Raw genomic sequence first — 101,968 nt, 5'->3', positions numbered from 1 at the left:
TTTGATATACGGAGTATATATTTGATATACCCCTGATATATGAATGAATAATATCCCGTGAATAACCTAAAGGGTCTATAGTATATGGATAAGGCTGGGTACCTTATCCTGACAACACTATGGATACGGCCCACTCTGTAAAGGTTACAGACGACTTGATCCAGGTCGTTCGTGTGGAGACATGCGAGTGGGGGTACAATGAGTTTGTATAAGATCGGACCGCGAAATAGACAATCTTTAGATGTAACACCGTTAACTAATAGATTGCTATTTCTTAGGATGACCAGACAACTCATTCTCAATCCTGAGTGAGTTATGGACTCCTGCCCGTGAGGGCTCGTCTTTTGATCTGTATGGGTGAGAGTGGCCCGAGTCGCCGACTCAACATTCCTACCATTTTGGGGACGAGACCGAGTGGGGAGCTAGGAACATAACTTCACAAAATGGAATTCACTCCTCCCCGACTTTAGGGAAGTAGGTGAGTGTTCCCTTAAATGCTGACTCCGGGACTTGAACAAGGGGCCCCACCCTCTCATTGGCTGAGAGGGACTTCCGGTTATTGGTTGGACCATAATCGAGTTGTTCATTAGAGGAGCAATGGTGTTTAAGGAGTAAGATGTAACTCAGGGGTAAAATGGTAATTTGACCCAACTTGAGTTACGAACACTCGTGAAGGATTGACTCGTCATTAATGGTCGTATATCCATGGACACGAAAACATTCTACAGTGAGAAGAGTGCAACTACGGGTCTTTAGTGGAATGACCCGTAGTTAACGAATCTAGATTAACTCGGTCAATGAGTTTGACCGATTAATCTTGCATCGTTGGAACTTCGGATCTGTAGGTCCATTAGGTCCCCTTGCTAACTCATAACAGTTAAAACGAGGATCAAATTTTTTGGAAGAATTTGAATTGTTCAAATTACTTAAGGGATTATATGTATATTGATACATTATAATATATATAGTTAATTGTAAATTAAAACTATATATTATGAGAGATATTATTTGAATGAGATTCAAATAAAATTAATATGAATAAGATTCATATTAAAACTATAGGTTAAAAATAATGTGCATAAGATGTACATTAAAACTATAGGTTATACGAGAGAAATGTTTTAGAATATGATTCTAATTTTATAATAAATAATTAAGTGTTAATTATTTATGTATATATATATTTATTAATTATTAATTGGATTAATAATTAATTATATTAATTAATTTGATTAATTATATATATATATATATTAATTATTATATATATTATTATATATATTAATATTAATATTATTATTAACGCCTCTGCAAAATTGCAGGGGAGTGGGACCCCACGTCACCCTTCTTCTTCTCCAAGTGTTGAACGTTTACACAGAACAAATAAAGGAAAAAGACTCCCAGGATTTCTCTCAAATTCTCTCAATCTCTCCCTCTCTTCGATCAAGGTGTTACCACAAGCACGATCCCGAGACCCAAGAGGATAGCGAGGAAGATCCGGTGGTGGTGTTCGAGGGGAATTCACTGAAGAAACGTTCTTCAAAGGTTTAAGTTTCCCCTATTTTTTCCTTCTTTCTATTTCGGTTTCGTGTTAAAAAAAAAATCAGCAACGAAAATCCGCTTCCGCTCCGGAATTCACACCCCTTCATATAGTTTAAAGCTTATAATGAAAATATTATTAAGATTTGCTAAGATTTTTTATATGGGTAGGAGAGATCAGATGTACCTGTAAGTTACAGGGTTAATTATATAATAAGCGTTATTAGAAAAATCCAAACACCACGCATTGTAGCCCTACTCAGCCATGTGAATCGGGTCAACGAAGACCAGGAAAAGGTCTGTACCAAGTCCAATTTCGATCGCACTGGTTTAGGGGCTGACGCGCTTAGGTGATTCACACGAAGGGTGCTGATACCCTGTACCCAATCTGCGATACGCCTCCAAGACGCTGCTGTATTCTACTTTTTTATACTCTACATGCTCCATACTCGTCTGCTCCCAAATTAGAGCGATTCACCTTTGTCGATCAACCATAAGAATTCACCCTTAATTTTGATGAGACTTCTCAAGATAGTTTTTTCCTTTTCTTTTTAGTACAACATGTAGGGATGAAGATTTGAACTCATGACCTTTTCGTCGGAGATAGGTGCCTTAACTAGTTGAGCTGGACTTCGTATAGATTAAATTTTTACCAACTAAATCATTCGAAGAAATATGTTGAATTTATTGATATTGTGATAAAAGAAAAAAATTAAAAATGAAATCAATGAACTAAAATGGTAAAATTCGATGGAAATTGCAGAAAAATAAATAGGATTTTAACCAAAAATCCATTATACATTTTTAAAATTCCAGACACCTAATCGGATCAGACATATTTTGAAGTTCATACCAAAAAAGTGAGAAAATTTACGTGGAAATTGACTCAAATGACCTTCAAAAGTTTATGGAATGCTCAAATGACCTACTTTTTAAATGTGTCCAAATGACCTACTTTAAGCATTAATGATGTGTCAGAGGAGATGAAATGACCCAAATATCCTTAATCATAAGACATGACCGCTGGAAAAAACCTCGGTCGGGGTCATATTAATTGCGGAATCATTTAATTCACAACAACCATTGCCTTTAATTTTGCTGTTTTTGATTTCTTCTTAAGATTGGACTACATTTGAAAAGCAATTTTGCTGTTTGTTTGCTTTGATTTTGAAACATGTTTCATTTTTAAATTTAGTTTCGTATTTCGGCATGATTCTGCTAAAGTTGACTATGAATCTCGGGCGGGAGTTATGGTTTCCCGACTGAGTTTCATAAGAAACGATGAACCTCGGGCGAGGTTTCGCCCGAGGTCAACGATTGGTGATAGAAAAAGTTGACGCAACCTCGAGGTTTCTAAGCCTTTGTCATTTTTCTCGGGTTCGATCTCGGGCGAGGTTGAGCCTCTTTCAATTACCTAGGGCTCAACCTCGCCTGAGGTCGAATCCGAGAAAAATGACAGAGGCTTACTAAACCTTGAGCGACGTTTCAAATCTCTTCAACCTCGCTCGAGGTCCATCCCACTTCATCGAAAATACTTCTTCATCTTCAACCTCCCACCACACCACTTCAAATATTTCAAATCAAACTCCCGCAGCCACAGACCTCAATTCCAACATAAATGAAAAATCAAAGAAAAACAGGGAACGAAACAAAGAAGAACACCAGAAAACAAAATCAACAGAAAAAAACCTAAATTGATGCAATATTATACATGTATTCGTTCATCTAAACATCGAAAAACTGAATCAATGCAAATAAACAACCATTCAACTCCTCAACACACATAAAATCGAAGCCAATCGCCAAGAGAAACAAAAATAAAGAAGAAATTCGAAGGGACTGCAAAGAAAAATCGAGAAGATGAATTTGGGTTGAAAACGACGAGGAATGGGGAAATGGTAAAGTAAATGGTTTGGTTTTCTTTTAAAGGTAGTACTATAATTTTGCTACTTTTTAAAATTAATTAAATATTCCCGTGACATTTGGACATGATAATTTTAGCTTTCCCAAATTACTCACCTCAAGCTTCTAACAGAATACTGCATTCTTCCCTCACCGCAACCGCAGCAATCCAGCGGCAACGATATTCGATTCTGGGGTTTACATCTCCGGCGATGATTTTGGCCGATTCAAGCTATAAATGACGGCCATGGCGGGAATCAGCGTCCGAGCCTCAATTCAGCTTCAACATAGGGTTTTCCCAATATCCTGGTGATTAATTTTTCTAACATTCATTTTCTCTGCCGCTTGTCTGGTTGTCAAGAATGAATATAGCGAGCTAGAGAAGGGGATTCGAACAAATTTTTTCGTAGTTTTCTTTATATATGTGATTATCTATATACGATATGATTGACTGGAGATGGGTTCTTGTTTTCTCCATCCGTATGTCGTTGCTGATAATATCATTCTTTTATTTGAAGGAAGGTTGTAAATAGTTCTCTTCTGCTTTGTTCTTGTTTTGATTTTTATGGTGGAGCTGTGTATCTTCAGGGTGAAGAAGAGCAGCATTGTTGCTTGCTTGAAAACCAGAGACTATAACTCGTCGGGTCCTGTTAGGTACACTCCAAAAAGGTCTTCAAATGATCAGAAACCAAGAACACCTCTGGCACCGGAAATTGTAAATGGAAGCGATTTCGGTAGTGGTTTGGATGATAATCCTCGGAGGATTGAGGTTAAACATAGGGGTGCAGTACGGAGAAGTAACTTTTATGATAGGTTACATCATCAAAGGCAGAATGAGAAGGAAAACAGGTCAAATGGTCGAAGTATGCAAGGTATATGGAACTTTTAAATTAGTTGAAGTTGTCATATGTGTTTACTCTTCATGATGAATGATTAAGTTGGATTGATCAAAATCTGTAATGTTTGCACTTTAGTGCACTTTGTTCTTTTAAAAACACCGCTGTACTTGTTATGAACTCAAAACGTGGGGGTTGAGTCATCTTCAATTCCTATCTTCTTTCAAACTTTTGATAGATTGAAGATCTCGATAGGGGTTCAGAAGGTTTTAACTTATAAATTTCATGAAAAAACTCAAATGTTTGAAAGGAAAATTCAGGGTGTGGATTGTGGAATAAGGAAGTTCTTTAGGGAGTGTAGAGAGGGTATTGAAAAATTATGGTTTTGAATCCAAAAGAAAGTTTTGAACGCTATACTAAAGCTTCGAAGAGGGGATAGGTAGATTTAAAAGTGCTCTGATATTGATAGATATCTCCCAAGAATTAGGTTAGACTCATTTAAGTACTTGTAGTCCTTTTATACTGAATCAAGAGAAATATCTCAATGAGATTTACAGAACTCCCAGGACTTTTGAGAGGCTAGATTGTTTTCCTGCCTTTTTATTTTCTACCTCTCTCATTTATACTAACAGCCTCTGTTTAACTACCTACTTTCATCAGTCACAGTTATATAACAGCATCAAGCCTCTTTAACTATTGTAATCCTATTAGATTGTCTCTAATGTTTGAAAACATCACTGGTGATCTAGGTAATTATGAAGAGTTTTTGAATCAGGAGGAAGGCTCTTGGAAAAAAAAAAAAGCTAGATATAAATGTATAAGATATTAGTCTAGGAACTCTAGGCTTCTTAATTGAATTTATAGGCTAATTTTGAATAGAATAGCACTTTCTTGCATGGAAAAACACTCTTGTGTCATTTCCTCTCTTGAAGTGCTTTAGCCCTTATTTCCCTTGGTGATTAATGCCAATCTTAAAGGCTTTTTTTAGGGTTTGAAGATGAATTCGACGACAATTTGGGCTTTGTTGATGATCTCTTGCAAAAGCCTGAGGCAGTAGATGAGGGGTTAAAGATTTACAACAAGAAATGTTATCATGGAAACAATGATTTACAGGGAAATAAAAGTAAGCAAGATGCTGAGAAATTGGCTATTGAATTACTTGCAACAAGGTAACATTATGTCAATTATGGTTACTGTCTTTTATCTTGGAATCTGATGGCATCTGTCAAAGTATCACGAAAATAAGTTTTGGACGGATTTGTATGAAAATGTTCTGCTAGGATTTTGAAGTATATGTGAACTTTTTAAAAACTTTTCCTAATGTGTGAGAAGAATTTACCATATATTATTAAAACATAATAAATAACCTGGTGAAACTACAAGAGCATTTCGCTTGGCCTATTTCTTTAACTGGCAACCATAAATGCATTTGCTTTTGCAAGAAGAATATTAAGCATGTGATAGCATTCTGCAGAGCCTTCACTGCAGTTGAGCTGAGGAAGAAATTGCTCGGTAGGAGGTTCTCTTCTGACACAGTGGAAGCAGTGATCAATGATTTCAAGAGCAGGTCCTGTAATAATGTTTAGTGTCCATCAGCAACTTCTTGACAAATTAACTTTCTAAGTTTACATTGAAACAGATTTCAATTTTGTAGTCAGACTCGACCTCAATTGCAAAAGACTTGATTGCCTTTCACGTGAGACTAACCCTTTTAACTATATTTTTAGGGGGTTGATCAATGACGGCCTGTATGCTGAAGCATTTTCCCGTTCGAGATGGTCTTCCTCCAGCTGGGGACCCAGGAAACTCAAGCAGGTAACTGCTTCTATTTCCATTGCCACCGTCTTTCTCGTCTTTCCCTTCTCGTCATTGATACGAGACGTAGGAGGATTCTCTATAAGTTGCAGGACTAGAAAAACTTGTGTATCACCCTTAAGATAATGAGAGGTTTATTTTCTGGATCAGGCACTAGTAAGTAAGGGGATAGGAGGAGAAGTTGCTCAGAAAGCAATTAAACTGGTTTTTGAAGAAGGTGAAGAATCTGGCGATGGAATGTCAAGTGTGGGGTTATCAAAGGTTTCAATGGATCATTTATTCGTTCAGGCCTCGAAACAGTGGCTACGAGGCCGGGACGCCCCGAAAGAGACTAGAAAATCAAGAATAGTTAGGTGGCTTCAATACCGGGGGTTTGACTGGGGTGTCACTAGAACCATCCTAAAGAAGTTAGAAACTGAGTACCCTCCTTAGTAATCTAATGAAAAGATTCAAGGATTTAGAGGCTTTTGAGATCCCCATCTTCTTGGGAAGCATTGAGTTTGGATGCTGTACCAATGGGTGCAAAGAGAAGTGTGAAGGAGGGGGAAGTAGAAGGATAATGACACCTACTGCAGCAGTGGCACATTTGAAGATCTGATTGTTCTGTTCTGTGGACAATTATGCTTTTTTAGTAGAATTAATACTTACTTTACTTCTTTTAATGCATATGTGATTGAGGAGGCCCTGTTTGTAGTAGATTTTTTGTCATCCTTATTTATATAATTGGACTTCTCCTCCTCTTCTTCCCTCTCTCTTTTCTTAACAAAAAGAATGTGGAATTTTTGGAGACTAAAGGCTCGTTAACGAACGTTCTTGTTTTTCGTTTCCCGTTTCTCTTTTCTAAATTTTGAGAAACATAAATATTTGGTAACTGTTCCTATTTCTCGTTTCTCAATTTTAAGTAACATTTCCAAAATTGGGTAGAAATTTTTGTAACAACAACTTTTGTAGCTCATGTTTTATGTTCTTTCTAAAATATAAATAAAAAAATTATTTTATATAAAATGCATAATAAGTATTAAAATAAAATGCATAATAAGTGTTAAAAAGTAAATATAACATAAAGATTTCGAATATTTAATTTTATATATTAATTTTGATATAAAATTTTAACTTTTTTTTTTAGTTTAAAATGGTAAAGAACAAGAAATAAAAAATTACTACCAAAATGCTTATGAAAAAAGAAAGGTTAAATTACATAAACCACCCCTAAAGTATGAGGATTGTTAGAATTACACCCGAAACTTTCAATTGTATAAATTAAACCCTTCAACCTTTTACAAGTCAAAAAATTGCACCCTCAAACTTTTATTTAAAAAATTACACCCTCAAACTTGTGTAGCGTAACAAATTGCACCCTAAACTTCTAATTTAAAAAAACTAAACTCTTAAAATAAAAAAAAAAGATTAAATTTATTTTTACTCTCTCTCTCTCTTTCTACTTTTTCTCTTCTCCTTGTCATCCCTCCCACCATAAAATTTGCTGGTTTCTCTTCATCGTCTCCGTCACCCGTATAAGTATTGAGGCCAAGAGAGATGGGTAATCGAAATCGAATGAGTCTGAAAGCTGGAGAATAATTATGCGGTACAGATTTTGGCATTCGAGGAGAGGAGGGGAGAAGACGAGCTTTTCCTTGTGCGCTAACTGAACTTCACGAAACTAGAAGAATAATGTGTGACTCATCCCCCCATTTAACGCAAATAATTTTTGGATTTTGATTTCCATGTACAAATTACTTAGAAGACAAATTTCTTCCCCTTTCGTATCAGACGGTGAATTTCTTCTCGCCTCTTCTGCTGGTGGTTGGTTCGTTTGATTTTGAAGTTTTCTCTAATGGATTTTTCTTTGAAGCTTCGCTTATGATGGTTTTATACTCCAAATTTCAGACTCAGTCCGATTTCATTCTCAAATAAAAAATTACGGTAAATACGTTCAATACTGGAACAATTATGCTCCACATTTCAGACTGAATCCATTTCCTCCTCGCATACCGCAAAATACCCATCTCTCTTGGCCTCAGTATTTGCCGGTGATGGTGAAGAGAAACTAGCAAGGTTTCCCAAGAAGGGGGAGAACGTAAAAAGAGAGGAGAGAGTGAAAATAAATGGAGTTTTTTTTTTAAGAGTAATTTTTTTAAATGGAAAGTTTAGGGGTGTAATTTTTTAACCCTTGAAATGTTGAGGGTTTAATTTTTACACTTAAAGTTTGATGCTGTAATTGTGAAATTTTTTCACAAAGTTTAAGGGTTAAATTTTTACCATTGAAAGTTTGAGGGTGTAATTATAACAACCATCATACTTTAGGGATGGTTTGTGCAATTTACCCAAAAAGAAATAACAAAAAATGTTACTAAATGAAATTTGAAATTAGTTTTAATTTCTACACGCTTTCATTTTTAGTAGTATGATACATATCTCTTATATTTCTACAAACTCCATCTTTTCTTAAATTACAACATGTAGGGGCAGGAATTCCCAAAATGCAATAACCCGTAGCGAGTGATTGATTTTAGGCCAATCTCTCTTGTAATGTTTGTTATAAGATCATATCAAAGGTGTTGCTTAATAGGCTAAAGAAGGTGCTTAATGTGATCATTTCCCCCGACCAGAGTGCGTTTATTCCTAAAAGACATATCACTGACAATGCAATAGTGGGGTATGAATGCATTCATTCCCTTAGAAGCAAGAAAGGAGGAAAATCTAGTTGGGCGGCTTTGAAACTTGACATGAGTAAGGTCTATGATCGTGTTGAATGAGCGTTCCTGGAAAAGATAATGTTGAGGCTGGGATTTGATAAAGCCTGGGTTGATTTAATTATGAGATGTGTTCGGTTAGATACGTTATCTTTCAAGCTCAATGGAGAGAAAGTTGGCCATGTTACTCCCTACAGGGGACTCCGCCAGGGGACCCATTATCGCCATACTTGTTTCTCATGTGCACATAAGGGTTGTCTAGCCTTCTCCATCAGGCCTCAATTGAGAAAAAAGTCTCTGGACTATCTATTGCTCGGCAAAGTCCTCCTATATCTCACATCTTCTTCGTGGATGATAGTCTCTTATTTTTTAAGGCCAAAATTAGTGAAGGAGCTTGCATTAGTGAATGTCTTAAACGGTATGAAGTTGCTTCGGGGCAGGTTATAAATTTCAATAAATCCGTTCTTGCATTTAGTCCAAACACGAATGAAGCTTTTAAGGAACAAATAAGGGATCTTCTTTCTGTTAGAGTTGTGGCCTACCATCACCAATATTTGGGTCTCCCTTCCTTTCTATCTCGGAACAAGACTATGCATTTCAATTACATTAAGGATCGTGTGTGGAAGAACTTCAAGGCTGGAAAAGTAGACTATTTTCAATGGGAGGTAAGGAGGTGTTAATTAGGCAGTTATCCAGGCTATTCCGTGCTACACGATCTCCTATTTTAGACTGCCGCAGAAGCTTATTCAGGAGCTGAATCAACTGGCGGCTCGTTTCTGGTGGAGTGTAGATAGAGAGGACAGGAAGATCCATTGGGTTGGCTGGAAATCAATGTGTCGACCGAAATGCTTGTGAGGGATGGGCTTTAGGGATCTTAAGATTTTCAACAAGGCTCTGCTAGCAAAACAAGGTTGGAGGATTTTAAATGACCCGAACTCAATGCTTGCACAAGTCCTAAAGGGACGTTATTTCAAACAGGGCACCTTTTTATCTGCAAAACTCGGTTGGAGTCCTTCGTTCATTTGGAGAAGTATTCTGTGGGGTCAGGATTTACTTAAAGAGGGAACCCGATGGCGCATTGGGAATAGTGAAAGGGTGAAGATTTATGGTGATAATTGGGTTCCTAATCAACCAACTCTTAAAATCCTATCCCGGCCCCAAATTCCCATTGACACAAACGTTAGTCATCTGATTGATAATGAGCTAGGCCAGTGGAAGGCATATATAGTTCAATATATTTTCTCGCCGGATGAAGCTAAGGGTATTCTATCGATTCCTATTGGGATGAGCCATGGATGGGATCGTTTGATTTGGCACCATGAAAAATCGGGTGTATACACAGTTAAAAGTGGATATAAAGCTGCTCAGATGACATTATCGAATAACTTGACATCATCCTCTTCTATGGATAGCTTGGCAAATTGGTGGCGAGGAGTGTGAAAATTATCTCTCCCTAGTAAAATAAAAGTCTTCTTTTGGCATTTGTGTTTAGACAAGCTCCCAACGGGAGCTAATTTGACTCAAAGGGAGGTGGATATCCAAAATATTTGTGTTTTACGTGGGAAGAAAGGAGAAGATTCTTACCATATATTTTGGCTTTGTAAATATACCAAACATAAATGGATGAACTCTAAATTTCACCATCTCTCTGTGGGAAGAAAGGAGAAGATTCTTACCATTTATTTTGGCTTTGTAAATATACCAAACATAAATGGATGAACTCTAAATTTCACCATCTCTCTGTTCTTCATCCTCAGGCACCTATGATCAATATCTTAAGGGACTGGCGAGACATGTTAAATTGGAAAGATTTTGAGGAATTGGTTGTGTTTTTGTGGAGTTTATGGAATCGTAGAAATGCATTTGTGTTTAATAAGAGAAGAGTTGAGGATGATGATTTGGCGGGATGGGTCAGTACTTACATTGCTACATTCAAGGCTACTAATACCAATCATGCAACAGCCAACCAAGATGTTAGTCAAAGTTTTCAACAATCTTCACAAATACATCAAGCTCAGAATCACACTATTTGGTGCCCAGCAGAAGAGGGGGTCTTTAAATTAAAGACAGATGCTTCTTTTTCCTCTATCGATTTTAATGCAGGTCTGGGAGTCATCATCATCAGAGACCATAGAGGGCAAGTTCTAGCTTCGGCTACGAAATACTTGGAGCATGTGGCGTCCGTGGATGATGCTGAAGCGCTTGCTGCAGTGGAAGGCCTTCGTGTGGCAATGGAGACTGGAATTTCTCCGATCCTTTTGGAAACTGACTCTTTGCGTATCTACAATCTTTTTGCTCGAGATAAAGAAGGCCTATCAAAGACGGGATCAATTATTGAATATGTGAAAACTCATCTTGCTACCAGATTGCAGGTATCCTATAGCTTCACAAAAAGAACTGGAAATACGATCGCTCACCTTTTGGCGAGAAGAGCCCTCCAGTCTCAGGAAAATTTCGTCTAGCTTGAGGAGGGGCCGGAGGACATCTTGAACGCTCTAGATTCTGAATGCTTAGATTTGTTTTTGTAATTTCTTTGTTTTAAATTTGTTTTTCTTAAAAAAAAAATGTAGGGGCGGGAATTCGAACTCCCGACTTTTTGGTCAAAGATAGATGTCTTAAGCAGTTGAGTTATATTGTTGGCTACAAATCCCGTCTTTGATTCAAAATATATTACTTAAGAATGATTTATACTTTATCCATCGAAACTGATGTATACTTAACTCCATCGAGACTGAAGTTTGGATACATATTGTGACCAAGATTGTGAATTAATGTACATATACAAAACGTTATTATATTCCCCTTTTTGAGTAATAAATGGGAGTGTTTTGCCCCTAAACAAAACAAATTGCTGCGGGATATGATGATTGGCAGCATGTGCAGGAGAGAAGCAAGGTAAGTGTTGAAAGAAAATGGTGTGGGAAATGGCAATTCCTTGTTACTACATGTGCTCCCAATTCAAAACATTCAAATTGTCTTCTTCCATTTTACTCCAAGTTTTTCTATGCCTTCCATGTGCTAGCCCCCTTTCATCGTGCCACCATGTGACTCGAGAAACCTCATTTGCTCCATAAATTATTTCACGAGTTGGAATGATATATGGCTAACGATTTCATCTATTGGGTTCATCCAGGGGTGGAGGAATTTGAACCTTCAACTTTTAAGGACTTGTAGCAAATTAAGTTCGTCCATGAAATTTCTTTGTTCATCAGAATAAGACAGATTAATCGCACTTTGGAGTCGTTTGGATCCATTGTCAAGTTTGGTCTTTTTCTCAATCCTGTACGGAAGTAAGGAATTCTTTATGGGGTTCAACGATTAGGTTAATCTCCCTCCTCAAAAGGGTCGTTTTCCACGTCACTAAACATGGTCCCTTTATTTTGATTCCAACTCCACAGTTCATTCATAAATAGAACTGGAGATTAATCAATTTTTCCAGGGAAAGGTCGGTTTTTTTAAGTCTTCATGTGCTCTTATTAGTCATTCCTTCCTTGAGAATGAAAACAAATGATTAGAACAATGACTCATATGGGTTTTGTCTATTATTTACAACTACTCCATGTAGCCATTTCTCACACCTCTCCAACTTGGATAAAATTAAAAAGAAAAAAAAAGACAGAGCCATATAATCTTTTTAAACTAACTGTTTAAGTTAATCAATGATTATTTTCAAATTTACAAACCTTTTTTCCATCTTGATTCTTGAGTTGAAAAAGGGTAAAAAAAAAAAAGAAAAAAAGGGAATTTTTTTTTACTGGGTTTTAGGAGCTGATTCTGGACCGTTAGATTGAATCATCAGAGAACACAAAGGAGCACTGGGAAGATCCTTGGGACACAAACTTCCTCGACAGCGACCGCGGCGGAGGCGACGACGGCACCACCGCCGTTCCCGGCTTGGCGCCGTCGACGGTGGCCCTACCAAATTCGACATGTCGAATCTCCTTGAGCATTGCGACGACATCTTTCATCGTGGGCCGATCGTTGACCCTGACGCTGACACAGAGCGACGCGATGGCTAGGGTTTGCAGCATCTCGTGCATGGCAGGATCGGCTCTTCCTCTGAGCTTGGAATCGAAAATGGCGACTGGGTCTCGCTTTCCGGCCAAATAATCGCGGACCCATTGCACCAAACTCACTCCTCCGGGTATCGTCGGGTCCAGCGGGTGCCGCCCCGTTAGAACCTCCATTATCACCACTCCGAAGCTGTACACATCGCTCTTCTCTGTGATTCTCTGCGTCGACCCAAGCTCTGTAGTCACCACGAAAAAGCTTAATTATGAATCCATGGCGTCGATTTAATAAATCGAACAGATGGGTACGAAAAGGGGTAGAGAAAAAACATACCCGGGGCCATGTAGCCGTAAGAACCAGCAAGATGAGGTGGTCTCTGCAATGGCTTCCCTGAACCGTCTTCATCGCTGTTTATACTCACGATTCTGGCCAGCCCAAAGTCGGCGAGGTAAGGTTGCAAGCCATGACCGAGCAGCACATTCATGGCCTTCACATCGCCATGTAAGATTGGAGGAAGACAGTCGTGGTGGAGATATGCGAGAGCATGAGCCACCCCTAAGAGAATTTTGTATCTGACCTCCCATTCTGCTCCTCCCTTTCCTGCGCCATGGAGAAGGGAGCTCAAGCTTCCATTTGGGAGATAATCATAGAACAGGAGCTTCAAATTCCTGTTGGATCCCCAACCCAGAAGCCTGATTATGTTCTTGTGTCGAATTGAACCCAGAGTTTGGATTTCTGAACTGAAGGCTCCTGAATCTTCATTCGACCACATTTTCTTCACTGCCATTGTTCCCCCACTTGGGGTTGTGACTCTGTACACAACGCCGGAGCTTCCGGTACCAATGACATTGGATGAAGTTAAGTTTCGGATGATGTCGTCGATTGGAAACTCGAGCTTTTGGTACAAAGTTATTTCCCAGTTTTCCCCTTCTGAGAGAAGTCTGGAATTGGCGATATGGGTGCGGATTAGCATGTAAATTGCTAGAAGGATCAGCACTGCACTGGTGCTGATCAGGATTGGCATCGCCACCTTCATGGCTCCTCTGCTTCTGCTGTTGGATACCACATTGTCTGCAGGAAGCCCACCTGATATGTAAAGGCCTTTGTTTCCGGCAATGTTGCTGAGAGGGAGCTTCTGAAAGAAAGGTTTGTCGGGCAATTCACCGACGAAGTCGTTGTAGGAGACGTTTAGAGAGACGAGGTTTTGAAGTCCTACAAGAAGGCTGAGGTTCCCAGAGAGGCTGTTGTGGGAGAGGTCTAGAATTCCTAGCTTGGTGAGACCAGAGAATTCTGATGGGATTTCACCTGAAAATTGATTGCAACTTAGATTAAGAGCTATTTCGAGGGAAGAAATTTGACCCAATTCCTTTGGGAGCTCCCCAGAGAAGCCATTGTTGCCAAGGTCTAATAACTGGAGCTTCTTGCAGGAAACGATTTCTCCCGGGATTTTCCCAGAAAGTTGGTTTTTTCCAAGGTTGAGTTTTGTTAGTTCAATCAATCCTCCAATTCTGAGATGGACCTGGCCATTAAACCTGTTGTTGGAGATGTCCAAAATCTGTAGGCTCTTTGGCAGATCATCTGGCAAAGGACCAGTGAGCCCATTGGAATGGAGGTCGAGAAGCTCGAGATTTTCACATTCTGATAACGATGGAGGAATTCTTCCAACAAGAAGGTTTTCACCCATGTCAAAGAAATTCAAGTTCTTCAGATGGCCAATCTCTGATGGAATAGTACCTCCGATCCTGTTCTCATTCAGTCTTAACCTGTACAGATTCGTACAGTTTCCTATATCAGGTGGAATAAACCCGGACAGATTATTCGAAATAAGAAGAATCTTGGTGAGATTCTTCAACCCGAAAATCTGTTTCGGTATTGGACCGACCAAGTTGTTAAAAGAGAGATCGAGAGCCTGGAGATTCTGGCAGTCTGAGAGAGTGTTGGGAATACTTCCTGTTAGATTGTTTTGCCAGGCAAAAAATATAGTCAAGTTCTTTAGGTTGCCAATGGCAGTGGGTATCTCGCCTGAAATCATGTTGTTGTCGATCTCCAGGTGAGACAAAGCCAAACAATTAGAGATTTCAGAAGGTATTGTACCAGAGAGCTGATTAATACTCAGTTGAAGCTCTTGAAGATTTGAAAGTCCTCCAAGACTTTTTGGTATGCTTCCAGTTAGAAGATTTTCTGAAAAGTCAAGGACTAGGAGCTCCTTGCAGTTCTCAAGTTCATCCGGAATTTCACCCTCCAAGTTGTTCTGCCATAGAAGGACACTTTGAAGATTTCTCAGCTCCCCGAGTTGTCTCGGTATCAGCCCAGAAAGAGTATTCTGATACAGGTAAAGACTCTGCAACTCACTACAGTTTCCAATCTCTTCTGGGATTGGACCGGAGAGCCGGGATGAATAAATGGCTATGGTTTGGATTCTTTTCAGCATCCCAATCGTCGACGGAAGCCTCCCGGAGATTTTGGTTTCGGCTATGCCTAACATGACTAAACTGCTGCAGTTTCCAATCTCCATTGGCAATTCACCCTTGAGATTTTTGTTCCCTCCAGCTCTGAAAATTTGAAGCTTTTCCAACCTTCCAATGCTTTTTGGAATCTCCCCACTGAGGTTATTGTCAAAGAGTGTGAGAGACACAAGGTTTGAAAGATTTCCAATCTCCAAAGGTATAATCCCTTCAAAAGCATTGCCATTAAGATACAACTCCTGCAGCTTGCTCAGCTTGCAAATCTCTTCTGGCATTTCGCCCGAAAGGTGATTGTCGCTGAGATCAATGAAGCTGAGCTCATTATAATCTCCAAACTCTTTCGGAATCGTCCCGGAAATATTGGTCGAAGAGATGGAAAGGCTCCTCAAAAGCTTGAGAGACTGAAAATTTGAAGGCAAAGTACCTTGCAAATCCACTACTATTAACTTTATCTCCACCACCTCCCCCTTCGAATCGCAGATAATTCCGAACCATAAACATGGTGTTTCTTCCTCGGGCTTCCACGACCGCAAAGCATCGGTGGAGCTGGTTAGACTGTCCTTCCATGTAAGAAGAGCTCTACCCTGTTCATCAATGGAGTAACAAGAAGAAAAGAGAAGAGATGTCACAGAAAAAATCAAGCCTAAGGAGAAGAAATGAGGAGGAAGAAAGAGATTCCTTAGAGTTGCAGTCATTGTTCTTCTTGAGAACATAAAAAACAGAATGATCTGTTTTGGGATTGTAGAGGGTGGAAACCCATGTTTTGTTTATAGGAGAAAACAAACAGAGACCAAGAAAAAAGAAAATAAGAGAGAGAGAGGGATCTGGATCCAAGAGCCTCCTTCTGTTATTCTATTATTATTTTTTTCCTTCTCTGGTTTTTTTCTTAATTGAGAAGATGGTTCTGCATATTGGGAATATGGTTTTCAAAAAATAAAAGTTTCTTTTTTCCTTTTTCTTATCTTTTGGTTAATAACTTCCCATAAACTGTTGCGTTTTACCAGTAGTAACTATCAGAAATGACATCTTCTGTATTGGTTCTGAACGTGATGTGAGCTTCTTCTTTGGCCATCTTGTTTGCTCATTTCTGGTTAAACTACACCCTCTTCTAATCTCCTCCAATGGCTGTTCTGGATCAGTTATTATTAACAGTAAAGTATGGATATATTGATTTCTTTGGAACAAAATTTGAGTGTTTTTAGCTATGGATGTTATCGAGGAAGATGAAGGTGTCATGTTCAATAAGACAGAGGAGGAGGTGGTCCATCAAGCATGTGATTATAGTTAGCTTTTGAGCCACCCATCAATGTCTTTTACCCGTTGTGTTATTTTAGAGTTTTTGGGTCTGTTCTGTTTTTTCAAGTACAAATTTAGTAAAGACATGTTTTGGATAACTAATTTTTTAGAAGTTTTGTTTCTTTTTTCCATAGGTAATTGCTTTTTTGAGAAGGGGTAAATTTAGTTGCTTACAACTTTTAGAAGTTTTAATGTTGTCTCTAAACTGTTTTTTATTTTAATTCTAATAAGTTTTTATAATTAATACATATTGATGTGACATATTGACTAGAGTAGCGGATTTTTTTGCTCGTTTGTTCTCTCTTTGTTATTGTTGTTGTTCTTTTTTTAAAATAAAAAATAGGGAGATACTAGACTACAAAATTCGATGAAATGGGATGATGCAAATATTTTGAGCTACATATTTCATTCTAAAATTATGAGATTTGAAGGAGTACTTTTTAACTTGAGGTGGAGATTCAGATGAATGATCCTTTAAGAGAAGTGGAGCGCTGCAGTTAACCACTGAACAGTGCTTTGATTAGCTATTGTTATGAGTAATAGAGAGCGACGCGTGGATCACTCTCGAGTAGCCACGTAGGCTTGGGTGGGAGCTCGAGCTGTCGAGTTGGAGAGGAAATGCCCATGTCATGTGACGAGGAGGTCCTCAGACAAGAGTTTGTCCATGAGTATGAACTCTAACCACCTAAGCTTGTGCTTCGAATTTCCTTTTATACAAAAGAAAGTCAAAGTTATTAAAACTATACAACATCTTACACTGAACTTCTAGCTCGTCACTTCTGTTCTTCCGACCTGAGTTAAAACTTAAGCATCAGAGCGCATTTAGTCGAGCACCACATGGTGCTAGGTTTTGACACACAGGTTGATACGAATCCATTTGTGACCAATTACATATATCAAAGGAGCAATTATTACAAGAAAGGCAAGGAAGATTCAAGAGGCTTTCACACTGCACCTTCAAAAGCTTGTTAATGCACAAGAACCAACAAAGAGTTTTGAGCCCGAATTTATTCATAATGTTACTTCAATGAGTCAAGAAGAGAATGGAGCAAAGATGGCATGGGAAAAGTTGTCTATTTTGAGAGATGGCACGGAGGACAAAAAAAGTGTGCAGATTCGTGAACAGGTGCCTTTGCAGATTGCACCTCTTTGGAGTTTGTGAAGTCAAAAGTTGTCAAACCATATCCAAATGTGAAGCGCCTCCTACAGCACATAGATAAGACCATTTGAAGCATGACTACATTTTCTGATCCGCATTTAAGTGTCTAGAATGATGTGCAATCAAGTTTTAATTTGCATGTCTTATTTTCTACAATTTGCATTAAGTAGTATTTTGAAAAATCTTTGGTGTTCTTATGTTGAACGACCATTTGGCCTATTTAAAGGCTTGTAATGCTCTTGTTATGGATAACTTAAGATTAAAACATATTGAAATTCAAGAACTTTTGTTCCTTAACACTTTTGGTGTTGCTTCTTTCAAATCTTGCTTTAGGTTTGATGTTAAACCGATTCATTGGATTAGTCTCGATCAAGCTAATTCTGGAGTGAGTCGTCTTAGGATCTAGGAGTGACCATCGTAGATTCTAAGTCCGATCTAAGAGTGATTCATCTTCTAACCTTACTCTTGGTTGGAATCATTCGGTAAGTTAGTCGTTTTTGTGAATGTTTGCAAGGATCCTAGAAGGACCTCTAGCTTTGTAAACCCGAGCAACCTTGGCGCTTATCACAGGTACTACCTCAGGCGAGTGACGCTCTGCCGCATCAGCTCAGATCACCGAGGATCCTCAGCCAAATCTGCCAGCCATGTCACCTTGCCATCAACAACTATGAATAGTGATTCATACACACAATAATCTTTACATTTACAAGCTTCACTCAACTATATTCAAGAACAACAGTGATACAAAGGGGGAAAAAGAAGAAAAGAAGAAGATGTGATTTTTGTGAAAAATAAGATTAAAAGGTCAACTGGGTTGTGTGATTAAGATGGCTAAAGTTTGATTGATGGAGAAAAAGCTGTGGGAAGCTGAATTATATTATATGGATTATGGTGTGAAAGAGAAACCAACTCTTTGGAAGAATTTAGTGAAAGCCACATGGAGACAAGTTAAGAATAAAATAACTGCAAAATTTTCTTTAGCACTGAAAAAAAAAGAAAGAAAATGGCAGATCTGGTCTTCTTGTTGTATCTGTAGAAAGATGGGGTGTGGCTTTGCTGGAAAGCATTATTTAATTATTATTATTATTTAATATTTTCTTAAATTTAACAAACAACAGTAGTGTGAGATTCGAAGTCATAATTGTTTGGTTTGAATCAATTGAGCTATACTCAAGTTAGCATAGGAGGAACAGGATTAAATGAGGCTTGAATAATTTATTAATGATTTACTTTTTTTTTTCCAAGAAGTGATCATAATATTAATGCCATAATTGTAGTAAATGTTTGTAAAATTATTTTTAGAAGAGTAATATTTGAGTGTTGATGGGTAAGTATTTGCAGAAATTTGACCTCTTGAGATTCTACCAAATTCGCACCAATCTTCTAGAATAAAGGGATCGATGAGACCTGTAAAATAGAATAGCACTAAAATCGGTGTGCTCTTGTCACACCGGCTCCAATATTCCCTAGGATTTACAGAAGTCGAATCCTAGTATCTTTAAGAGATCTAGACTTCTAGACTAATGTGTTTCGTTGTGGACCTAATGTTAGATTAAGGGTCGAGATAAGGCGGGATTTCGGATTAGGATGCACAAGAATCAAGGGGAATCAAATTAAAAGGTCAAGAACACCTCGGCTCCGAGCACTGCTCAAGGTCAACCATGGGTCGTCTGGGTTAACCTGGGCGACGGTCTTTGACGACTCCCCTTCTGTCGCTTTGTCCGTTCTATATTTTTCTTCCCGTCAGTACCTATTTCACCCTTGTTTGGGTTTTTGAAAAAGAGAAGTTATCTCTCTTTCAGTATTTCTCTCCTGGTTAGAATTTGAATGAGTGAGTAAAAATGGTTTTATCCAATCTTAAATGTTCTCTTATCTACTAGAAAATTACTCACTATTTTCTTCTTATTATTATTATTTTTAACTTAGTCTTGAACTCTAATACAGTCAACTAACATAATCAAACAAATATAAATACATTTCACTTGAAAATGATGTGCCATGTTCTTGATATGATAATGATAGGGACCATTCGTAAAATTTAACCAAACCGTAGATGATGAAGATAAAATTAAATTCACAAGAACCAAATTGAATTTAAGCTTAAACCATAGAGAGTAAATTAGTAATTTAACCAAAAATTTATTTAGCATAGTCCTAGCATAAACATTTTTTTTTTTCATTTACTTGATTAGTAGATGTGTATTGATGGTAAAATATTCACGATATATCGCTAAATTTACCTATCGACAATAGTATGGGAAAGGTAAGTGTCATGTCGTTCTTGTAACGTTTTGTCAATATTGTCAAAAACATCAATATCTATCACAATATTCGGTGACGTATTGCAACTCTCATATTCTCTCGTTTTTCTTTGGTCGATATTCAGGCTGAAGACTTGAACCCACAATCTTCGATTGGAAATATATGTCTTAATCAGTTATGCTATGTTTAAGTTGATATTGCAAAATTAAATTAAAGGTTTTGTGTTAATATTTCCTGCTGAATAAGGTAAACAATGTTAGAAACTAAAATTTTATTTCTATAATAATACATGAATTAAAATACATAAAAGAAATGAAACTGAATCCCAAAATGCTAAAGGTGATAGAAGAAATTGAAAAAATTGACGAATTTGACTCAACCTAGTTTTTTTTAGTACATGAAGTGGGAATTCGAACTCGCGATTCTTTTTGGTCAGAAAGAACATGGAGTGAGAATTCGAACTCACGACTTTTTTTTTGTCAGAAATATTAATATGTGTAAATTACTGTTAACTTAGACTCATTTTGACAACTAAAATGAGTTGATCCAGTCAATTTGACTAACAAATATCCGTAAAAATTCATAAACTCATTTTTTTTTGGTTAGTTTGGTTTGTTTTATCACATTGGTTTCGATCATTTCAATCGGATTTTAGTAAGTTTTGTCTCTTAAGCTAGTTTTCATAACTTTGTGTTGTTAAAAAAAAGTTTTCGTAATTAGGAGATTTGTTCAATTTTCAACCTTCTAGATTAATACTATTTTGGTCCATCTACTGTTGACTTTGGTTTATTTTGGTCCATGTTATTTCAAAACTTCATTTTGGTCTCTATTTTTTTTTTTTTGATATCTGTAAGTGTTCGGGCCAATTTGCGTGCACCTCGACTAATCTCACGGGACTGTCTGAACCTACTACATTTGCTTGCCAAGGAAAATACAGAGTATCCAATCTCTGTATTTTCAACTTTTGTTCATTTTAGTATTTGTACTTTCAAAACGTTCATTTTGGTTCCTATACTTTTAAAAAGTGACCAATTTGATTCCTATTTGCAAAGTTCTAACACAAATGTCATATACAGTGAAAATCCTTTTATACAAATTTATGGCTATATTTAAAGAAATTTAGTGAGTGAAGTAGTTAAAACTACAATCGAAAGAAATAAGATAAACAAGAGGACGAAGAATACCAAAATGGTCGCTTAACAAAAGCACATGGACCAAAATAGACGTTTTGAAGATACATGAAGTAAAATGAACAAAATTTGAAAATACAAGATCAAGATAGATGTTTTGAAAGCATAAGAATCAAAATGAAAAAAATCGAAAGCACGTAATCAAGATAGTATTTAAATTTATCTGAATAGAATCACGTAAACGAGTAGTATAAATGAGTGAAAAGAGGTTTTGGATTATGTATTAGGAAAATTTCAGTTGCAAAAGGGCAAAGCCAAGGAAAAAGTTTACTTATTATATGCAAAAAATTGAGAGTAAAAGTTTGTTGCTAATTTGGGGCATAAAATTAAAGAGAAACCACTTCCCCATATGTTGGTTGCATATGAAAGGCAACAAGGAAAATCTTTACAGTTTACACTGTTAAAAAGTTCAATCAACTCTGTAAAAATATGGTGGGAAAAGCTTTTTTTCCTTCTCTTTTTCTTTCCACTTTTGTGTTATTGTTGACTTTTAACTTTTTCTTGCTAGAAGGTAACTTTAATAGAGGTAAAAAAAAGGGTGAATCACATGTATTTTGTACAAGAAATGAACTTTCTCTTATATTATAAAATATATATTTATTTTATCCTATTTATGTAAATGTTTCCTTTCGATGAGATTCTTTTTTACAAAATTTAAAATTGTTTGAATAGTAGCATATATTTAGTGGGTTTATTTTCCATAGTAGCAAGTCATTCTATGTCGGGAAAGTTATCATATATGTTAGATTATATGAAGTAGTTTGTTTTTCGACTCTATGAATGGACGTGTCTATTTTATTAAATCAAATTATGTAGGGTATTTCGAACTTATTAAATAAAATGTATTAATTTTGGTCCGTACGACTTTCAAAACATCAATATTAGTCCATAAGCTTTCAAAGAGTAGCTATTTTGTGGTTCTTATCGGTATTCTACTTTCAATACTCATCTTACCTAATACCCAATTCAACCAGGCTAATATTGCTTCAATATATGCCCCACCAACATATCTACCCTTCGAAACTTTCGTTATTGGATTAGCTCACACGCTTCAAATGATTACACATTTTTTGAAAACGGCAAGTTTGTTTGGTCTGGCAAACAACTGAACAACGACGACAATAGCCAATATCGTTACATTTTAAAAACTCCAAAATCATTATTTTGCAATAAATAATTTCAAACATATTTATTGCAATAAATTTTGATGGAAGAAAAATGTGAGGCAAAATCCATTTGGGATATTGGTTTTGGCTCCACACACTCTCAATAGAAGCCATTGTGATTCCCACAAATGCATTTACAAAATGGGCAGAAGGGTGTTGTTTTTGAGCAATGGAAGAGGAAGATGAACAACTTTTGAAGTGGGTGTGAATGACAGTGTATGAAATGGTGAAAAAAATTAAGAAGAAAAGTGGTTAGTGGAGGCCATAACTTTCAAGTTGATGAATAAAACAAATATATATCAATTCATGAAATGCTTGTCATTCACTCTTTCTACCTTTTATGGAGAGACATGCATGGATGCATTTGTCTTTCAAAACTATTACATAACTTTTCTTTTTCTTTTCTCTAAACCCAAATGGGAAAACTAAAAGGTTTGTCTCTTTGCCTATCTAACGAGTGCCTGTTTGAGAGTAACGATTTGGTCCATGAACTTTAGTCGGTTACAATTTAGTTTCTCTATTTCCAACAATTTTATTTCTTTAATTTAAAGTTTGTAACGATTTAATTAGTTCCTATCGTGAAAATGATGATTAAGATTTGATAGGGTTTTGCTTATATGTGTAGATCGAAAACTGATGGGAACCAAATGCTTTTATAAATTGTAAATACTAAATTGTTATATAATAAGAATTGACACTTAATTTTGATGGGATTTTTTTCACGATATGGATTAAATTGTTACTGTTTTTAAACTATAGGGACTAAATTGTTACCAATTTGAAAGTACAGGGACTAAATTGTTACTTTAATAAAAGGATGGAGACCAAAACATGTATTTTAACCTAATTTTAAAAAGAAATTTCGAAAATTGAAAATAATTTATATATGGAGGGAAGAAATTTCAAAATTACTCTACACACTCCCAAAAAATGTCTTTTTCAAATTATTCTCGAAAAAGTTTCATATTTATAGTAATTATACTTTCATCAAAACGATCTTCTTAGAGTCCTCGCCCAACAAAAAATCTTACTCTTTTTCAAAATCTCATGATAATCACTTACCTTGAGAATTAATTCACATGTATTTCTTGACACCAAATATTGTAGAGTTAGATAGTTGTCCCGTGAAATTAATCGTGGTGGGCATAAGTTGGCCTAAACACTCACGGATATTAAAAAAAAACTCACTTTTACATAAATTTAGTAACACTTGAGCATTGTCATATGAATAAAACAACTCAGGATCATTTGAGGTATGCTTTCTTCTCCCATATAAATCTCTACTAAATCATATCCCCTAATCTTGTCATTACTCTCCAAAATTGTTTCAACAAACGGTATAAAAGTGTTAGTACTTAAACTTCTCGAAAATTCTTTTTGTTTTATAGATCACAGGTCGATTTACGGTGACTTTCAACACATTGGCCAAGAACTAAAATATGGATTATCAATTAAATTTTATTTTCTAATTAATAAGAAATAAATCTCTTTCTTTTTAATTCAATAAAATTAGAAAATTTGAATATCTCACATTTTAGAGAGATTTTCAATACTTTAAATAGTGTGGTTAGGCTAATAGTAAATAAATCAAATAATGGGATTGGATCCAAATTCCTCTTTGTCTTTGCATAAATTAAAATCATTGCTTTTCTAAAAAATAATAATAAAATAAAAAATTTAAAAAACAATTAAAATAATTGCAACGGCATGGTTCACCAACCAGAGAATCCCATCTAATCAGCGAATATTGGTTTCTAATCCAATCTGCTGTGTAATCATCAAATTCAATAAATTTTCTGTCTAATAATCTCTTCATATTTTTTGTTTCTAAAAACCAATAATCTTTCCAAAAAAATTAACAATAAAAAATTAAAAATAAATTATGGGTATGCCATAATAATGCAGGTAATGAATATTATATTAGTATTGAGGTAGTGTTTTGGCCGAGATGAAAGGATCGGCTACTAATTTGAGGTGGATGTTCCGATCGAGGTGATGACTTGCAAACATAATTTTGTACCGATGAGTACTTACACTTCGAAGTTTAAGTTAATATTTAGTCTAATTTGTGTCAAACTGAAGTTAGTTAGGCTGCATACAAATTGTGTACCTTTGTAAGGAATGATCCCCACATTTTATAGGGGAGCTTTGAAAAACGTTGTCCTCCTACCATTTCAACACTCGTGACATCTTGTTTTTGGGTTGGTGCCGAGTTGGGCTTTTGATCTGTCTCGTCCTCGGCTTGTCTAAACTGAAGTCCGTACATGTATTTTAAGGTGAGAGGGATCACGTGACATTCTAATTCTACTTATAACCCTATGTATTGATTTTATTTTTTAAAAAATATATGTTTAGTATTTCAAGTCAAACCTGATTTTGAAAAAGAATTGAATAATGGAAAATAATAGAGGAAATTTTTTAGAAATCTAATCTTTGAAGTACTTTTTTTTAAGTAGAAATTTTAAAATAACTACAAAACTATTTAATCCATCCTCTTTCAAAGAATTTGTATTCTTTTTCCTCTCACTAATAAGAGAAATCTTTTTTTTTTTTATGTTTAATGAAAACTTTAGGATTAAATCCAGAGCAATAGAAAAGTAGAAAAAGAAAACATCTATGTAATTGAAAGTATAATAAATTTATAAATAGTTATGGCAAATAAATCCCATATGATAATATAAAGAAACAAAAAAGTGGGAAGGTGTTTCCATTTCCCAATGACTTGAATAATTCATCAAATTTTCTTTGATATTTAAATTGAAACAATAAATTAGAAACAGGTGAATCATCAATAATTGGAGAAGTCATCATTCAAAAACTCTTAAAAAAAATAAAAAAATAATAAAAAGTAATATATTTTGTATTATTCTTTTAAATCCCAAAAGCAAAATGCAGAAAAACAGGCTTTTGTGAGTTTCTTTCCCTTTTTAGTGGTGAGCATTACATTGGTTTTATAAACAAATTTTCACTTATTTAGAAAAATTTGGCTTTGGTTTTTGTATTTGTTTCTTTGCTTTCATATTGGAATCAATGAAGAATTATTAAAAAAAAAAAAAAAGAAAAGAAAAGAAACCAACAAACTTTGATTCCAACCAGTGGTCAGCATTCTTACGTGCTCGCTCGAGCGGTGGTTGGGCAGTGATCTTTGTGGTGCGGGGGTCGAACTCGAAAGGGACTGGGGAAAGCTTGAACCCAATTCCTACAGTGATGAATATAAGCGCATAGAATGTTTCACCCTTTTTTTTGTGATATAGGATGCGATAAAGGGGCAGGAGGTCCACAAAGCAAGGTAAGTAGGTCCATTATCGGCCGGCTCCGGACCGAAAAGACCTAACGAGTAGTCCCTTATCTCGACCATTTGCTTTCTCAGTAGCAAAAGCGCTTTTCTTGATCAGCTTCCCTAGTGGTATTGCCTTGTAACTGCCCCGGCCGCGGTACGACACCTAAACTCGAAGCTACGATTACATCCGATTGGATTCCACAGAATTTTGGTTACTAAATCTTCATATTTACTTTATGTTAGTCTCTGATTTTTTTTTTTCGATTTTTTTAGTACTTTTAATCTTCTAAAGGTCTAATTTAATATTTTTTAGTTCAAAAATTATAGGAATGGAAGATTGAGTCATCGCCTTAGAGATGGTAATAAATGTTTTATCCATAGAACTATGTTTGGATTAATTCAAATCCCATAATGACTACCTATAGTAGGAATTAGTAATTCGTTTATATTTTCCAGTACCAAATATTGTAGGGTCAGACGGTTACCCCATGAGATTAGTCGAGGTGCGCTGACTCGGATATTCACGAATATCAAAAAACTATGTTTGGATTAACCTTCTATTTAGTCTCTAAACTTTATATAAAATTACTTTTACCCTTGCTATTATTGATCATTTAACAAGAATCCTAGCTCTATTTGGAAACCCAGTATCCAATTTACTATATATGCTGTCAAATATTTATCTTTGTAGACTCATCTATTGATCAGGTGAACAAAATATATAACTATATAAGTAGTAAAATAAATTATTCAAAAACTAACGGAAAATGCCAAAATGGTTCTTTATGAAAGGTTCAGAGACTAAAATGGAATGTTTTTTTTAATCAAAGAAAAAGTGCATTAATAAGAAATAGGACCATTAAGAATTACATCAGAAAAGTGGTGACTACGCACCACATGTAGAATTCACAAAAGAAAATAGCTATCCCGAAGGACAAATAAACGATCAAGAATGATATGCTTAGCCAATAATAGTCTGTTCAAAGAACAAAGAATGCCCACGAAACACCTCCCCCAAAGTTACAATATCCTTGAGACTCCTCAATTAATAGAAAAATCTTGCCTTTTATGGCACTACTATCCATGATTGGAAGAGAAATAATTTACTCCAGAGTTGTCTTATTCTCTACCATGACAAGTAAAGTAGAAGTGAAATTTTCTCCATTGAATTTGGAGATTGAATCTTACCCATTAACACTCTTAAAATCCGCTATCAAATTCGCTCTATGAGAAAAGATCGTAACTGTCATATCCAAAGACGAAACTACCCGAGCTGCTGATTCCAGCGAGTGTCCTTGCCCGACCCCAGTACATTTCTTATTCCATTCTAATTTATGCCGTCCTATTTATCCGATTATGACTACCACTGATGTCCTTTTGATAACGAAGTCAAGGTTTAGGATGATCAACTAAAACAAATTGTTTAATAATTTAAGGACTGAAATAAAACGAGCATCAAAGTGATATCATAATAAGATTTAAATCTTTTTTTTAATAAAAAAAACTTTTTGGGCATAAGCTCCAAGTTTGAGACTTTAGGGTCAAGTATCCAAGTATATTTAATTGTAATTATGTCACAATCTTTCCTTAATATGAGGACTTTGTTCCCCTAAGGCTCCCTAATAGTTCATTGCACTTTGTTATTACAATGTGAAGAGGAGGGGGTAATGTGGGACAATGGGTTATTTTTTAAATTTTGCACTTTGTCTTATTATTATTTTATTTTTTTTAGCCCTTTGCTTTGCCTAAAGCCACTTGAAGCTCTTGCCAAAATCTTTTTTAGAACCAATTGGTCAAATTTTAGAAACCAAATAAATGCCTTTTTCATATTTTTTAATATTTGGGGCTTCTTTTTGTTCTTTTTTATGTCTTTTTTGTTGCACTTGAGGACAATGCATTATTATAGACACAATTATAGTATTTTTAATTTTTTTAAGGATCCTACTGAGCCTAATTGTGCCTTAGGCGATGTTAATTTAAGGTGTTCGTGAGTTCGGTGAGTTGGGTTGAAGTACTTTCTTGACCCAACTCAATTGTTCGGATTGTAAATTTATATGATCTAAACAACCTTTATTTGGATTAGGTTAGTTTGGTTATTTGAGTCATTCATTCAAAGCATTGTATAAAAAAAAAAGTATATAGTAATAGGTTAAATCATTTCTTTAAATACTTTCTAAACATTGAATAGAGATCCGTAAAAGTTAATGTTTATTTATATGGTAGAACATTACAATCCAAAAACTTAAAATGTTATTTTTTAAAGTTGTTAGAGAATAACCCGTCCATGAAGAATTATTGAATGAAATAAAATTAAAATAAATATATCCATATATAATTAATAATTTTATGGAAAGTAAAAGAAATGCTTTGAAATTAATAATAAGTTCGAGTGGATTCAATTCAACCCAAATTTATTTTAAATGAATTCTTGAACCAATCCAACCAATAGAGTTTGTTATAACACAACACAGACCTCGTATTGAATTGAGTTGGATCGATCAGATTTTTCGAGTCATTAAGTATTTTTAACACCTGTAATGTCAATCTTGAATTTAAATTTTATATACTTTATGATTTCGAGGATGTCGATTTTGGAATATAATAACTATTTCATATATATAATCAAGGCTTGGTTGGAAAACTCTTTATGTTCTTATTCTCAATCGCTCCTTATAAGAATGATTAAATGAATAATGAAGGTTAGTATTATGGCGCACTGTTTAATATATTCATAAACTTTGACTTTTTTCTTAAAAATGAAGCACAATTTAATTTGTTTTAAAACTACAAGAAGTAATTTGTAAGGACATACTAAAAAAAAAGGAAAAATACATTAAAAAGAAAGTTACCCAAATAGGTTTTTACCAAGATCAAAATGTCGAGATCCCATTTGCATGAAGATGTTGAAATTTCAATTTCGATAGAAATTTCTGAAAAAAATTATTTAAAAAATCGTAAACATTTAAATTAACAAATAAGTATGTCATCATTTCGAAATAAGTTTAAAAGAATTAATATTAATATTACGTATATTAGTGAAATTTTGTTGATATACATGAAGATGTAAAAAGAAATGTCGATATGTTGACCGATATTTAATGTCATGATTTTTACTACAATTTTGTTGTAAACAGTTAAAAATTGATTGGAGCAATGCCCAAACAAGTCTTTAAATTCTTCTTCTTTGTCAATTAGAATTTTCTTTCCAAATAATTTTAAGAATGACATTTTTTTTATAACTAAATTTACTGCACATGTTTTGGGTATATGAATTTTGTTTTATTTATTTTTTATTTTTTGAGTACTTTCTAACCATTTAGAGAATTCATCAAAAGTAATTATCATATTGAGCTAAAATATAGTTTCAGTCACTAAATCTGAATATACCTTCCTTTTTGTTGAAAATTTAGTTATTATAGTAAAAATCTAAATCAGAAATTGACAAAAAAATGACAATGTACTTTACTGTTGATTAACATTTATGTATAATTTCTCTCACCCTAACGTTCGTTGAACTCAAGAAGAGAAAAATATTTACCTGCGATGAATAGTTCATGACATGAAAATGACAAATCGAGAGTATAGAAATATTATTTGATATTCGAAGAATAAGATAAAATCATATTCAATCATTTTGACAGGAATTAAAAGATGAAAAGAAAACATGAAAACGAATCATGTCACTTTTCATTAGAGATGAAATTGAAACTTATTAAACCTTGAAAAACTTAAAAAAAAAATCGAAAACTATATTTTAATTCAGTGTTGAACTTTTTCTATAATCATGTAGGCTGGATGAAGTAATTTAATTTAATTTTCTATTGCCTCAGATTGTGATGCCAGAATATAACAACAAAAATTAATGCCAAAGCCTTCACAACTTTGTTAATTTATCCCTCTCTACACCAGCAGAATTGCTCAGTCAATATGGATGATGATGGGGAAGGGAACAAGCAACCAGAAACATTTCCAAAATTAAAGCACATTAACATAGATCTCTAATCAGGAGAGAAATGTGCAGTGCACCTACTGTAAGCCACACCGGGGTCGAGATCACCTACCGAAACACTTCATTACTGAAGACGTTAGAGCGGATGACAGAAACTTCATCCCAGTAGACCCACCAGGGAAATATGAAACAGCATAGTATGAAAGTGCAAGAACCTAGAGAAATGACAACGTTTCAATTTGGACTGATCGGTGTTGCATATGATAGAGAAACCAAGAAATAAGAGACGGGTATGTGACACGTTAGGAAACGGGTAAAGAGAGCAATCATAAACACACTAGTATGAAGTAGAAAGATTTGCAATATGGGAATAAAATTTTGTACAATAATGAAGAAAGATGATGTCTTGTGTTTGGGTACCTGTATTACGGAGAAGATAACTGAGAGAACATAGCTGTGGAGCCCCATGGAGACGTATAAGGTGCCCAACATGCTACCGATAAAGATCGCCGTAAAAGGAAGTCTCTGCATTGTGAAACGAAGGAACAAATAGCGGAGTAGAATGAGATAAAATATCAAGAGGGTAGTTGGCAGAAATCAGAAATGTAATAGAAGAAACATTTAGCAAGGGGACCTCTTTTGAGAACATATGGGCCAGCTGATTCTTTGGACCCTTGAGGGCAAAGAAGGAGACAATGATGAAGCTGCATCCAAGGGTGAAGCAGATGGCAAACTTTTGAGGCATCAGAACCATGACAGGGAGGAACATGGTAAATGCGATGAAGATAAAGAAAACCCCAGTTGCTAGAAACAAACCAAAATACATCAGGGCTTTTCCTGATGGAACATTACTAGTGGCAGACTGGAAGTTTCCGGGAAGTTCTCTCACTCCTTTAGAAACCCTGTACAAAGATCAAATCACAAAATAATCAGAAATGAGGCATCTTAAACAAAGTGAATGACATGAATAGTTGTAAAATTTTTAAAATGGACCTGGTCCTGCTAGATATCCTCCCTAGGCCTTGTGAGAGAAATGGCTTGACAAATTTCCCTCAAATGGTTTTATGAAAATTTTTAGTAGGAATACCAGGAAAAAGAAGAGGCATCACGAAGAGTAATATCCTTAAACTCGAAAGTAGTCATTTTGGAGGAAACACCAAACTCTCAAGATGTGCCTGAAGAATGGTGAAATCTCCAAGAAGCTTGAGAAACTGCACAGCCCTAACACGTGCAGTGCTCGCTTTCAGCCCCTTAAGAAGTTAATACTTACTATGACGCTCTAAGACAAATTCATTTTCATTCTCAAGGTTGATTTAATCCAAGGATTTTGAAGGTGGCACCATCTGTAAACTGTAGATGTATTACTTATTAGCCAGTTGGCTGTACTTCCTTCTTTCCCATATGGAAACCTTCAAAAAGATTGAACCCCACTTTCATCTCAAAACTCAAATAACAGGGATGAGAAAGAACGGCAGTCCAATGACATCGAAATTAAGATCTTCAAACTTGGGCAAACCACATTCTCCCTGGACCATGGAGAATTTCTTTTCATGCTGTTTGGCAACCTCTAATGACAATGGTATTCTTTGTTTCTTCAGATCCCTTGTTAACTTATAATTCTCAAACGAAATCCTCAATCATTCTTAAATGAAATCCTCAATCATTGAAACCACAATACAAAACAAATCAAAATTACAAAAACGAAGGTTTTGGAAGAAGGGTCTATGGTATAACATTTCCCACACTTCCTCGTAGCCAGCAAATCAAATCATGTCATTTCATAACCTCAAACAGGCAAATAGCAAGACTACAGTAAAATTACCAAAAACTAAAGAAATAAACCCCAAGCGCCATGGACGAATGCACTCAACAGAATATTACTCATAAACTCGAGTACCCAAGGATCCAGAATCACAAACCCCAACAACCCAGAAAACATACACACAAATGAAATTCGACATTCTCTGATAAGATGGATTCGGGATCAGAGACTTACACGCTGAAAGTTCCTGAAACGGTATCATTAGCGGACCTAACAGCACTTTCGAGATCGAATCCAATTCCCAAACTGGAGGTGCTATCCTCAGCAGCTTGTGATTCCGCGGCGTAGGAGTTCCAATCGGCCAGCAGCGAAGAGGAAGTTTTGAGCTGATTATCACTCCCACTACCTCCGCCCTGTGTGAACCATCCCTGCGCCATTTTCTGCATCGCTTTCAGCCCTTCCAAATCGAAGCTGAAACAGTGGAGAAAAATTGAAGCGTAAATTGGGTTGTGGAATCAATATTCCAATGGAAACAAATGATTTTTGGTTGTTTTGTCGAAGAAAATTCAAAATAGTGTAGCAAGAAGCCTTAGAGATGAAGGGAAACAGCAACAACCCAATTTGATCACAGCTACAGTGGTCAGAATGTTAGGAAAATTTGACTTAATCCAAAATAATAATAATAATAATAAAACCAACTTAATTTTTGTGAAATTTACAAAAACACCCTTGCCCCAAAATCAAATATATGAAATTGTTTCTGCTTACTAGCGAGTGTTGAATAAAGAATGTTTATTTTAATAAATTAAGAAATTGAATCTAAATTTAAAAAAGGGTAAAGTACACTCTGACCTTGAGAATAAGTTTTAATTTGATTCTTAAATTTCAAGAAGTTACAGTTTGATTCTCCATTTTTAGAAAATAGGTCTAAACTAAAGTTAAACTTCTATTAACGAACTAACGGATGTTGACGTGGCAACGGTGAATTAGATATTTTATAAATTTTATATTATTTTTATTTATGTAGATTTTTTTTATTCAGTAATTTCCTCTCCTCTTTCTCTCTCTTCCCCCACCTTCCCCGATCGTTTTCTCCCTATTTGTAAATTTTTAGTTGTTTTCAATTGGATTCACTTGCATATAATAACTTAGAAAATGACAAAATGATTCATTGCTAATTTGTCGTCATCTACCCTAAAATCTTTTCCAAGATAATTCATTCTGTCATGAGCCATAAAAATTGATCAGTAAATTGAATAAAAGAGAAGTTTCCAAGTATAGTTTGATTAAGATGTGGGACTTTACGTTGTCATGAGGATTGGTCCCTACGTGTGTGTCAAGTGGAACTATGGTGGTTTTCTGTTGTGGTTGCACAATCTGTAGGGAATCCAACTACGAACTGACAATCAAGTCTACAAAAATGAAATGCAAACTTTCACAACAAGGATGGTGAATATGTGTCAACAAACCAACCTCTTTGCATCCCTAGGAGGGCTAATAATCTTAGCTCAAATCGAGAATGAGTATGGAAACGTGATGACACTTATGGAAATGCAGGAAAAACATACATCAATTGGTGTGCTCAAATGATCAAATCTCTTAATATTGGCGTTCCATGGATCATGTGCCAATAGAGTGATGCCCCAAAACCTATGGTTAATACATGGATGGTATTGTGACAACTTTACTCTCAACAATCCTAAAAGCCCAAAAATGTTTACTGAAAATTGGGTGGGATGGTTCCAGAAATGGGGAAATAAAGACCCTCATAAAACTGCAGAATATGTAGCATTTTCGTGGCAAAATTTTTTCAATCCGATGACGTATTTAACAACTATTACATGTATCATGGAGGAACCAACTTCGGCAGAACATCTGGAGGTTCATTCATCACTACCTATGATTACGATGCACCACTTGACGAATATGGGAATTTGAATCAACAGAAATGGGGGCATCTCAAACAACTCCATGCATCAATCAAATTAGGAGAGAAGTGTCTCACCAATGGCACGTGCTCAAACGAAAACTTTATTGGCTATGTTACTTTGACCAAATTCTCTAACCAAGCAACGGGTAAGAGGTTCTGCTTCTTGAGTAACACAAATAAGAGCAATGATGTCACCGTAGATTTGCAAGCAGACGGAAAATATGTTGTGCTAGCTTGGTCTGTGAGCATTCTTGACAGTTGCAACAAAGGAGGTTTACAACACTTCACATTAGGTTAATTCTCAAACATCTATATTTGTGAAGGAGCAAAATGTGCAGGAAAATGCACAACTTTCTTTGTCTTGGGCACCAAACCCATGAGGGACACTCTACAAGGAAAGAGTAGATTTCAAGCGAACCTTCTATTAGAACAAAAAGGAACCACCGTCGATTTCAGCGACTACTTATGGTACATGACGAATGTTGATACCAATGCAATATCCTCTCTTCACAATGTGACTCTCCAAGTGAATACAAAGGGTCATGTGCTCCATTGTTTTGTAAATAAAAGGTACATTGGGTCACAATGGGAAACCAACGGCCAAAGTTTTGTATTCGAGAAACCTATTCTCCTAAAATCAGGAACCAACATCATAACCCTTGACTGCCAAAGTTTTGTTTTTACGACCAACATACCCGTGATATTTTTCCTCTTAAAAAAATACAATGTAATGATAGGATAAATAAATTTTATCCAAGATAACATAAATTATATAATTGTATTTTTGGAAAACTATTAAAGTTGAAAATGAAACTTATATTAAATTAATAATGAATTAACTTGTTCTACAAAATAACATGTAAAAAATAAAAATATTAAATTAACTCAAATAAATATATTATATTAAATGAATTTAAAAATTATATAAATATTTGTGAGGACATTTTTGGAACATTTTATAAATTTAACACATTCATAAGAATAAATCATGTAAAACAAACATGGCTATCGAAATATTCCCGAATATTTTTTAAAATATTCCTACGAAACAAACGTGGAGATGTCTGACATCTAACATTCCGGACATCTGAAATTCCGGATATCTCTAGATGTCGATCATCTACATTCCCGAAAAACAAACGGTACGTAAAGGTTGAATAAGTACAAGGAAACCAATAAGGCTTTTGAAATTAGTGAGAAAATATTAGCGGCATGATTTGAACTTAAATGGTGCAATTTGCATATATCCCAAAGAAAAATGTCATGTTAGACAACCCAGTGTATTGCACTACAATAAATAAATAAAAATAAAAATAAAAAGAAGATAAATTGAAGCTCTGAATATTGAATATACAAGTATTTGATTGAATAGAATAGTTGGTATTACAATTTGAAACCAATATTGACAGAGGATTAAACTTACACTACTTTCAAAAGTTGCCCCTCAAATATCAAGGACTATGCAAGGTGGAGGACCAAACTGCGACCAAACAAACTTAAATTTGTCGAGTGTGTTAAGCAAATATGACAAAAGAAAAAATGATTATGGTAAAATGTTAATTAATGCCACTAATTATGAAAAGATTAGTCAACAAATGTCGGGATTAATTTAACCTTTCCATGCTTTCTAAATGATGGAAAATTTTAATTCACCAATGTTTTCAATAACGTCGGAAAAAGTGGACTTTTCCCGACTGTTTTTTAATGTTTTTCCTAAACTTCTTGTTTATTACTGTTCACTAAAACAAATTTGTCATTTGATGACATTTGACCTCAAAGGATGGCGGTTATAAAAAATAATAATAAATAAATAAATTGATAAAAACCATGCCTGCTTTGATGGGATTTTTCGAAAATAACTAAAAAGATGTAGTTTATAGGTATCATTAAAAGTAATAGAAACGATGACAACTTATAACTGTCATCGTGTTCATAACATGGAAAATGATATCGTTTTATTTCTTTTTTTTTCCTGTAAGCAAAAAACCTAAAACACACATCCCTCCTAGGGATGTTCACGGGGTGGGTTGGGTCCAACCCAAATTTTCGGGTTGACCATATATAAGAACCGTTGGTCTCAATTGAATGGTCAACTCAACCCAACCCAATATCTTCGAGTTGGGTCGGGTTGTGTTTTTTTTTTTAATTCTTAATTTTTAATTATCATGGCGACGATAGAGAATTAGGATTAAAACTAAATAGACAATCGAGATTAAGATAAGATAATATGAGAACCTTAAATGAAATATTAGGATGAAAACTAAATGGACGGTTGACATTGAAGATAAAAATATTATTATTATTATAAAAAATTAAAAAAATACACATGTATGCCTAAATTCGAGTTGGATTGGGTTGATCCGATTTTTTAATAGTTGAACCTAAAACCCAACCCAATCCGATCGAGTTGGAGAAATCACAACCATACGTAACCCAACCCAACCCTTACGGTTTGAGTTAGATTCGACAATCGTTTTTAAAAACCCCTATCCCCCCTCACAAATCCTTTTATCTCCCACCAGGTTCAACTTAATTTTTGTACTTTTCATTCTTCTTTCTTTATTTCCTCTCTTACTTGAATGTGATGAATAACTTTTAAGTGTTTTTCTTAAATAATTAGTGGTATTTTTTGTTCCTTTACCCCTTTATTTCGTGTTACTATAAAATCAAATCAAATTAAAAATATACATAGTACGGTGCAATGCACTAGTAATAAACTAGTGTACAGAAATCATCTTTGTATTTGAATAATCATAATATAAAGTTGAGAATTTTTTTTTTTTTGTATTTTAACCAATCAACTTGTAAAATTTTAGTTGTTTACACATTAAAATTATGTCAAATTGAATTTTTGTTGGACCAAGGTTGGGGGTTGATTATCGCCTGCCATGTGTCAACATCGTAAACGTATTTTAGTTGAAAGATATAACTATGATAATTTGTGCAAATTTGTTCAGGTCGAGTTCCGTAGGCTGAGTTGAGCTGGCCATTGTTTGTCATTATGCCAACCTTAATAGTCAGAGCCGACCTGAATCAGCATGTCTATAGAAGCGTTTTACGTACAGTCTGATGACCGTTAGTCCAACGTCGGGACTCTTGTCGGATTTCATCCCTATAAATAGGGATACCTGCCCTTTATGCAAGGTACAAAATCCATTTGCATTTAGAAAGTTAGACCGGATAGAGATTAACTTGATCGTCGGAGTGATAACTTTGTTTTGCATGTTCTTCGGTGGACAAGGAAGATCATCCCGTACGATTCGATCTACGTAGATTCCGAGCTTGATCGATTTTTTGATCAAACAACCAACATTCTTAATACCCATGAAAATTCATTGATTTGTAAAGCCCCACAGAAAGAGAAAGTAATCAAAGATAGCCATTTCACCAAACAAATTACTAACTTTGTTATTATCCATTCATCTTGATGTTTCAAATATAAAATTAAGCAATCAAATAAAGTACAGTCTCCTCTTCTCAATCTGAATATTGAATATAGCTTAGCAAGTTAAGACATTTAGGTCCAATAAGAATTTTGTGGGTTTGAATTCCGAACCCAGCTTAGCACGTTAAGACATCTAGATCCAATAAAAACTTTGTGAGTTCGAATTCTGGTCCCGCCTTTATAAATTGTAGTAAAAATACACTAACACCCATTGGTGAACTCAAAAAGAACAAAAAATTGAAAGAAAAAATCTAGTTGGATTTCTTTTTTTCTTTTCTTAGATATATGTTTTAAATTTGACAATAAGTTCGGCTCGCGATAAAACTAAATACTATCCTCCAAATGGAGCAAATTTTCTATGTTTAGAATACTTCAGCTCATATGGATAAATTTGCTTTGTTGGGAGAATTCATTAACGAATTTTCTATGTTTAGAATCTATGAACAAACCAACATACAAAAATAGATTGGAAACAACTCCCACCTGATCACCAAGTTTCCCTATATAAGCACAAAAATTCAGAGAAATAATTAAGCCAAAACATCTACATCTTTTTTGTAGATTTAAAAGATGTTTAAGCTTCAATGGCCTCTACTTCTATTTCTTGCAACTTCAGCTTCCTTATCACTTTGTATGGGAGCAAATGTCTCCTACGATTCCAATGCCATAATTATCAATGGTGAACGACGCATTATCTTCTCAGGTTCGATTCATTATCCACGAAGCACGGCAGAGATGTGGCCTGATCTTATTCAAAAAGCTAAGGATGGTGGGCTTGACGCAATCGAGACATATATATTTTGGGATCGTCATGAACCTCAAAGACGAACGTATGATTTCTCTGGAAATCTAGATTTCGTCAAATTCTTCAAGCTTGTCCAAGATGCCGGACTTTACGTTGTCATGAGGATTGGTCCCTACGTGTGTGCCGAGTGGAACTATGGAGGCTTTCCGGTGTGGTTGCACAATCTGCCGGGAATCCAACTACGAACTGACAATCAAGTCTACAAGAATGAAATGCAAACTTTCACTACAAAGATAGTGAATATGTGTCAACAAGCCAACCTCTTTGCATCACAAGGAGGGCCAATAATCTTAGCTCAAATCGAGAATGAGTATGGAAACGTGATGACACCTTATGGAAATGCGGGAAAAACATACATCAATTGGTGTGCTCAAATGGCCGAATCTCTTAATATTGGTGTTCCATGGATCATGTGCCAACAGAGTGATGCCCCCAAACCCATGATTAATACATGCAACGGATGGTATTGCGACAACTTTACTCCCAACAATCCTAAAAGCCCAAAAATGTTTACTGAGAATTGGGTGGGATGGTTCAAGAAATGGGGCGATAAAGACCCTCACAGAACTGCAGAAGACGTAGCATTTTCCGTGGCAAAATTTTTTCAATTTGGTGGCGTATTTAACAACTATTACATGTATCATGGAGGCACCAACTTTGGGAGAACATCTGGAGGTCCATTCATCACAACCTCTTATGATTACGATGCACCACTTGACGAATATGGGAACTTGAATCAACCGAAATGGGGGCATCTCAAACAACTCCATGCTTCAATCAAATTAAGAGAGAAGCTTCTCACCAATGGCACCCGCTCGAACGAAAACTTTAGTGGCTTTGTTACTTTGACCAAATTCTCTAACCAAGCAACGGGGGAGAGGTTCTGCTTCTTGAGCAACACAGATAAGAGCAACGATGCCACCATAGATTTGAAAGCAGATGGAAAATACGTTGTGCCAGCTTGGTCTGTGAGCATTCTTGATGGTTGCAACAAGGAGGTTTATAACACTGCAAAGGTTAATTCTCAAACATCTATATTTGTGAAGGAGCAAAATGCGCATGAAAATGCACAACTCTCGTGGTCTTGGGCTCCAGAACCCATGAGGGACACCCTACAAGGAAAGGGCAGATTTCAAGCGAACCTTCTATTAGAACAAAAAGGAACTACCGTTGATTTCAGCGACTACTTATGGTACATGACGAATGTTGATACCAATGCAATATCTTCTCTTCACAACGTGACTCTCCAAGTGAGTACAAAAGGTCATGTGCTCCATGCTTTTGTAAATAAAAGGTACATTGGGTCACAATGGAAAACCAACGGACAAAATTTTACGTTGGAGAAACCTATTCTACTAAAATCAGGAACCAACACCATAACCCTTTTGAGTGCCACAGTTGGACTCAAGAATTACGATGCATTCTATGACACGGTGCCGACGGGAATTGATGGAGGTCCTATATATCTAATTGGAGATGGAAATGTCACAGTTGACTTGTCATCAAATTTGTGGTCTTATAAAGTTGGATTAAATGGAGAAATGAAGAAATTTTATGATCCGACGATCACTCAAAGAGCAAAGTGGAGCGAATTAAATCAAAAATCGATTGGAAGGCGAATGACATGGTTCAAAACTAACTTTAAGACCCCTCCAGGAACTGACCCAGTAGCCTTGGACATGCAAGGTATGGGAAAAGGCCAAGCTTGGGTAAATGGGCGAAGCATAGGTCGATTTTGGCCTTCTTTCATGGCTGGCAACGATAGTTGCAGTGATACGTGTGACTACAGAGGTCCATATGATCCTAAAAAATGTGTTAGTAATTGCGGGAATCCTTCTCAAAGATGGTATCACGTCCCAAGATCATTTCTTTCCGGTGACACAAACACGTTGATTTTATTTGAAGAGATTGGTGGGAATCCCCAGCAAGTGTCAGTTCAAACCATCACTATAGGTACTGTTTGTGGAAATGCTAATGAAGGAAGCACCTTAGAGTTGTCGTGTCAAGGAGGGCGTATCATCTCGGATGTCCAATTTGCTAGCTATGGAAATCCAACGGGAAAATGTGGTTCGTTTAAGAAAGGTTCATGGGATGTGACAAACAGCGATATTTTGGTTGAAAAGGCTTGCATTGGCAGGGAGAATTGTTCAATTGATGTATCTGCAAGGTCATTTGGATTAGGCGATGCTACCAATTTATCTGCATCACTAGCAGTTCAAGCTATTTGCTCACAGAATAATTGAGTGATGTAATTTATGTATATAAATATAAATATTACTAATTGTGATCTAATCCAATTATTTATATTTCCTTTTTTTTTCGTCGTATTATGGTAAAATTCTATGCAAGATAGTATCAAACTACTTTAACACGAATTGATATAATTATAGGCTGAAGTTGATTGAAAGATGAAAGGACAGGCGGACGACTACAATAATTCTCATGCAATTCGATGTAATTTGGACCCTTCCCTTTTGGGATCACTCAAACCTAAACTAGGATGAATATTGCCTGCCTGCCTTCCTTTTCATTCACTCTATTTATAATCAACTCGTAATAACAAATTTCTCAGCTTAATTACTAACATGCCCTTAAAGCGCTAAGAAAGATAAATGGAAGCTATCAATATTGAATATACAAGTATTGATGGAACAGAATGGTGACTATTACAATTTGAAAGCAATATTGACAGAGGATAAAACTCATACAGTACTTTCAAAAGTTGCACTTGAAATGTCAAGGGCTCATTCCGATGCGATAAAAGACCGCGTCGAGGACGAAACTGTAACCAAACAAACTTAATTTTATCTATTAATATTGTAGTGTTTAACAAATATGACAAAGAAAATATGTGATTATGATGGATATATAATATGTTGATTGCTCTTCTTTTCTCAAATGAGAAATAACAATAATAATGTAAGTGCTTTTTTTTCTTTCCTTAGAACAAATAACAACAATAATGAAATTGGTACAGAGAACAAAAACACGAAAGGGAGAGATTTCCGTGTTAAACAAACTTACACGACATTAAAGTTAAAGTTTGTTATTCACAAAAGAAACTATATATGAAATCTCTCATAGACAGGCGTGATTAAAGGTTGTATGATAACGTTTATATTTCTCATTCCTTAGTTCAACGGTTAGTCATAAAACAGACGAAGCAGCACTCCTCTAGGAATGGAGGTAGGCCCAGTGCAGGTGACCCGACCTCCCCGGGCTCTTCCACTGTCCGGGCTCCCTTTCCCGTCTATGCTATGCTCCCCCGGCATCCATTCGAGTCTAGGTCTATCGGTGGGTCATCCTCTTAGTCACTCTAGCAAACAGCTCAGCTCAAAAGGCAAGGGGAATGAATTCGAGAACTTGATTGACGAATTTATCTCGAACGCGGAGCGCCCGCTTCGGCCGCCGATACAGTTACCAGCTGAGTGGCAAGCACCTACCAAGGTGAGTAAGCAGATTCTGCCCAATGAGAAGTCCTTGCCATTTTGAGCCTTGATAACCCGGGCCCCGTCCAATAGCCAGCCCCTACCTGGATCAAGCTCCTGTAGATTCGATCGATACTACATATGCCTGGCTTGATGATCGTTTCGATCGCCACGCACCGGCTGAGAAGGACTAGTAGATTTGATGGCATCGAGTTGAGGTGAAAGGGAAGGATGATCGAGGGGACCCAGATGTCGAGATCTCTTCTCTATGGTGGGAGGTTGATTTTGGTTGGGGTCCGCCCCGGGGGTTAGATCGCCTGGGTTAGATTTTGGAATCTGGGGGACGATTGGTTGCGGAGCCTGATGCAAGCCTAGTAATTTTCTGCCATCTATGTAGCTTCCCCTGCTGATAGGTGATCAACGAACGACTCCTTCTTGTTCTTATCGCTCGACGACCGACGACAGGGTCAAAGCGTAGACGAGCGAGTAGAGCCCAGGGAATGGGGAAGCCCGTCATGCCCTTCCCTTCTCCGTCAATGCACTCCAGGTCGAGACTGGTACTTGGCGGTTCACGAGCAACATATAGACTAACGGTTGGATGTGTGGGACAGAGGGTCGTGGTACCTGCTAACTCGGACGGTGGAAGAGCCAGGAGAAGCCGACCAGGACGGGGGGATGGGACAAGAAACGGCTCCAAAAAATAGGACGTGGATGGTGATCGTGGTAGGTTCGAGGGGCTGGTCGGGGTCGATGTAGCTAAATTCAACCAACCGTCGAAATCCTAGTTATGTATGGATGGTATGAACTATCTAAACACCGGCTTGCCAAACAGTCGAGTCGCTCGTCATTTTCGATAGGCGGGCGCTCCCTACCCCTCAATCGAGTAGGTGATTTTGGATTAGCTCCTGGGATTTTGGGGTTTGGATTGAGTAGAGAGATGCAATGAAAATGATCCGGGTGTGAACTAGGTACTCGCCACACGTCTTGGTCTTGGAGCAAGAACCTCCGCCCGCGGGCCAATGGAATAGCTTTTTAAGAATAATTCTCTTGATATATGGTACCACAAATAATGACTCTCTTCGTCGGGATGTCAGCAGGTTAGGCAGTTGTAAGGCTTTTTATATTTAGTGGAAGGCAAAACTCTGTCTCAACCAAGTGAAACAAGAAGAAATAGGCTCAGCCGCACCCATCCATCCATACGATTATTTCACTATTTTCGTTCTTACTTTTGAAGCGTAAGCCGACCTGAAGACTGCAGGTTCAAATCTAGTCCCCTAAGAAGCGGGTAAGGTTCAAAAAGAAGCTGCCCCTTGTCCAACCAAGAAAGGCATAAAAGTCTTTACCTGAGGTCGTTTGCTATTGCTAGTTGGGTTGCTCGCCTTTATACGACTTGGCTTAAAGAAGGCAAGAGAATAGGATCTGTTGATGTATAAATTTGGCTTTCTGGGAGTCCGTCAAATTCGCACAAATCTTTTATAATAATGGATTGACAAGACCTGCAAAACAAAATAGCATTAAAGACCGGACCTGCAAAACAGAATAGCATTAAAGACTGGTGTGGGGGCTCTGAAGCTTAAGTCAGAATCGGAGTAGTTGAGTATAAAGTGTAGAGTGTTGTGAGCATCCCTTTACGGTTTTGCTTACTTTCCTATTTATAGAAGTTGAATCCTAATCTCTTTAGTATTTACATCAGTTGAACCCTAATCCTTTTAGGGTTTACATTAATCGAATCCTTATGCACTTAGGAGATCTTAAACGGAATGGGTCTCATGTTGTATTATTCAGAGCCGAGACCAAGTCGATTCGAACTGGGCTTGCACGAGGGTCGGGGTTCATTAGAGAGGTTCTCGACCACGGGTCGAGAACCTCTCGGCACCGAGCACTGCTCCGCACCAAGGTCTGGTCAGCTACGGCTGGCCCAGGTTGCTGGGCCCCGACTCACTTACCTCTTTTCGGGTCTGCTCCTTCTTCGACTCTCTTTCCTCTTTTCGGTTGCTTAGTCTGATCTCTATTTTCTTCCTATAACAGGATCAAATGCAATGAAAGGCATAATAAGGAATGCAAGCCATGAACGACTCGGGAGACTATGGTTAAATGAGACGAAGAACAAATGAAGTATCGATTAACCTTGCTCTATCGAAAACATAATTTCGTGTCTTTTAACAAATGAAACATGGAAGAGCAAAATTTAGAAGATTTAATATGCATATAATACTTCTCCATCTCAAATCAATATACAATGTCCATACACAAATCCAAACTTCTTAAACCCATTAACTAAATTTCCCATCAACCTCGTTCCTAATATTTAAAATGCAAGTAATCTACTGTAATAATCGAAAAAAAAATTATATATATATATATATAGAGGTTAAAATATTATTTTACACTTAGTCTTGGTTCATTTTAGTCCATGTACTTTGAAAATATTCATTTTGGTCACTATACTTAACTTTGGTTTATTTTAGTCCCTATACTTTGAAAATATTCATTTTGGTCCATGTACTTTTAAAAAGTGATAATTTTAGTCCCTCTTCACAAGATTTTAACACAAATTTTACATATAACGGAAACTATTTAGCATAAAGTAATGTTTACATGGTAAGAAATATATTGACTATAATGTGGTGTTGAAATTGTGATAGAAAAAGTGAGATTTAAAGTAAAATGAAATGATCAAAATTGCCACTATTTAAAAGTACAGAGACAAAAATGAACATTTTCAAAATAGAGAGACCAAGATGAACCAAAGTAGAAAGTACAGGGACCAAAATGAACATTTTGAAAGTATAAGGACCGAAATAAATCAGAGCTAAAAGTACATAGACCAAACTAGTATTTTAATCATATATATATTATCCGTTTTGATTTATTTTATTTTTCTTAAAGACAAACTTGTTTGTTTTGAAAGTTATTTTCTAATGATAATTTAGAAGATAATTTGTTAGCTTTTTTATCTAAAAAGAAAAATAAGATAAACGGCCTTTGTATTTTTAGATTGGCCATTAAGAGTTTTATTAAGTTTTTTTACTTTTTTTTCCTTTTTTTTACGTATGAAGGTGGGGATTCGAGATCACGACTTTTGGTCTAAATAAATGTCTTAATTAGTTGAACTAAGTTTAGGTCGATAGAAAAAGAAGTCTTTTGATTATATTTTTCTCTCGAAAGGCTTGTTTTTCTCTCTTTTTCTTTAGTGCAAGATTTCTAAGGAAAGTTTTGGGTCTTGATTTTTGTTGGGTTTCTTCTTTTTGAATTCATGGGAATATTTGAAAGTTTTTGCCCCGAAAATCTTTCGATTCTTTATTTGCCTAATTTTATCAAGGTTTTCAATTTTGATTTTAAATGAAGGTGTTCTTGCAAAGAATATTTTTCCAGAAGTTTTAGTTTTGAATTTCTTTAAATTTTTTACTATTTTTGTGATATTTTCCACTCTTTTTGTGAAAGCTTTAAATTTTGGTTTAAAGTCTACCTTGTTTGTGAATTTTATTTTTACATCAGAAATGTTGATGCAGAAATTTGGCCTTTTGAGATCTCGTCAAACTCACATCAATCTTCTAGAATAAAGGGATCGACGAGACCGGCAAAACAGAATAGCACTAAGACCAGTCTTGCCACACGGGCTCTGATGCTTAAGTTAGAACGGAGTAGTTGAGTTTAAAATGTAAGGTGTTATGATCATATCTCTAGAGTTTGGCTTACTTCCCTATTTATAGAAGTTGAATCATAATCTTCCTAGGGTTTACATAATTGGAACCCTAGTATCTTTAGGAGATCTGGATTTCTAGGCCCATGTGTTTCATCATGGATCTAATGTCGGATCAATGGTCGATATTAGGCGGGCACAAGAATCGAGGGGAGTCGAATTAGGGTTCTTGGCATTTTGGCCGAGAACACCTCGGCATTGAGCAAGCCTTGGTGTCGTGGCCTGGTCGGCGTCAAGCAGTCCATGGGTCAGTCCGGGTTGGCCCGGGTTGACGGTCTTCTACAATTCCCCTTCTGTCGTTTCGTCCGTTCTGTATTTTTCTTCCCACAACAGTAGCCCCACTCTCAAAATAGAAGCCAATAAGCATAAGTAAAATGCTAAGACTTGTATATTGAGAGTACTTGTCGCTTGGTTGTTCCATGGGTGGCTGTTTCTATGGAATAGTTCCCATACCTTTTCGTCGTAGTTGGTTGTAATCAAGTTTCTTGGGCTCTACTGTACAATTAGTTTTAACTGTTCAGGTTTTTGCCTGGGGAATCTAACTTTTAGTTTCGCTAGCTGTACCACCCTTGGGTTTCTAACTTGTTTGGATTTTGCCCATGATTTTATACTCAAGAGTTTACTCTTGGGTTTCCAACCTTTTTGGCTTTTGTCAATGATTTTATACCCTGATTCTAGTCGATACCCTTCTGTCGTTGTCGGTTGTCATTTCATAGGCTGGTCTTCCGAGCTCCATACTATTTTGACATAGCTGGCTACAATCAAGTCTTATGGGCTCTGCTATACAGTTAGTTTTAACCGTTAGATTTTAGTCTTTAGATCTAACTTTTAGCTGGGCCAACAGTACCACCCTTGGTGTTTCTAACTTGTTTGGCTTTTGCCCATGGTTTTATACCCCAGGGTTTACTCTTAGGTTTCTAACCTATTTGACTTTCGTCAATGGTTTTATACATTGATTTTAGTCAGAACCCTTGGGTTTCTAACCTATTTGGCTTCTGCCAGTTTTTTACCCTGAGTTTAATCAACAGCCTTAGGTTCTAACCTATTTGGCTTTTGCCAAATGGTTTTATACCCTAGGTTTTCTTGATTGGTTTGGCTTGCCTACTTTCTGTTTCAACCTTGTTGGGCCTGTACCCATGACTGGCTTCTAGCTTATCGGCCTGCTTCTAGGTCTGTCACAATTCGAATTCCTTAACCATTGTTACTCACCTGGCCTCCACTTGAGGAGTTTTTGTTTAAGGTATCAAATGAAAATTTTTTCAGGTACTTCAAACCTTGTCGTTCTATCTTATGTCGCTTTCTTCTATCTGTTCGTGTCTACTAAGTGACTTCTCCTTCTCGAACACAATTTCTGGAGACCGGGTCGGCTTTCCAGGTAGCTCCAGTTGTTACGTGTTGCTGACTTTTATTGTCGTGCAGTTATTGGATCTGGTCGTCAAAAGAGACCTGGTCGACAGAAGATGTCTGGTCGGTGGAGTATGCCTGGTTGGAAAAATAGGTTTGGTCGGTGGAAGACACCTGGTCGACAGTACAGACCTTGTCGGCATAGACTTCCTCGGTCGAGACCTGGTCATGCCTTGAATCTGGTCATGCTCTAGAGTCTGGTCATAACCAGTTATGTAGTTCGTTTGTCAGGTCTTTGCAGTAGATTTGTCCTTCCGTGGTCCTCGGACGAGTGTAGGTTGTCTTTTCTTTTTGTTGTTCGAGTTTTTTAAAAGAAGGGTTGTGTTCTTGATACATTCTCCTGACTTTTCAAGGCAGCCAGTTTGTCTTTTAGATGTCTTAGAACTTCATCAAGTTGTTTTCTCCATTCTAGGATTTATTGATTGTTTCTCCCAGAACCTATTTTGGAATCCGTCGATTTACCACATCCAGGATCTATCCTGGAACTTGTCGATTTGCTTGCTCTAGGTCCTGCCCCAGAACTTAGAAAAGGGGAGCCCCATAATCCATGTCGATTTGTTTATCCCTAGATCTCCTCAGATGCGAGCAGTTCTCAGTTAATTTGTTGCTCTTAGGATGTTAAAGGGATTGATTCTAAATCTTCAGCAGGTTTTCTCCTATCTCGGGTGGGTGATTCCATGTGATGACCAGGGCTTGGGTCGACCTTTTCATCACAGTTGATTGTGTCGTTATCTGTTGAGGGTATCAAACCGGTTGCGTGATCTAATCTCATTGCGTGATCTGTTCCCATCCTTCTGGTGGTTAAGTGATCACCTACTGGAGATGTTGAACTACTGGCATGACACATTCTCACTTCACCATCAAGACCTTATCGTTCATCCTCGTTGATCTGATTAGGGTTCTGGGCATGTTGATCTCCTTATCTCAAAACTCATGGGCTTATCTCCTTCGGAATTTCATCGCGTAAGACCCATCCTCGGTTCATCCCTCTTCTCGGATGACAATCATAGTCGGAACGTCATTGATCCCTCCAGAGTTCATATTGTTGGCTTTTAGATCTTAATCGTCCACAGACGGCACCAATTGTTGATGCATAAATTTGGCCTCTTGGGATCTAGCCAAACTCGTACTAGTCTTCTAGAATAAAGAGATTAACGAGACCTGCAAAACAGAATAGCACTAAGACCGGTGTGGCTTTTGCCACACGAGCTCCGATGCTTAAGTTAGAACGGAGAGTATAAAGTGTAGGGTGTTGTGAGCATACCTCTAGGGTTTGGCTTACTTCCCTATTTATAAAAGTTGAATCCTAATCTCCCTAGGGTTTACAGAAGTTGAACCCTAGTATCTTTACGAGATCTGGACTTCTGGGCCCATGTGTTTCGTCGTGGATCTAATGTCGGATCAAGGGTCGAGATCAGGCAGGCACAAGGATTGAGGGGAGTCGAATTAGGATTCTTGGCCTTTTGGCTGAAACACCTCAGCGTCGAGGAAGCCTCGACGTCGAGCAGTGCTTGGTGCCGACCACGAGTTGGTTTGGGTTGACCCGGGCCGACGATCTTCGACGATTCACCTTCTGTCGCTTCGTCTGTTCTATATTTTTCCTTCCATAACAAGAAGTATACGTTTTTACTAATATTTTTTTTCACTGCTTACTACCACTTTCAGATCTAATCTTTTTCTTTTGTAAAAATTAGTAAGTTTTAAATTTTTTTGGATGGTATTGTTTTATAAAGCATAAAATTTTTCATATTTAAGTTTTGATGATTTTAAATATTTTTTATTGATGAATATTTTGTGTTTTTTTATGTGTATTAAAATATGTATTGGGTTTTAAGGTGTTGTAACCCAATTTTTCAGACCGGTTCATAAAATTAATATTTTCGTAGAAAATTATTTTGAATGAAAAAGATTAAAAGATCAAGATTGTTCAATATTAAGATCGGTTCTTAGAACATTATGTCTCTTTATCCATTTAAAATTTTATTCAGCATGCTACTGTTAATTTTTAATATTTTTAACTAATAAGAATACGAAATTTAGGAAAATGTAGAGCTTGAAATATTGAAAAGTTTTGAATATTTATTCCTATAAATTAATTCTAAAAATATTACGAGTTTGAGTTTAATTAGAACAAATAATAGTATTTCAAAGGTGTCGAATCCTGAAATTTTTTCCTATTTGCTTTATTTTTTTCGTTTTCAATTAATTATTAACAATTATTCAATAATATATTTTGTACTACAAAAAATTAAATATTATAAATTTTGACAATAAGTTAGAGTCAGGATAAAGCTAAATACTATCCTCCAAATTGAGCAAATTTTCTATGTTTAGAATCCTTCAGCTCATATGGATAAATTAGTTTTGTTGGGAGAATTCATTAACGAATTTTCTATGTTTAGAATCTATGAACAAACCAACATACAAAAATAGATTGGAAACAACTCCCACCTGATCACCAAGTTTCCCTATATAAGCACAAAAATTCAGAGAAATAATTAAGCCAAAACATCTACATCTTTTTTGTAGATTTAAAAGATGTTTAAGCTTCAATGGCCTCTACTTCTATTTCTTGCAACTTCAGCTTCCTTATCACTTTGTATGGGAGCAAATGTCTCCTACGATTCCAATGCCATAATTATCAATGGTGAACGACGCATTATCTTCTCAGGTTCGATTCATTATCCACGAAGCACGGCAGAGATGTGGCCTGATCTTATTCAAAAAGCTAAGGATGGTGGGCTTGACGCAATCGAGACATATATATTTTGGGATCGTCATGAACCTCAAAGACGAACGTATGATTTCTCTGGAAATCTAGATTTCGTCAAATTCTTCAAGCTTGTCCAAGATGCCGGACTTTACGTTGTCATGAGGATTGGTCCCTACGTGTGTGCCGAGTGGAACTATGGAGGCTTTCCGGTGTGGTTGCACAATCTGCCGGGAATCCAACTACGAACTGACAATCAAGTCTACAAGAATGAAATGCAAACTTTCACTACAAAGATAGTGAATATGTGTCAACAAGCCAACCTCTTTGCATCACAAGGAGGGCCAATAATCTTAGCTCAAATCGAGAATGAGTATGGAAACGTGATGACACCTTATGGAAATGCGGGAAAAACATACATCAATTGGTGTGCTCAAATGGCCGAATCTCTTAATATTGGTGTTCCATGGATCATGTGCCAACAGAGTGATGCCCCCAAACCCATGATTAATACATGCAACGGATGGTATTGCGACAACTTTACTCCCAACAATCCTAAAAGCCCAAAAATGTTTACTGAGAATTGGGTGGGATGGTTCAAGAAATGGGGCGATAAAGACCCTCACAGAACTGCAGAAGACGTAGCATTTTCCGTGGCAAAATTTTTTCAATCTGGTGGCGTATTTAACAACTATTACATGTATCATGGAGGCACCAACTTTGGGAGAACATCTGGAGGTCCATTCATCACAACCTCTTATGATTATGATGCACCACTTGACGAATATGGGAATTTGAATCAACCGAAATGGGGGCATCTCAAACAACTCCATGCTTCAATCAAATTAAGAGAGAAGCTTCTCACCAATGGCACCCGCTCGAACGAAAACTTTAGTGGCTTTGTTACTTTGACCAAATTCTCTAACCAAGCAACGGGGGAGAGGTTCTGCTTCTTGAGCAACACAGATAAGAGCAACGATGCCACCATAGATTTGAAAGCAGATGGAAAATACGTTGTGCCAGCTTGGTCTGTGAGCATTCTTGATGGTTGCAACAAGGAGGTTTATAACACTGCAAAGGTTAATTCTCAAACATCTATATTTGTGAAGGAGCAAAATGCGCATGAAAATGCACAACTCTCGTGGTCTTGGGCTCCAGAACCCATGAGGGACACCCTACAAGGAAAGGGCAGATTTCAAGCGAACCTTCTATTAGAACAAAAAGGAACTACCGTTGATTTCAGCGACTACTTATGGTACATGACGAATGTTGATACCAATGCAATATCTTCTCTTCACAACGTGACTCTCCAAGTGAGTACAAAAGGTCATGTGCTCCATGCTTTTGTAAATAAAAGGTACATTGGGTCACAATGGAAAACCAACGGACAAAATTTTACGTTGGAGAAACCTATTCTACTAAAATCAGGAACCAACACCATAACCCTTTTGAGTGCCACAGTTGGACTCAAGAATTACGATGCATTCTATGACACGGTGCCGACGGGAATTGATGGAGGTCCTATATATCTAATTGGAGATGGAAATGTCACAGTTGACTTGTCATCAAATTTGTGGTCTTATAAAGTTGGATTAAATGGAGAAATGAAGAAATTTTATGATCCGACGATCACTCAAAGAGCAAAGTGGAGCGAATTAAATCAAAAATCGATTGGAAGGCGAATGACATGGTTCAAAACTAACTTTAAGACCCCTCCAGGAACTGACCCAGTAGCCTTGGACATGCAAGGTATGGGAAAAGGCCAAGCTTGGGTAAATGGGCGAAGCATAGGTCGATTTTGGCCTTCTTTCATGGCTGGCAACGATAGTTGCAGTGATACGTGTGACTACAGAGGTCCATATGATCCTAAAAAATGTGTTAGTAATTGCGGGAATCCTTCTCAAAGATGGTATCACGTCCCAAGATCATTTCTTTCCGGTGACACAAACACGTTGATTTTATTTGAAGAGATTGGTGGGAATCCCCAGCAAGTGTCAGTTCAAACCATCACTATAGGTACTGTTTGTGGAAATGCTAATGAAGGAAGCACCTTAGAGTTGTCGTGTCAAGGAGGGCGTATCATCTCGGATGTCCAATTTGCTAGCTATGGAAATCCAACGGGAAAATGTGGTTCGTTTAAGAAAGGTTCATGGGATGTGACAAACAGCGATATTTTGGTTGAAAAGGCTTGCATTGGCAGGGAGAATTGTTCAATTGATGTATCTGCAAGGTCATTTGGATTAGGCGATGCTACCAATTTATCTGCATCACTAGCAGTTCAAGCTATTTGCTCACAGAATAATTGAGTGATGTAATTTATGTATATAACTATGAATTCTAAGCTAATCCAAATATTTATATTTCGTTCCTCCTCATGGTATTATTTTCTAGTTCAAGTAAAATAGCACCTTGAAACATAAAATCTCAAAGAGGTATTCAAATCTACCTACATTTTTAATATACTAGTTTATTACGTGGAGTAGACGGATTATTCATATTCATTCTTTTTCATGGCCTTATCATTGAATTCCTTGGCATGGATCAACTTACTCTCATACCAATTGATAGAATCGAATGGTTTAGAAGGACTATAATAATTTACACGTAATTCAATGTACTTGTTGAACCCTCCCCCTGAGATCACTCGTGTCTAAACCACACTAAACAATTGTCTACCTTCACTCCTTCCCTTTACTCTATTTATAATCAACTCCTCATGACAACCTCCTTGGCCTGAAGCCATTTCTAGCACCATCTCAAAGGTCACAATGGTTCCACATTATAACGAAACCAACAAGGTTTAAGATTAATTATGAAATATTAAGGGGATGATTTGAACTTAAATGGTGCAATTTGCATTTATCCAAAAAAAAAAACAAGGTCATCTTAGACAATCTAGTTTGTTGTACAACAAACAAGATAAATAGAAGCTATCAATATTTAATATACAAGTATTTGATTCAATAGATCGAGAGTACTAGAATTTAAAAGCAATATTGACAGAGGATGAAACTCATAGTACTTTCAAAAGTTGCACCTCAAATATCAAGGGCTCGTTATGATGCGATAAAAGACTGCGTCGAGGACCAAACTGCAACCAAACAAACTTAATTTTATCGACTAACATTGTAGTATATGACAAAGAAAAAGTGATTATGATGGATAACGTTAATGCCACTAAGAGAATGATTAGTGAACAAATTTTCTTCTACCTCTTCAGGAATTGGGTTCAAATTCTCATTTATGTAACCCACAGAAGGAGGTATAAGTGCTCTTCTTTTTCCTGATAACAAAAAACAATAATAATGAAATTAGTAAAGATAACAAAAACGGGAGTGAAAAATTGTCTGATAACGTTTATGTTTCTTGTTTTCTATTTCTGCCGTTAGTCAGGAACAGACGAAGCAGTATAAAAGGAAGAGGGCAAGAGAATAGGAATCTAAAATACAAGGCAAATGCAATGAAAGGCATAATAAGGAAAGGAATGCAAGCCATGAACATGTTGAGAGGCCATGGTTAAATGAGATGAAGAACAAATGAAGAAACGATTTAAAACATAATTTTATGTCACTTAACGAATGAAACGTGAAGAGCAAAACTTGAAGATTTAATATCCATACAATACCTCCAACTCTCATGCCAATCAGCACCTCTTTCAAGCCCTCTATTATCTGTTAGAAGTAAAATATCAGAGATAAACACCAAAAAATGCAGGATTTTTTTGTTTATAAAGAATGATGTGCATATCCAATTATTGAATGACACAAAGGAAGGTGATCAAGCAAACTAAGATCTTTTTCTTTCCTTTTTTTTTCTTACTTTGAGAAGAAAAAGTATATAGCTGCTGGCACAAGTGGTGATATAGGAGCTTCAGAATCTAAAAGAGAAAAGATACTACAAGCTAACTAACAAGGAGCATCTTCCAAAACTCAGCAAAGTTCTTGTGATATATATCGTTCTGGGTTGGTTATTTAATCAGAAACTTCAATAATGATCCCTTAAACTGTAATGGATGGAATTGTTCTAGTTTACTTGTGGTTTGGCATTCCAAGGAATAAAGATTCATATGTGTCACTCACATGACCTTATTGATTAAATGTTCTGCATTGACCTCACTAAACTTGAAAAATATAATTTAAGTAATTGTATTGACTGTTTTGGTCGATTATTTAATCAACAACTCTGCTTGAATGTTCTGATTGGTGTTACCATCGAGTAACCATATGTGTTCTGAAGGCTACCTAAATAATGCATGTTCTCACTCTAATATTGAAAGTTTTGATTGATTGAAAGTATTGTTCGAATGAAAAAGTTTTATTCCCTGAAGTTTTGTTTTATTGAAAGTTTTGATTGATTGGAAGTAGTGTTTGAATGAAAAATTTTATGGACTAAAGTTCTGTTTTATTAAAAGTTTTGGTTTTGGAAGTATTAAATGACCAAGAAAGTTTAGACCTTTGTATTAATTGTTTGTAAGAATTTCTATAACTCCAACCGATTGTATTTTGTTTACAAATGTTTTGAAGGAAAGTGAATTTCAAAGCTTGATATAGAAATTGCTAATCGAGTATTTTTTTATTCATTTTTTGTTTTTTCATGAATATTTTTAAAATGAAGGACCGGATGATAATTATGATAGGAAGTGAAGTTTAACATTCTGGCATGAGTTTTGAAAGTGATCGTCTTAGATTGTTTTAGAATTTTTATGTTAAAACGCTGAATACTTTAAGTTTGTTAAAGCTTTTGTTTGTACACTTCTGCATTTTTTTGATAGAATAGTTGTATTGGAAAATACGGACGGTTACATCTACATTGATACAACGTCGAAAATTTCCAAACAATCAAAATGAACAGCAAGCATGTTTGCTGTGGCCAATCACAATGGACAAATTCACACCAGTAAACAGATCATTGCACACCATCAAATATGATAACCATGATATCCATTCAAAATTATAGAAAAATTCTCTCGATAATTTTCTCTAAGTACCTATATAAAAGAAGAGATTACCTGGTTTTCTTTCAAAGGCAGGATTACTGGTGTGCTTTCTCCACTGAATTGATCTACCGTGCTGTGAATGTTATAATAAAAGCAATGGGAAAGATTAAAAAAAATAATAATAAATTACTTGCCATAAATCCATTAACAAATTTACATAGTTGGTTGCTAAATACCAGAGAAATACATTACCTATGAACAAAATATCCATTTGAACGCCTGCAGACATAATTGATCTCCACCAAGTCTCCTTCATGTGCTTCTGCTCCATCTCCCTCGAGGACTTCTATTAATTGGAACAAAAAATGTTAGAACTACAGTGAAATTATCTATCACAGACCTTATTTGTTTTTATATTCAAGAATCATATAGAAGAGTCATTCAACGTATAATAATGTACGTCTCATTTGATAACCATTTTATTTTTTGTTCTTTGTATTTAAAAATTAAGCTTAGAAACATTACTTTCACCTATGTGTCCTTTTGTTTTGTTATATAGATTTTATAACCATTTTCAATATTAGATCAAATTTTGAAAACAAAAGAAAAGTAACTCTCAAAAACTTGTTTTTATTTTTGAAATTTGGATAAAAATTCGAATATATTTTCAAGAGAGGTGAAAAACTTACTGATTAGAACAAGCATAACTTCTAAAAAAGAAAATTAAAAATGAAATAGTTATCAAACCGCCCCATAGTTTTCATCACAATCAGTATGAAGAAGGAACTCAAACTATCACATATTTTGAATGTAATATACTAGTCTGCTACAGCTTCATTACAACTAAATAAGAGTTCATCTGCAAACATCAAAAGAAATCTTCTTTCCAGAACGAAAACAGGGTAAAAACTAAGCCCCATTTAAAAACAATTATAACTATACATTTTTTATTTGTTATCTACTTTTAAAAAGTTCTATAAATTAAAATCTTGAGATTTCGAAAGTGCTTTTAAAAAGAGAAAAACAGAGTAGATAAATACTTGGTGAATAAGCTTAATTTTTAAAAACAAAATTATTACTAGATGGGACTTAAGAAATTCTACCTTGAATCCTAACTCCACTGTCAAGCTTTAGCGTCCTGAAAGCTTCAAAATTTAAACAACAATTCCAAAATGAGAACACGTGAACCACTTTGGATGGATGCTCATGACAGCCCCTCCATCGTGAGGCTAAGAAAATTATATAAAAGTTTAAAGAAAAAAATTACAAATGAAATACATACCGAACTATTTCAGGCTCTTGCATGTCCATCATTGGTGCACCAAAACTAGGATGTGCATAAAACAAGATGGGATACAGACCAATGAACTGTGAAAACAGCCTTCTTGGAAATCTTTTGGCAGAAAATGATCTAAATCTGACATCCAAGTGATTGTCCATAGGAAGCTTGGATAATTCATCGCCCATGCACCTGGTCTTGTGGAAACTACAAGAGCAGCCATTGATAAGCTGTCAAGAAGTGAATTTCTTCTGATAACAGCTGTATTGAGTTTTTTAATTTGGGATTTGAAATTGAAACGTTAAACACCACTCATACAACCTTAAAGGGGAGAGACCTTATGACTATCTTTTGCTACTAATACTCTAACATGATAATATTGTTTGTTGACATCTAGCATCTGTAATTTATTGTTTGTTGTTTCATTGTGTTATATGATAGGGTCCTAATTCTTAGAAAATAACACCAAAATTATATTGCAATATCAAATAAAGTTGAGTAATAGCCTTTTAAGTTGGATATCTCTCTTCCACAAGATAAATAATTCCCAAAATTTTGATTAATCCCCAACTCTCTAATTCCTGCTATTTACATCCACTCCAGCCTAACAACTTCTCAAGTAATTATAATTATGCCTGCCAACATTCCCACCATTTTCTTTGTTTGAATGAAAAAAAAAAAAAAGTCAGAGATAAATGAAACGTTTAAAGAAGGCTAAAAGCTTACAAAGGGCAAAAAGTTGGCAAAATTCTTAAGTTTCTCTCTAACCAAACCTCCCAAAAATAGAAAAAAAATACCGCTTATCCACAGGATCACTCTCTTGTCCTTCAACCTTTGACAGTACGTATTCGAAGGATAAAAACTTATAGTTATAGGTTACTCGACCAGACAGAGCTGAAGCCAAAATACCAGAAAAATCCCAATCATAGTCATTGTTAGGATCCCAAATACACCAAACGAAACTAAGTAACTATATTGTAATATCAAAGAGAAATTACAATATCAATAGCCTCTCGAGAGGGTTATCTCTCCCGCAAGAACTCTCTCAAGTTCCTCACTTTAAACTATTATCCGAGATATTCTCCTTTCTCCCCTATTATCCCTATTGATATCCATCCTACCCCTAATTTTAACTCATTACCATACTACTCCTTCATTAACACACTAATAATATTCCTCCTATACTCCTAATAGGACTCTCACGGCATTCCAAGAAATAAAGGTGAGATTAAGGGAATCCTCCCACAGCGAAGCGACCCAAGTCACAAAATCCAACAGAATCTCAGTTAATAGTAACTCAGAAGAAAGAAATTCAGTGGTGGAAGAGCATACCCAGAAATTTTGACGGGACAAGGAGAGCGAAACAGGCTCCAGAAGGAGAGAACTTCCATCGCCTAGAGAATTGAGAAGTAGATGATGTTAATGGATAAGAAGCGGTGGATGAGGAAGAAATGGGGCAAGAATTTTAGCGAAAGCGAAGTAGTTTTTGGACGTTTTTGTTGGCAGTGATTTCAGCTTCATCCATCCTGATCCTGAGAATGTAATAAATCAAAATCAAAATCAAAATCAAAATCAAAATCTACTGACTGGGAAATGGAAAATCTTCATCAGTTTGGTATTTGGAACCGACGTTACTCGTTAATTTCAATCGACAAATTTTTCTTCATTTTCGCTAACTTACCGAAACAGTTGGTTTCGATACAATCCAATTCTTTTTTATTTCTTAGAAAGCAGGAGCAAATAATAATTTTGGTACTCAAAAACAAAAGAATCCTAAAGCTAAAACGCATGTCTTATATATATTTTATTATTAATTAGTCGGTCAGTCGATCAATTTTCTCAAGGTCCGGATGGATGGACTCATCGACTGGTCGATTTTTTTATGCTAAATTGACCGTACGCCTTTCACTTTCACTTCCATCGGTCTACTCAAATTTTCAACTATATATGAACACTCCTAATGTTCTCGTTTCTTCTTTCTATTCCATATTTCTAATAGGAAGAAAAATAAAATTGTATGGTCCTATCACTCATGGATTCAATGATAATAAAATAATATTTTTATTTATATTTTGGAACAAATTGGAAATTGGAATAAGAAAAACTTGTTTTTGTTGTTTTGAAAATGTTTACACAATTTTGAGAATGTTTCTAAAAAAAATAAGACACTATAAATATAAATAGTTGTCAAATGTTTAAATCTTTAATAAATTTAGATATGAGAAACTAGAATATTGCTTAACGGGCTTGTTGAATATTTGTGGTTTTATTCTAAATTTCCTCCGCTTGTTCATGTTCCTGCACAAACAAATCTTTGCCCTCACCACATATTCTCTGCTTGCGTGTAGTTAGCAAAGAATAGAGGAATGATTAGACATACCTTAAGAAGTGACCAACTCATAAGTTGATACCGCTCAGGTAGCTAACGAAACTTATTAAACCACCCTAAAAGTCGAGAGACTAATTTATAATTTAACGCAACAATTAATTCACTCCCTGTAAAAAAAATTTGTATGCAACAATAAATGGATGTGAGAATTCGAATGTTCTACTTTTTGGTCAATAATAAATGTGTTGAAATCCATATTTCATAGGTTAATTTAGAAAAGAAAAAAAAACCCTTGGATTTTGCATTTATTTAAAAATATCTCTATCATTTCAAAAGTTCCAATACTATCCTTCACATTTCATAAACGTTTTAAAAATACCCTTTGAGCAAACATCTCTTAATATTTTGATAAAAAAGTTGACGTATCAGAGTTTGGAACGACTTACTTGAAAATTTGCCCTCATTTAAGTAAAGGAAACGGGAAAAATTAGAGAAATTATATTAAATGTTATAAAATAAATATGAATTCATAATAATATAACCACTTTTTTAAAAATGTCACGTTTTTTTAGCCTCATATATGAATTTATAAGTTTGCAATTTATGCCATTTTTAAAAAATTTTAAACCTAATGTTATATGTATATATAAAATACATATTTTTTGTGTGTGTTATTTTTGTAATTCACTCAAAAAAATTACCATTTTTAAAATGGGAGATAAAAGCCGGTTTATACCTAATTTTGCCCAAAATGATATTTTACTTTGTAGGTTGGCTTGAAGGTATTTTTAAGACGTTTAAGAAAGATCTACATAGTATGGAAACTTTTGAAATGATTGAGATATCTTTGAAACGAATGACAAATTTCTATGGTATTTTTTCATTTTCTAAAAATAATTTCACCTATTTAATATTTTAAATGATAGAGATATTTTTTACTTTTGAGTAATTAAGGACGAGAGGTCAAACTCACGACTGTTTAATCGAACATATCTATATGAACACGTACAACATGTAGAGGTGGGATCGAACTCAAAATCTCCAAATTGAAAATGAGTTAAGTTGGTTTTGGCAACCAAAATAAAATGACACAATAATACCTATAAAAAGAAGTTCATAATTGAGAATCTTTATCCAAAAAATAAAAATATAAAAACTAACCCTTAGATTTCAGATGATAAACGTACAACCTAGACCCATACGGCCAAACTGAACTGGGCTTCGCTTCGCATAAATCAACAACGGCGTCCTCCGCTTCTCTCTTCTCCTTCCTTCCATCTTCGGTTCCAATTGCAAAATCGCCGACTTCCCATAGGCGAACAATTTCACACAATCAACCCACGAGATCCCCGAGATCCCTAATTCTTTTTGATCTTTTATTCGTTTAATTCGGCCTCAGAATCAGCGTGAATCGCTTCAATCTCTTATTCTTCTTCTCGCTATGGGAAAGAGAAGAGAGCGTCGCCTCGCTGCTCTCAGTAACGCCGGTCGCCGTGTCAAGCTTGATCTTTTCGCCGAGCCCTCTGGTAGTTTTTTTGTATTTATAAATATTTGTGTTGCATTAGTGCGCACGTCGATGTGCATGTGCTTCTGAATCGTTATTCCCGTATATGGGTTTGCGTTGGTTTCTTTTGAATGTTTTTGTCCTTCTTCGTCTGTTTATTTTGCCATGGAAGCAGAGAATTTTGAATTTGATGTTCGAATAGGAATCATTGAGTTCTTCCGTTTCTTATGGCATGGGGCTTGTTTGGAATATTATGTGAAAATATATTTGGGTATTTGATTTTTAAAAGGTTTTCTTCGTCTGACGTGCGGCTTTATTGACTTGTTATGTAGTCAGAGCTATACATTCTAATTGTTGGTTTCGATTTGTTCTTATTTAAGGTTTTATTTTCGCGATACCATTGCCTATCTAGTCTTCAATAAACATCAATGCCATGCACATGAATATTAGTTGATTCTTCAGTCAGCATTTGAGTGCAAAACGTAATCTAGATGGGTAACTAAAGAAAGAGTGTTTATACGAATGCACCAAAGAGGTTAATTTAGTTTTTATAGGCATTTCATTGATTCACTCTGAAAAGTGTAAAAATGACTATTATTTTTTCTTTTTTTTTTCAATATTTCAGAGATTCTAAGTGCTAATGATAATACATTTTACCTTAGCTGTAACTTCAATTTATGATTTTGGGTATTATGATGACGTATTCATTGCAGCTGATTGTGATTTTAGGATTCTGATCTGGGAGATCAATATAAGATGACTTTATTTTAATGGTGGATGTGTTATTCATTTTTCTAGGAGATTTAGATGGCTCTGATGTACATGAAGATGTTGGAGGAGATATAGATTCAAAACAGACGACCAAGTTACCCAAATCAGCATCCTCTTCAGGTGGGTTCTATCAGTGTTCTTCAAAAGGACTATGTAAAGGGGATATGAGTGCTTCACATTATAATGGTGGATATTTCAAACTTTATGTACAAGACTGTTGTGTTGTTTGCCCCAAGAATTTGTTTTCAGTCTATAGGGTGACTGGTCTTTGGGACACAATTATCAGATCAGGTCGGGCCCCACTGCCACAATGAACTTGTGAATGACTCAATCATTATGCCCTATTTGGTATCATCAAAGCTTTTTGGAGATTTCAACAGGGAAAAATTTTCATCGGTTCGTATGTCTCTGTCTTTAATTTTTCTTTATGCTTCACTGACGTTTTTCTTGGATGTGTAACAGGTGGATGTGATGAAAACATCTTCAATGTTCATAGTGAATTTCATATTTTTTAAATTTTAATTTTTTTTCATGTTTTTAACATTACTAACCTCAATTCATGAACTTTCCAGGAAAACTTTTCTTTGACGTGCTGCTAAGAGACATATGGTTTGGAAAGTCTTTGATGCGAAAGTCTTTTTGTTTTCAGGTCACCAAGCACAAAATCCCTTGCTGTTACTTGAGCAATATAGTGATGATGAAGTTGATGAGGACTTGAATAAAAATTCAGATCATGATGGACAGGATGATTTGTTACCTGACCACAATGATGAGGTATTTTACTCTCTTTTACTGCTTGAATTGCAAAACATGATTACCACTTAAAGAAACTTAGTTTGATTTTCCACTTCATGAAATTTGGGCTTTGGCTCTTGTGAGTGGATTTATTTGTGATTCAATCCCTATCCTCACAAAAATGTTAATTCTACCTTAAATTCCAATAATATTGGGGTTGGAATTTCCAATTCATGTGATAAAATGTTGGACTGAAATACTTTTGCTAGTTTTCTTTTTTTAAAAAAAAAAAAAAAGAAAAGGTGTTGAGATCTTGTTTGCTAGGATGATTAAGGTGTTATCTGATATGGTAAGTGAAAACGGATTCAGAAATTATGAAAACATGAGTAAGATGAAAATATTTTTTATGAATCTTGAAATAAGAATTTAGGTTTGATCCCAATTTGAAGTAAAAATTTGAATACATTTCATGTGTTTTTCCAGCTGAGCCTCACTATCTTCCTTTTTGTTGTTCTTCTATTTCGAACCTAGATCCTCTTTAATATTTTCTCTAGGCATGCACCTTTCTTTTCCTCCACATTCTCTCTGTCACAAGATCACTGTTCCCCTCCTCTTCTTTGTCACAAGACCTGATACATCCTTCTCTTATTTGTTCTTTCTGTCTTCACAACATGACATTTCTCTCTTTGATCAATGACCCTTGAGGGCCTGAGGGGCTAACGCCTGTTGTAGGATGATCGCCGAGTGGCGTTTTGCTCGATTAGGCGAATGCAAGTGAGGGATAAGCTTTCCCTGTTCGCTAGGAGGGAAACTCGGGAAGAGTTTAGGCAGAAATAGATGGTGAAAACCCATTTGGAAACTATTAGTAAAGCGTGCCATATATATTGAGGGACTCCATACCATTCATTATTAAAGCGAAAGCACAACAACGTAACCTTAATGAAAATCAATAAACGGGAATGCGTTTCCTAATAATGAGCAATGCTGGCAATAGCAAATGATTCCTAACCTCATCAAAATAAGAGTATGGCATATCCGACGAGACGGCAATACGCTTGAACCGTACCTGTATCTCTAGGCGCTATGATGTCTTATTATGTGGATCATGTCTTCCTTTTTGGGTTCCAAACCTCCCCCTTCTCTAATAGGGGAAGACCCCTTTTTTTTCAACTTTAGAAAATCTTGATATGTATGTGAACATGTAAGTTATGTCAGTAATAACATCCCCCAATTCCTCGCCTGTTGCTGAACTTAAACTAATTTGACTTGCCCTTTCTATTTGATGTAATGATGTTTGTGCATGTTAACAGAGTTGACTTCTTTTTAGTAATATTATGCTTCATTAATATGCTTGGTTCCAGATTGCCTCTGCCCCTGTTGAGGTTTGTGAGAATATGGATGCAAATGTTGGTGAAGACCATACTGCCCAAAAGGCTATACAAGAGGAGCCAGAGGGAGGTTTTGTTGATTTTTCTGGGAACTCGGAAAGCAGAGATGAAGTAAAAACTGACACAAATACCTTGGGCTCTTTAAGCGCAGAAACCAATTTGGTTCAAACATCTGTTCCTGCAACATCTAACGTACAAGATGCTGGAGATGTTGGTTCAGGATGGCGAGTTGTAATGCATGAGGAGAGCCATAACTATTACTACTGGAATGTTGAAACAGGGGAAACTTCATGGGAAGTACCCGATGCTGTTTTGGCTCAGGCTCAATCCACTCAATCAACCACTGATATTAAAACTTCTACTCAAGTTCCAGAGAACGTTGCAGTCGTTAAACAGGAATCTGGTTTAACTAATGGTGGGAAGTTAGATGCTTTTTCAGCAGAAAGCACAGGTAAGTGATATGTTAATGTCAAATATTGTTGAATTGTTTACATATAGGCCTAAAGTGACTAATGAAATTGAAGGTTGCAAGAATGGTGTTCCAGTATTTGCAAGTCAGGTTTCTGAGGTTGACCAAAGCTATGCTGCCTTCAGTACTTGTTCAAGTGACGTGAATATAACAAAAGCTGGTTCTGATGTTGATTACACCGTAACGAATGATGAACTGAAATCAGGGTTGGATCTTCCTTCACATCTTGTGAACTGGAGTGCAACTTTGTTAGAGAGATTGAATTCATTACAAAAGTAAGGCTTGACCTTTTCACCTCAATTCACCATTTTCTATTTGCAACCTTCGTTCAGAATGTAATTCTTAGTCCATCTATCCATCTATCCATCTATCAAGTACCTTATACATTGGTTTCTTTGTCTAAAAAAGGACGTCAACTATCTTATACGTGTAGGTCTGCGATTGCCTCTTGCTATGGGTTTGCCATTTGTTTTCATCCGTTGAGTGCCTTCACTTTGGCAATCACCTTGACCACCTTACTAGTAACATCATGTTTTGTGAAAATAAAAGGACTCAAATTAATTTATCAAATAGAAACACATTCATGCCAATCCATATTTACCAAGTAATATTATGACTATTCTATTCTCTATTGACAATATTATCTTTCTTTTTTACTTTTAAATAATTACTAAATTCAGCTAGGAGACTTATTTTGTCTCTCTAATTTCTGGTAAGCTAGAAGTTTATCTCTCTAGAGAATATGCTCAACGCTTTGGGAGCAAAATGTTAGGTTTAAAAGTTCAATTTAAAAAGCTGGAGCTGAAGCTTTAAATAATTGCAATCTTTGTCTACCATTGCTTTCTGTTACATTTCATGTGAAGTACAAGCTACATGACTACAAGTTGGTTGACTTATAATATCATCTTGTGTGAGAAAATGCAATGTCAACAACAGTCAAACTTTTTAAACTTACCCCTCTGAACTATATATATTTTTTAATTTAAATATTTGTAAACAAATAAATTTTCATTTAATTGTGGTGAGATTTTGTGTTATGTACCTTAATTTCTTAAATTTTTTTTTCAACAATCTCAACTTCCATCTTATATTAAATGTAGAAATTTTTGGAGGGAAGATTGCCATGAGTTAGAATTCTGACTAAATTCTAGACATTTGTCGAGTTTGAGGTGTAAGATGAATATGGCAAACATTTTGAGGGTATAAATTAGACTAGGTTCTTTTAATGTTAGTATAATAGAGACGTGGAGTTCCTGGTTTTATATCATATTCTTATACTTTACCTGTAAATTGCACTTCAGGTCTGGAGGTCATGAATGGACGTCAAAGTATATATTGGAAACTCACATTAGACTTTCAGATTTCAAGTCGCTGCTGCCCTATAAAACGTCTTTGCTTCCATTCTGGGAACACTCAAAAAGGAAGCTTAAGCAGATTGAAGATGACATTAACAAAGAAATTTATCAGACTGCTGTATCGTCACAATTGGATGAAGCCAAAGCAATTGATATTTCAAACATTGCAACAGAGCAGAAGTTTCAGGAAAGGTCGAATGTTGAGTCTGAAGCAGAGAGAGTGGAAAATGGCATTTCTGCTTTGGAGCATTCTCATTTGCCTGCTGATTCTGCCTTCTTCACACTCCAACGAGATAAAAGCCAAGTAACTGCCATTGCAAATGGAGAAAATATTTCCTCATCTATAGCAATTGATCACTTAGAAAACTCTACTGGTGTGGTTGAGCATGCAAGTGAAGCTGCAAATGATGAAATGGCTTTCAAGAATGGTGTACATTCTGTGGAAGATGTTGATATGGAGGTGGATATGGAAGTTGAAGATGCCAGTTCTGCAGGTAACTTGACAGTGGCTGGTGCATCAGATATGTCCGTTTCTAAGCCATTTACTTCCCTGGAGCAACCACTCCAGCCGGATCTACAAGTCCAACCAAATCTTTCTTCTGGATATGCATCCTTTGTTCCAGAGGACAGCTCTGTAGCACCACCACCACCACCACCAGATGAGGATTGGATTCCCCCACCACCACCTGATAATGAAGATGTTCCTCCACCTCCACCTGATGAGCCGGCTGAACCACTATATCCTCCTATGCCTGCATCTTATACCCAACTTGGGCAGCCTCTTTGTTACACCGAACCATATCAAGTGTCTTATCCTTATGGACATTCTGTCCCTGAAGTCGTCCCTGGTGCAAACTTTTATGGACATCCAGAAGCATGCAATGTTGTTTTGGCTCAAGCACCATTTTACTATGAGGCAGTTCCCAATTCACAGATTGAAGCTGTTCCAATAGTTATAAATGGTGTCATGCCTGAAGGTTATGGAATTCTTCAAGATGCAACAACCTCTCTTCCTATCTTTAGTTCTACAGAGACCTCTCAATTGCACGTTGATTCCTCATCTGTGAGATTTGATGCTTCTCCCTCTATTCAATATGGATCTTCTGACATAGCAAATATGAGTACTGCTTCTGCTGTCACTGAAACTGACAAAGGATGTGGAGAGACCACAACGGCCTCCTTCCGAGCATCTACTTCTGGCTCCCCAACTAATGATGTTCCACCAACAAGTAATGCTGTTACTGAATCTTCAGCTGCTGCTAATACGTCTATAGTTTCCAAGGTTCAACCAAAAGGTATGACATTTTAGCCGTGATTCAAGCTTCTCCAAAGGAGATTCGGGTTGGGGGAGGAATATTTATCGTGTGTACCATGGACTCAGATTTGGTAACATTTATTTGGTACAGTTGGTTTATTTTGTGAGGGAGATTAACTATGTTGCAAGAAAAATTAAAATCAACATCTTGCCAAGCTTGAACCTTCTACTTTCGTTTTAACTTTTCTACTCATGAACAGATACATTGCCTAGTGCTTTACTTGAAAACCTGCCTTCCTATTCAACATTGCAGATATGTTCTCATCTGTTCTTTTGTCTTTTTATGCAGCTCTGCGCAGTAAAAAGCGGACAGTTTCAGTTGCTCCTTCCTTGAGATCGAATAAGAAGGTTTCAAGTTTGTTAGACAAGGTACATGTGTCTGTCGGTTTCATAGATTTATTACCTGATCCTTTTTTGGTCTTTCTGTATGGGTTGCAAAAGAATCATATTTTCGTGGATTTTTTTTCCTTCTATTTACACATTTTGATTGACCAGTGGAAGGCAGCAAAGGAAGAACTTGAAGATGAGGAAGAACCGGAAAATGCTTATGAGATTCTTGAGAGGAAACGAGAAAGGGAAATAAAGGTACAATACAACAGAGTATATATTTATTAATCAAATTTCAAAATAAAGCGGTACAGTCCACTGCCTTTGAGCTGGGTTCTTACCGGTGCTTTTGATGGATGCAGGAATGGCATGCCCAGCAGATTGCCAGTGGGGACGCAAAAGAAAATGCTAACTTTCAGCCTCTTGGTGGCGATTGGTATGGAGCTCAGATTTTGAAATTTTTTTTCCTTTGTCCGACTCCAAACTTCATTTCGTCTTGTGCCTTTCAAAATGTGCACACTGACCAATTGCAAACTACTAATCTGCTTAGAATTTCAAGGGTTTCTTTGGATGTCGGTTTTAAGTTACATTGACTACATTTTTTAGGCGTGAGCGAGTAAAGCGACGGAGAGCTCAATCATCGAGTGAAGCTTCACAATCTCCTGCTGAAGCATCTACAGATGGAAACCAGCAGCCTGATCTGGCAGAAATGTCAAAAGATCTCCCCTCAGGGTGGCAGGTAAATTCCAATATAAACAAGATAAAGTGAATCTACAGGTTAGAATAGAACACGTTGCCATCAAGTCTCGTGCCATGATTCTAACCCAGGACGACCTCTTTTCGAGGCGTCGTGTTACATCATAGCTTTTGATTTCCCTTCTGCTTTCTCAATACCTGTGTGCATAGTCATCTGGTCCTTCATCTTGTCTAATCTTGAACTTGCTTTTAGTAGTACCAGATACTAATTTTCTTGGGTTTCTTCTTTTTGGAACATCACATTTTCCAGGCATATTGGGACGAATCGTCGAAGCAGGTGTATTATGGTAATGTTAACACCTCGGAAACGTCGTGGACGAAACCGAGCAAGTGAGCTGACATTTATAGTTTAATTTGATAGTTTTTATTGGGGAACTTAGGAAGTATAATGTAGAGTAGCGTTTGGCATTGTTATTGTATAGTGTTCTTCACCAGTCTGCTAACTTGTTCTTAGAGTGAACTTACAATTTTGGTGATTGATAGCCCAATCAAATTGTCATTTATACCCCTCTGGATGGTTTCTGTTGTAGGCTTCAGTTAAATTCTTTTTGTTGCCAATTTTCAGTTGATTTCATTGGCCATTTTTGTTTTGTTCATACAATAAATTTATATATTTTTTCCACTTCAAGTAGTAAAACTTATAATCAAAGCCTTGGTGATAATTTTCTGATGTTTTGTTCTCGGTCTTGAAAAGTCTCCCAAATTTTAATTTTTTTTTTAAAAAAGTATTGCATGAAAATTAGAATTTTATAATAAAATATTAAGAAATGTGATGTCATATTTGATCTTGTAATATTTAATTTGCATTCTATAAGTAAAATAATAATGTTTTATTTATGTGCATGGAACGTGTTATGAGTAACGAAAGGAAAAAAATGCTCGTACAAAATCTTAAAATTACTCGTGTTAGTGCATTTTAGAAATGGACTCTTCACGTTAATTTTTTACCTTTTTTTTAAGGCACATAAAATTACAAAGTCCCGCTTTTCCAAAAAAAAAAAAATATATATATATATATATATATATATATATATATATAAAATTATAACATCTCTGATAAAATTTAGATTTAAGAAGAGGCAATTGGGAGCCCATTTGGCGTCGGGCAGCGTTGAAAGCTTTTTTGCTATTTCAACGGGTAATTCACAAAGTTTTTTTTGGGACAAATCAAATAAATAATCAAACATTGGAATAATCGGATTCACAAAGTTTTTTTTTGGGACAAATCAAATAAATAATCAAACATTGGAATAATCGGGTAATTCACAAAGTTTTTTTTTGGGACAAATCAAATAAATAATCAAACATTGGAATAATCGAATCGGTTTGATTCAAAAAACATCCTTTATAATTTTATTATTAAAATAGTTATTTTATTTTATTATATAAAAAATTGAATAATGTAATGTGAATTTATTAAAAAAAATTGTCACTAAAATAAATATATTCAAATAAAAATAAACATTTTTTACGTAATCAACTTAGCTATGCCATCGAAGTGAGCATAGCTCAACGGTAATTGACATATATTCACAACTCAAAGATTGTGAGTTTGATCCCCTCAACATGTTGTATAAAAAACAAAAAAACTTAGTTATGTGGAAATTTGATGGCCAACATCAACTATTGGACACAAAGTCAATTAATTTTGATTATTATGTCAATTTAGTGATGTCAATTGGGATTTATGACCCCAATAATTAATTTTCGATTTAGTTGGAGATATAAACTTTAATGAGTTGAGCTATAATCATTAGTTATAGACTTTACAAATTTTCATTTATATTTTTTAACTTCCAATTTTGATTACAATAAATTCATGCATCAATGTATTTACTTGAATATGGATGTGGTATTTTGAGTAGATGATCAATAAAATTGATGCAAATATGACTAATAAATCAATTTAAAATGTATCTCTCTAGCCACCCAACCACGTCATTTTTAAGTAAAAAGTATTTACTATAAAGACGTAAAAATAAAGACCGATCAAAGTTCGACAAGGCTAGATAAACACAAATATTAAAAAAATATAAATATAGCTCAATTGATTTAGGTATCTATCTGATCAAAAGGTCGTGAGTTCAAATCTTTACTCTTACATGCTGTAATAAAAAATAAAACTATCCTAATTCATTAATTGAATTTGTAGTTTAATTAATTCTACCTCATCGCAAAATCTTGTATATATTAGAATACTAGTTTGATATTTACTTTCATCGTTAGTTTATTTTGGTCTTTATATTTTCAATTTTAATTCATTTTGATCTTTGAACTTTCAAAATGTTCGTTTTAGTCATTGTAACAATGACTTTAAATTAAAAGGTTCATGTATATATATAATTTATATTAAAATTTTGAAAATAGGGATAAAAATAGTCACTTTTTTTTAGAAGTATAGAAACCAAGACGAAGATTTTGAAATTAAAAGACCAAAATGAACATTTTTTTAGAGTAAATAGAGGGATCAAACTAGTACGGTAACCTAAAAAAAACCAAGATTAGGTCTTGGAGTTCGAAATCAATTCCGAGTTTTTATTAAATAATAACTACATTAAAATTTAAAACAAAGGGTTTTTTTTTTCTCTTTTATATAAAATTTAAAGACTTAACACTAATATGAATTTATGAAACAAATTAAAGTTATAAAAGAGACCAAAAAAGTTGAACCCTCGTCGTCATCTTCCTTTACAAACATACACCACTCCCACTCAGATTTCAATTTTCAGATACACTCTCCAACAAACAAACAAAAAAAAATGGTAGAAAAGAAGAACGAAGAATCAACAACGAAAGGGAAGAAAAAAACACAAGAATTCGCAGAGAAAAAGTTGACGGAAACCACGATATTCGATGTTCATTTTTCCGGTGGAAGAAGAGCGATTCAAGGGGAGTAGGGGCCGACGACTTCGGCGGATTTACGGGCCAACTCGGAGAGATGGGAGCCGACGGAGACGCCGCGGGCCAAGCCGGAGTGCCTGTGGTGCCGGCAGCGGAAGGATCCGATGTGAGTGGTCGGGGAGCAGAGGCAGTTGCCCTTCGCCGGAGAGGAGCCCTTCGTCGCCATGGATTGCGATTGCGATTGCGACGGGGACGACACGATCAGGTGAGGGCTTCGTTTCAGATCCTCCAAACTGAACTCTGAGAATGTCATTTTGCCGTTCATTTGGTTTCTGTCGTTAGGTCTAGGGGCCTTGCGATCTGGTTTATGATCCATGGATTGATTGATTTGTGAAGAACAAGAAGAAGTGGAATTTTAGGGTTTGTGTGGGATTGATTTTGATTTTGATTTTGTTTGTGCTTAGGGAGAAATTGGGTTGAAGGAAGAGTTTTTGGGAGAAATATAAGCAAATTTTGACATTGGTTGTGAATCCCTCGAGTTTTGGTGTTTGGGGAATCCACAACCTCTTGTTTATTTTTAGCCTTTTCATACCACTCTCCTTTTGTTTAAACAAAATATATCCGTTTATTTTGATTATTGTATTTTATTTTATCCATATACTTAATTATTTTAAAAAAAGTTACCAAAGAATGGTGCTAAAATGTTGATCGAAATAAATGAGATAAAAAATAAAAATGAAACGATCAAAATGGTCAATCTTCAATAATACGAGACCAAAACAAATACTTTGAAATTACAAGAACTAAAATAACAAATGTTTCGAAAGTCCAGACCAAAATAAGAATTCGAATATCTGATATTATAGTATATGCCTTAAGAAATTAGGTTTAAATTAATTTCAACTTTGGGTTGAGTCCTAAACTTCCTCATTTAAAGCTTCTGCCTTCACACACATGAACTTAGCCCAAGATAAGCTCGATATAGTTAATTATGAAACTAAATGTTGAACTCAGTGGAGAGAGTCGAGATCTATTAAATACAAAGAACCATATAGTATAATACGACTTTGATAGTTCAAAATTTTATAGCTAAGACATCTAATCTTTCTCTAATTTAAATCTCTACTCTCATATTGGTTATACTAAAAAACGATTTTATTAGACAATTTTTAAAGTATAAATACTACCATTTCAATTTTTTTTATTCTATTCTTACAGTACTTTGGTTCTTGCATATTAGTATATCGTTGATAGTTCAATTTTTGTCCATTCATATTTCAATTACAATTTAGAGGCTACTTCAATAGTTAAAACATTCAAAGGTTCAAATTTCCATAAATCTTTCCAATACAAATAATAAAAAAGAAAGCCATCCAATATTTTAAATGTTAAATGTCAATGTTGATAGAAAATTTGAGATTTCAATTTTATGAAAATACTGATGAAAATATCGATAAAATGTTGATATCAATACGTATTTCTAGAAAATTTATAAAAATAAACAATTAATAACAAATAAACATTTCACCTTTGTTCTTTCAAATGAGTTAGATCCATATCAGTGATATTTTATTGATATTTTTTTATACTCATGATTTTTTGCAATATTATGAAAATGTTGATTCATCCTAATGTCGATGTCGGACCTTATAAAAACGTCGATAGAAATTTAATACCCTGGTGCTATCTAAAAGAATAATAATAATAAAATAAAATAAAATTATAAACAATATGTTTAGAGCTAGAATTTCAATGGTTACCTCCAAACGGAACGTTTCAGATATAACATACTAGAGATATGTGTTAAAGTACAGCTAAAAAGATGGGGCACCTGAGAAAATTCTGAGACTTTAACTAACCATAAAGTAATCAAAATAACATAACTCATTCCAGATTTATTCAATATTCCACTGCAACTCTTCATCATTATTAGCATGCATCAACCAAGCTGTTAAGCAGGAAAATACCGTATACAGGGACGGGGCGGGCGACAGTTTTCGGTCGATGTCTTTCTCTCTGTCGTTCTTTACTTCTGCCTCTTGTATATCTTTGCGAGGAAAGATTTCAACACTGCTTGTACTGCACCACTTGGATGAACTTCTATGGCTTTTATAAGCCTATTGTAACTTTTGCTCTCGAACTCGACAAATACCCCCTGCAAGAAGGCCAAAAGTAATAAGACCATATCAATAATCTCGTTAAAATGTTAAATGATTAATTCACTGCAACACATAAAGTTTAAGTTTTTGGGTTGAATGGTGATTTAACATGGTATCAAGACAGAAGTCTTGTGTTAGAACTTCTGTAATGTTTCTTCTCCAATTAATATTGATAACCACTTGTTTGGATCTTATGAAAATTTTCAAGTCCAGAAGTGAGGGGAGTGCTAAAACGTTGATAAATGATTAAATTCGCCGTAATGCTTAAGCTTTTGGGTTTATTAACCGTAAATCAGAGAACAGAACACAATATCTATCTGAAGTTCTGAAACCAAATGGCAAGGTATTATAATTGACTCTGTGTAAGTATCCTATAAAATTATGAGAAATGTTTGGGTTAAATATGAAGGCAGGAAACAGAACCTCTAGATTGAGGGCTTTATATAACTCTTTCACTTTGGCAACACAATCTTTATCTGCTTTCCCATAGTTCTCCTGTATAAAAGCACAAATTACCATCATTTTTCTTCAGAAATCTAAATTTTATAGAGAGAACATGAAGTTCCTCACTTACATGTAGTAAAGTCTTCTGTTTCTCATCACCAAGTTCTAGTGCTTTCACAACCAACCAAGAGCACTTGAAATCTTCAATGTCTGTTCCAATCTATAATTCCAATTGAAAGTCAATAAAGTCAAGACCCTATACGAAATAATAGCTCCTCGTTGAAGTACTAGATCGCACTACGTACCTTCCCGATCACATCAGGATGACCGAAACAATCCAGATAATCATCCTGCAGAAAAGAGGAATATCATGCTTTTTTTTTCCCTTCTTTAGTTGAGAAGATGAAAGAGCAAAATAGAAAAAGCGATCTAGAAGACAGGCCCGAGCAAAACAAGGGAGGCAAGGCATCCCTCAAATTGAAACGAAACGTAATCTTTTTTGGGCGACTTCCTAAGCAATCTTAAACTAGGAATTTTCAAAGAAATAACAAAGTACCTGCACTTGGAAATAGATTCCCATCTCAATAAGAATATTCTTGACATCAGTATGATTGTCCAAATTTTCACCTGCCATAAGTAATGCACATGCAACCTAGTGTGGAACCAAAGCGGTGATGTCAGAGTAAATTTCTGAATTCCACAATATACAAGAAATTCCGTAAAACAAAAGAGAAATGTAGAAATATTTGTAATCATTAAGTTCAATCAGAAGTTCATAGGCAAATCGATTTGAGCGGTATATGTATTATGCAAAAATAAAAACTAGCATAGTGCATGTAAAATCACACTCATACTTCTCAATCAAATAAAGCATGGAATTTTTATGCCAAGTTATTAGAGTTTCTTTTTGGCCTTTGAAGATTTTCTTCCCCTTCACCTAATATCCACATAGTTTTTGTTAAATTATGTGTTTCTTTTCTGCATTTCAAAAATTGTTTTCCCCTCCACTAAAAAATCCACACATTTTTACTGTTTTCATTATAATATATTTTTTTTCATTTATTTTTTTGATATCCGTGAGTGTTCAAGCCAGCTTGAGCGCATATCGACTAATCTTATGGGACAACCGTCTGACTCTACTACATTTGGTTACTTTTTTTTCTTTTTCTTTATATAATGTTCGGGTTAGCTTGCACATACCTTGACTAATCTCACACGACAATCTACCCTACTACATTTAGTTGCCAAGAAAACTCATAAGGGTAGGTGGCATCATTTGTTTTATAAGCTAAATAAGTCCCTTTTACTTGATGTCCGAACCAAAAATATAGAAAAAAATTCATACTTATAGCTGAAAAAAGTATAATTGCCTTCCTTCCTGGAAAGAAACATCTTTCCATGATAAAGATTTGTATAAAAGGCTATAGTTGACTTACCGGAAGGTAGAATGAGTAATATGCAGTTTTGTACTGAACAATACGATGATGACTGCACGAAAAGCTACCCAGTGAATGCTTGCTCACAGAAAAAGAACAATTTTGTTAAAAAGTGAATTACTCACTTACAGTGGCAATGAGTACTTTGATAGATCTTTCTCTCCTTCTAGTGTGGTAATTAAATCTATCATCTGTCCTGAGGCTGTTTGAAATTCCACCTGAATCAATCATACTTTATTAGACAGAGAAAATACAAGGCCTTGCTCAAAGGTAGTCTCAAAGATAACCACCTCATTAAACAAATCCAAAAGATCCACGTAATAAGGCTTTTTTCTAAAATGGTTCTTGAGAATTCTTGGGATATGGTTCCGTAACATTATGCCATCATTTACGGCAATCATACCGATCTACAATTTGAAAATAAGGGGTGGGTTAAGGCTGATACACAATTATAAACATGGTTTTTAATAACTGTCTAGCAAAGTAACTTGGTCTCACTAAAATTCGCACCTTAGGTAGCCTGAACCAGCAAGGCTGTCCACGACGTGTAACGGAATTATCCATGATATCGTCGAGAACAAGAAAATATGCTTGAAGCTGCGAGTGATTGAAATTCCAGAGAAATTAAGAAAAATCATCATAATAATCATATAATGATTTACAACCACAAATAAGAGGTACCAAATAGCAATACCCATTCAATGCACCAACCAAGTGCAGACGCCAGGAACACTTCATCATCACTTAGCTTTTCCCCTTGTTTGAGTAACTTATAGCTATCAATGACAGAGAGTCCTCTGTTCAGCTTTCCTGCAAAAAGGAAAAAGAATTTAAAAACTATCCATTTTGCTGAATGTTAAATGCTCTTTAGGTTCTTGCATGCAATATGAGTTTCTATCACACCTCCTGGTACATTGTAATCAAGCATCTGCAATGAAAGGAATATGCAAACTCATCAGGATTAACAAAATATTAGCAACTATAGGAGAAGGAAAGGAAATATGGAAATAGATATCCAAACATATAAAAACAATAAAAACTTTCATATGAATGGAAACATTATGATGCCACAAATCAAAAGACAAGGAAAGGCATGGTATAAGCCCTAGCTTCACGGATAGGCATCGCAGACTTGTTTTAGAGATGCTCCATGAACACTCTGAAGGATACCGGTGCAAAACTAAGCATATATAACTGGATGATGCAACAAGAAAACACTCATCTTGGAGTCAATTCGGTGCATGAGATAAACTACTAACCGTGAAGGTCTTATTTTAAAAGCAGACTCAAGCAAATATCAACATGCACAAAATAGCAATAGGCTGTCATTGGCATTACTAACAATACAATCAAAACATCATCAAAAGTGATCTAATGTCTTCGACTTTTTTCGCAAAGAAGTATGAGTATCTCAAAGATATGAACAATATACGTTGTAGTTTATTAATGTCAAACTTTCATGTCATATGAATTTTACTTTTTAGAGTATTTTTGAACAAATGAAAACATTTCCATGATCACAAGGATGATTTACAAAACCATGACAGATTATTCTGCATAAACATGCTCATATTTCATAGTAATACATAGAATACTAAGAAAAAACACGGCGGCCATAACAAAAAGAAGAAGAAGAAGAAGAAACAAACAAAAAAAGACAATGTAGACTTTCCATCTGCAGAATTGCTGGCTAACATTAACCGAACGGCAGAGGCTCCAGTCAATTCAATTATCCCACTATAATTAACTCCCAGTGAGTTCCAACGAACAAAATGTCACCCTACTTAGTCAACTACACAATTATCTACCAAATTCCCGGTCAAATCATCCAACAAGAACTCAATCCCTCCATTCCTTCGACAAAATCTTGGATTCATTGACTAAATTACCAAGTTATTCACTTATTTCCGACGTTCTATAACCACATGTCCACACAAATCAATCAAACAAACAAACCCCAGTTCACAAAAAGCAAAAACAAGAACCACATTACATCCCCAGTGATCCGAAAAGCTCAGCCCCACCCAGAAGCACGAAAATCATGAGAAAATCGAAAAATCATCAGGAAACGCAGTTGGGGTAAATTAGAGAGAGAAATGGGAAGTACCCGCTCGACCCATTGGCGCGAATCGTCAGTGAACTCGAAAGTAGAGTCATGGAGGAGCTCGGATTTCAAGACAGAGTAAACCTCCAAGAATTTGGACCTGAATTCGCTCATTTTCCCGCAGGGAGGAGAAGATTGGGTAAGAAGAGAAAGAATTTGTGGACGAAATGTTAACTGTGAAGGGAATTTTGGCGGTAGTTTAATACGCAGTGAGGGGGAGAGAATGCGTAATCTCGCGCATGTTGAATAGTGTCTTCTTCTCTGTTCAACGTTTATTTTAGCAGCTCTGGATTTGACTCTTTCGATTCATGGCCATGGGGAATTAAATACGAATAATCAAATTAGAGGAAGATTAATTGTTACCCAAAAGCAAACCATTATTTTACATTATTGCCCCTCTAGGGCAATTCCGAAACCAATAATTTGCTCACGGGTTAAGTTTGTATAACTTTGGAGTATAAAAGGTTGAGCTTCTATTTAATGTTTTGCCAATTCGAACAGGTTAAAATATCTATTATTATTGTTAAAGATGAATAAATCATCCCTTGACACAGAAGTTTAAGTTGATGAGTTGGTAAATTTAATTCATTTATAAGTATCTCAACAACTATTTTTAAAGGGATGATAATTTACAAATTTGGGACGATGATTGAATAGTAGAGCTGTTACTAATTCTTCTCAAGCTAATTTGATTACATAAGTTTAGGCTTGTTTGCAAATTGCCTACTAAAACTTGTGAACTAGCCCATTACAACCCAATTTGATGGATGAAAATAAGGAGAGGTTGGAGAAACGTAAGACTTGTTTGGCAACCTTCTCATTTCTTGTTTCTGGTTTCCAATTTTTTTTAAGAAATCTAAATATTTTACAATTAATTAATTTTGTTTCTTGTTTCTTCCTTTTAAAAACATTCTCACAATTGTATAGAAATTTTGGAAACAACCCAGTTTTTTTTTTTTTTTTTTGTTCCCATTTCCATTTTGTTCTAAAAGATTGTTTTATCATATCTAGAATGTTTAATTAACAGTTTCATATAAATAGATGTACGAGACATTTAAAACATGTTGATAAATTTGAGGAAATGATTCGAACCAGAAAGATAACCATATTGATCGATTGATGCTCAGTTTGGCCAAAAATAGAAATTTTAATTAAAAAAACATATAAGAGGTTAAGATTTGGGTGATGTCATGTTCTGAAAGGGTATTGTTGTAATATAAGTAATTAATGGAGGCAATTTGGTAAGATAAAATAGTGGAGAACTACTTCTACTTGCAATTGCAAATCAAAACGCGGCAGCTTACGTCATTAATTTTTATTTTTATTTTTTACTTTTTTTGGAATTGCTCCAAATTCCAAACCGATAATTTAAATTTAAACGTGGGAAGCTATTAAATTTCAGTCCAGATTTTCATACGGAGTTCGGTATTAATATAACGGTTTCTTTGACTTTTTAATTATATCGTAAAAAATCCACGAAATGTAAAAGAGAATACTATTTAAAAATGATAATATACTTATTTATTAATTTAATAATATTTAGATATACTAAAAGTTAATATTTATTTGATTCATTTTCATTTTTATTTCATTTTTTCGATGTTGTTTTAGCATGATCATTTTCGTTATTTTCATTTAATGACACTTCAATGATTAAATTTATTGAGATGTAATCATAAATGTTAAATAGCTTCCATTTCGTATATAATTTGTATTTAAATTTTGAATATAGGAACTAAATTAATCATTCTTTAGAAGTATATTGCTCACAACGGACATCTTGAAAGTACAGTAACTAAATTGTATAAAAGTTAAAAGTACATAGAGTAAAATGGACAATTCTAAAGATCAAAAGGAACCAAATCTAAAAATTTACCGCAACCAAAATAGCATCTAGACATAATTTTTATGAATTTGTTGGTTTTCATAAATTTTCCAAAAATTTTCATCGTGAAAACTCGATATTTCCATTGACATCGACATTTAAAATTTTGCGTGGAGATTAAAATTTATGAAAAATGTTAGATAGAAATACCAATAAAGTATCACATATGAAATTATAAAACTATGTTACATTAAATGAATTAAAAGTTCTTATAGTTAGAGTATTTTATCTTATGATATTTTCAACATTTTATATATTTTGTTGATATTCATTCTCCTATAATGAAAGTATTGGTTAACCCCTCATATCAAAAAATGCTATTTTTATATATGATAATCCAGAGATATTATCCCTAATTCCTTAGTTAGGCAAGATTATGAAAATAAATAAATAAAAGAAATTAAGATTTTATAATTTTCTCAATGTTCTATCTCATCAATTTTTAGAATATAAAGATTATATATTAAAAAGAAAGTTAGAAAGTAAAAGTATATTAAAAAAATATATATACTGCTGGGCTCCAGTAAACGTGGCATACTTTAATTGGCTTATTTTTTATTATTATTTTTTAGTAGATTCAAGATGTGCACTTCCGTAGCTGATAATTTCTCCTCACCTAATTTCCCTAGAAATTCACGCCTTATATCAATTAATTATTTTGACAAAAATGCAACCTATCGCCAAAGCAACCCTTTTTTTTATTCCAAAATTCTATATACTATTTTTTGTCTCAAAATATATTTATATAAATAATACTTACGAAATACTATTAAAAATCTGATAGTTCTGAAAAAAAATATATATATATATATATATATATTTTTTCTGATCAAAATTTAATAATGATCGAGAAATAAATAGTGTTGTTTGGTTAATACCTCAGTATTGTTCTACTTATATTATATGTGATGCTACTAATATTTATTATTATTATTTTTAAAATTATTGAAATCTTAACTTCCACGTACCAATATTATTTAGTTCAACATTCAATTATATTTTATTTTGAATGCAAAAGACTTCCTCTCCTGAATTATTGTTTATCTAATACTTTGAAGTATAATGTTTGAATGACTAAATATACATCATTTAGTTCCTAAAGTGTGGTAAGATTTTTCAATTTCATTCATAATGATTTAAATTTGTCTTCTATATTTAAAAATTTCAATAAAATACGTACTTTAATGGGTTTATCTAAATATTCAATTTCAGGGCGAATCCAAACTTTTAGCTAATTAATTAGGTAACACAGTTCCATTTAGTAACTTTTTTTTGTTCCTATTTCTCATTGGTTGAGAAACAGATATATTTGGTAATTCATTACGTTTTTCATTTCTAAATTTTGAGAAACTTTTCCAAAAAAGGGGTCAAATTTTAGAAATTAGTTTCTTTCTTCTCGTTTCCGCCTTTTTATTTTTTTATTTCTTGTGTCCCGTGGCTTTATTTTGAATAATATATTTTGTGCTCATTGATCAAAATTGAACTTTGGTCTGGTGGTGCTGGTTCATGCATACATAGAAATTCCATGACCCCCTCTATTACATCCAAGCCAACCTTAGTTATGGTTAGCAAATATATTCCTATTTCTAATTTTAAAAATTAGAAACGAGAAACGAAACAAAGTAAACGGTAAAAATAGAAAATGGAAAGTAAGAGGTGAGAATGTTACCTAACAGGCCCTAACTTACAAGTGTTGAGCCAATATAGCCTAAATCAAAATAGTTGTTTGGGACCATCAGACTCGAGTACTAGTCGAGCCTAGACCCATATTTTTCTGGTTCAAGCCCATGACTCAATGAAATGGCAAATTTCAATTCCGATCCTGAGATTTAAACTTAGTTTCTATTTGGTCCATAAGGTCTAAAAGCTCATACTTTTAGGCCATAAGGTATCAATTTGATATCCATTTAGTTGAGATGAATTAACTTTTAGTCTACCTAATTGAAAGACATCGTGATAGTTAACATAGCAATTAGAATTTGAACACGCAGACTACCTAACAACACTAGGTATCTGCCAAAGCGAGCACAGTTCAATGGTAATTGACATATGTCTCAAGAACCAAGAGGTTGTGAGTTCGATGAAAAAACGAGAAAAGTTGTAAATTAATTATCGAAAAGTTGGGTCGTTGTACGAGATGAATGAGATTACCGATTTTTAAGGGAGATTGATTTCCAAGTTTGAGATATGTTCTACCAATTGATATCATTCCTACATTTCAATAAATATGAATGAATTTTTTATTTTTATTCCCTCGAAGTAGAAGACCTTAAAAATGAAATCAATTTTTTATTTTTAACTAGTAGGAACATAATTCATATCTATCCTTTTAAAACGGTTTTAAAACAAAGTAGTAATTGTTAAATAATATAGGTTCTTGAAATATGTTGATGAATTGTTGATTTTTGGTAGGTAGCTTTTAACGAAGATGCAAAACGCTTCAACTGTTGAACTATGCTCATGTTGGCAATATTTCTATTGAAGTCAAATTTCTTAAAATTGTCATATTAATGTGAATAATTTCGTTGACAATGTATGAACAAACTTATTAGTAAAAATATGTTTATTGCTATGATAATAATGTTGGGTTTTAAATAGAATTGAAAGGCAAAAACTAGATATAATTATTAGATTGATTAAATGAACTATTATTATCTTTGTTTGGTCAATCTCCCCTACCTACAAACTACAAAGAACCTTGTTATTATCATTTCATAGTATTAGTCTAACTGTGACACATTTTTTCTAGTACAACATCGGGAGGCGAAAGATTCAAACTCACAATCTTCTGGTTGGACATAGGTATTTAACCTATGCCGAACTATGATTGAATATCTAAGTATCACACATCGGTTTATTCATATCTATCCTTGTTTAGGGCAGGTATTTGTAGGTCCTCATCTCTACCAAAAAAAAAAAAAAAAAACTCCTTGTGTGGTTGTAGGCAAAGTTTGATAATAAGTATAATCTCGTCTCACATCTCATCGTTAAAAACGCGAGAAGAAAAAAACTTTGGAACAATCTTTGAGAATAAGAACAATTTCAACTACAAGAGCAACAAAAAGCAAAAAGCAAAGAATAATATACTTACACAAACGTGGATAAAGTAGAATCCAAGAAATTTCTCACAATTCAAGAGTGGAGACAGAAAATTTTATTCATATGGGTATAAGGGCAGGCCTTGAATTCACAGGTAATATGTATATATATACACATATATTGCCTTTTAAGGCAAACTTAGAAGTGAGGTCTCATATTGCTTCTATTAGTAACTTTTGTAATTTACTCTCAGCAGTGAACTCATTCAAGAAACCATGTGAAAATGGAGAAATTCTCAGTGGGTGGGGGCAAAAAAAAGTGATTTTTGAAGTGCTTTTTTCTATCTTTGAAGTTGTTGCTTACAGAGAGGGCAGGAAGATGTGATAGCAAGCCACTTATCTACACACTTGAGATGAAACAAATGGGAACAAGGCAACTGTCTTACTTCTTCTTCATCTCTGTACTTCACAAGGCAGATGCAACATTCCTAAAAAATGGCAGAGCAAAACAAATTCAGAACATGATTAAACCATCAAGAAAAGGATGCACGCTCTTGTTTTGAATCTTGTTTTGGTTCTTGAACTTTCGTACTTATTCTGTTTCGGTCTCTGAGTAAAAGACTATTCTAGGCCTGACCGTTAATTTCTCATTCATCATTTGACAAAAACTTGAATACATCTAGAACTCCCAGCACTGGTTGTTGTAGATGTCTTTTGTTCAAGTAAATGAACAAATTATGTACCTAGGCCAGGTTTCAGTTAATTATTTTATTAAAAAAGTTAATAACAATGGATAAAACAATTTCTGTCTAAATGTATCAAATGGTCCATAATGTTTTGGGAAATTTTCAATTTCGTCATTAATCTTTTAAAATTCTTGATCTTACCTCTAATCTATTACTCAATTCGATCAAGATTGTTTACAAAATGTTGATGAATTATTAAATTATTGTTTTGTTAACATATCAGAATACATGAATATTCTGATGCTACTTGACATATGAAATTTGAGTTGCTTGGTCAAATCTATTTCTTCCAATCGACAAACTCATGATCAAATATGTTAGTTGTTACTAAAACAATAATTTAATGAGACATGAGCTTTTTGTAAACATATCTTAACAATTTTTTCTCCAACGAATAAAACTGAGAATTTCAAAGTATTAAGGGACAAATTAAAATTGATTAAAAGATCAGGAACCGTTTGATATAAGCCATGATGCTTTCGTGTAAAGTTGGTAAATTAAAAAAATGTTTGAAAGTTTATGGACGAAAATAGAAGAAACATGAAATTTCAGGGATTGGGATTTAAACCTATTCTCTTTTGAAAACATAAAAGGTTTTAAAGGTACATATGCTATGCTTTACTTACTGGATCCTCTTTTGGAAGTCCCTTGTTGCTATCAAGTTGCTTTGAGCTTGCTTTATATCTCCAGCAAGGTAGCTGGGAAATTTGATCCTCGGACGCGCCTTTGTCGGTCGACGCTGTGTTAATGTTATATCCTAGAAGGCCACTAATCAACGGCACACAGCAACATAGCAGCAGAAAAAGAATGAATGGAAAAGAGTAGCAGATGGCATTCCAAACCAACAGGAAGACACATAACAGATGAAGCTTGGGAGCTCTTTGGAAAGAACTGAAGCGAGAATCGACGATCCAGACATTACCCATTACGAACCATATTGCAAAGAAAAGTTCGAGAGATGATCGACATTTGTTCATCAAACGCAAGCTCCTGCAGCAGAAGTTGTGAGTTCCAAGTTTTTTAGAGAAAGAAACAGAAGTAGCGTACTCTTTTGTTCTTCCACTTTTAGCCAACTCCCTAGTCTGCTCTGAATCTATGACTTAATATCATGCGCTAAAATATTATAAAGAAAGAATGATTCTAAACTTCATTTTTTAGAATCCATTTTAAACCTTCTCCCATTGAGTTTTGAGTATTGCTAAGTAAAATACCTTGATGCTTGACTGCTTCTCCGCTGCTCAGTATCAGAAAGGCTAACACGATCTCCACGCATTGGATAAAGATGCGAAAAGCGGCCATATAGAAGCAACAAACTAAGAGCGCAGCCAAGGTCATAACCAACAATCCACAATCTCATAGGCCAAACTGGCTTCTCAGCCTCTGAAATGGCAAGAAAAAAAAAGGTGATGGCCAGCTGAAACACCATAGCGACCAGCTCCATCGCCATCCATGAGCTAGAATTGAAAGGATCAGACCCGAGATCTGTTCTTGATCCGTTCTGGTAGTGAAACACCCTTCTTAAGAAAACAAACCACCTGGCTCTAGACACTCTCATGGCCGTCCGAACCCAGAAAGATGCAGGGAGAGCAACAGAATTGTCGTCTCTAACAACCGCAGCAGCACCATCTTCTTCCGCCAACGAATTTGATATAAAGGAAGCAGTGCCGCCGCAGTTACACAACGGACCCGAAATGAAATAACCAGAACTGATCATTGGAAAATGATATTTCCTCCTTATCTAGTACAACACAAAAAAAAAAAAAACACCTCGGACTTAGAAAACAGAGTGTTTCTCATGGAAATTCAACAGCCAACTAGAAAATCATGGCAGCCAGCAAAACCCCAGAACTTCTCCCCACAATGATCAAAAGGAAATAAAACACGTATTGGGTGAATCAAAATGATTCAAATTCATGAAAATTCCAAGTCCCAGCCATACGGGCATTCAGCTAGGCAAATCATCAAACACCATTCGTGCACAAAATCAAAACACTTACTCCAACCACTCGGAGGCCAAACTTATCAGCCGTCACAGACCAGAGCCACCAACTCAGCAACCCGGCAATCTCTAAACAAGAACATCATCAGTTCAATTCAGTTCATCGTCAAAAAAACTTCACAAGTCAGAAACCCGGCACTTGGGTTTTAAGGGGCATTAAGGAAAGGGAGAAAAAAAGAAGGAAAAGAGAGGATGGAAGAGTAAATAGAGGGAAACAGGCAAAGGGGAGCTTTCGAAAATGGTGGAGAATTGGGTGCGAGAATTGGGAGAGGGACTGGAGATCAAACGAAGGGGTGGGTTACTTTGATTATAAGTGAATCAGAGGTTTTTTTTGCTTGTTTTTTGTGGGTGGTGGCGTCAAGGATTGGGATTGGCCAAACTTTGTTCCTGGTTATTGTTAAGAAAGCAAGCAAAGGAGCCAACAATCGACCGTTTCTTCAACTGTCGAACCGCAAATCCTCCCCTCCATCTTTCAACGGCTTTCCTTCATTAAGAAATTTAAACCATTAAATATATATAATATATGATGGGAATAAAAGATGGGAAAATTTAATTGCCCATTTTTAATTTGAACTTTTAATTTTATTAGAAAAATAAGTGAGGTAATTAATATCTTTATTAAATTGTTTGACTATAGACATTCTTATAGTTTGATAAGATTATTTTTTGAAAATACTTGACTAGCAACTTATTTCTTACCACAATTAAATATCTCAGAATTAAAAGAGAAATGCAAAAATTAAAAAATTAAAAAATAATAAGTTATCAAATATTTAATGATGGTAATCAACTCAGCCCAATCTTTTCTATTATTTTTGCCGGTTTGTGAATAAGTTTGAGTATTTTCATAACTGGTTTAGACATTTCATTGGCGTGATTTTAAGTTGTTTAAATTATTGAATTTATGATTTATTTGGTGCATGAGAAATTTTTCGAATTTCAATAATTATTCAAATTTAGGTTATAAAAGGATGAAATTGAAAATTTTGATTCGCTCAAATGGTTAAAAATTGAACTTTTTTTAAAGATTTTTTTTTTCTTTTAAGAAAATGGTAGTTATGTCATGAACTTCTCTTTTCGTGGTAAGAACAACTTAGAAATCGTTTATTAGAATTTTTATTTATATTTTTTTGTTTCTATTTGTAAAACTATGTCCATGAAATAAAAATTTTAAAAATTAATTTATTTTATATTTATGTATTTATTGGGTGAAGCCCATTTTATTTTAAAAGTTTTAATTCTTTTTATATAGAAGCTTAAATTTAAATAATAGTGAAATTAATACTCTTCATTAATTGAGTTTCATTTTTATATTATAAAAGATATCCTTGTAGTTTCTCTAAATAAATGTCATTTTTTCTAACATGTGGGATGGAGATTCGAAGACATTTTGGTCAAGAATATATGACTTAACCAATTTAGCTTTATTTATTTATTTATTATTATTATTATTATTATTATTATTATTTTGGAAATATATGACTTTTATAATCATTACCAAACCAATCATAATTATTCTTAAAAAAACTCTAATTGAAAGCTAATCCTAAAACAATCCCTAATTACCAAACCAATCATAGTTATTCTTAAAAAAAAAAAACTCTAATTGAAAACTAACCCTAAAACAATACCTACAAATATATACCCTTACAAGGTTTTGGAAAATGAAAGCTTATGTAGGTTCCTAGGTAGATTCAATTTAATGAGAGAGAGGAAGAAAAAAAGGTTATTAATTTACTAAGTATGCTAATTTATCTAACTTTTTTGTGGTTATCCATCCATTTGGTTTTAGTTTATGAAGCTTTACCTAATTAAAAAATGTCAAAATTTTTTAGAGTTTCACATTAGAGGACCTAACAAAAGTTGGATCCCAAATTAAGATTTCAAAAAGTACAATGACTAAAAATAAATTAAAAAAAAAGTGAATCAAGTTACACCCTTTATTATGGGTTTTGCTTCAAAATCGTTAATAAACAATTCTCACACGTGTGGATTGTTTTACCCGCAAGATTAACAAAATATTAGAGGGAAATGTTGGAATCAAGTGGGTTATACTTCGCTCAAAAAAAAAATATATCCTCGATTATGATTCTGTTTGAAAATCGTTAATAAAAAATTCTCATACGTGGTAGAATCTTTTAAATGCAATATTAACGAGATCTAATTAAGATGCAACAAACATGGTTTAAGGTTGTAAAGATTTAAAAGTCATATTTTAAACTTTTTTTTTTTAATGAAGTATAAGTCGTTGGAGTTTAATGTTATAATTATTACGATTGTTAGTACAAGAATTTGAGTGGTGGAGAATCATTTTCTTTAACAAGAAATTTTGATGTTGTTGCCAAAAAGAAAAATCGTTAAATTTAAAACTATAGGTATAATGTTGATCTTGATATTGATTGCCTGTTCTAACTTCTAACTTGGTTCATAAATCTGTGTTTTGAAGGTTGGAAAGGAGAGGATTCCTACTCAAAGATTAGATATCCTCTAATCTTTTCATGTAACAACATTTGTTTGATGTTTCAACTAGTTCAAGGATTCAAAGTTCATTTGCTATCGATATCGTTCCCCAAAAAAAATTTGAAAGAAAGAAAAACATGTTTCAGTTGAAAAAAGAAAGAAAAGTAGGAATCAATTGGACTGTGGTAAGCAAATTTTCATGTTCGACCTTCAAACTAGAGATGTTACTTTTTCCTACGGCTTGCAGAGACCTACCCCAAGCGAGGCGGGAGATCCCCATTTAAGAGTCATGTGGGGTGGGGGTGTGGGGTGGAGGTGAGGAGAAAAATTTTCCCATGACCTAAACAGGATGCAAATGGGGAATATGTTCTCCATCACTATTTATTTGTATGTAAAAGTTACGAGATATTGTTGTGATGTTTACGTTTTAAGACTTTTTGAAATTAGTGAAATTTAAATTTTATGATTTGTTTTTTTTTAATGAATTATGAGGCATTCTTAGAAAACTTTAAGAATAAAATAATTTTCCAGAGAGAACCTCATCCCAGCGAGTTACCCGTGAGGAATCCCACGTTCTTCATGGCGAGTTACCTGTGAGGAATCCCACCTTGGATAGGAGAATTTTGTAGAGGATGGGGAATGAAATGGGGTCGGAGATAGGTTAGCCATCCTTATCTCCGTCCCACCCATCTCGATAACATTTCTACTTCAAACAGATTATTTTTCACTATTGAATAAAAGAACTATTTCAATCGTCATCATCATATTTGATATTTAAACTTTCAAACATCCAAATGAAATCTTCTTCCACATGAGGGCCAAGTATTAGTGCCACAAAATGACCAAGTTCTTCTGTTCGATCAGCAACAATGTAGGATGGTAACGAATTGAAGTTAAATGAGTTCAAATTTCAAAAACATGTGTTTTAGCATCTGTTGTGGCTCTCTAAACTTTTGGAGCCAAACTAAAAGAATGACTCCAATCAGATAAGATTTTCTAAAGAGTAATTAGAAACCTATGGACACACAACCCGAATGAGAGACATGAAACCGAACAAGGTGTCAAACACTTCCCTGGATCCCTCTACACACCGAACAAGGTGTCAACCACCTCCCTCGATCCCTCTACCCTTCTAAAAAATCCTGTCGTTTCATTCGTACCACAAAATCTAGAGTACACAAAGAAACCCGCCTACCACAAAAACTGATCCTTATCCCTAAACGGAGGGTAATGAAGAGCCTCCTCCAATATTAAACTACCTTGGTCCTTCTTTACCTCGAAAAGTGACCATCTAAACTTGCTCCTAGGGAGAATTGCATGGAAGCATCATATTTGTTCGATCTTTGATTGTTCGAGATTCCTTCTCTTCTCGTACTAGATTTTTTCATACAAACTTTCCAAGCTAATCATGCCAGGTTCGGGTTCAGGGTCGGGATGTGGACAGGCAACAGTTCAACAATAACAATAAGTACAAGGTGTAAAGTGGGAAAAAGCACACTTGGTTTGTAATTATACTCATCAGGCAAATACTATAGTTCTCACAATATCTACAAATAAGGCATCATTTTCCTAGTACATGTAACATTCAGTATATTTTGGTTTACTGGTGAGCACAAGACCTCACTCAAGTAACCATGCGAGACTCTATTCTAAATTCATCTAACTCACAAAATAGTGAAAAATGAAGAATTTTCCTTTTGGAGGAAAAAAAGGAAAAGTAAAATGAATTTAAAAACCTAAAGCAGCAGCACTCACTTAAACTGCTGGTTTCTTGGTTTTCTATCTTTGAAGTTGTTGCTTGCAGAGAGGGCACGAAGATGTAATAGCAAGCCACTTATCTACACACTTTTGATGAAACACATGAGAACAGGGCAACTGTCTCACTTCTTCTTTGTCTTTGTACTTGGCAAGACAAATGCAACATTCCTGAGAAATGCAAGGCAAACAAAAGCATTTTAATTCCCGTCGTTTGGAAAAGCAAATACGAGAAAAAGAAAAGGTTTGAAGAAGAAATATTACTTACTGGATCCTCTTTTGGGGGTCCTGTATGGCTATCAGGTTGATTTCCAGGTTTGATGTTGGAGTCAACTGCTTTGTATCTCCAGGATGGTAGCTGGGAAATTTGATCATCTGACGCTCCTTTTTCGGTTGATCCCATGTTCATGTTATATCCTATAAGGCTACTAATCAATGGCACACAGCAACATAGCAGCAGAAACAGAATGAATGGGAAAGAGTAGCAGATGGCATTCCAAACTAGCAGGATGCTGCATAGGAGATGTAGCTTGGGAGCTCTTTGGAACGAGCCAAAGCGAGAATCGAAGACCCAAAGATTACCCATTACGAACCATATCGCAAAGAAAAGTTCGAGTAACGTCCGACATTTGTTCGTCAAATGTGAGTACCTGAATGACATGTTGAATAAAAGTAGTGAGATAGAGGTGCAAAAAGGTTGCACATCAATATAGCAGGAAAGAGTAAAGTTCTGCATTTTTGCATATGCAGACTTTTTTGAATATTTAAGCCAAAGCAACCCAAAAGTCTGCCTTGACTTATTTTCATTTACTCAAACAATTTAAGAACTTCTAATCCTGTGGGTCATGAATAAAACCTTTCATTCTTCAACTGAGTTTCTGAGTATTGCTAAATAAAGACTCATGAACTGAGTTTCTGAGTATTGATAAATAAAGACTCATGAACTGTACAAAGTTTTGCCCTGGAAATGCTCCGAGAAGAAGTTTAATTAGAACATGAGATCCTAAGTTACTTTGTCTATTCTAAAATATCTCAGGATATAATCCAACATATTTCATGATTATGATTTCTGCCGAAAATCAATTAAGAGGAAACTAGCATGTTTGAATACCTCGACGATTCATTGCTTCTCTGCTGTTCAATATCCAAAAGGCTGTTACCATCTCCTTGCATTAGATAGAGATACCGATAGCGGCCGTAGAGAAGCAATAGGCTAAGAAGGCAGCCAAGATCATAACCACCTATCCACAATCTCATAGGCCAAACTGGCCTCTCAGTCTGTGAAATAGCAAGAGTAAACACTGAGATGATCAGCTGAAACAACAGAGCTACAAGCTCCATCGCCATCCACGCACTTGAATTGAAAGGATTTGGCCCAAGATCAGATCTCGATCCGTTCTGGTAGTGGAAAACTCTTCTCAAGAAAATGAACCATCTGGCTCTTGATGCTTTCATCGCTGTTCTAACCCAGAAAGAAGGGGGGAGGGAATCAGATGTCTCATTTCTGATATCGTCAGCCGTGGCGCCATCATCTTCAGACACCGAAATCGAAATAAAAGAAGTAGTAGCATCGGAATTAAATGATGGACCAGAAAGGAAGAAACCAGAATGAATCATTGCAAAAAATGATCTCTTCCAGCTAAAACCAACCAAGCTTCTTATCTAGAACAAGACGACAAACTAAACTACCTGGACTTGAAAAAGTTGGAAAGATGAACATAGAAACAGGGGGTTCTCATGAAAGAATAACTGAAACCGAAGGGCCAGTCCAAGGATGAAGACAACCAAAATCACACAAGTTTTGCCCTTAATGATTAAAAAAGAAACGGAACACACTTTGGGGCAAAAGCTAATGATTCAAATTCATGAAAGTCTCATGTCCCAACTTTCAGGTATTCAGTGAGGCAAAACTTCAAACACCTATCGTGCATAAAACCCGAGATGAAAGAAGCTTTTGATGGGTCGTATTCTTTTGAAGAAACAAAGAATTTTGAGGTATATAGAAGCAAAAGACAAGAGAAGGCGACGAAAATGGTTGGGAAAGAAGAAGGCAGGGAAGGTGGAGTTGGGTCGCAGAGGGTCACCAGAAAAATCAACAAACAGAGAAACCCAAGATTCGCTTACTTTGATTACAAGTGAAATCAGAGGGTATAGAAATACGCCAAAGCGTTGGCCTAACTTCCTTAAAGTTTTCGTCAATTCAACAAGCAAAAGCCAAACCAAAAACCAAAATCCCCAAGAGAATGAAGAGATCAACCGTTTTCTTCAACAGTTGAACCGCGAATCTTCCTGTGTCTCAATCAGCCCTCCACCCTTATCAATCCAGATACTCCTGCAAGATTCAAAAGAAATACATATAAAAAAGAAAAACCCACATGGGGTTTCGAGTGGATAAGGGAGAGAAAGATTACAGATGGCGGGTACAGTAACTGAAGATTTTTCAAATTTCATTACCCTTTTTCTTTTGGTTTTGAAAAGGGTGTTTTCAACGGTGAATGGTTGGCCACCAAATCCAACAAGCAAGATTGAAGGGTGGTGGGGGGCGGAGTGGCCCTCAGGGGCAGATATTTAAAGCATAGAGGGAATGGCGGATGGCCACACGCCATTGTTGAAGAGAGGGGAAGCTCGGCGTGGGCCGCCCATGGGAAATGCAACGTGGAGAGCTAATCCAAAACGCAGACACAACAAAATGAGAACTTCCCTTGATTCTTCTCTCTGGATTGGGAATTCAATTGCAATTCAATCTGTAGAAGGCATCAACATCAGGAAGATGGGATGTGTGGCCACTGTGGGGGCAGTGTTTTATTTTAGGGTTTTTGATTGCTTCATTATTGGGAGAGAGATTGTGGAGAATAATACCCATTTTATCTACTAGAGACAAAGAGTGTGTTTTTTATTGCTTCTTTGGATGAGTATTCTTTTTTTCTTTTTAAGATTTAACTTAAATTTTATTTCGATAACAATATCGATATTTTTATATGTTTATAGATTTGACATTGGTACTAGAGGCGAGTTGACATTTTTATAGTATCAAAAATATTAGTGAAATATAAAAAATATCAATAAAATATCACTAATATGAACATAATATTAATATTAATATATTTTAACTTATTTAAAAACATTAAAATCCAAAAGATTCCGGAAAGATATGAGCCAACATAAATCTTATTTATTATTTTAAATATTTATTATAAATTTTATAGAAATATCTATTGATATTTCAAAAAAAAAAATGAAATCTTGGTATTTTTATCACAATTTAAAACTTTGGTGTGTATAATATTATAATGTTTTTTAAGAAAGATATTTGTTACCTTATATCTTATCTATATCTTTATATGATATTCATCATCGTCATATATATAAGAGAGAAAATACAGGATGATTATCTAGGATGCTTGGTAGAGGTGTGAATGATTGAAGGTATAATGTAATTGTCGCTACAACTATGCAGGCTTGTGGTACGTTAGTTCATCATAAAACATGTCAGCATGCCACCAATTGCATTGTTTGTGCATCAATCTCGTCCAATATAAACTCGACTAGTTGTCATGCTTGATGTGACTTCCTCGAACCTTAAGTCCTATCAAGCCTTTTGACCTTGCAACTTTCTCATCTCACATGGTGTAAAGATTCACTTGAGCTAGTTAGATGGTTTCCTAGTCTCTCATGATCTTCGACGTTATTCTATGACTCATCGAGTTAGGTTAGGTGGCTTCTTATTTGATCTCACTGGAGCCAACCCTCATTTTACTCGAGCTAAGTGGTTTTTTTTGTCTAACTTGAATTGGACTACCAAGCGACTAAATTCACCTTTGACTTATTGAAATTTGCTTCAATGAAGGTTTTGACTAAAAAGTCTAAAGTTTGGTGTTGTAGGATAGCAAACTCATTTGAGTCCAATTTCGTTGAATCATCGTCAAAGCTCTATGCCAAAAATAGGACATTCTAATCTATCTTATTTCAAGGAAAGTCGTAGGAAATTGCTCCTAGTAGCTCTTACACATGATTTTCGACACTATAACTTCTTAGCTCGTAAAGTACAGCAGCTTACTTGAATAACTACAAACAGTAGTTGAAGATGATAATACTAAATTGTCTATGGTTGAGGCTCAAGGAGCCGTAACAAAGATAATTATTCCTCCATTTAATATTTTAATCAACTATGTCATCATAAACTTAATTCAGTGATAATTGACACATATCTTCGACTAAAACGTCTTGAGTTCGAATCCTCCATCTCCATTTATTGTACTAGAAAAAGAAACATTCAACTATAAATGTTTAGTCTTTTCCTAGTGGATCAAAACTTAGGGAACCTAAGATATAAGTAAAATAATATTGGTGATATCCCTATCAAATCCAAACTTCCGAATTCCGTAGTTACGGGAAATTTCTGTGGACACGTGGCGAGAACCCACCGGCCGAATCAGCCAACCAACCAATTTGTGAAAACTATATGAAAATTACAGTTGCGTCATAAGCTTATACAGTTATACTTGGACACTCAATTCCTTGCCTGCTCGATACGTGGCATATTGTCAAAGGGCAAAATGGAAAAAACAACTTGTCATATAATTATTTGATATTTAATTTAAACTACATATATAATTTTTTATTATGTACAATTTTTCTAGTTTTATTCTTGATGTTTCCAAAGTCTCAATTTCATTTTCTATGTATTAATTTTTTTTTCAATATAATTCTTACATTCATGAAGCATTAAAAAAGGAAATTATGTCTAAGCTGAAATTTTCAATGTGATACGATTTTGTAATTTGTTTTGCTATCTTATAATTTAAAAAACAAAAGAATTTGATGCTTTGAATTTAAAACTAAGTATTTTTATGAAGATATAAGTGGTAGGTCACCTAAGTTATATAAAGTTGGAAGGTTTATTTATTTTCTTGGTGGACATGTACGTGTATTATTAAATTCAATTAATAAAATGTACGTTATGTGATATCATCATTTTAAACATTGAAATTAAACTTGTAAAAAGTAGATGACATAACTAAAAAATGACACAAACAATATGATCAAATTATATATCCAACGCTATTATTTTATATGTTTCATGTAAAAAATTAAGATACCTATTTCCAACTAAAATGTTGTGAGTTTGAATCTCCACCTGATCACTTGAAAACGAGAGTGTTTCATAAATATCTATTTTTAACTACCATAATATTAAAAAAAAAAGGTCCCAATAGAAATTGCAATGTTTTTTTTTTTTAAGATTGATTCAATTATTGATAAAATTGTAATATAGTCGCCCATGATCTATTTATTCCTTTTGAATTCAAACTCATGGAGAATATTAATATTCTAAAAAAAAAAAAAAACCATCAAGAATATGACATTTTTCTAATTAACCACAAAAATAAATTGATCAAACTCATCTTTGTCTTGTTCATTATAAGTGAACTGATTTGATCGATTTTCAACCTTTTGTCTATGTTATTTTTATGTCTCATTGTGTTTAAATTTTCAAACACATTATGATTTATAATAATTACTTTGAAGTTTCAATAAACATGAAGATTTCCTCCCTTTTTCTTCCGGTGGGGCAATAGTATAAATAACTTTTTCTTAAGGTCCAAAATTAATCAAAAAGCACTCCAAAAATGAATTTGGAACGGAGTAACTTGATAATTGTTGCAATCTTTACCTAAAGCATGAATAAATGTTACTACTTGTATATATGTATTTATTTATATATTTATATATATGCATATTATATATTATATATTATGTTCGTTCCAAAATTATAAAACATAACAAGTTTTAGAGAAAGATATATAAAACTTGAGTGGTATTTTCAGTTTATTCAATGATTGATTTTGTGAATTGTTCGAACTTAACTTACAAAGACTTGAAGTTTCGGGAGATTTTTACCTTGCTTTTTAAAACTTAATTTTCAAGACTTGATCTTTATTTAAATGAGTTTTGGGAGATTTTTACCTTGCTTTTTGTTAAAATCAGTGAACGAATTTGAGAGAAAGTTTATCTGAGGTAAAAACTGTCGTACTTATCTAAATATAAGGTTCAAGTTCATGAAATTAAAATTTAGGGCAGTTTGATTAACCTTGCAAAGTTTAGGGATTAAAGTTGGTTTTTCCTTACTTTTTCAATGGTTTTCTTAACCTTATTAATTATAGTTAATTTATGACGGCTACTAATCTTAAGAATTAATTTTATGTATTTTTCGATACTAAATATTGCAGGGTTAGACGGTTGTGTCATGAGATTAATCGAAGTGTGCGTAAGCTGATTCAAATGCTTAGGGATATAACAAACTAAAATTCCATTATATAATTCATATAATGTATATGGTTCCAAATTGGGCAAATTTTTTCATTTGGGGATGAAAACCTGGTTGCCATGTGGAGGATGGTGATTCATTAAAGGGCATGTGCCCTGATAGGACTTCAATGCAGCTCCACCTCGGAACCTGCCGAAGTGAAGGGCTTAATAAACATTTCTACTATTGAAATCACCAATCCCTGAGATCAACTGTCTGGGTTCAATTTGCTTAAACCCGATAGGTTCGACCTCAAATCCGATCAGGGTAACCGTCTGTCGCAACCCGAACTTAATATTGAATCCGAGCTGCTTACTGACTTGAGCGTCGGAAATTTTGCCTTCTTGTGCAGGTCTTCCCTTAGAGTTTCAGGTCGGAACGAGGACCGAATTCGAGCTTGACCAATTTTGACTTTGTGCACATTCTTGCATAAACAGAAGTTATATATATCTAGAGTTTGGCCGATTAGGTTCAAGGATGTGCATGATGAATACCTATGTTTTAAATGTCCATGTCAATAAAAATGTTGCGGTCTCAATTTTATAAAAATATCAATAAAACATTGATTTCGATGGATATTTCTAAAAATAATATAAAATAAAAAAATTCATAACAAATATTTAAATTAACAAATAAGTATTTCACTTCTTTCGAATACGTTAAAAATTATTAATATTAATATAATTTCCATATTGAAAATTTAAAAATTTAATACTTGATGACATGAAAATTTGTAGTTTTATTTTGACATTCATTTTCATCTTTCTTTTAACATATGGGCGTGGAAATTCGAATCCCCGACTTTTAGATTGGAATACATGTTTAAATCAGTTAGAACTATACTTGCACTCCAGCTGAGACGAGTGAGACATTGACATTAATGAAAAGAAAGTAAGAGAATAAAAATTAAGATAAAATAGGAAGATGGTAGGTGTGGTAAAACTCGTGTGACAAATTGATCAACTCATTGAAGTAGTTGAATGTACTATAATAATTCACAGTGGTAAGTTTGATGCGTTTGGTTAAAGACTTGCCTAGAATGCTAGTTGTTGTTGGTGGTTCATGGTTATCTACTACTATAATTTACAAGAAAATGTTATGATTGTCATTTAAAGTTTTATTTTGATAACAAAACTTTGGTTATAATATGGTCGTAGATGCTGAGATCTACCCGTATTTCTAATTCGGTCCCTAAAGTTTAATTTCAGTCTCTTAAGTTCTAGTAACTATGATTACCTAACTAGTTTATCTTGGTTTTTAAGAAGTTGCAAAGTCTCAGACGTCGCACTTTTACCAATTTAAAGCAGTCCTAACTCTAATGGTAACTGCACTAAAAGAAAATTATTTAAAGCAGTCCTAACTCTAATGGTAACTGCACTAAAAGAAAATTAACTAGCCGATATCCAATTTATACAACTTCAAGCTACACAACTCTGTACCTAAACACAGTCTTCATGATTCTAAGTTAAAACAACTCTGCCCCTTGAATACAGACAAACTAAATGAGTTCAGGTTAAAAAAAATTTGGTGAGAAAGTGCTTCTATAATGCTTTATGTCCAAGTGCTCTTGAGACAAAAAAAAGCACGGAGAGTCGTCCCCTATACTGCCGTATTAAGCTTACCAGAAGATTCGGACTTGAGACCTCTAAGCCATTATGACCAAGACACTCCATGCCCTTGCTAACTAGACTGCTCATAAAATGTATAACTAAACATCAAAACAATGCACCTTACTAAACTACTTATAATTAAAGCACATTGATAGAACCCGAACAAGAAATATATTGTGTACTAAAAAAACAAGAAATATATTGAAATATAACAAGATATAAGAACTACAATAACTATCAAGTAATTCGAGATACCTGAACCCTCCCCGATACCTTGATCCTTACACCCTCATTCTACTTATAACAACTATCTCTAACAACTTTCCTATCGAAGTATTAAAATTCTTTTAGAAGTTTTAACATCATGATAAACTAAAAAAATGTTACAAGTTGATAAAAAGTACCTTCTTCCCTTCTAAAAGTTATCTCAAACTCATTCTAAAATGGCGAAAATGGAGATGGGGAAGACAACTTGACTGAAAACCTCTCTCCATACAAAATATTGATTCTTTCAGCTTCATTATACATTTAATCTTTCAACTATTCAAATTACACAAACTGCCAGAACGAATGGACTAAAAACCTTCCCTTCAAACTTTACAGGTTTTTTTCTGGCCTCATTTCCAGAATTTGAATGCTTTATTCAGTTTCATTGACAAAAAAAGAGGCAGGAAAGACGACGACTACATCCTGACCTGATCGAGACCATGAATACAATGACAAGCCTCTGAGAAAGTAATACAACAAATAATAATCTGACTTTTATATATTTCTCTCATAAACAAATTGATTTTACAGGTGAAAAAATGGAGACAGAAAGAGACACCATAGAACCAGTATAATAAATAAACATAACTTACAGATTTCTTACAATTCAATGGGCAGTACTTGCAGCTGTGGGAATGGATCACAAAAGAATGGAGGGAGTTTGCAGAAACCATAAGCTTGGTCAGAAGACCAATTTACAGACAAAAATAACTGCTGTCTAGTTGCACTTTTCCTTTTCCTTCTCCTCCTTCCCCTTCTGTTCACCAAGAACAAATTCCACATACAAATCCTTGAGAGCTATCACGACAGTCGTAATCAACGGTCCCATAATCGCACCCTGTAAGGGTAATAAGAGAACAATCAGACAAGGCAGTAAGCCAACAAATTGGAAAAGAAAATGGAATTCTATAACATCCTTTTTTCCTTTTTTTTGCAAGTTTGGAGCAAAGTCAGAATGAAAATAACTTCAATTTGTGATCATTTTGAACCTTAGAGGTACTTGTACTTCCAAGCAGGGGAGAGAGGTTTTTGATCTTGCAAAATAGAAAGTTTTTGTTGAACTTCTTTATATAAGGAGTTTGAACACTGCTCATTTTTTCGTAACTGTTTCGAACTGGGAAGATGTTTTTGTATTCTTCTAGGGCGGGCAAGCGATTTGTCTAGCGAGATTCTGTAACTTATTGGAAGTTGTGTCCTTGTTAAAAAAAAACAGATAGCAGATGTCTCAAACCACCTTGTTGAAGGTCCATATTTCCATACAACACTTCAGAATGGATCATATCTACAACCAAGACTTGGTTGAAAACTGGGTAATTATTTGGGGTTCACAATTAAACATATTCCACACGAATTCACCTCGGAAATGGAACTACTACAGTTTTTAGAAGAAATTGAGACCAGTTCTTGTTTAAAGAACCTATATTAGCTAGTTTGGACACTAAATGATCACACTCATTAAGCATCAATGATTTCTCCGAGCCAAAATGTGTGGCAAACATAATAATGTCTTAGAAAAGAAAAGAAAGCGCACCTCCAATGCAGATGAAAACAATGTCATTCCACCAATGATGCTAAGACCCATAAGGTATTCACTGTGGCCAGGTAGGTCGTCTTTAATTTCCGAGGTGCCATAATCCATAAGCGCGAGGTGAATAATAGACAAACAGATGGCTACTACATATCTACCTTCCAGCAGTAGCTGCAAGGCAGCTGGAATTGTTGCAAACCAAGAAGGAAAAATTGGGAAAAGTGGACTGATCAATGCAAGAACAGTGGACATATACAAGAAGTGTATTTCAAATAGTCTAAGCAAAAGCCATGTAAGACATCCTTGATAGATTGCAATCTCTGCTGTAGCCAAAAGAACACCTGATATAGCATTGTCAAGAACTTCAACGCATCGAATTCGGGCTGAATCTTTAATTGGAAGCATATGCATTACTTGTTCAGTCACACCACCAGATTCCGAAGTGATGAGATAATACAGAACCCAAAAGAACACCATTGATTGAGAGAGAAAGTTGAAAATCTCAGCCGCTCCCGAAATGATAGAACTTCCAATCGAAAACATAAGCTTCGCACTGCCTCCTAGAACCGATACACTACTAGCAAAGACTCGTTGCGAAATATCCATCCCTTGGACGGCTAATCCTTTTGCTTTCTCAACTAAATCCTCCCTAGTGATTATCAACTCCCTAATAATATCATCCAGCTCTGTATAAATCTGACCCCATTCCTTGTTACTTATCCGGTTCCTCAAGCTCATAAGCTTATGCGTATACGGCGATGGAGTCATTAGCGAGGTTGAAGGGCCCGAAGAGTTGGCTCGGGACGATGACAAAGCCAAGTGCTTAATCCCAGTGACAAACTCTGTCATGTTGTACTGCATAGCCAAGCTATCGATCTGCTCTGAAACTGCTTCATAAAACTTGGTGGTGTAACTATCAATCATCCCAGGCAAATCATTCTCTTCCATCCACTTCTTAACCCCAATCCTCTCCGCATAATTGCTCTCCTCCACATGAAGTTTCAATGAAATCATAGCATCTTTCCCCTCAACCCCAATCTTGTAAGAGAAGAACACCAATCCAGCCAAAAACCCAACAATCATTGCAACAATCAATCCAATTGCAACAATGGTTTTCAATCTTTCCAAAACCCTCTTCGTGAAAAAGGTACTAACAGCCGTACGACGAAAGCTCAAGCTACGAAACGAATGAACAGTGGAACCTACAGACTTAGAACTAAACAAGAACCCAAATCCAAGAAGCAAAACAGACCCAATAACACCAAGGTTCTCGTAAGCAAGGATAAAAATCCAGAAAGACACGAGCCATCGCAACAATTTAGAAAACACACTCTGATTCCGCCTGATATGCCCTAATTTCTTCCTTCTGAGAACGACCCGGTAGCAAACTTCGCGAATTTGAACGAGGGTTCCGACGAAGACCTGAAAAAAGGCGACGGGGATGGCGAGAAGGGTCTCGGTGAGGCCCATTTGAAGGGGTTCGGACCAGAACCCTTCAAGGGTTTGCTGAATGCCTCGGAGAGGGATGGAGCAGAGGACGGCCCACTGGAGGGGGCGGAGGTAGGACTCGAGGAGGCGGCCGACGGCGTAGAGAATGAGGATGGCGAAGGCGAGGCCGGCGTGGGCCATGGCGATGTAGAGGGCGAGGCGGACATGGGGATCGCCGGAGAAGGAGGACATGGGATCGGAATCGGAGGTAAGCGGAGATTTGGGTTTCTGAGGGTCGGGGCTGGGCTTGCGGACTGAGGCAGATCTGAACATGTCCTGCCATGGAGGGTTTGAGGAATTTGAACGGGAAGGTGGGTCAGAGTATGGAACCAGTTCCATTTTTGGAGCTTCAAGCCTTGAAAGCCTTCAACTGAGAGGCAGAAGAATGGAGTTTGTTCGGAGATTGAGAGGGCCAATAATGGAGGATTGCAATTTCTTATGCTGTCGCCTTCTCCCCCTTCACGTTTCTAGCTTCCTCTTTTTCTTCCCAAAACTATACGACCTCTTCAATAAATAAATAAATAAATAAATAAATATATATATATATATATAATATAACCTAATTCAGTTGGTTAATGTATATGTTAGAGGTGAAAATTGATGCAATGGAAGTGAGGGTTGAGCCTCGATCAGGACAAGACCACCTGACCATACCAAACTTGACTCGATCAAGCGAGACCACCCGACTAGATTATACTATACTCGACTAGGTTGGAACTTCTTCACCAAACTAGAACTGGACCACTTAGTCGAACCAGATCTGACTTAGGTGTTAGAGTGTGTTGGGTTTAATACCACACAAGATCTTGTGTAGCTGTTCGTCGAAGTATTTGATATTGGAGCCTCAATCCAAATACTACATAATCAGCGTATATCCTCGACTAACATGTCACATTGAGGGTATAGAGATTTAGACCTCTGACCTTTAATGAAGGAGTAGATATCATTTACTGTGAGCTATGATCATGTTGACATATATTTGTAGTTGCATGTGTGACAATTTGAGAAATATTTCGGTACTTATTCCCTATATTTAAATTATGAATTTTTCTTTTTAAATAAATCTTTGATGTTGTTGGATCCCACTTTTTTATTTTATTTTTTTTTATGATGTTGCCATTTTTAAATGAGAGTAGTGGTAGTATATGAAAATTTTCTCAAGCATTTGTCATTGGTTTCACTTTTATCTTTTCTAAGGTTGCAAATTCAACTTAGCCTCTATAGTTTGGGTACAGTTTTACATATGTATGATATACATTTTCAAACATTGAAGTTTCAATTTGGTCCTTATGATAGGATAGGACATAGTCTTGATTTGCTATTTATAGTTGTAAAAGTTTCAGTTTGGTTTCGTTGTTCTACAAGTTTCAATTTGGTTTTGGTAGTTTAGTCCAACCTTTCAACTTAATTACCATATTGAATGAATGACGTTTTTTAATTTACGTAAAAAAATGAGCAGGTGTTTTCTACTTAGTCGATTACATTATGTTCAATACTACTAAAATAATATTAGTTGACTTTTCACGACAAATTTAAATTTTTTATTAAACGATTAATAAAAATTTAACCAGGGTTATTAACCTAACTTCTTATCCAAACCATTATGTGAATAAAGGCTCTGGTAACTTGAACATAATTCAATTGATCAAGATAAATATTTATGATCAAAAAGTCACTATTCTATATATTGTTGAATTAAAAAAGAAGTGGAAGAATAAAAGCGATTTGTGAAAAGGACTAGACTAGGTTGTAAATCATAAAAGCAAAATTAATCATTTTTTTGTACATTACTAATCATCATTTTTATCTTTACATTTATCTTACTTTTAACAAAATAGATAACTTTATATTGATTTGTTAAATAAAAACAATTAACTAACACTAACAATTTATCAATTAAAAATAAATCTTATAAAACAGCATTTTTTTTCATTTTTTTTAGTTATAAGACAGTATTAAAGGTGAACAACCGTGTGAAATAAGGAACATTTCTTTTAATAAAAGTCATGCTCATTAATAAATAGGTCCACGAAGATAATTAAAGAGCATATTTTTACTTCCAAATCAGCTCCCACTTTAGAAAAAACATTAAATTTTAGGAAATTTCTTCCTATTACAAAGAGTAATTAAAAACCCATGAATAGAGATTTTAATTTAAAAAATGTTTATGTAATTTTTTAAAAAAAGTTGCTTATTACACAAGTGAGTTTCCATAATTTTGAGAAACTGCTTTACTCCAAAAAATAAGTAATTACAAAGGTTATATATATATATTCAATAAAATTAAAAGCTAAAAAACTAAAATTATATATTTAAAATAATTTCAATTTAGAGAGCGAAAAAAGTTTAAATTTTATTTTCGTCTGAATTTTAATAAATACCTATTTTAGTCCAAAATTTTTATTAAAAAAATAATTATTATAAAAATAAGTCCATTTTGATGACTAATTTTTCATAATACTTTCCCCTTCATTTAATCATTTTAATTCTTTCTATTATTATATAACATGATATCTTAATCAATACTGCACTCAATTAACCTACACAACTCTTATATATACCCATATCAATACGTTATATTCGAATTTACCTTATCCATTTGTTAACCAAAATCATTATTTTGAAAGTTTTTCTACCAAAACATAGTAAATTTTACTAAAATTCACTTCATAAAAGTTGAAAGACATAAATAGAATTTAAAACTGAAAATATAAACCATGAGTTAACCATTTATTTTTCTCAATAAATATATTTGTTATTTCAATAGTTTGCTTCTTTTTTTCTTAAGTGTGAACATCATTTATACATAAACTAATGGCATTAAATTATAGCCTAAAGTTTTCTTTTTCATATAGTTAATTGATAAAGATATATTATAAGCCATGGTCTTCTACTTTCAATAGAATATATAGATTTGACTATGAATGGTTGATTCCAAAATAATCCTAACCATGCTTTCCATCACATTTAATTTATTTGAAATCATAAATACACTTAATTTAATATCTTTACGCCATTATTTGATATATTAGTCTTTCTACATAAACACGATTAGAAGATAATAAAAATAAATTTATTTGGTGTAAGAATAAAAAGTTAATTGTCATGTAAAATATATATAGTTAGTTGATCAACTCGTTTATTAGCTAAAGGTTTGAATCTCCACTCCCCTGTGTAGTTGAACTATATATATAAAAAAAAAAAGATTAAAAAAATAATTTTAGGACAATGTATGAGTAATTTTCTTTCATTTTTTCCAAAAGAGATGTATGGGAGTAATTTTAGATCAAGTATTTTTTAGGCAAAGTGATTTAAGTTATAATTACTTGGAGGTATATATCACGTACCACAAGATTCACTTATTTTTCTATCAAACTCTCTTTTATTGTCAAAAATTTATAATCTATTTTTTTGTATTATTGCTTTATTCTACCTTATTTATATCACTCTAATACACTTTCGTATAACAAAGATCTAACCAAACAACTTACCTACGAACGAATTAAAATCAACATGTATTTGTATTCTCTCGAAGCTGTATGAGTAACAAAAAACAAGACCTACTCATATTTCTCGTACATTTTTCTGTCATAACTAGAAACATACCAAGAAGGGTCTTAAATGACACCATATTAGAGAATCCAATTCAATCTCACTCTACAACATTCTATGTACATCCTTCATAGTAGATTCAGCTTTTAAAATCCTCAATGGCACAATTGAAACATGATTAATTAAAAAAAGAAAACTAGAGACCACTGTGAAATCATCAAATCTACTATGATCAGCATTCAACAGCGAAGCGGGACATGGATTCCTGCATGATTTTGATGATGAGTAGGTTGAGCAGGTAACCGACATCGTAGAAGCCGTGGAAGGTGACCCATTTGGAGATCCGACCACTATAGCATATGGGATGGAACCGGAGTCGGAACTCGACAGATGGGATTCCGTGAGTCCTGTGTTTTTGGAAATCGAATCGTCCAC

At 35.0% G+C, this 101,968-nt stretch overlaps 10 protein-coding genes and 3 pseudogenes across 16 annotated transcripts; 6 read left to right on the top strand and 7 right to left on the bottom strand.

Moving 5' to 3' along the window:
* Positions 1 to 3,524: 3,524 nt before the first annotated feature.
* Positions 3,525 to 6,831, top strand: LOC111010517 (regulatory protein RecX family protein). Of its 2 annotated transcripts, none has more exons than XM_022283977.2 (6): positions 3,525 to 3,750; positions 4,030 to 4,313; positions 5,275 to 5,446; positions 5,752 to 5,844; positions 6,005 to 6,092; positions 6,243 to 6,831. In XM_022283977.2, exons 1-6 carry the CDS (start codon positions 3,680 to 3,682, stop codon positions 6,522 to 6,524), a joined length of 990 nt encoding a protein of 329 aa, XP_022139669.1. In that variant the 5' UTR covers positions 3,525 to 3,679; the 3' UTR covers positions 6,525 to 6,831. The 2 variants fall into 2 exon arrangements, with proteins under 2 accessions (XP_022139669.1, XP_022139668.1); XM_022283976.2 differs by having other exon boundaries at positions 3,527 to 3,750; positions 5,266 to 5,446.
* Positions 6,832 to 6,972: 141 nt separating this feature from the next.
* Positions 6,973 to 15,974, bottom strand: LOC111010465 (Leucine-rich repeat receptor-like protein kinase family protein). The gene is made up of 2 exons (XM_022283913.2): positions 13,130 to 15,974; positions 6,973 to 13,034 (listed from the first exon to the last, which is right to left on the bottom strand). Exons 1-2 carry the CDS (start codon positions 15,972 to 15,974, stop codon positions 12,568 to 12,570), a joined length of 3,312 nt encoding a protein of 1,103 aa, XP_022139605.1. The 3' UTR covers positions 6,973 to 12,567.
* LOC111010533 (uncharacterized) lies at positions 10,549 to 11,247 on the top strand. Its single transcript, XM_022283992.1, has one exon. The coding sequence runs from the start codon at positions 10,549 to 10,551 to the stop codon at positions 11,245 to 11,247; it is 699 nt and encodes a 232-aa protein (XP_022139684.1).
* A 13,487-nt stretch (positions 15,975 to 29,461) lies between the features above and the next one.
* LOC111010307 (Got1/Sft2-like vescicle transport protein family) lies at positions 29,462 to 31,976 on the bottom strand. Its single transcript, XM_022283664.2, has 4 exons — positions 31,560 to 31,976; positions 30,198 to 30,465; positions 29,984 to 30,088; positions 29,462 to 29,778 (listed from the first exon to the last, which is right to left on the bottom strand). The coding sequence occupies exons 1-4, from the start codon at positions 31,769 to 31,771 to the stop codon at positions 29,668 to 29,670; spliced, it is 696 nt and encodes a 231-aa protein (XP_022139356.1). The 5' UTR covers positions 31,772 to 31,976; the 3' UTR covers positions 29,462 to 29,667.
* Positions 31,971 to 36,236, top strand: LOC111010532 (beta-galactosidase 15 pseudogene; annotated as a pseudogene).
* A 988-nt stretch (positions 36,237 to 37,224) lies between these two features.
* LOC111010394 (beta-galactosidase 7 pseudogene) lies at positions 37,225 to 39,821 on the top strand (annotated as a pseudogene).
* An 8,711-nt stretch (positions 39,822 to 48,532) lies between these two features.
* LOC111010393 (beta-galactosidase 7 pseudogene) lies at positions 48,533 to 51,119 on the top strand (annotated as a pseudogene).
* A 463-nt stretch (positions 51,120 to 51,582) lies between these two features.
* LOC111010395 (FKBP-like peptidyl-prolyl cis-trans isomerase family protein) lies at positions 51,583 to 56,753 on the bottom strand. 3 transcript variants are annotated; one of them, XM_088120287.1, is made up of 9 exons: positions 56,647 to 56,753; positions 56,298 to 56,497; positions 54,969 to 55,172; positions 54,790 to 54,824; positions 53,939 to 54,032; positions 53,759 to 53,819; positions 52,376 to 52,421; positions 51,963 to 52,033; positions 51,583 to 51,841 (listed from the first exon to the last, which is right to left on the bottom strand). In XM_088120287.1, the coding sequence occupies exons 2-9, from the start codon at positions 56,354 to 56,356 to the stop codon at positions 51,764 to 51,766; spliced, it is 648 nt and encodes a 215-aa protein (XP_087976413.1). In that variant the 5' UTR covers positions 56,357 to 56,497; positions 56,647 to 56,753; the 3' UTR covers positions 51,583 to 51,763. The 3 variants fall into 3 exon arrangements, with proteins under 3 accessions (XP_087976413.1, XP_087976411.1, XP_087976412.1); XM_088120285.1 differs by having other exon boundaries at positions 56,298 to 56,359; positions 56,458 to 56,658; XM_088120286.1 differs by lacking the exon at positions 56,647 to 56,753 and adding an exon at positions 56,553 to 56,626 and having other exon boundaries at positions 56,298 to 56,359.
* A 1,713-nt stretch (positions 56,754 to 58,466) lies between these two features.
* Positions 58,467 to 66,536, top strand: LOC111010371 (WW domain-containing protein). Of its 2 annotated transcripts, XM_022283746.2 has the most exons (11): positions 58,470 to 58,820; positions 59,597 to 59,689; positions 60,219 to 60,343; positions 61,666 to 62,143; positions 62,217 to 62,436; positions 63,463 to 64,811; positions 65,121 to 65,200; positions 65,327 to 65,416; positions 65,521 to 65,594; positions 65,765 to 65,897; positions 66,165 to 66,536. In XM_022283746.2, the coding sequence occupies exons 1-11, from the start codon at positions 58,736 to 58,738 to the stop codon at positions 66,246 to 66,248; spliced, it is 2,811 nt and encodes a 936-aa protein (XP_022139438.1). In that variant the 5' UTR covers positions 58,470 to 58,735; the 3' UTR covers positions 66,249 to 66,536. The 2 variants fall into 2 exon arrangements, 1 of the variants encoding a protein (XP_022139438.1); XR_015788917.1 differs by lacking the exons at positions 65,327 to 65,416; positions 65,521 to 65,594; positions 65,765 to 65,897; positions 66,165 to 66,536 and having other exon boundaries at positions 58,467 to 58,820; positions 63,463 to 64,902.
* Positions 66,537 to 70,489: 3,953 nt separating this feature from the next.
* Positions 70,490 to 75,199, bottom strand: LOC111010518 (farnesyl pyrophosphate synthase). 2 transcript variants are annotated; one of them, XM_022283978.2, is made up of 12 exons: positions 74,902 to 75,197; positions 73,698 to 73,722; positions 73,489 to 73,604; positions 73,305 to 73,391; positions 73,085 to 73,201; positions 72,924 to 73,012; positions 72,795 to 72,846; positions 71,915 to 72,010; positions 71,664 to 71,708; positions 71,489 to 71,578; positions 71,338 to 71,409; positions 70,490 to 70,910 (listed from the first exon to the last, which is right to left on the bottom strand). In XM_022283978.2, the coding sequence occupies exons 1-12, from the start codon at positions 75,010 to 75,012 to the stop codon at positions 70,782 to 70,784; spliced, it is 1,029 nt and encodes a 342-aa protein (XP_022139670.1). In that variant the 5' UTR covers positions 75,013 to 75,197; the 3' UTR covers positions 70,490 to 70,781. The 2 variants fall into 2 exon arrangements, with proteins under 2 accessions (XP_022139670.1, XP_087976053.1); XM_088119927.1 differs by lacking the exon at positions 73,085 to 73,201 and having other exon boundaries at positions 74,902 to 75,199.
* Positions 75,200 to 79,904: 4,705 nt separating this feature from the next.
* Positions 79,905 to 83,057, bottom strand: LOC111010403 (E3 ubiquitin-protein ligase At4g11680). The gene is made up of 4 exons (XM_022283796.2): positions 82,565 to 83,057; positions 81,779 to 82,305; positions 81,194 to 81,557; positions 79,905 to 80,309 (listed from the first exon to the last, which is right to left on the bottom strand). Exons 2-4 carry the CDS (start codon positions 82,279 to 82,281, stop codon positions 80,163 to 80,165), a joined length of 1,014 nt encoding a protein of 337 aa, XP_022139488.1. The 5' UTR covers positions 82,282 to 82,305; positions 82,565 to 83,057; the 3' UTR covers positions 79,905 to 80,162.
* A 3,452-nt stretch (positions 83,058 to 86,509) lies between these two features.
* On the bottom strand, positions 86,510 to 89,635 carry LOC111010402 (RING/U-box superfamily protein). Of its 2 annotated transcripts, XM_022283794.2 has the most exons (4): positions 89,236 to 89,635; positions 87,893 to 89,113; positions 87,050 to 87,431; positions 86,510 to 86,952 (listed from the first exon to the last, which is right to left on the bottom strand). In XM_022283794.2, exons 2-4 carry the CDS (start codon positions 88,396 to 88,398, stop codon positions 86,806 to 86,808), a joined length of 1,035 nt encoding a protein of 344 aa, XP_022139486.1. In that variant the 5' UTR covers positions 88,399 to 89,113; positions 89,236 to 89,635; the 3' UTR covers positions 86,510 to 86,805. The 2 variants fall into 2 exon arrangements, with proteins under 2 accessions (XP_022139486.1, XP_022139485.1); XM_022283793.2 differs by having other exon boundaries at positions 87,893 to 89,635.
* Positions 89,636 to 95,434: 5,799 nt separating this feature from the next.
* On the bottom strand, positions 95,435 to 98,479 carry LOC111010477 (transmembrane protein C9orf5 protein). Its single transcript, XM_022283927.2, has 2 exons — positions 96,497 to 98,479; positions 95,435 to 95,803 (listed from the first exon to the last, which is right to left on the bottom strand). Exons 1-2 carry the CDS (start codon positions 98,318 to 98,320, stop codon positions 95,684 to 95,686), a joined length of 1,944 nt encoding a protein of 647 aa, XP_022139619.1. The 5' UTR covers positions 98,321 to 98,479; the 3' UTR covers positions 95,435 to 95,683.
* Positions 98,480 to 101,968: the final 3,489 nt, after the last annotated feature.

Source organism: Momordica charantia (genome assembly GCF_013281855.1).
Source record: "Momordica charantia cultivar OHB3-1 chromosome 11 unlocalized genomic scaffold, Mcharantia_2.0 BLBB01000011.1, whole genome shotgun sequence".
Classification (NCBI taxonomy): domain Eukaryota; kingdom Viridiplantae; phylum Streptophyta; class Magnoliopsida; order Cucurbitales; family Cucurbitaceae; genus Momordica; species Momordica charantia.
The sequence above is the reverse complement of the archived record's forward strand: the minus strand, read 5'-3'. Positions and strand labels throughout refer to the sequence as shown.

Excerpts from the sequence above, each read along its gene's own strand:
- LOC111010517 (XM_022283976.2), top strand. The coding sequence starts at position 3,680 with ATGACGGCCATGGCGGGAATCAGCGTCCGAGCCTCAATTCAGCTTCAA. Across the intron at positions 3,751-4,029 it reads AGGGTTTTCCCAATATCCTG|GGTGAAGAAGAGCAGCATTG; the intron begins GTGATTAATTTT and ends GTGTATCTTCAG. Across the intron at positions 6,093-6,242 it reads GACCCAGGAAACTCAAGCAG|GCACTAGTAAGTAAGGGGAT; the intron begins GTAACTGCTTCT and ends TTTCTGGATCAG.
- LOC111010533 (XM_022283992.1), top strand. The coding sequence starts at position 10,549 with ATGATCAATATCTTAAGGGACTGGCGAGACATGTTAAATTGGAAAGAT.
- LOC111010465 (XM_022283913.2), bottom strand. The coding sequence starts at position 15,974 with ATGTTCTCAAGAAGAACAATGACTGCAACTCTAAGGAATCTCTTTCTT. Across the intron at positions 13,035-13,129 it reads TTACGGCTACATGGCCCCGG|AGCTTGGGTCGACGCAGAGA; the intron begins GTATGTTTTTTC and ends TGGTGACTACAG.
- LOC111010307 (XM_022283664.2), bottom strand. The coding sequence starts at position 31,771 with ATGCAGAAAATGGCGCAGGGATGGTTCACACAGGGCGGAGGTAGTGGG. Across the intron at positions 30,466-31,559 it reads GTTTCAGGAACTTTCAGCGT|GGTTTCTAAAGGAGTGAGAG; the intron begins GTAAGTCTCTGA and ends ATCTTTGTACAG. Across the intron at positions 30,089-30,197 it reads CCCATATGTTCTCAAAAGAG|AGACTTCCTTTTACGGCGAT; the intron begins GTCCCCTTGCTA and ends TTCACAATGCAG.
- LOC111010395 (XM_088120285.1), bottom strand. The coding sequence starts at position 56,490 with ATGGATGAAGCTGAAATCACTGCCAACAAAAAC. Across the intron at positions 55,173-56,297 it reads TGTCCCGTCAAAATTTCTGG|TTTCCACAAGACCAGGTGCA; the intron begins GTATGCTCTTCC and ends CTGCTCTTGTAG. Across the intron at positions 52,422-53,758 it reads TGCCTTTGAAAGAAAACCAG|ATAATAGAGGGCTTGAAAGA; the intron begins GTAATCTCTTCT and ends TACTTCTAACAG.
- LOC111010371 (XM_022283746.2), top strand. The coding sequence starts at position 58,736 with ATGGGAAAGAGAAGAGAGCGTCGCCTCGCTGCTCTCAGTAACGCCGGT. Across the intron at positions 58,821-59,596 it reads TCTTTTCGCCGAGCCCTCTG|GAGATTTAGATGGCTCTGAT; the intron begins GTAGTTTTTTTG and ends TCATTTTTCTAG. Across the intron at positions 64,812-65,120 it reads TTCCAAGGTTCAACCAAAAG|CTCTGCGCAGTAAAAAGCGG; the intron begins GTATGACATTTT and ends CTTTTTATGCAG.
- LOC111010518 (XM_022283978.2), bottom strand. The coding sequence starts at position 75,012 with ATGAGCGAATTCAGGTCCAAATTCTTGGAGGTTTACTCTGTCTTGAAA. Across the intron at positions 73,392-73,488 it reads TTGGTTGGTGCATTGAATGG|CTTCAAGCATATTTTCTTGT; the intron begins GTATTGCTATTT and ends AATCACTCGCAG. Across the intron at positions 71,410-71,488 it reads AACAGAAGACTTTACTACAT|GAGAACTATGGGAAAGCAGA; the intron begins GTAAGTGAGGAA and ends GCTTTTATACAG.
- LOC111010403 (XM_022283796.2), bottom strand. The coding sequence starts at position 82,281 with ATGATCAGTTCTGGTTATTTCATTTCGGGTCCGTTGTGTAACTGCGGC. Across the intron at positions 81,558-81,778 it reads AGAAGCAGTCAAGCATCAAG|GAGCTTGCGTTTGATGAACA; the intron begins GTATTTTACTTA and ends CTTCTGCTGCAG. Across the intron at positions 80,310-81,193 it reads GACTTCCAAAAGAGGATCCA|GAATGTTGCATCTGCCTTGT; the intron begins GTAAGTAAAGCA and ends GCCATTTTTTAG.
- LOC111010402 (XM_022283793.2), bottom strand. The coding sequence starts at position 88,398 with ATGATTCATTCTGGTTTCTTCCTTTCTGGTCCATCATTTAATTCCGAT. Across the intron at positions 87,432-87,892 it reads AGAAGCAATGAATCGTCGAG|GTACTCACATTTGACGAACA; the intron begins GTATTCAAACAT and ends CATGTCATTCAG. Across the intron at positions 86,953-87,049 it reads GACCCCCAAAAGAGGATCCA|GAATGTTGCATTTGTCTTGC; the intron begins GTAAGTAATATT and ends TGCATTTCTCAG.
- LOC111010477 (XM_022283927.2), bottom strand. The coding sequence starts at position 98,320 with ATGGAACTGGTTCCATACTCTGACCCACCTTCCCGTTCAAATTCCTCA. Across the intron at positions 95,804-96,496 it reads TGTTTTCATCTGCATTGGAG|GGTGCGATTATGGGACCGTT; the intron begins GTGCGCTTTCTT and ends TTACCCTTACAG.